This window comes from Polypterus senegalus, chromosome 3 (assembly GCF_016835505.1).
Source record: "Polypterus senegalus isolate Bchr_013 chromosome 3, ASM1683550v1, whole genome shotgun sequence".
Classification (NCBI taxonomy): domain Eukaryota; kingdom Metazoa; phylum Chordata; class Cladistia; order Polypteriformes; family Polypteridae; genus Polypterus; species Polypterus senegalus.
Window position 1 is genome coordinate 276128409 of NC_053156.1, and position 136616 is coordinate 276265024.

The 136616-nt window shown below is 39.3% G+C and overlaps 2 protein-coding genes across 2 annotated transcripts in view; both read right to left on the reverse strand.

The window, feature by feature from the left end:
• The window catches only part of LOC120526692 (sushi, von Willebrand factor type A, EGF and pentraxin domain-containing protein 1-like), a gene marked incomplete at its 3' end in the record, with an annotated part of 85122 nt that extends 74316 nt beyond the window's left edge, over positions 1-10806 (reverse strand). The window contains exon 1 of the mRNA XM_039749850.1: positions 10591-10806. Within this exon, the coding sequence (XP_039605784.1) occupies positions 10591-10654 (64 nt within the window). The remainder of the gene's footprint in view (positions 1-10590) is intronic.
• A 49049-nt stretch (positions 10807-59855) lies between these two features.
• Positions 59856-121248, reverse strand: LOC120526693 (membrane cofactor protein-like). The gene is made up of 12 exons (XM_039749851.1): positions 121053-121248; positions 115480-115665; positions 114601-114700; positions 105652-105731; positions 88150-88206; positions 74144-74197; positions 73089-73148; positions 70618-70671; positions 66723-66783; positions 65640-65706; positions 65439-65552; positions 59856-62261 (listed from the first exon to the last, which is right to left on the reverse strand). The coding sequence occupies exons 1-11, from the start codon at positions 121246-121248 to the stop codon at positions 65508-65510; spliced, it is 960 nt and encodes a 319-aa protein (XP_039605785.1). The 3' UTR covers positions 59856-62261; positions 65439-65507.
• Between the last annotated feature and the right edge of the window lie 15368 nt (positions 121249-136616).

Genomic DNA, 136616 nt, shown 5'->3' on the forward strand with positions numbered 1-136616 from the left:
ATGGTATTGTACCATGTGAATTGAAGCAAAATGACACCTTTTATTGGCTAACTGCACAGATTATAATATGAAAGTTTTCAAGGCAGCTCTGGACACTTCTTAAGGCAAGTTGTAGTACTTCAACTGAATTGGTGAATAAGAGAGAAGTGAATTGGCATTACTGGCCAAAACCCCTCTGAAATGGGAGCAAGAATGACATTTGAATTTGTTAAAAAACAGAGATGGTGTTATAAAGCGAGGTCTGTGGCAATTGTGTTGTTAAAAATATATATGCGCTCAGGCATTTGTGGGGTGTATAGCTGTGGCAAAAAGTTTTGAGAATGACACAAATATTACATTTTCACAAAGTCTGCTGCTTCTATGTTTTTAGATCTTTTTGTTAAAGGTTTCTGTGGTATACTGGAGTATAAATTACAGGCATTATATAAGTTTCAAAGGCTTTTATTGACAATTACATTATGTTTATGCAAAGAGTCAATATTTGGAGTGTTTGCCCTTCTTTTTCAAGACATCTGCAATTTGCCCTGGCATGCTGTTAGTCAACTTCTGGGCCAAACCCTGACTGATGGCAACCCATTATTGCATAATCAATGCTTGGAGTTTGTCAGAATTTGTGGGTTGTTTGTTTGTCCACCTGCCTCTAGAGGATTGACCAATGAGATAAATGTCTGGGGTGTTTCCTGGCCATGGATCCAAAATGTTCGACGGCTCGGGTTCGGGACAACAACAGTGCAGAGCTTGCTGAGAAATGTCAGTTGCTCAGAAATGGAAGCAGGCAGGTGTGAGTGCATCTGCATGCACAGTGAGGCAAAGACTTTTGAACAATGACCTAGTGTCAAAAGGGGCAGCAAACAAGCCACTTCTCTCCAAGAAATACATCTGGGGCACACCAATATTCTGCAAAAACTACAGGGATTGGACTGCTGAGGACTGGGGTAAAGGAATTTTCTCTGATGAATCAACTTTTCTGATTGCTTGGGGCATCTGAAATGAAGATTGTCCGGAGAAGGAAAGGTGAGCATTATCATTAGTCCTGTGTCAAGCCAACATGTGTGGGGTATGCTTCTCAACCAAGGGAGTGGGCTCACTCACAATTTTGCCTAAGGACATAGCCATGAATAAAAATGGCACTAACACATCCTCTGAGAGCAACTTCTCCCAACAATCCAAGAACAGTTTGCTGACAAACAATGCCTTTTCCAGGATGATGGAGCACTGTGAAAAAAGGCAAAAGTGATAACTAAGTGACTGGGGGAACAAAACATCGAAATTTTGGGGCCATGGCCAGGAAACTCTCATCTCCTCATTCTCATTGAGAATTTGTGGTCAATCCTCAAGACGTGGGTGGAAAAACAAAAACCCATAAATTCTGTCAAATTCCAAGCATTGATTATGCAATAATGTGCTGACATCAGTCAGGATTTGGCACTGAAGTTGACTGACAGAAGACCAGGGCGAATTGCAGAGGTCTTGAAAAAGAAGGGTCAACACTGAAAATATTGACTCTTTGCATAAACGCGATGCAATTGTCAGTAAAAGCCTTTGAAACTTATGAAATGCTTGGAATTATACTTCAGTATATCACAGAAACATCTGACAAAAAGATCTAAAAACACTGAAGCAGCAAATTTTGTGAAAACGAGTATTTGTGTCATCCTCAAAACTTTTGGCAACAGCTGTAGGTATGTGTGGTAGCATGGCGAACAGGTTCCGGTCAATTCAAGTATGCATTATACCAAAATAATTCCCTTAGTTCAGAGGATTTTGCTTTATAGATTTATGCCTGGGTGGCACGGTGGCGCAGTGGTAGCGCTGCTGCCTCGCAATTAGGAGACCCGGGTTTGCTTCTCGGGTCCTCCCTGCGTGGAGTTTGCACGTTCTCCTCATGTCTGTGTGGGTTTCCTCTGGGTATGCCAGTTTCCTCCCACAGTCCAAAGACATGCAGGTTAGGTGCATTGGCAATCCTAAATTGTCCCTAGTGTGTGCGTGTGCGCCCTGCGGTGAGCTGGCGCCCTGTTCGGGGTTTGGTTATTGCCTTGCGCCCTGTGTTGGCTGGGATTGGCTCCAGTAGACCCCCCGTGACCCTGTAGTTAGGACATAGCGGGTTGGATAATGGATGGATTTATACCTTATGTGAAATTGATACTTGCATGTGCCAATAAACATACACTACATTGCCATTCTTCATCATCGTTATCAGGGAGTGTAATAGCCTTACTTCAAAACTTCTGTCTTCTTAACTACAAAATCTCAGAATATATTTATTAATGTGTAGCACCTGCAACATATCCTTTAGTGTCCTCGGTAAAATGTGTCCCTGCTAAGCAGATTTCCATAAAATGTTCACTCTTCTATTGTATAATGTATGAACAGACAAGCAGCAGGTGAAAGGACACTACAGATGTAGTGACTTACTATATTGTAAAACACACTATTGCCTGCTTAGTCAGGGGTCAGATAACTACACGAACCACAAATTCACACCAAAAGTGACATTTCTGCACAACTTAAGCCTTCTGAAAAAAGAAAAAGAAAAAAAAAAGTATTATTCACAGTTTTCTTTTGTGTGAATTATTCTGTGCTTGGGTCAGTTACGAGGCAAACTGCATTAATGGCCATTAACCCCATTATTTTGTTAAATAAAAATCTTACATAGGTTGGCATGGTGCCTCATAGATCCAGTTCTTGCTTTATATTCTTTGGACTTTATGTTCTATGTTATTATTTATCTATACTCACCTTGTGATCCAATACTGCGTTTAACTATGAATCATGCAAATCAAAGTATGGGGTTATCTCAAACATTTTTGAATTTTACCAAGATGCAGTTTACATTACCATTTGAGATAAAACACCTAAATAAAGAAAGGCTATTTTGCTAAAATGTAGCATTTTATTTTTATGTTTAATTTTTCCTTGGTTTTCCACCACCCTTAAAGTCTAACGTTTTCAAAATGGGTAAACCTTTAGCCTTTAAACTTGGTTTCCTCCATGAGAAGATTTAAAAAAAAAAAAAATCAGTCAGTTTTAATGATTTTTGTAGCCTTGATTTGTCTCTTTATGCTCCATATAATAAGACTATTAGCAGTACTCTGCGCCATGGTATATAAGATGTTGCTGTATAGACTTGTCTGCACTGAAATGAGTCAGTCAGTCATTCTCCTATTTCATTAAGGGGTATGTATTTTTGTTATGGAATTTTGCCTTAATATAGCTGTTTTATAGCGCCCCACGTGTACAGTCTTATCTGCATGAAGATAGCTACTTTAAGCAGAGACTTACTAGCTCAGCATAAGCAGACCAACCCCTGTGTGAATATGGCAATCACCCACGCCAGGTGCTCGTCACTATATCTTGAATATACAGTATTATCATGGAGATTACTATTTTTATTAGTTTGGTTCACCTACACTATAGTTACCATTAACTATATTGTTTAAATCAATGTTAGGTATCTGCTTTATAGCATCCCACATGTATAGCCTTACCTGCAAGTGGACAGCTGTCTTAAGCAAAGACGCTTACTTGCTATGCACAGGCAAACCAAACGATTGTCTTCTGACCTGAACTACACTTGTGCCAATCACCAAAGTAGGGCCCAATCACTGCACTTCGTTCTATTGAAGACGTCTTTTCTCAGCTGCTAGCCCCTGTGGGAATATGGCAATCATGCACACGAAGTGCTCTTAGCGATAAACCTTGATTCGATCAAACAGCTTTAAAATCAATATTAATATGAAGCAAAAGGAAGCAAAACACATTAAAACCGATTGTAGTAAAAGAAGGAAAACTATTTCAGAAGAGCATTAAAAGTTTGGGAAGTGAATCTGAAAGAGAGTCTTATTAAAAATACTTATACTCTTTAATAAAAGCCCTATGTGCGTCCAGGTGTCCGTGTGTGTGTCTTCTGGTGAAGTGCGCATGCGTGGGGTCACACGGCACGTGTTCAGTCTCTTCCTGTGCATTCCCTGTGCAGACACACACATAGGCGCATGAGAGACAGACGCACAAGCACAGGCGCCCACGCGACAGACACACGCACGGGACACACACACAGGCGCGCGCGTGCATTGTTGCAGTGTTACTTTTCTTGGTTGTTTATTAATTTTTCAACTGTTCATTTTTTTCCCTGTGCTTAAAACTCATTAAAAAAGGTGTTTTTAGCGAGCGAGTTGTAAGGCTATAGCGCAAACTCTTCCAGTCTTAGTTTTCTCAGTTGTTCCAAGGTTTTCTTAGTGTTATTCAATGTTTTTACATTTAGTTTACTATTACGCTGTGCATTCAGTGGTATAATTAACTATATTTGTGCTTAAAAACGTAAAAAAATATATATTTACATACAGTTCATACGGTCTGGAATGGATTAATTGTATTTACATACAATCCTATGGGGGGAAATTACTTCGGTTCACGACCAAATCGGGTTACAACCAGAGTTTTGGAACAAATTATGGTTGTGAGCCGAGGTTCCACTGTATTACTGTCATTCAAAATTACAGGCATTTTACGGAAATACAAACCAGTATTACTGAGAGAGAAAATTAAAGGCACACAATACAGTGACGTATATTACGTATATTGTAACGGGCTTAATGTCTAGTGCAGAAAATAAAGATGGAAGGAAGATCAGTCTTTTCTACCAGTCTTTTCTTCTGCTTTAGGTGCAGAGCAGTTTCAGATTGTTGTTCAGTCTACAGAGCTCTTGCCAATTTCTTTTGTTTCTTTTTTTCATGTGTTGTTCCCTTCTCAGCTCTCCTTGCTCTTCTCTCTCCTGCTGTGCTCTGCTTTTTTCTGTGCATCACACATCTCAAATTTAAAGGCCTCGCTTCATGTTGAATTGACAAGGATTACAAAAATAATCAATAAGTGTTCGCCTTTCTCAGGGTGTTTGTAAACTCACACCGTATTTACTCCAAGTCTAATAAATTACAAAAAAAGTATTTGTAACAATCTGTTAGAGATTCTAAAAGAATTATCTAAAAGAAACAAAGTTCACGTCCAGTAAACATACTGAATTTAAAATCAATCTATAGCAGTCTTTTAAAAATATACACAAGAGTGTGTTTAAAATGGGATTTAGAGTTTAAAAGTTTTAGAAGATTCTGTTTAAATAAAGCCAAAGGGTCCAGGTTTTCCAATTGCTTGCTGTTTACTCAGGGGTCCTTATTGCTGTCAGGTTAATCAATGTTAGCCTCATGATATTTCATTTAAACTACAGATTCAGTTTTGAATTGTAAACTGTCTAGTTCGTTCTTCTCAGTTTGAACATAACAGAATTTTTATGCCATATACAAGGTTCTTCGGGAGGATGCTTGCAACTACAAAATAGCCCGAGTCTACATCTACACCATGTGCAAAGGATTGTTATGGTGAATTTGGGAAGGCTGTCTTATGCACATTGTTTTAAGTTACTTATTACTAGAATGGAAGCAGATCATAAAGGCGCTACCTTTAACAATGCTAAATTACAAACACACAGTGATGCTTGACCCCAATCCCACTCCCATTACCTGTTTGTTAAGGAAACACCCTGCAGAAGACAGGTTTATCACATGAAAAGTAGTGGAGATATTAAGGGCAGACTGAAGAAGATTACCAATTTTCTGCATGACTGCTAGAAGTAAGTAAATAAACTCTTTGTTAACAGATGGTAATATTTTGAAAGGGACTCTGATTAATAAGTGAAATCAACTCATTTATGGAATGGAAGCAACTGAAACAATTTAGACTTTGAGATTACATGAATGATTGATTGGCTCACAACTCCAGGAAACCAGATCTGAATTTTAGCTCAGGCATCATTTGATTTGTTTACGCATGTAATATCTATTCTGTGCAGGTAACCTGATTTTTCTTACATATTTCTGAGATGTACATGCTAATGACAACTGATGACTTCAATTTAACCTTATACAAATAAGTGTTGGTGTGTCTGTGCACTTCAATATGCTGTGATGAACTGGCATCCTATCTATGGTTAGTTACCAGCTTGGTTTTTGGGATATGATCTGTCACCTGAAACTGCACTACGGTCCAGGGATGGAATGCTAAACTTTTATACTTAGCATACACGATAAGGTTTACAAGAGTGCAAGACAAGAAACCAATACTACACAGGACATCAGACTAACATTGGGTATCTTTATATACACTTCCATCCACTGTTCTTTCCAGGCCAATTTACGGTCTCTCAATAATGTAAAATGAATATGAAAAAAAAAGGGAGAAAACAAAAGTGAACACAGGAACAACTTTTAGATTTTATAGACATTGTAACTATTCATGACTCTAAAACCAAATTTAAAGAGCTCTTCCTGGCTCTGGTGAGGTAAGCAGTTCCACTCCAGAACAAGAGGAGGGTGCCAACCCATCCTCTTTTGAACTTCAACTTTTTTACATATGGGGTGATGTTGGCTCCCAGAATTTTCTCGTATTTATTTGGATCCATTCTTCCCTCTACCAATGACATGTTCCCTGTGCCACTGGCTGTAACACGAGCCCAAAGCCTGATCGATCCACCCCATGCTTAATAGTTGGATAAGTGTCCTTTCTCTTGAATTCAACACCCTTTTTTTCTCCAAACTCACCTTTGCATATTGTGGCCAAAAAGTTCTATTTAGTCCTCATCAGTCCACAGGTCTTGCTTCCAAAATGTACTTAGGCATGTTTTGATGTTCATTTGCCAACTTCAGGCACTGAATTTTTTTCTTCCGCTGACTCTACCATAAGGGTCATATTTGTTCAAATGTTGGTGCACAGTAGAACAGTGCCTGCTGAATCTTCCTGAAGGCCTTTGCAGTCAAACTGTAGGGGCTGTGGGGTTTATTTGCTTTTCTAGCAATCCAACGAGCAGTTCTTTCAGCAAGTTTGCTGGGTCTTCTAGACCTCAACTTAACCTCCACCATTCCTGTTAACCACCATTTATTAATAACATTATGAACAGGGGAAACAGCAACCTGAAAACCATTTGCAATCTTCTTGTAGCTTTCTCCAGCTTTGTAAGCATTATTTTATTTATCAAAGTGCTACGCAGCTGCTTTGAGGAATCCATGTCAGCTGATTGTTGGAACAAGGTTTGAGGAGTCAGAGAATTTAAACAGTTTTGCCATTTGTATCACCTGGGGTTTCCCAACAATGACTGTGAACAAGCCATAGCCCTAAAGAGTTAATTAAGGTCCAAGACTTTGCAAAAAGTTATCTGAGACCTCAGATATCTTGGGATGGCCAAACCTTTGCATGGTGTTCCTTTCCCTTTTTCACTGTACAATTGTACAAAACAAAAACAATTATCTTGTATAAAATACTGAAAAGAAATTTAACTTTATGCCCTCTGGTGATCAGTTCATCTTTTTCTCACTTACCTATTCACAGTAACAGACATTTTGCATGCCACTGTATTTAACTCACTTCCTTTTAACATCTGCAGGGCTACATGATTCACCATTACAACCTTCTATTCCACCTCTGTATGATGACACCCTGCTCGATACAAAAGTCCTAGATGCAATTCCAACAATTGTACATCCATAGACTATAATACTTATCTAAACTCTGTTTCCTGTTATGTCAAATAGTGATGCAATAACTAAAATGACAGAAAGGTATTGTAGCAGAGGCACTTCGCAAACACATTGAGCTCATTAGCTGCAGTGCTCTACGTGCGTGCCTGTCTCGCGTCTGTGTGTCTCTCGCGTTTGTGTGTCTCTCTCTCTCTCTCTCTCTCGCGTTTGTGTGTGTGTATGTGTCTCTCTCTCGTGTGTGTGTGTGTCGCGCTTGCTCTCTGGCTCGCTCGCTGAACAGGGAGAGACTGAACACGAGCAGAAATCATCGGGGCGCAGAAACCAAAAGGGAAACTGGCTTGTTCGTATACCAAATGTGTGGTCGTGAACAGAGGCAAAAGTTTGGCTAACATTTTGGTCGTAATCCGATTTGTATGTGCTCCAAGACGTTCGTGAACCGAGGTTTCACTGTATCAGCAAATTTAGCTTTTTATTTACTCTCCATGTCAAGCTATTTGTTCAGTATATTTTGCTCTTTCCTTGAAGCCCCAGCAGCTGTTTAAAGTGCATGGACTGGAGAAACAGGTGATATGTGTTTTAGGAAGAAGCCTTGCAGGTGAAATCGTTGCAGTGCACAATTTAAGCACTATTCACTATACACCTTTTAATGGATTATCACAAGACTCATTGTTATCGTGAACCACGTCTGCCACTGCAAGACTATTGGAGGAGTCAGCAGAAAAACAGTACCAGGGTCAGACAAGGAACTGCTAACTCCCACAGAAAACCTACAAAAAAGAAAAATGTAGCAGAAGTCCTAAGTATATGAGTTTGTGGAAGCCTTTGGGTTGCAAGTTACTGCATTCTTGCTGCATGTCAGCTGCAACATCCAGAAGAGCATTAGGCAGGAAATCATTAAAAGGAATCATTTAATTCTCTGGCAAGAACCTGCAAGTCAGACAATCAACAGGTAGGAGAGATGCTTAGCCTTATGTCTAGAAATAGACTAAAACTTGGGAAGGAGTGAAAACACTACGTGGGCTGCTAGAAGGTCCATGGTCCAAGAAGGAAACCTATGCGATTGTGATATACCTCAAAAAAAGGTAGCCGGGAAGCTGCATTTGACACCAGGGGCTGTATGTTTAAATGGTGCATATGCACAAAAATGTTGTGTACACCTGTTTCCACACTCACATCGCAGCACACATTTTTTATGGCAGCTTCAGACCATGTGTATGCACGTTTCTGCTGGGTAGCACCCAGAGTCAAAACAGTGCAACGGTTCCTGTATGGTTGCCCTTTTTTAAATTAGCATTCATGACGCAGGCTTTATTTAATACACCAAAACTAACTGCATATTATTTACAAATTTAAGGGACTTGATTGTAATTAATCTGTATCGATATAATGGTGTACAGAATCTACCATACCTGCTGTAGCATTGTTAGAAGACATCACAAACAGAAGAATTAGAAGATAGCACATATTTTGAGATAATACTGATTTATTGTCCCATGATGATGACTGGCTTCTAAGTCAATTTAGATTTCCAAGAGCGATCCTCTTGGAGCTGTGTGCAGAACTGGGGCCGGCTTTACAAAGGCAGACTTTAAGGAACTGTGCTTTACCTGTTCTTTTGCAAGCTCTGTCCACACTCGGGATTTTAGCCACAGGAGCTTTTTAAAGTGACCTGGCTGACCAATCGGTTATTTCTCAGTCATCACGGAGTTGAGCCATGCCAGCTGTATGAGATGGTATTATCCACTTGTCACCCAGATATACAAGATATCCTTAGACTGTGGTTAAACAGGCAAACATCATACACAATTTGCATCAATGTCTGGTTTTTCAAATGTAATCTGAGTGGTTGACAGCACGCATATTGCTATAAAGGTGCCTTCAGAGAATAATTTATGTAAATATAAAGCATTTCTACTGTATTAATGCACAAATTATCTGTGATGTAAAAATGCATCTCTTTATTTTTTGGCGAGATAGCCTGGCTCAACTCATGATTCATTCATTCTGAGAAATAGTAGTGTTGGGAACAAACTTGAAAATGGTGTTGTGTATGATGGCTGTCTTCTCAATAAGATAAGACATTTAATATTAACCCTTTGGTCAAAATTGTAAGTTATCTGTATGATGTAACCATATAACACTATTACTTAGGTGACAGTGGGTATCCGCTGAAGACGTGGCTTTTCACCCTGCTCGCAAACCCACTGACTGAACAAAAGCGACGTTATAATTACCTCCATTCTCAGGCTTGGGCCAGTTACCCCGGAATTCCACTATCTCCTCCAGTGGTGTTCACACACAGATGGTGGGCTGTGACTTGCTTTTTCACGTCGACTTTGATATCTGACCGCTTCTTTTTTTTTTTCAGGATCAGTGGCTGAGAAGGGTAGCCTTCAAAAAGAACCAGTGTGGTGAATGGACACCTGCATTGGCACAGATGTTGAGTCTGAAGACAAACTTTTTGGCCTGCTTATGCCAAACTAGTAAGTCTTATTTTGCTTGATGGAGCTATCCACATGTGCCTAAAGCTATGCAATTGGGGCACTACAAAGCAAATATATGTAGCATTCATACACATGCAGCAGTTAATTGTAACTATGTAGGGCTGGTGAACCAAAATAATGAACTGATGAATTTCATGGTAATACAAGAATTTAAGGTACGGAGCAATTAAAAAGCACATCAATGCACTACTGAATGAGACGAGGCTCTCACGAAAAAGCAGGCAATTAAAAAAAAACAACATTGCAAATTGATCGTTCACAGGAATGACAAATGTACTAACCAGATGACAAGTTGTAATAAAATATTCTAACCGCCGCAGCACTAAACAGCAAAACGTGTTTATACCGACAGAAGTGGTGATTTAAAAGAAGGCGGTGTGTTCCATTAATCTCCCAGGAAAGTACAAAAGACCCAAGCAATGGTTATTCACAAATTGTTGATAAATAACACGACCGGAAGCAAATTGCCTACGCCTACGCTTGCGCCTCGTCTGTTTAACGGATTGTCGGTTTTCTTAACGCTCTTTATCGTCTCTTACTTGTTGTCCTCAGCATCACATACTCACCATTCGCATATGCAGTGTGCAGTAAAGTCGCCAAACACAGCGCCACTATTTGACCACTCCTCATCGCAATATTTGTCACTGGTAAACTCCAAATTACTAGTACGCTATGGTAGCTTTTACTTTAACTGATTAACCTAAGCGTATTTATTGAACATGCAGAAGGAGGGAATTGGAGGAGCTGCGGAAGATCAGAGCAGAGTTCCGATTGGTGCAGAACCTAAAGACGAACCTGATTGGCTTGACGTAAGCGCTAAACGTAACGTGCACGAGTCAGACAGCTGTTTTCTATGGCGACCAGTAATGAGTTATGTTTACTTCCGTTACTGTACTTGAATAGATATTGTAGGGAATTGTATTTTTAAAGTATTTTTTAAATGCAAATACTTCTATTCTTTAAAAAGTATATTAATTTAGTAACGATGCTACCCCGAGTAGGTACTGTAGGGAATTGTATTTTTAAATGCAAATACTACTACTCTTTAAAAAGAATATTTAGTAACCATGCTACCCCTTTACATTTCAAAGTGGGTCGGTACAAAGTATAATTGCTTACATTTAAAATGTAAATTTGCGAAGTACAACTAACGTTAAGTTGTAGGTCATGATAACAGCGTGTTTTGTTAGTAAATGACGCAATGGCAGTGCAATTTTTTCAGGCTGCCTGTGGGTGCGTCTCAATATATCGCAATATAATAGCCCAATGTAAAGTATTGGACAAATGGCCTACAACTGAATGCACATTGTTAAACACTCCGCCATAAATAAGACCCCTGCCGCGACTTTATGTTTTCTGCACGTGAAGAAACGTGATCGATGGAGGACGCGTCTAAAACTAAAAATAGCGACAGGACTCTTTATGAATAGTGACTGGACATACCAGGCCAAACCTAGCACAGCCTTTATAGTCTCCGGGACATAAATCAAAGCAGCTTATCATGCCTGAGAACTGCTCTCCAAAAACCTTTACATTTCATCTAACGTATGAAAAAATATCAAATAAGTTGATTTTTTAAATATTGGGCTTAAAATTCTGATAGCCAAACAGAGGGAGATTTATAGGTTCAGAAGCAGAGTATATCTGTTAGTTGTAATGGAGATAAGGACATTAAAAAGACGAGACAGCTCACTACCTTTATTAAAAAGGAAGATGGTTCAATACAAAAGGGTCAAACACTATTTGGGCTCCTCTGTAACTCACCAACATTTATCAAGTTTAGGGATTCTATCTATCAAGTGTTGTGCACTGCAATGAAATAACTTAACAAAGCAGTCAACAGTTTAAATACAAGTATAGTAGTACAGCGGGATGCAAAAGTTTGGGCAACCTTGTTAATAGTCATTATTTTCCTGTATAAATCGGTTGTTTGTTATGATAAAAAATGTCAGTTAAATATATCATATAGGAGACACACACAGTGATATTTGAGAAGTGAAATGAAGTTTATTGGATTTACAGAAAGTGTGCAATAATTGTTCAAACAAAATCAGGCAGGTGCATAAATTTGGGCACCACAAAAAAGAAATGAAATCAATATTTAGTAGATCCGCCTTTTGCAGAAATTACAGCCTCTAAACGCTTCCTGTAGGTTCCAATGAGAGTCTGGATTGTGGTTGAAGGTATTTTGGACCATTCCTCTTTACAAAACATCTCTAGTTCATTCAGGTTTGATGGCTTCCGAGCATGGACAGCTCTCTTTAACTCACACCACAGATTTTCAATTATATTCAGGTCTGGGGACTGAGATGGCCATTCCAGAACGTTGTACTTGTTCCTCTGCATGAATGCCTTAGTGGATTTTGAGCAGTGTTTCAGGTCGTTGTCTTGTTGAAAGATCCAGCCCTGGCACAGCTTCAGCTTTGTCACTGATTCCTGGACATTGGTCTCCAGAATCTGGTGATACAGAGTGGAATCCATGCGTCCCTCAACTTTGACAAGATTCCCAGTCCCTGCACTGGCCACACTGCCCCACAGCATGATGGAACCACCACCATATTTTACTGTAGGTAGCAGGTGTTTTTCTTGGAATGCTTTGTTCTTTTTCCTCCATGCATAACGCCCCTTGTTATGCCCAAATAACTCAATTTTAGTTTCATCAGTCCACAGCACCTTATTCCAAAATGAAGCTGGCTTGTCCAAATGTGCTTGAGCATACCTGAAGTGGCTCTGTTTGTGCTGGTGGAGAAAAGGCTTCCTCTGCATCACTCTCGCATACAGCATCTCCCTGTGTAAAGTGCACCGAATGGTTGAACGATGCACAGTGACTCCATCAGCTGCAAGATGATGTTGTAGGTCTTTGGTGCTGGTCTGTGGGTTGACTCTGACTGTTCTCACCATTCGTCGCTTCTGTCTATCCAAAATCTTTCTTGGTCTGCCACTTCGAGCCTTAACTTGAACTGAGCCTGTGGTCTTCCATTTCCTCAATATGCAGCTTAAATCTCTGGGACAGCTTTCTGTATACTTCCCCTAAACCATGATGGTGAACAGTCTTTGTCTTCAGGTCATTTGAGAGTTGTTTTGTGACCCCCATGTTGCTACTCTTCAGAGAAAATTAAAGGAGGAGGGAAACTTACAATTGACCCCCTTAAATACTCTTTCTCATTATAGGATTCACCTGTTTATGTAGGTCGGGGTCACTGAGCTTACCAAGCCAATTTGAGTTCCAATAATTAGTTCAAAAAGTTTTGGAATCAATAAAATGACAACGGTGTCCAAATTTATGCACCTGCCTGATTTTGTTTGAACAATTATTGCACACTTTCTGTAAATCCAATAAACTTCATTTCACTTCTCAAATATCACTGTGCGTGTCTCCTATATGATACATTTAACTGACATTTAACCAACGATTTATACAGAATAATAATGACTATTAACAAGGTTGCCCAAACTTTTGCATCCCACTGTATATGCCGTGTTTAGGTCATGTTGTTTTCTAACCTGCTTGATCCAGGCTATGGTTGTGGGGGTGTTGGAGCCTGTTTCAGCCATCATAGGGAACAAGGCAGGAACAAACCCTGAAAGGTGCGCCAGACCATTATAGGGTGAACACACACTCACAACCCAAACACACACTAGGCCCAATTTAGCGTCGTCAACGGATGTCTTAAGACAGTGGGAGGAAATTGGTGTGCCCGGACATGGGGAGAACATCCAGACATTGCACAGGGAGGATCCAGGATGTGAACCCTGATCTCCTTAGTGTAAGGCTAAAGCAGTGCCACCAAGCCCTTCTTCTACTGTATATAAGATAGAGTTTAAAACTGGTGAGAAACAGGCAATGTTGATACGTTAGTTAATTTTTATTATTACTTCTTAGTTAGTAGGAATGACAAGTCAGTACACTGAAAAAAAACCTTCCTTAAAATACATAAAAATAATTAATTATATTTGAACACTAAAACAGTTGCACAATTAAAGATGCAAATGTTTTTTAAAAAGATAAAATCATATATATATATATTTTTAAGCAGTGTTTTAGCTGCTAGTACTGGTTAAATTTTTCAAAGTGCAAAATATTTTACAAATAATTTTTGTATTGCCCTACACTCACAATGATTCACTACTGAAACACCGAATGTTATTAGAAATACTATATGTAATATGAAAATACCGCAGTAGCCATCGCTTTGTATAATTTCTGATCCACATCATCTAGTTTTTCTCATATACTAAAAAATACACTCTACCAGAAAAACACCTTTCTATATTTTAATGAACGGGTCTTTAAATAAAAGAAAATGTTATAAATTGTTTATTAAAGTTAAATTTAATGGCTACTAAGCCAATATACCAGTCTGATTGAAATAGTTTATTCTAGTGATAATGATGATAGAATTTAAATTTAAACTGCATTAGTTTTACTGATTTAAATCATATAATCATCATTGATTCTGAGCCTTTTTTAATGTGTAATAGTGGCAGCTCAGCTACCAGTAACTTAACTGTTAAATTATTTGTTTTTTTGGTAAAAGAGGGCCAACAAGATCTGCACATATGACCCCATGATCTGTAAATCCAGCGCTATAGCCAGGTTTTGTTGCGATTGAATTAGTTTCAAATTGTCCGAAAGGATAAACTATGAAAAGAAGCAGTGTCATTTTCAAAAGAGAAAAAAGTTCAGAACAAAACAGCCTAAGGCTCTTCCCTGTGCAAAATTTGGCAGATACAAGATAAACCTTACAGATTTGCAAACCAGAAAAAGACAAACGCACATTCAGCTTTATTTATTAGATGGAAAAAAAATGTGAAATTGGAGTGGCGAGAGCTGGGCTGTCATTTCTTTATCACTCTGTTGTGGTGAATGTAGAGCTGAGTCTAAAGACGAAACTCTTGGTTTAATGCTCGCTCTACATCCCTCTCCTCACATATGATCATGAACTGTGCACAGCGACTGAAACAATGAGATCACATGCACAAGGAGAAATTAGTTTTATTTTAAAGGGAGGCAGGGCTGACACTCCGTAAAAGGGTGAGAAACTCTGATTTGGGAGTGCCTCAAAGTGGAATTGCTGTTCCTTTGTATTGAGAGGGTCCAGTTGAGGAAGTTTGGTCATGTCATAAAGATGCCCCCCAGGCAGCTTCCCCCTAGAGTTGCCCTTGGCACATCCCACTGAATGGAGACCCTGCGGCAGACCCAGGACAAGATGGAGGGATTTTGTCTCTTGGCTGGCAAGGGAGCACCTGGGAATTCACCTGCTAGAGCTGAAATCTGTAGCTGGCCTGACCTGTTAGGCCTGCTGTCGCCTTGACCCTCACCAGGAAAAGCAACTGAGTTGAGATATTAGATAAATGGCCACAGAGGGAGTGTTTGAATTGTTAGTGACTTCCTCCACTACTAGTAGTTCCCTTTGTGTAACACAACAGTAGCACTCTGATGTATGTAATTAAATGCTGTAATAGGTCACCACCACTCACTTTGAGGATGTCACTGAGATAGCATCGCTCTAATTACGACCCCACTGGTGTCAGTGCTCAGTGTAACAGGTAAGCTTGTATTGAATACTATAGTCTGGCACAAGGCATTCTTCAAGTGTTGCAATAATTCCAACTCTACAGTGCCCCACTTAAAGGATTCACCTTTCCACAGTAGTTGCCATAGAGAATCTGCCACGCTTGCAAAGCCCTGTACAAATCTCCGATAGTATAAGATTAGGCCTAGAAATTTCCAGGCTTACTTCTGAGATGTCAGGAGCAGCCAGTTCCCGACTGTAACAGCCTTCCTCTCTTCTGTGTGAATTCTAGCTTCTCTAGTGATGTAGGAATATTGGATTTGGTTCAGTTTATTTTTATATAGCGCTCTTCACTAAGTGCTGTAATAAGATCACAGGCAAAATACAATTATACAAATTACCAATTGGAAGCAAAGGTCTGTGATAAGTTTTGCATATTTATAGCTAAAAATCCACACAGGAAGACGAGTCACATATCTTAAAATAGTTTTTTATTCCTGTGCTTTCAACTCCTTCCAGGAGCCATCATCAGAGGAAAATAATTAGACATACAGGAATCAAAGGCGATATGTAGAAAATGAAAGGAGGTTGGGGTTTGTTAGGTGTTGGTCATAAAGTCTTATTTATTATGTGGGTATTCATCTTTTTAAGCCTACATATGCTGGGTTCAAGTCCAAGTGTCTGTTAATGACATTTTCATTTGATAGCCACGATTCAGCAAGCGCTCTGGCACTTTTAATATCAGCCCTGAATTTTACTTGCATACGTATTAAACCCAAATAAAGATACAGAATACTTAAAAACACACAGCAAAAAAAGTATCTCTGATATTTTTACATTTTAGTGCTCGTTCTAGTGAATATTCTGTGATTTTCTCCTTATTTTTTGACTCTGTATTTTGATTGTATTTTTGGCTGTTTCAAAAGGTTTTTTTTCTGATTCTCAGTTTTGTCCTTGTTCCATATTTTTTTTGCATCTTGTAGTCATTGTTATTTTCCTGAAGCTGTTACCCATAATCCCTGTTGTGGGGCATCCAGTAAATTTAGTCTTGATACAAACCATAAATTAATTAATAACCAAAAAATAAGGTGTATAATTAGACCAAGGGATAAAACCAGACACTCCACCAGGGGCATCTGTAATAGAAATTTAATTCAAATTAAAACAAAAAATATATCAGTAGTTCAGAAAGAACCATGCAGTTTTAAATGCTGTTTATTGAACATTCGCTCTCTTGGCACTAAAGCTGTTTTGGTAAATGATATAATATTAAGTACAAAATCTGATCTGTGTCTTCTTACTGAAACCTGGCTTAGTAAATATGACACTGTTCCCCTAGCTGAGGCGTCACCAGATGGATACTCGTTCCTTCATAAGTCTAGAGATTCTGGTCGAGGAGGAGGCCTTGGAATAATTCATTGTAACAAATTGCAAATCACTCCTAAGAATTTAGGCAACTTTACATCCTTTGAGGCATTCATTTTAAATATTAAAACAGATTCCAACACAATTATAGTGCTAGTCTACAGACCTCCAGGGCCATATTCATTGTTCATGACTGAATTTAGCAACCTTCTGTCTGATTTGGCTATAAATTATGATCACGTAGTTCTGATGGGGGATTTTAATGTACACATTGATGTGGAAACTGACACTTTTAGCAAATGTTTTACTTATTTGTTAAATTCAGTAGGATTTTGTCAGATTGTCAAAGGTCCAACTCATAATCATAACCATACATTAGATTTAATTATAACTTACAAAGTTGAAATTCAAAATTTAAATATTACTCCATTAAATGTAGTTATTTCCGATCACTTCTTAATTCCGTTTGATTTAGTTCTGCCCATGCCAGCACTCGCAGATTAAAACAAAGACAGTGCGACATCTAGATTGTAATTCTGCTTCAAAATTTATAGATACCTTGAGTAAGTCGAGTGTAATTGTGGAAAACCATTTAGATCAGTTAACATCAAATGTAAACGTGGAAAACAATTTAGATCAGCTAATCACATTATAATGTGACCTTGAGAGATGCTCTGGACACAGTGGCTCCCCTAAAACAAAAGTGATCAAAGCACATAGAAACTCTCCCTGGTTTAATGAAAATACTGAGCTCTTAAATTAGAGTGTCGAAAACTGGAGCAGATGGAGAACAACAAAGCTACATGTCTTTCAAATTGCATGGACAGAGAGTGTAAATAAATATAAAAAAGCCCTCTTTAAAGCTCGCTCAGAATACTATTCTACATTAATAGATAGCAATAATAAAAATCCTAGGGTACTTTTTAGAGCAGTGGCTAAATTAACAAATGGGAATTCAGATCAACAGTGCAAAATACCAACAGATATTAGCAGTACAGACTTTATGAACTTCTTCAATGAGAAAATTAAAAATATAAGATCCCAGATCTCAGCATCACAGTACAAACCAAATACTAGCTTAGCAGACCCTGTCACATTGCATTCAGCACTTTAATAATTTTAATCCTGTAACTCACCAGGAAGTCTTAACTTTAATTACTAAAATGAAGCCCACTACTTGTTCCCTAGATCCAGTGCCAACAAAACTAGTAAAAGTGCAATGGATGTTCTTGCAGCCTATTCTAACCATTATCAATAGTTCATTACTGCATGGCACCGTACCTGATGCACTAAAAGTGTCAGTCATTAAACCTTTACTTAAAAAGTCAGACCTAGACCCACACATACTAAATAACTATAGGCCTATTTCAAATTTACCATTTCTCTCTAAAATACTAGAGAAAGTAGTCGCCAGTCAGCTTCAGTCACACCTTACGCATTACAATTTATTTGAGAAATTCCAGTCTGGCTTTCGCACTGGTCATAGTACAGAAACGGCACTAACACGGGTTGTAAATGACATTCTGATATCCTCTGATGAAGGAAATTCCACTGTAATTATGTTGTTGGACTTAAGTGCAGCATTTGACACCATTGACCATTCTATTTTACTGCACAGGCTAGAAAACGATGTTGGGCTTACAGGCCCCGTGCTCGCTTGGTTCAGTTCTTATTTATCAAATCGATTCCAGTATGTACAGAAATGTGCAGACAGTACTCCATCATTATACACAGAAGTTCAATATGGTGTCCGCAGGGCTCAGTACTGGGACCTTTACTGTTTTCACTTTACATGCTTCCACTGGGATCTCTCATTAGGAAACATAATGTTAATTTTCACTCGTATGCAGATGACACCCAGTTATACCTTTCATTTAAATCAAATGAAGTTTCTCCGATGTTGTCTTTAATTAGTTGTGTTAGTGAATTAAAGGAATCTTCTTAAATCTTTACACTGGCTCCCAGTTAAGTTCAGGGCAGATTTCAAAATCCTCCTTTTAACATATAAAGCATTAAATGGCCAAGGTCCGGCTTACTTGTCTGAGCTTATCATGACTTACAAACCTGAGCACATTAAGATCTCAAGATGCGGTCTGCTTAGGATTCCAAGGATTAATAAAATAACAGTGGGAGGTCGAGCTTTTAGTTACAGGGCCCCTAAACTGTGGAATGGTCTTCCTGCTTCCATAAGAGATGCCCCCTCGGTCTCAGCCTTTAAATCCCGGCTGAAGACTCACTACTTCAGTTTAGCATATCCTGACTAGAGCTGCTGATTAACTGTACATACTGCATCTCTGTTGTTAGTCATTAGCACTATAACATAAGTAACATGATAATTATATTTGAATACTAACCCTCACCTATTCTGTTTCTTTTCTCGGTACCCAAATGTGGCCATTGGTGCCACGGCCCACCTGCCAAGTTGTTTGCCTGCCTATGGTAAAGTCATCCCTGATGGAGGATCACAGGAATCATGGGAAAGAGGGGTCCTTTCATCGGAGCAACGTTTCAGCCGTGGCATGGCCAAATGGGGAGGCAGCTAGATGGATGAGGTCTCCAGGACTCTAAAAATATCAAGATCCTAATTATGTCATATCATCTACTGTTAAACCGTAATTCTAAAATTTTTATTATTATGCTGTCTTAAGGAATTGTTCTGTTCTGTATATTGTATTGTATTGACCCCCTACTTTTGACACCCACTGCACGCCCAACCTACCTGGAAAGGGGTCTCTCTTTGAACTGCCTTTACCGAGGTTTCTTCCATTTTTCCCTACAAGGTTTTATTGGGAGTTTTTCCTTGTCTTCTCAGAGAGTCAAGGCTGGGGGGCTGTCAAAAGGCAGGGCCTGTTAAAGCCCATTGCGGCACTTCCTGTGTGATTTTGGGCTATACAAAAATAAACTGTATTGTATTGTATTGTATTTTCATTTTGTGATCTCTGTCTCTTGTGCTGGAACAATATGTACGCGTGGGCATCCTGACCAGGATGATGCAAGGTTTCTTACCTGGATGAGAGGCCAGCCCATCGGAGACAGAAGAAGAAAGGCAAGGACTGTCGATGTCCTTGGGGAAGTTGGTCTGCTGGCTTCCTGGCTGGGATGGACTATAGATCCTTAGTATAATGAAAAGACAGAGGGAGGCAATCAGCCCAGACTATCTGTTCCCACAAAACATTAAATGGTAGGATCTCTGGGCTTCACCACCCATACAAACACCCACATGGCATACTTGAAACTGTAGTGGTGTGGAGCAGCCCTGTTGGATTCCGTGGGTGCCCCTTTCTTGCAGACTTGTGCTTGAGCCAGAAGTGTTTCCAATGGGCTATGCCCTGGCACTGGAAGTACTCTAGGGTCCATTTTAAAAAGAACTGCTCAGTCTTACCTGGGGAGTCAGTGTTAGGATGAAGAGGACAAAACTCTTTGGAGGAGTAGAGTGTGTCTGTGGTACTTTGATTTTGCTTACCTGTTTGTTAAGGTACCATGATTAACAAAAAGGACAATATCTGAACCTGTGACTGTGTTGGGCGTGATTGTGTCTGGCATTTGGGGCTCATTAGTGCCCCTAACTGGTTATACATTTCTTTAGGCAAAACGCAAAGCAATTTCAAACTGAATGATATAAAAGTATCCTAACAATTTATGTCCTGTAACAGAAGACCACAAAACAAATTAAAGATTTGGGGTATGTTACAGCAAACCCTGTTCAATTGTGTGTCCCAAAATATGTCAAAACAAATGAAAGAAACAAAGGTTAACTTCTGCAGTTAGTGCTTCTCTGCACAATCGACTCAGGTCCAAAACTGAATACTGACCTCTGGCTTTGTGGGATCTTACATATGAAACATGGTGGAAGGGGTGGAGCGTCAGGAAGGGAGGAATAGGTGACGTCATTCCTCAGGTCAGATGCCCTCATGTCTATGAGCAAAACTGTAGAAGATACCACCAGTGCCACATCACGTATCAGAGTAGTATTACATTCTGATTTATTTCCCTGAAGACACTACCTATGCACGGATGTCTAACAGTCCTTTAATATTATTGATGAGTGTGAGACTTGCCCGGACACCACCAGTCGGAAACCACATCTTTATAAAAGTCACATGTTTATTCATCCACAAATAAACACAGGTTTTAGTCCCCAACACGACACAAAGCACACAGCAATAATCTCGCACAGTGAACTCTTCTATAATTCAGTCCTTAGCCGCCAATCTCCTCCTGGGAGCTTTGTCCTGCTCCCACTCCCAACTCTAGCTCCTCGAGTATAAGGAGGCGGCGCCTTTTATTCCCGCCCAGATGTGCTCCAGGTGGCTGGTGACGATCTTCCGGCAACATTTCCTGGTGTGGTGGAAGTGTTGCCCTTTGCCCCGGAAGCACTCCGGGCATCCCTGGCAGGTTCCTCCGCCATCTTGCCAAGTGTGGCGGAAGTAAAGTTCTCCCAGGTTCTAGCAGGCTTAAGGCGCCCCCTGGCGGTGGCCACGGGTCCCAACAAGTTGGAATGTCTCTCCGCCTCTCCCGTGATCCTCTCCTGCTCCAGGGCGGTTGTGTCCTCCTGATCCGGAAGCTTTTAATGTCTCTATCCGGTCCCTCCAGGCATCTGTGACATGAGATATGGATAATTTACAACAGAGGAGAAAAAAACAAGAACTCCAGTCAGCAGCACCCCTTTAGAAAATAAACCTCTGAGGGATCAGTTATAACACAAAGGCAAAAGACAAAATCAGACATAGTCACAGTTTTGGAGACCTTGTTTTACTGACCGCTGTGGATGGAAAAGATCATTTTTCTATAACGCAAGATTTGTAGGCCTGATTGCCTTTTGTTAGAAGTTGAATAAAGTCATGTCAAGAAAATGAAACATTAAGGGCTCAATGATTTATGGGAGTGCAACTGATGGTAAAGCTTAAAAAGATGTCTGCTGCAAGTAAAAAGAAAAAGAAGAAAAAGTACATTAGGTCAGAGTTGGGTTAAGCTGTGAATCCTCATTCACTGGAACGTTATCAAGCAGTGTATCTGCTCCAGAGATTTAGAAAGTTAATTATTTTTATTCTGCTTACTATTGCAACATGTACTGCATAAAAGAAAGTGATCTGAGTAATTCATCAACAATGTAAGCTAACCTGCTATGGCTCCTTGGTGCTTTCTTCCAAAAAGCAGCTAAACTGATTAACATCATACTGGGTCCTGTTCCTTAAGAAAAGTGAATCACCTCTACACCGCGCACCCTCTCCTGGGCATTCTACAGAATATGTTTGTCCTGGGCAGTCAACTATGAAGACAGAATTGTTTTGTCCTTGGATTTTATGGCTCCCAGTATCTTGTGTCTTTCCCATGGAATACAAAAAAGCGTGGAGTAGAGCAGTGGCACCGAGTCCTGCAGCAGCGTAGAACAGAGGATGGTGTGGAAGAAAATATATTTTTTTCTGTTATTGGAAGGCTTAAACTAAAGAAGTGAGATAGAGTAGGATGATTGTGTGTTGAAGAAAAACTCTTATGTGCCTGATCAGCAATAAAGTTATTTTTTCCTGGAAGCCTGATCTCATCTTCCTGTCCCTTGCGCAACTCTGCCACCCAAACGTGACAAGATATATATATACAGTATATATAAATATGTGACCTTTTGCAAGCTTGAAGACTTAAGCTTGGACTTTTCACATTTTAAATATCAAAGCTTTTTCTGCATATGTGCCCTTAACATCAGCTTTTCCTGCCTGTCCAAAGTGTCAGATAGTTTAACACAGTGTTTCCATTGGCTGATGTTTTCCACCATCTTAAAGCCAATCCTGTGCTTGAGCAGAGGAGTATTGATGGTATGTGTTACTCTTGAAAATGCCAGCTGTAGGTGTAAGCAATTTATCTTACTCAGTGACTTAACCACACCACACACAACAGACGTTAGTGGAAGTAATATTCATTTGTTCCTGGCATAGTGGAGTTGGCACAAGTCACAATTATCAGACTTTGAAAATCCTCATGACACACTAATTCACTGTGAATTGTGAAATAGCTGTGTTGGCTGGGATTGGCTCCAGCAGACCCCCGTGACCCTGTATGTTTACTGGCACACTGCACAGGAACTGCTGCTGACCTGTGACTTGAATTAATTCCCAAAACCCAAATCTGTTGTAACAGAGCTAAAAATGGAGCTCATTCCCATCAGTCAGTGATATCCTGTGTTGTGTTTTATCTTGAATGTTGAACTGTGTTAGTGTGTGTTTTTTATGGATGAGTAAATGAACAAATATAGGAAAGCACAGTGATCAGACGCTAATAGAAACAAGTAATATGTTAAGGCACAACATTTTAATCTCACTACCTGTAGATGCCAAGGTGAATGGACCAGCATTCCCAACTGGGACCTTGTGGAAAACATTACCCAACCAGAAGGCCATAATGGAAGGACAGCACTGAAGAAGCTGCAACCCAGCCGGGATGGTTGGCGATCCTTACCTCACTCGGGGTAAAATACTAATGGATGAACTGGGCAAATATGGATGCCAGAGGCACTTCATTCCCCAACACAATAGGTGGCAATGCCCCTCCAGGTTGGTTCCAGTTAGGAGTCTTGCAGGGTTGCATGGGAATTGGATTTTAGAAGAGCAGCCATGTTGGGGTCTTTGTTTGCTGCAAGAGGGCACTGCAGGAGGAAAACGGACCTGGTTTCCATATGACCCAGAAGTACTCAGGATGACTACTGTTGCGACACGAGAAGCATTCTCAGGTCAGCTTTTCAAAGGAGCCTCCTCAGTGAGTCAGAGTTGGGAGGCAGCGGGCGACACTCACTTGGAGGAAGGAAGGGAGGTCAGAAAAGAGAATCTTTTATTTTGTACTTGTGTATTTGGGCAGTGTTCATTAGAAAACATGTTAGTGACAAATAAAATAGTACTGTGTTGTGTGGTTTGGGGCTCAGTGGTGCCCCCTTGTGGTTACACATTAAACTGTCGTATTTAGTAAGGCAATTTTTTTTAAATATTAATAAAAATGATGTGTGAGTTGCTGGGCAGCATGTTGGTGTAATGTTTAGTGCTGCTGCCTCACTGATTCACCATCCTGGGTTTTAATATCATGCTTGTTTGCCAGAATGGAATTTGCACATTCTCTATGTGTCTGTCTGGGTTTTCTTTCAGGTACTCTGAATTTCCTTCCCCATCCCCAAAGAAGTGCAGGTTATATGATCTAGTGACTAGAAATTGGCTCCTTGGGAATGTAGATGTGTGCAGGAGGACACCCTGCAGTGAGCTGACACCTTGTCCATGGCCTGGCCTACTGTGACCCTGAATTGTATTAATCAGGTTGAAAAATGCTATGTATCAGCAGTAAGAACAGCATTATTTACCTTTAAAGAATCATCCATCCGGCAATTTTCTAAATTGTTAATTAAAGCAGGAACATGGGAAGCTGGAGCCCATTATATAAGTACTGAGCACATTTAGGTACAAAATCTGTATGGGGCGCCACTCACATGTATTCACACGTATGCACACTGGACAAACTGATAACAACAACAACAACATTTATTTATATAGCACATTTTCATACAAACAGTAGCTCAAAGTGCTTTACATAATAAAGAATAGAAAAATGAAAGACATAATTATAAAAAATAAATCAACATTAACATCGAATAAGAGTAAGGTTCAATGGCCAGGGGGGACAGAAAAAACAAAAAAACTCCAGACGGCTGGAGAAAAAATAAAATCTGTAGGGATTCCAGACCATGAGACCGCCCAGTCCCCTCTGGGCATTCTACCTAATATAAATGAAACAGTCCTCTTTGGATTTAGGGTTCTCACGGAAGGGCTTGATGATGATGATGGTCACGTAGACTTCTTCCTTTTAATCCGTCCATCATTGTTGGAGCATAATGAAGCTTTGAGTAGGTCGAGGTGGCGCAGCCACCACCACAAAGAAACGGAAAAAGAAACAGAAAAGAGAGTAGGGGTCAGTACCGAAAATAGTACTGAAAAAGTACTGAAAAAGTAGAAAAGTACTGATAACTGCCAGTTAATCTAACACTCAGTTAGTGTCAGGGAGAATGGGAAGAACACGCATGCCAGGCATGGATTTGAACCCAGGACTGTTGAGCTGTGTACTGATCAGCACAACTTTTTGCACTTTCTAAACACTGAATCATTGCATTATAAAAGCAGTTAAACCAGATGGCATTCAGAGCCCTTCACTTTTTTGCACATTTTTATTTTGTGTTGAAGATTTACAGTAAGTTTAAATAAGTAAATGATATATTTGTCCATCAGTCTAAATTCAATAACCCATAATGACAAAGTGAAAATGTGTTCTCAGGAAAGTCTGTAAATTTATTAAAAATTAAAAACTAATTTCTCCTTTTTTATAGAAGTATTTAGACCTTTTGGTAGCAATCACTGCCTTGAGTCTTCGTGGGTAAGTTTCTACAAACTTTGCACAGCTGGAGATCGGCACTTGATCCCATTCTTCTTGGATGGGTCACTCCACAGATGATCTCTGAAGTGTAAGTTTGGGGTTTGCCTGGACCACTAAAGGACAATAAGAGATTTGTCCCAAATCTACTTCAGTGTTATCTTGGCCGTATGCTTCAGGTTATTGTCATGCTGAAAAGAGAAACATTTCTCCAGTCTGAGCTGGTGTACATTTTGGAGCAGGTTTTTTTTTAAAGGACCTCTCTGTATTCATACTTCTTTAAAATTCTGACCAGTCTCCCTGTCCCTGCTGCTGAGAAGTACCACCATAACATGATGCTGCCATCACCATGCTTCACAGCAGGGATGGTATTAGTTAGGTGATGAGCAGTACCTGGGGCCTCATGTATAAACGGTGCGTACGCACAGAAATGTTGCGTAAGAACTTTTCCACGTTCAAATCGCGATGTATAAAACCTACACTTGGCGTAAAGCCACGCACTTTTCCACGGTACCTCATGCCTTGTCGTATGCAAGTTGTCCGCTTGGTTTTGCAAACTGGCGGCACCCAGCGTCAAAGCAATGGTACTGTTCTTGTGTGATTACTCATTATTTTCATGACGCGGCTTTATAAATACACAGAAACTAACCGCATATTGTTTATTAGTGTAACGCATCTGATTGTAATTAACTCGTAACAATATAATGGTCCAGGGAACAGCCATAGTATTCCAAATACCATAACTGCTTTAGCGTTGTTACTCTCACTTCTTCTTCTTCTTCTTCTTCTTCTTCTTCTTCTTCTTCTTCAGCTCCTCCCGTTAGGAGTTGCCACAGCGGATCATCTTTTTCCATATTTCTCTCACTGCACCACTCGGAGTATTTATATCACTGTATCTGAGTGTGAATCACAGCAGCAGCTGATCGGAAAGAGAATTATCGGTATACGGCATTAAGCACACGCTGTCTCAGCCACTGCAAAACGTTTCAAAGCCTTTCCTGTACGGACCTCGCGGTTCAAAACAGTTTAATCCCAAGAACTTTAAATGCAGCCAATCAAGTGCTCCTTGTAGAACTGTTTGTACTTATAAGTACAATCACCCCACTGTAAACTTGCACTATAGTTATAATATCGCACAACCTGAGCCACTTTATAAAGCGCGTATTTACATATGATGACGATATCATTTTTAAGGTGAAATGCAGCAAAATATGTTTGTTAAATTATACAGATAAAACTTTAACTTCATTTAAATAATCTATATTCTTCACTGGGAGTGTCTTTAAGGATAGAATAATTAAACATGTACTACGAAGATATTTCAATGTTCTTTAAGCGTTTTGAAGAATCGGCTAAGCTTACAGATGGCTTAACGTCTATTACAGAGCTGATTGTATGGCGATCGGTTACTTGGGGAAAGAAAAGCACTGACTGCAGTGACGGCTACGCCAATATATATTGAATATAAAACAGAAAGATAAAATAACAACACAGCTAAAAACGCAGCGACAAATTTCGGCAAAAGTTAAATGCTTGTGTCATGAGCACAAGGCGGCTAGTGTCTGCAACGGACGTGGCCATCCACCGTGCATGACATTGGCGGGCGAAGGAGCCACCGATTCTTCCTCTGCCCAGTGCCACCACAAGCCTAGAGCCGCCCCTGAGTACTGCTGCAATAAATTATTTCATCGAAGTGAAACACATGTTTAATAACGTGCTTTAACTCCTATCATCATGAAAATGACATCACGTATACATCTCAGTATTTTAGTTATTCAGAGAGCTGTAATATCACAAATGTAATGGATTCTGTGTCCAGTTGGAGGAAGAGAGCCGGTTTAAGAAGCAAGTAGTGATTCACACACACAGAGCACATAGAAGATCAAATACAAAACAAAGCATTTAACGTGCTATTTTAATTACGATGTGATTTGAGAAACTGGTTAATTAAACAATTTTAAGATGAATTTTATGATGTTCTACTTTAATGACAAAATAAACTACGTGATTAAAGTGGAAATGTCGAGATTGAAGTGGACATTTCGTGCTTTTTCCCCACCGTGTGGCTTTTTCTCTGTACCCTAATAAACTTTCATATGACACTCAGACAGTGGGCTTACAACTCGGCTTTCCACGGCGACTTTGATATGTGACTTCTTTTTTATTTCCGGCACTGTGCGATTTTGTGGATGTGAGCTTTCATGTTTCTCCAACACGCTATGCCACTCGATCAACTTCCTTTTGTTGATTATACCACGGCTTATTTGAACAAATAGTATGTTTTTCCTTTGCCTCCACTTGGTATTCGCTGAAATTCTTATGTTTCCCCCCGTGCTTTTCCCATTGTCTTTTCACAGAAGGCTGCGCTTAAGGGCCATTTGCCTCATGTATAACGCCGTGCGTAGAACTCGCACTATAACATGGCGTAAGCACAAAAGCCGAAATGTGCTTACGCACAGAAAACTCCAGATGCAGGAATCTGTGCGTACTCCAACTTCCACGTTCTTCTGCTACATAAATCCCGATCAGCGTCAAAACTAACGCTCGTGCACGCGCATTTTGTAACGCCCCAAATCCTCCCAGAATTACGCCTATTTGAATATGCAAATCAATATAAATCGCCCTTAAGCGCAGCCTTCTGTGAAAAGACAATGGGAAAAGCACGGGGAAAATATAAGAATTTCAGCGAATACCAAGTGGAGGCAAAGGAAAAACATACTATTTGTTCAAATAAACCGTGGTATAATCAACAAAATGAAGTTGATCGAGTGACATAGCGTGTTGGAGAAACTTGAAAGCTCACATTCACAAAATTGCACAGTGCCGGAAATAAAAAGAAGTCACTTATCAAAGTTGCCGTGAAAAGAAGAGTTGTAAGCCCACTGTCTGAGTGTCATATGAAAGTTTATTAGGGTACAGAGAAAAAGGCACAGTGGGGAAAAAGCACGAAATGTCAACTTTAATCTCGAATTTTCCACTTTAATCACGTAGTTTATTTTGTCATTTAGTAGAACATTATAAACTTCATCTTAAAATCGTTTAATTAACCAGTTTCTCAAAATTACATCGTAATTAAAGTAGCACGTTAAATGCTTTGTTTTGTATTTGATCTTCTACTCGTATGTGATCTATGTGTGTGAATCACTACTTGCTTCTTAAACTGGCTCTCTTCTCCAACTGGACACAGAGTCCATTACATTTGTGATATTACAGCTCTCTGAATAACTAAAATACTGAGATGTATACGTGATGTCATTTTCATGATGATAGGAGCTAAAGCACATTATTAAACATGTGTTTCATGAGCCTCGTGCTCATGACAAGCATTTATCTTTGGTCGAAATTTGTCGCTGCGTTTTTAGCTGTGTTGTTATTTTCTCTTTCTGTTTTATATTCAATATATATTGCGTAGCCGTCCTGCAGTCAGTGCTTTTCTTTCCCCAAGTAACCGATCGCCATACAATCAGCTCTGTAATAGACATTAAGCCATCTGTAAGCTTAGCGCCGATTCTTCAAAACGTTTAAAGAACATTGAAATATCTTCGTAGTACATGTTTAATTATTCTATCCTTCACGACACTCCCAGTGAAGAATATAGATTATTTAAATGAAGTTAAAGTTTTATGTGTATAATTTAACAAACATATTTTGCTGCATTTCACCTTAAAAATGATATCGTCATCATATGTAAATACGCGCTTTATAAAGTGGCTCAGGTTGTGAGATATTATAACTGTAGTGCAAGTTTACAGTGGGGTGATTGTACTTATAAGTACAAACCGTTCTACAAGGAGCAATTGATTGAGTGCATTTAAAGTTCTTGGGATTAAACTGTTTCTGAACCGCGAGGTCCGTACAGGAAAGGCTTTAAAACGTTTTGCAGTGGCTGAGACAGCGTCTCCATGAAACTGTATACCGATAATTCTCTTTCCGATTCCGTGATTCACAGCTGCTGTGCAGTGAGAGTAATATGGATTCCGCTGTGGCAACACTGAAAGAAGAAGAAGAAGAAGAAGAAGAAGAAGTGAGAGTAACAGATACATGGCTGATATAAATTACAATCAGAGTTACACTAATAAACAATATGCGGTTAGTTTCAGCCGCGTGAAAATAATGAGTAATATACCATTGGAAGTTTGCAAAGATGATCCGCTGTGCCAAGCAACTCCTAACGGGAGGAGCTGAAGACAAAGAAGAAGCAGTGTTTGTCACATCCGACCAATTAATCTTTCTCCTGAAGAAGAAGAAAATGACACCTTTTATTGGCTAACTAAAAAGATTACAATATGCAAGCTTTCAAGGCAACTCAGGCCCCTTCTTCAGGCAAGATGTGTCCTTGTAATCTTTTTAGTTAGCCAATAAAAGGTGTCATTTTGCCTCGCTTTTCTCTACATTCATAATGGCTAACATGGTACAACACCCTAGTACTACTGATGCTCTCAGAGTCCTTTACATTTTCATATACCTTTTACTCAAGACTGGCTTTTGTGAAAGAAAATTTAACTGCTTGCAAGCTACTAAGGGTTAAAAGCTGTTTTGTTATCACGGCAGGTCATTCATACAGGCGTCTGTCATAAGACATGATGCAGTACGCTGACCTAGGACAACTTCTTTATTTAGCATGCACTCGTTAGATGCAGGAAAGATGACTTTTCCTTCTTTGGGGCCCTTCTTGATAGTACACAAAAAAGAAATGGTTGGCCGATTTGCATAATATAAGATGAATAAGTAAGGGGGAGAGAGGAAAATGAATATTAAAAGCCGATTGAAACAGGGGAACTTTGCTCTTCTGCCTTGCAACATGGAATCCATGTACTCATCTGTGACTGAATAAAGACTGTTTGATTGACCTATTCCCGTCTTCCTCTGGGGTCACTTCCATAGTTTTATCAGCCACTCTACCATAAATGCCTGATAAATAGACTGTCATTCTGACATCTCAGCAGGAGGACTTCTGAAGTACTGTTAGAGTGACCATTTAGTTCTTGGTCACCTCCCTGACTAAGGTACTGCTAGTCTGGTTACTCAGTTTGCTCAGATGGTAAACTCTAGAAAAAGTCCTGGTGGTTCCAAACTTGTTCCATTTCACAATTATTGAGGCCATCTTCCTCCTGGAAACACTCAAAGTTTTACAAATAGGTTTTATTCCCTTGCCCAGATCTATACCTCACCACAATTTGATCACAGAGGTTTGAATTCCGTTTTTTGAACTTCATGGCTTGTTTTTTTCTTCTGACATGCAGTTGTAGAATTGTGGACTGGAGTGGTGGCTGTGAGGCTAGGGATCTGTGCCAGCAATTGGAAGGTTGCCGGTTTGAAACCCCTAAAGGCCAGAAGTGACTTTACTCCAGTGGGCCTCTGAGCAAGTCTCTTAACCTGCAATTGCTTCGTCCTGGGTATGATGTTAATCTGCATCCAGCCCTGCAAGCAGGTCCTCCAACTTGCAGGGAAAACCTGGGGGTTGCTGGCAGGATTGGCAATCCAGCTACTGTAAAAAACCTCACATTGCTCAGTGTGGTGCTGAGGTGTCACCCGTTGCATGGCTGCACTTGGATTTCAAAGTGTGGTGGGTGCGTCAACGCTCTGTAATCAGCGCACATGCTGCCAACATCCCCTCTATGCACAGGTGTGGGCCTTTCTGAAGGATGTCCAATCAATTCAGATTGACACAAGTGGATTCCAATCACGTTCAAGAAACGTCTCAAGGAGAATTAAAGCAAACAGGATGCACCTGACAACAATCTGAGAGCCACAGTGAAGGCTTTGAATACTTATTTAAGTAAAGATTTCAGTTCTTAAGTTTTAATAAATTCTGCAGCCCCTCCTGAAAACACGTTTTCACTTTGTAATTTTAAGTTATTGAGTGTAGATTCAGAAGCAAAAATGGCAAATGTTTGTGTTTAAAATTAAATCTACAACAGAATAAATTCATTGTACATTAATGTGGCACAAGAATGAATTACACATGCAAGAAAAAGATGAGCATTCTTACTTTAGTTAAATTTCTGTGTTTTTGTTTCAGGCTGCAAAGCAACAAAATGTGTGTTTTTTGAAGGGGGTGATTATTTTCTATACACACTGTATGTAAGTAGTAGAAGAGTGGCATCCTTATACACAATATCATATTGTAAGTCTCAACAGAGGAGTATAATGATAAGGTCAGATGGCTGGGAGAACAGAAAAAACAAAAGAACTCCAGTTAAGCTGGAGGACAAAAAAAAATCTATAGGAGCTCCAGGGCCAAAAGGCCACCCAACCCGCTCTGGGCATTCTGAAAAATCTAAATATACTTAAGTTGCTCTTAATTGTTTCCAGGCTTCATGCCAGTGGATTTGATGCAGTGGGCCTTGTGACAGCTGGTGCACCTGCCTTCATTCCAGCGCCACAGGTGACTGCACAAGATCTTGGTCAGCTGGAGGTGGTGGTACAGAACGCCACCGCAAAGGACCTGGAAAAAAATAAGAAGAGAAAAGTAGCTGTAGGTTCCACATACAATTGCAGTAACAACTCTGCATTCTAATAAGGTATTGTATTCAGAGGTAAGGCGGACAGTTTATTTTATTGAGATAACAGTCTCTTTGAAATATGTGATAAAGGAAATAGAAGAGAACAGGAAGCTGAAGGACACAGATGTGGCTGCTGAGGCACTGGAATGCAGGTGGCAGGCTCATCTGGACCCATTGAAATAGGGGCAGAGGGTTTGGAGCCGAGGTGACATCTGTGCAAGTCAGTGGTTATAGATGTGGAGAGGGTGGGTTATTTGGGGTGTACGCCTTAAGTATGTGACATTCTCCTATACTATTTTATGTTTGTGGCTGGTATATGTAAAGAAACCCATACAGAACTGGTGGCATTGAGTGTGCATTGATGGTGCAGGTAGAGTTTTTATAGTTGCTTGTACACACCTTATCTGTGTGTGGAGACTTACTAGCTCAGCATAAGAAAACCAAATGATTAAGAAACTCCTGTGCCAATCACCAGAGCAGCTCACTGCACTGCTTTTATTGTTGGAGGCGTCGCTCCTCAGCCGCTAACCCCTGTGGGACTGTGGCAGTCACCCATACCAGGTGTTCTTCTCACTATGTCTTGAATACATTATCATGAGGATTCATATGTTTGTTATTTTGGTTCACCTACACTATAATGATTGTTAACTAGGTTGTTTTTTCTGTGCATCATGCGTAGCTTAAAGGTCTCACTTCATATCAATTTAACAATTACAAGAATAATCAATAAGTGTTTGCCTTTCTCAGGCTGTTTATTCAATCTGATCCTATTTAATTCAGGTCTAATAAATTACAAGTATTTGTAACAGTCTGTTTAAGATTCTAAAAGGATAATCTAAAAGATACAAGGTTCAAGATAGTAAAAATACAGGATTTAAAATCAATTTTAAAAATATCCACATAAGTGTGTTTAAAATGGGATTTTAGTTCCAGAATTGAAAAGTTTTTGGTGGATCTTTTAACGTAAAGAGAAAGCTCCATGTTTTCTCAATGTTGGCTATTTACGTAGGGGTCCGAATTGCTGGCAGGTTAATCAGCTCACATGGTTCACATTTTGACTTGCTTTCAGTCCAAGTTCCTGTTTTAATTATTGTTTAATTCATTGTTCAGTATTGTGACTTTTAAACATTTATTTTCATTATGGTATAGGTACCAGAGTTAAAGATGTTAAGATTTGCATTGGGTGTGATGAGGATGGACAGGATTAGAAATGAGGACATTAGAGGGTCAGCTCAAGTTAGAGAGGCGAGATTGCATTGGTTTGGACATGCGCAGAGGAGAGATGCTGGGTATATTGGGAGAAGGATGTTAAGGGCAGAGCTGCCAGGGAAGAGGAAAAGAGGTTTAAAGGGTTCCATAGCCTCTGCAAGTAAACTCCAGCATGGTTCTTCAGAGTGATAAGACCCATTCACATGAAGGTTCCAGAAAGAACCTTTATTTATTTAGATTTTCAACAGGATCCATACAGTAAATAACCATGAATAGATGGTAATAGATTTGTGAAGTCCACATGGGTCTCAATGCATATATTCAATTAAACAGTCTAGGTTTTCTTAATCTGTTAGTGATCTGCAGCCCACCATACATTAAAGATTGTGGGCTTTTATTTACATATTAGGACGTTTTTCAAAGCAGAACCAAAGAACCAACTTCATATGCAGAAAACCCATCCCAGAAAAAATGATGCTTTCTTAAGCAATGTTTCTATGAAGAACCACACAACCCAGTAAAGAACCATTAAAGTGCCATTAAAGAATCAGCATTTTTAAGTGTGTGGCATCAGGCCCAAGGTGGGAAAGCACTTCAGATGGAGAGGACAGAAAAAATAAAAAAACAGGGTGAACATGTGTTTTATCTTGGTAGAGTAATATAAATTGCTCTACTTTCCTCTATTGTATTATTAATATGTTGCCTTAGAATGCCTAATCTCACAGACCTATCACTGTTTATAAGGTATTATTGTATATAACTTATCCCCACCTTCCCTTCTATATCTATAACCTCAGGCAAATGGATGTAGTAAAAAGACAAGCAGGAGTTAAGTTACACATAAAATAATGTATTATTGATAATATTCATAAATAAAAACAAAATGCAAAGTATTAGAATATTGGCAACCATACAACCTGATAAAATGGTGATGTGTAACTCAGGTGGCACACAGACTTGTAGTTACTTAAAATGTCTCTAGTTAAGGCATCACTGGTGCTCAGCTTTCAGCCACATGTCTGGTTAAGACACATCCCCAAATCCTGTCATAAAAGTACAAAGAGACAGTCGCAAAAATGGGGGCAAGCATGAATTCCTCTCACCAAAGTAACACTAAATTACATTGGTTCTCCTAAATTACAAATAAAGGCATACAAAACATGTATCAAGTTATATGCAAAATCTTACATCACAACAACATGCACACTTGGATTAGTGGCATTTAGAAGAAGAGGGAAATCTTTTTCAGATGAAGTCTTTTTGATCATGGTAGTAGTACTTAGTAGTTTCTTTAAAGAGAGCATCCGCATACAGCCAGTATTCTTTTCCTCTATACAGTTCAAGGTCATACAGAGAATCGGCAGAGGTGGCTGAATCAACAACCTGTCTGTTTATAGTCCATCATCTTAACCACTAAGCCACACTCTCTGCCCATCTGAAAGTTTCCCCATGTTTTCAGTTTTTCTAAACTTCAGTCTTTATGAGAAGATGCCCTCCTGATTTCCTTTTAGACATTTTCGCCTGGGAGTTAAAAAGTTCTGAGAAAACTAATAATAAAACTGTAAAACAGGATAAAATGAAGTCAAAAAGGCCAAGTGTGAGGCACATAGCTGGAGCTTTTAAAACACTCATCCTCCGACACAGAAAGCAGGCGCACCCATGCCAACGGGCAGAAGGGCAAGCAAAGTAAAACATCAATTGAAAGGAATGCTAATGCTCTTTTAGGAATTCCATGTCAAAAGTAATGAGGCACGAGAAGCCATTTGTACCCCTCCGTAATTCTAAATGCTAAATTTGTTTATTTTGTGCCTAAATAATAACTGACCGGAAAAGTGAAGGTGAGATCATTCACTTTAGTAGGCTGTACATGGATCTGAATATTTAAACAGCTTTACATTTTAAGTAAGTCACTATTTAGTTGGTTTAACTATGGGGTGACATGATGTGGCACAGCTGTTAATTTTGATGCCTCATGGAGGCTTTTAACTATATTCTGGGTCATTGTCTATGTAGGAGTCTGCATGCCCTCCTCATTTCTTGTTGGTTTATAAATGTAATTTACATGCTGTCACACACGTGCGCATGGGAGGCAGCTAAAGGGCTTGAGTGAAGGCAGTTCGGAGGCATGCCGGGGTGTGGCAGAGTGCACTGACTCTTTTTCTCCTTTGCCTGTAGACCATCCCCGGGGGATTTCACCTGGATCTCCTGACATCACTTCCGGGACTGAGCCAATGGAACTCGGCCACACCAGCTCCAGTCCCTCTGATGTCACCTCCGGCTACGAGCCAATGGTGGAAGACCACGTGCCAGATCCATACGACCTCACTTCCTGTCTCCCCCTTTAAAACCTGCCCCCTTTCCTTTGTTTCCTCAGTCTTGTTTTGGACTCGGTTGTATGCACTTCAGTGCTCTGTATTTTTACAAGAAAAACGACTTTGCAGCCAGGATACCACAATATACGGGTGGCTGCCCCAACTCTTTATCTGTCCATGTCTCGTTCTTGTGACAATGCGTACAGTGTATGGGTCTGCAAAGTTAAAAATAAATAAATAACTACCCAAACTGTTTTTGTTTGTATTCCTATATCAGTATGCTGTAATATGTTTTTACTTGTGACAAAAAGAAAACCGTTTCTACGTACTTCACGCAATGTCACATCTCAAAAGTCTAATATTTTGAGTGACACATTTGGCAGTGACAATTCCATTGAAAGCATCCATTGTGTACTGACCAGTTTGTAGACACCCTGGTCTAGAAGGAATTTAGAGCCAATATACAGCTGCTATTCATGTTTATAAGGTTGCATCTGTTTGATGAATGATTTTTTAAAATTAATTTTGCAGATTCAGGACAGCTATCAGGAAAATGATGGCCAATACCACGGACTGACATGTGGAATTGAAACGCGCATGCGCCGTTTAAATTCTGACACTCAGTGTGCCGGCGTGCTGCGAATTACATTAGGCCAAATTTGAACATTTTTGAAATTAAAATGATCCCTTTTTTTAAAAGTGAGTGTATAAATAAGGCACTGAATTTGTGTGTTATTATTTAGGGATGTTAAAAAGGTTAAGTGGAAATGCCACCCTGACTAAAGAGTCACCTGAGACGATCGTCAAGTCGCCTCACCGCACTCTTCGGGACTGGTGACGTCCAGTTGGGAAAGCTCTGATGTAGTAGCGCTCACCCCAGGAGCACCTACCTATGGAACATCCCACACTGAATGTCAGTGTACTTGTCCTCTGTCAATGCTTAGCCTGCAGGTTTAAATAATTTAAACTCATTTAAGATTTGTGCCATTTATAGCGTCTTAGAGTTGACACTAAAACAATGGTAAAGGATGTGCCTTTGCGTATTAGGACATGCTCCCACTATTTACTGTACTCACGTCTGAGACCAATTCAGAGGCACAGGCAGGTGACGCACAGTACCACTTGGGCAATATACCAGTTCATTAGATATAATAAAATGAAGCTCTTTTTTGATTAGGTGTTTGTTAATCTCGAATAGCGAAAGCCACAATAGCAAAGTAAAAAATTAAATAAAGCGGTCTCCTGGCAGACGAGTGTGCGCACAGAGTCGGAGGAAGAAAACACCGTCTGGGGAAAAAAGAAGAATCCAAGTGCTCCCTCTACTGGCCAGCTGAAGTAACTTGCAACTGAAAGAAAGCCGTCTTTAACAAACTTAACGGAAATGGGTCTTTCTTTCAAACAGAGAAAAGAATAACTGGTTTACACTGCAAATTCAGTTAAAATACTGACATAATATTTAGTTATCTTACAGTTTAAGTCGCGGCTGCTTTATGTAATAAGTTGCTAACTATTACAGTGAAATGCACGAGAAATGTAGATTCCATTATCCAAAAAGGCTTAGAAATGAATTGTGCTAAGTATGATCGCTCCCATCCATCAGTTATTTAATCCATCCACATGTGTATTTCATTACAAGGCCACAGGGTGTCAAAGTTCATTAGAGTAGAATTTGGGCTCAGATTGGCTTTCAACAATATGCACTTTGTCATGTGAAGTGGCAACAAGTCAGTGACAGGACTTGAACATGTGACCATATGAATTTATAAAGTGCCTTCTGTAGTGAACACATTGCTTAATGTACACATTTTGTTTTCCATATTTATGGGGTTGGAGTGTTGTCAGGTGGATGACTTTTCTCTGCATCAGATGACAAGTTAATAATAGAAGTGTATCTGTGATGTTATAAATTTACAATATATAGCACCTTTCATAATTAATGCTATCTCAAAAAGTTTAACAGGTGCAACATAACTGATTCCAAATGTGTACAACTGGAGGATTTTTGGTAAAAAAATTGCTTCGGTTCATACAGTAACTCAGTGATATGAGCTTAATCAGTAACTTTATGAATTACATACGTAATCATCGCTCACACTCAACACATGGGTTTCACAGGGCTGCGTTCTGAGTCCTCTGCTGTTCTCCCTCCACACGTAGGACTGCATGGCTGCACGTGACTCTAACATCATTGTCGGGTTTACTGACACAGCTGTGGTAGGTCTGTTCTCAAAGAACAATGAGCAGGCTTACCTGGATGAATTGATGAATCTGTCACAGTCATGTAAGACAAAAGAGCTGATTATGGAATTTGGGAGGAAACAGCAGACACACTACTATCCCCTGAAAAATGTGGGGTACTGCTCTGGTAACGCTATTTACTTTTTTAATTCAAAAGAGAAAATGTTAACAGAAACAGAACCTGACAAAAATGAACACAGGCTTCAAAAGAAATGAAAAATTCATAAGTAAGTGGCTTATATAAAGCAGGTAAAGAGGGAGGACAGTTTCAGATACCCCAGCGTCCACATCATAGAGAGCCTCACCTGGTCCAAGCACTTTTATGAAAAAGGCAAGGCAATGTCTTGAAGCTGAACACAAATATAATTTCAGATTGACTTTATCAAGTGGGAATCTGGAAATGTGAAATGAACTTTTATTGAATTTAGTGTGTTTAATCACTTAATGATACTGACACACTGCATTTGCTCATTTGAGCTAGAAATGTTTTGCTGCTGATTGTTGATTGTACAGAGCATCTAATATTTCTTGTTTCAGTGTCCAATAATAGTTGTCCACCATTAATGATTTCCACTTGCCCTGACATTGCATTTCCATCACTACAACGTCCTGGTGAAACTTATTACCATGGTCCTCACTGACTATAAGGAAGAAGTCCTTGTGTGAATTCAGGCAATGAATCATTGAAGACATGATGCACTTTATGGTTTTGTATGCTTGAAGTGCGTTGCCAACCAACTGGATGTATTTGATGCTCTGTTGTTCCCAAGAAAATTCTCAACCACATCTTTGAAAGCCTTCAAAGACTTGCAATATCAGAGCTGCATTCATAACAGACATGCCATTACTTTTAGATCTCCTCAGATATTCCAGTTATTATTGTTGCACTGCATATGTCTACTTGTGATAAGAGAGGAAATCACCAAAATATGTTAACAGTTGACTTCTGTGATCAGCAGTCCAAAGTCCATAAGATACACACAAAAGTGTTCAGGTAGTAAAATATTTATTGCCCAGTGTATTTATATGTAACAAATAAAATATGACTTGATTGGATTTTGATTGATTGGGGGCGGCATGGTGGCGCAGTGGTAGTGCTGCTTCCTCGCTGTTAGGAGACCCGGGTTCACTTCCCGGGTCCTCCCTGCGTGGAGTTTGCATGTTCTCCCCGTGTCTGCATGGGTTTCCTCCCACAGTCCAAAGACATGCAGGTTAGGTGCATTGGCGATTCTAAATTTTCCCTAGTGTGTGCTTGGTGTGTACTGGGTGGGTTGGCGCCCTGCCCAGGGTTTGTTTCCTGCCTTGTGCCCTGTGTTGGCTGGGATTGACTCCAGCAGACCCCCTTGACCCTGTAGTTAGGATATAGCAGGTTGGGTAATGGATGGATGGGTGGATTTTGATTGAAGTAATGCAGTGTTTTTCCATAGTGATAACCATCCAAGTAAAGCAGTTTTTTTCTGTACTTCTACAGCTACACCACTGACATAAGAGGATAGGGCCATGGGATATTTTTTTTGGTGACGTGTGCTGCTATATGGTATACATACATGGCCTACATACAGTACATGCCTGAGAAGTTAATTTTTGTGTCTTGCCATTTTGCAGACTCTTTTGTCAAACCTCCAATAAACTTTACTTGTTGTTCAGAAGAGTGGAGATTGTGCTAATTCAGTAATTACACAATGTATTTATTGCTTCATTACCAAATGGCCTTTATAAACCATAAATGATTTGTTAACATTCAGGAACTGTATGTACACTTTACCTGGGCAGGCGGGCTCATCAACCTTGGCTAGGTGAAATAAAACATTGATTTAAAACCTCCGCTGCCTCACGGTGATACCCATCCTTAGGAATGGTTTTGGGAGTAAATCCTGAGGAAATATCTGGAGCTGGAGTCCCTAAGGCAGTTTGAGGCTGTATACAGCTGCATTCTGGCAAATTCTACAAAGGTTTTGAAACCATGTGTATCAGCACCTGACTTTCCATTGGATCATTCAGCCATGTGGAGAGGGGCAACATACTGCATGGGTTACAGTCTGTTCTCCATGTCTATCTACCCAGGCTTTGTGCACTGGAGAGAACACTCCAGCTTCTCTATGTAGCGTACACACAATACGGGAAGAAGCAGTTACCAGTTATAAGTCTGATGCTTGATTGGCATATAGCAGGACGCCATTGGCTTCGTCTGGCGGTGGGAGAGATCATCTCATCTCATCTCATCAGGCAGCTACTGGCTGCTACGGGCTGGGCAAACTCCAGCCAGTAAGATGCTGCCTCGCCTTAGTCCGTTAACCTCATTGGGTGTGTGGGGTGTACGGTAAATACTGATAAGAGGATTGACAACTGAGCACCATGCAATAAAAGTTGGGCATGTGGAATGTCAGGAATATGACACTTGTCTTCACTAACAATTTAGAAAAAGTGTGTGATGCTCGCAAGACTGCAGTCATTCACAAGGAACTAGCCAGACTTCAGATGGACATCATTGCCGTCCAGGAGACCAGATGTCCAGGTTCAATATCTGTGAGGGAGAGAAGCTTTTCCTTTTTTCTAGTAGGAGAGAGCACTAGAGGAGACCAGAGAACACAGTGTAGAATTTGCTGTTAGAAACATTGTGATGGGCTCTATTATTCCACCTATTGAGGGAAGCGAGCACATCCTATCTTTCCAATTCCATTCCTCAGTGGGATTAGCCAGCCTAACCAGTGCTTATGCACCAGATTTTGTTTGACCTCATTTGCAGAGGCCAGGTATAAGTTCTATGATGACTGTTCATAGAAGTTCTATGAGTACTGCAAATAGAAAAAATCCCAAGAATGAGGCGCTGTTCATCCTTGGTCACTTTAATGCCATAGGCAAGTTTGGCACTGGAAAAATTAATGAGAACGGGCAATGCCTGTTGGAGTTCTGCTGCCATCACAGCCTTTGTGTCTGCATCACATTATTCAACACTAAGACCTTAACACAAACTCTCCTGGAGACACCTACGATCCCAGCATTGGCACCAGCTTGACCTGATGCTACCTAGGCACTTGAAATTATCTAGTGTCAAGATCACACGCAGCTTTCAGAGCGCTAATTGTGACTCTGAGCACTCCTTGAGCTGCTGTAAGATCAAAATGTGAGGAAAGAGGTGACACTGTTTGGAAAGGGAGGGTAGACCTCGTATTGACATCAGCAAGACATACAATCAAGAAAAAGTGGAAGAATTTGGGCACATTATAGAAAAAGTTCTCTCAGGCCCACCCAATGTGCACACACAAAAAAGACGGGAACACTTCAGTGATACTGTCTATAATGCTGTGATGTCCTGTTTTGGCAAGAAAACCAGCAGATCAGCAGATTGGTTTGAAGCATACTCTTCAAAAATGACACCTATGAAGAGAACACATTCACTCTAAAGCAAACTATATAAAGCTATCCCCAGTAAAAAAAAAATGTCCTTTGGATTACCCGCAGTAAGGTTCAACATTACACCAGGATATATGCCAATGACTTCTGGCTCTAGCAGTGCTCCCAGATCCAGACTACAGCTGACATGGGCAACGATAAGGGGATGAATGATGGAATTAAGCGAGCGCTGGGTCCCATGCAGAAGAAAACTGCTCCTCTGAAGTCTACCAGAAGAGAGTTTATTCAGGATAGGATGCAACAGTTGGAGTGTTGGGTGGAGCACTACCCTGAGCTTTATGCCTGGGAAAATGTGGCTGCTGAAGACACCCTGAACCCCACTGAGTGCCTACCTGTGTTGGAACCTGCCCTTGAAGATCTCAGCAAAGATTTCCTTGCTTCTGGAAAAGCACTGGACATAGATGAAATCCCAGGGGAACTCTTGAAATGGTGCAAGGGTACTGTCATCACTGAATCACATGAAATTCTGTGCCTCTGCTGGAGGGAAGGTGCAGTTCCACAAAACATGAGCGACATCAACATTGTCACCATTTACAAAAACAAAGGCAACATAAGCGATTGCAATAACTGTCAGGGTATTTCACTCCTCAGCACTGCTGGGAAGCTCTTTTCTTTGAGTTGCTCAGAGAAGGTTACAAGTCCTCACAGAGCAAGTCTACCCAGAATTACAATGCAGATTCCATGCCAATGGGTCATTAATCGACACGGTTTTCTACCTCAGACAGCTTCAAGAGAAATGCAGGGAACAAACAGCCACTCTTCAATATCGTCATAGATCTTACAAAGGCCTTTGTTCTTGTCAACAGAGATGGTCTTATCAGAATACTCCCTAAGACTGGATGCTCATCTACTGTAGGCTCCTTGGTATCATCAGATCATTCCACAAAGATATAAAGGTTACAGTGGCCTTTCATGGCTCAACATCTGGCACCTTCAACATGGATCATCCCATGTCAAATCAACCAATGGTCCACGCACTTTGGACTCAAACAATTTAGAAAACACCCTGTAAAATGTTTTTGATGTAAGATCACTGCTTTCCAAGATACAGCCAGTTTACTGAGGGGAGGAGGGTTTTGATTTCAAATGGCCTAATTTTCTTCATCAAATCTCACAAGTCCATAGCTCAAGAACTAAACAACCGAGCAGGCTCACACTTTGCATGCTGGTACATTAATTGTTATAGTAAATGACAAAAACATTTGGTCCAGATGACCCTGCATTATCGAAGCAGCTGCTTGAAATTGACCAAAATTTTATTTGAGTTTTTGACTTAGCTATGTTTAGGCCTCAGAAACAGATATCTGCAATCAACACAGACTTGATTTTTTTTTACCTTATTCAGAAAACTATGTAGGACTTCGGTAATAAACAGAAGAGGAACCTAATCAGGTTTTGAACAGCAGACCTCTCAAATCCAAAAAATCTTTTTGTATTTCATTTTCAGAGCACTTTAACAGCATGTGGGAATGTGCACATAATTTTTAAAACATTTTTCATTTATTCTACATTGTCCCTTCTTTCTCAAAACACAAACCTTACTTTTCTTATGCAAATCTTTCATGCTTCATTTTCCATCTTAAACATAGGTTGAATGTGCCATGTTTCAATAATGGTAATCATTGAGTTTTCAATCAGAAAGTTATCAAAAATGTCAAAAGTTTTTTTCAAATCAAATGATGATGTACTGTTTAATGCTGATGAACAGAGAATGCATTTCTCCATGGCCAAAAGAGTATCTAGTACTCGAGAAAACCACTGTTACATCCCTACAGAAGATGGCAAACTCATAGTCAGCTGGGTGTCTGGAGAAGACTGTCAAATTACTATTCAAAAATTTACGCAGCAATTACCGCTTACTCTGCCAATGACCCCTGGACTGCTTCAGTGGGGCTTCCCGTGACTAAGGTTTCACCAGTATATTTACAAAAACACAGGTCATGGGGCAGGATCTGAACCATTCACCCAACATCAAAATGTCCAACCATGAACTGGAAGCTGTTCATGACTTTGTGTTCCTGGACACCACCATCACAGACTCCCTCTCACTCAAAGCAGAGTTAAATAAACATATTGGTAAGGCTGCTACTACCATGTCCAGACTAAACTAAAGAGTGTGGAGTAACAGCAGGCTGACAGAACACACTAAGGTCCAAGTTGACAAAGCCTGTGTTATGAAGACCCTCCTTTATGGCAGTGAAATTTGGACACTGCATGCCAGGCATAATTGAAAGTTCAACGCCTTCCACATGCGCTGACTCAAGTGAATCTTCAACATCTCTTGGCTGGGCAAATCCTGCAACAATGCTGTCCTTGAGAGGCCATGGATCAGTAGCACATACAGTACATGCTCCTGAACTGTAGGCCGAATACCCAGGGACCTATTGTACAGAGAACTGGGATATGAGAAAAAGCCTTCACGCAGACCACAGCTGCGATTCAAAGATGTCTGCAAGAGAGACATGAAGGCCTTAGACATAGACACATGGGAAATGATGGCCTCTGAATTGCAATCCTGGAGGGATGGTTGTGCAAAAAAGGTCCCTACTGTCTCGAAGAATAATTTGCCCAACAGACAAGAGGTGAAATGTCTAAGAAGAAAGGCTAAACTCCTCAAAGAAAAACTGGCAACAGACTTTAAATGCCCCAAGTGCAGTGGAGACTGCCATTTACACTGTCACACATGTGCGCTTAGGAGGCAGCCAACAAGCCCTGAGGTGAGTGAACGCGAGACAAAGGGGTCATATCGGGTATTAATGATTCTCTCCTTTTTCCAGCAGAAATACCAAAGAAAAACAATAAATTAATTCACTCACTGACAGTCCTGGATTCCCAAAATGGCTCCTCTTCTGTTCCATCACTTCCGCCTCTGACTCCCAAAGACAACTTCACTTCCGGACGCTCTCTGATGACATCACTTCCAACTCTACTTGATGACATCACTTCCGCCAACATCATTTCTGTTGACAGTGCTTCCGATCACACATTCATGATGTCATTTCCATCATTACTTCCTTCTGGTCACCATTTTCTATATATACTCACCTTCAACCACTCTGTACTATCAACTGTTATGTTTTTGATCACTTTTTGCAATCTAATTTTCTCCAGGATCGCCGGACATTATAAGGGGACAATTCCCCAACTTTTTCTTTGTGTCTGTTGTGAGATTGATTTCCTACAGTGCATAGGCCTGCTAAGTCATAACACATGCTGAATTAGAAGCTGAACACAGCAGCATCAACTCCATAGTCTCCCAAGACTGAAGGAAGCCTACTATATGTAGACTTTAATGAATCTCTTTATCAATGAGTCAAACAAAGGGGAATGACTTTCAAAACTTTGTGTGGATTTGAGCATGAAATATGTGCACACCAAAAAAAAAATATATAGCACGCAAACATTTCTCCACAATTTACCACCAATTTACAATCACCTTGTAAATATGCATACGAGGATGGCACCTCAAACATCTCTATATGGAGCATGCTAGTCACGTTCATACATATGCTATCACAATGCTGCAGAAGTTCATTGGCGGGTAGACCAGCTGCCCCTAATGCAGAGAGACCCTGCCACCTTTATTCAATAGTATCTGGCTGTGCTCCTCAACTAAGAGTGAAAGCTCAAGTGTGGTATTATAGTGCCTCTCCTCTGTTATCAGTGGGTCCAGGAACGGCATAAGGTACCATCATCTGAACAGGTAGCCATTATCACCTGACACATTTAATGACGTGATTGATGTTAAAGTGAATAGTACAGGCCATATGAAACATTGAGGATTCAGCCAGTCACCTCACCAACCAAAACATGAAGCACCATCACATCTGTCAAAATTAATTTGCCTCAAAATAATCCATACATCCATCCATTATCCAACCCACTATATCCTAACTACAGGGTCACGGGGGTCTGCTGGAGCCGATCCCAGAAAGCACAGGGCGCAAGGCAGGAAACAAACTCCAGGCAGGGAGCCAGCCACCGCAGCCTCAAAATAATATGAATCACAATTTGACACAGGCAACTGAGAGACAATGTTTGCTAGCCAAATCCTGGATGATGTTAGCATTAATAGAATGTAACTGCTTACAACAACAACAACATGTATTCATATAGCACATTTTCATACAAAAAATGTAGCTTAAAGTGCTTTACAAAATGAAGAATAGAAAAATAGAAGACACAATAAAAAATAAAAATAAGTCAACATTAATTAACATAGAATAAGTAAGGTCCGATGGCCAGGGTGGACAGAAAAAACAAAAAAAAAACTCCAGGCGGCTGGAGAAGAAAAAATAAAATCTGTAGGGATTCCAGACCACGAGACCACCCAGTCCCCTCTGGGCAATTTACCTAATATAAATGAAACAGTCCTCTTTGTATTTAGAGTTCTCATGGAAGGACTTGATGATGATGGTCACGTAGACTTATGGCTTTCAGTCCATCAATGTTGGAGCATCATGATGCTTTGAGTAGGTGGTGGCGCAGGCCGCCACCACAAAGAAACCGGAACAAGAAACAAAGGAGAGAGTAGGGGTCAGTGCGGATTTTAGAGCCACTATGAATAGTTATTGTGATGAATTGAACATACAGAGTATCAGTATTAAGTTAAAGTGAAGTTAGGAGAAGGCAATGTTAAAGTAATGTGTTTTCAGCAGTGTTTTAAAGAGCTCCACTGTATTTGCCTGGTGAATTCCTATTGGCAGGCTATTCCAGATTTTAGGTGCATAACAGCAGAAGGCCGCCTCACCACTTCTTTAAGTTTAGCTTTTGGAATTCTAAGGAGACACTCATTTGAGGATCTAAGGTTACGATTTGGAATATAAGGTGTCAGACATTCCGATATATAAGATGGAGCGAGATTATTTAAGGCTTACAGTTAACAAAAGCAGCTTCGTTCTCACTAGGTGCCCTTATTACAATATGAGTGCATTGAATTGCTCCAATTACGTTATTTAAACTGGACAGTTTCAAATTGCTTTATATTTTGGCAAAAACATATTTTGTTTTATGCACATGTACCCACACCATACAAAACGGGATGCAGTACCTTGCTGGTCGGCTAATGGCTTTCAGAACAGCGGGCATGATGGAGTGAAGCTTGGCTGAGATATTCCTGACCTGTCATACAGTTCCACGAGAAGTGACAACAGGTAGCCGATATAAACTGACGAAAATCTATAAAAGATCCTCTTTAAAGGGAACTAAAATACAGTATGTGCATCACATTCATTGTTTTAGAGTTGTAATTTAATTGTCACATCAACACACATTATATTAACAGCTCAGTGCTATGATTTTTTATAAACATGAGTCGTGATTTAGCTCATTTGCCTGTATGTCCCTGCTTGATCATGTCACAGTTTTTGGCACACACGGTGACTTGGGTTTTGTTCTTCATGCAGTGAAGTCATAAGGTGTGAATGCAGTGCAGGTTTGTAACTGGTGGAGACCTCACAGAAAAAAATGGAACAGAAATGTGAAAATGTGTGCTACCATAAATTGGGGTTATTGTGTACCGATGTGTGTGTACTAGACACTGCCAAGAAGTGGGCTGTGAAAAACAACCAGTGATACATAAGTGAAACGGAGCACTCAGACATTGAGTAAGCCTTTAAATTAAACTACAGTACTCCATTTGTGTAATTGGTAAAATACTTGGTTTGCATTTTCTTTGCATTATGAGCAAATGGGACACTGCTCGTCGGTTTCCCAGCAGATGGTGCTGCTGTGCAAAATTGTAAAAAAGACAATTTAAAAATGAAAATAAAAAATAAAACCTTGTCAGTAGGCTTAGTTGTTTATTAGTTTGTAGATTATATGCAATTTTGTCAATAGGCTTTACCTACTGTATATGTCATTAGAGACACTGATAACTCAGTGATTATGTGAGGTTTGCATTTGTTCATTGACAAACAATTGCAATAGTGGTGGCTCTGAGGCTAAGGATCTGTGCTGGTATCCAGAAGGTGGCCAGTTCGAATCCCTGTCACTGCCAAAAAGAGATCCTACTCTGCTGGGCCCTTGAGCAAGACCCTTAACTTCGAATTGCTCCAGGGGCTCTGACCCGCTCTGACCCCAAGGGGTATGCGAAAACTAACAAATTCCTGATACAAGAAATTGTATGATGCGAAATAAATAACAAAAAAAAAAAAACAATTGGGTGGCTCCTCTTCAGCACTACACCCATGAACCAGAAGATGGTGCTGTTTTTGCAAAAATTAAATAATTTTTTTCCTCAATAATTTACTGTATTATTAAATTTTTATAGTGAATTCACTTTAATCATCATAATATTTTTTTTTTCTAATTTGATGACACATTGAATGTAATTTCTTATCTATAAAAAATATTTTTTGGAGCTTGTGAAATTTCCTTTGTGTCCAGTGCAGCTAGCCTGTTTCTGGGTTGCATGGGCAGGCCCTTGGACTGTGTTGTGTTCTCCTCATACTTCTGCTTAGGTGTGCGCCTCTGCAGCCAGAAAGTTTTATTTCTACTGTGGGCTTGAAGAATAGACACTCTTAGGTGACTCACGGTTTGACTTTTTTTATGACACAGTTAAAAGGGTGCATAAACTTGTACATCTCTCTATTTTACAATAGTCATAATCATTATCTGGAATCACATTGACTACTTATGTATGATATGATTTACCACTTTGCCCAAATTGTAAAAATATGAGCATTAATTTGTATTTTTCCTTCCCTTATTGAGTATTTGATTTGAAGTTTCATAAGAACATTTCCAAAGTGATGGGTCTTCTCTAACTATAATTCTAACTGTGAAATAAAGTAGTTATTTTAGATAAGAAAGACAGCAGTGCTGATTAGCACATGCAAGAAAGAATTTCACTGTACACGTGACAATAAGGACCCTGTAAACCTAAGAGGCACACCATGGGTAGCCGGAATTAAGTCAAAGTGAACTTTATTGTCATCTCAACCATATACAAGTATACAGATAGACGAAATTGCGAAGCTCAGGGTCCACAGTGTAGCAACATGACGTGCAAATAATAAATTAAAAATAGAATTAAAATTTAAAAACACAAACAAGACAAGATATTGTGCAAAGATAGGACAAAGAAGTAGCAGCAATATTGATGTGTAAGATATGTAATATAATAAATAAATAATAAACAATAGATATAGATAATACAGAAATTATCAGTGCATGATAATAGTTGTTTAAGACATGTGTAAACAATGACAGGTCAGAATGTTTCACAGCAGAAGGACAAAGAGTGACAAAATCCTTAAAGGTCAGTATGAGATTTTCAGTTTTTTTCTGCACACTCATCTTTGCAGGACAGTGGTTTTCATGTTTAAAAGTTCTGTTTTTTTAGAGGTGGTTGAGGCTGTGTGGAAGGTCCCGGGGGCAGCCTCGTGTTAAGGAGTCTAACAGCTTGTGGGGTAAAAACTATCCTGCAGTCTGGCAGATCTGACTTTGATGCTGCAGTATCTTCTCTTGGATGGCAGAAGTATGAAAAGTCCATGTGAGGGGTGTAAGGGGTCCGGCACAATGCTGCAGGCCTTGCGGACACTGTGTTTGTAAAATATGTCCTGTAGTGAAGGGAGAGGCACCCCAATAATATTCTCTGCTGTCTTCACTATCCTTTACAGGCGCTTGCAGTTGCCATACCAGACAGTGATGCAGCTGGTCAGAACACTCTCAATGGTGCCTCTGTAGAACATGGCGAGGATGGAAGGGGGAAGACGTGCTCGCTTCAGCCGCCTCAGGAAGTGTAGTCTCTGCTGGGTTTTCTTGATTAGTAATGAGGTGTTATGTGTCCACGTAAGTTCCTCAGTTATGTGCACACCAATGAACTTGGTACTCCTAACAATCTCCACATCTAAACCGTTGATGCTGACTGGGATTTGGACAGGACGTGATTTTCTGAAGTCCACGATTATATCTTTTGTCTTGTCAACATTGAGAGATAGATTGTTGTCTTCACACCATGCAGGCCAGCCATTCCACCTCATCTCTGTATGCTCTTTCATCATCCCTGTTTATCAGTTCCAGCACCGTTGTATCATCCGCAAACTTGTGTTGTGTGTGACGGTGCAGTCGTGAGTCAGCAGGGTGAAGAGCAGTGGACTAAGCACACAGCCCTGTGGTGCTCCAGTGCTCAGTGTGATGTTGCTGGAAGTGTTGTAGCCTGTCCAAACTGACTGGGGCCTCTCTGTCAAGAAGTCCAGGATCCAATTGCAGAGGGTGGTGTTCAGGCCCAACCTGCTCAGTTTTACAACCAGCTTTTGAGGGATGATTGTGTTGAAGGCAGAGCTAAAGTCTATGAATAGCATCCTGACATATGTGTCTTTTTTATCCAGATGTGTCAGGGAGAGGTGAAGGGCAGAGCATATGGCATCCTCAGTTGACCTGTTTGAGCAGTATGCAAACTGAAGAGGGTCAAGGGAGGCAGGGAGATTAGTCTTTATGTGTGACATGACTAACCTTTCTAAGCACTTCATTATGATTGGCGTGAGTGCAAATGGTCGGTAGTCATTCAGGCATGTCACTGATGACTTCTTCGGCACTGGTATGATGGTGGTCGACTTGAAGCATGCTGGGACTGACGACTGGCTCAGAGATATGTTGAAGATGTCTGTGAGGACACCAGCCAGTTGACTGGCACATTCTTTGAGTACACGACCAGGTATGTTGTGAGGTCCTGCAGCCTTGCGTGGATTGACTCTGGATAGAGTCCTCCTCACATCTGTTATGGAGAGACAGAGTGCTTGGTCAGTGGAAGGAGGTGTTGCTTTTCTCGCAGGTTCTTTGTTCTGCGCCTCAAACCGTGCAAAGAAGTTGTTCAGCTCATCCGGAAGGGAGGCATCACCATCGCTGCTGTGTGAGTTGGGCTTGTAGTTTGTAATTGTCTGAATGCCCTGCCACATATGATGTGTGTCTCTGGTGCTGCTGAATTGTTTGTTGATCTTCTGCGCGTATGCCCACTTAGCTCTTAGCATTTCCAGCTAACAAATTTTATAACAACATTTGAATAATACAAGTAACATTAACTTTGCTGATGATACCGCAGTCATTGGACCGATTACTAGGGGAAATGGGGCAGCCTACATGAAAGAGGTGGAAAATCTGATAACATGGTACCAAGACAACAATCTCCAATTAAATACTAGTGAAACAAAGAAGATGACTGTGCACTCATGGAAAAAGAGGGTGCAGCATACACACCTTTTAGTGAGGCAGAGGTGGAGAGAGTCAAAAACCTTTAAACTTCTAGGTGTTTATATTGCTGAGGATTTGACCTGGTCCCACAACACTAGATGGTAAAGAATTCCCAAACCATTCCAGGAACAGCTCTTCCATCTCTGATGGACATTTAGTATGACAGAGTCATCAGTAGGGCCCACAGCATTATAAAGGACAGTAATCACCCCCAACACCGTCCATTCAGACTCAAATTATCAGGCAGAGTGTGACTATAGAACAGGTTCTGTCCTCAGACAATTAGTCACAAGGTCTATCCAGAAAGGTACCTACTTAATTCACATTTTGAATTATGATATCTGTATTACATGTTGGTTTTTGGATTATAAGTTTCAATCTCCCTATCTCTCAAGTTCATTGTTTGGTAATACTTACTGTATTAGAAATACATATGCTTGCATTTCAGTGCTCTATTTACTGTGAACATTTTTTTCTTATCTATTTACTATTTGCATGTTAATTGTATTGTCGTGTGTTTAATATGTGTATATTAGTGGTCAGAAGAATATGCACATTTTTAATTGCACACTGTGACTGACCGTTTACTGTGTACGGTATATGACAATAAATTCTTAACTCAAGTCAATCACAACGTTTTCTGAATTATAAACTATTCTATGAAAAAGAATGGACACTTAAGAAACTAATCAAAACAGATCACACATGACTGTCCTCCACTTCAGAATTTATCCTAAAGCGTGGCATTCTTCAAGGGAAATTTGTCAAGACAATACCATTTCGATTTAGATATCTTGAACAGATCGCGCTGTAAACTGTTTTAAAATTTGAAAATCTCCCATTGAAATTCATTAGCGAATTTGCGAGCTCGTCTATCTTAAAACAGAGAAACGGTCTATGCGACTGTGTCACGAATCAGTTCACTGTTTCAGTTTACCTTAAGAGCGGTTACACCAGACCTCCAATAGACACAAACGGGTCCTCAACACAAGTTAACGACAAAACGGTAGATTGCGCGCGCAGTGCAGGAAGTAACTGCTGGCTGCGTACGCGCGCGCGCGGGCTGCATTGCATTCCTCTTACCAGCAACTCCTGTGAGGCACACGCATGACCGCTACGTGCGTCTTTTTCTCCCGATGCGTTCATTAGTAACAACAGGTAAGTTAAATGATCGTACTAACCTTAAAAGTCTAAACTGCCAGCAAGGAAAACAACGGGTTATCAAAAGATGAATGAAGTACCCTGTGGCGTGTGTGAGCTGTTGTGCTCAGAGCAAATAAACATTTAGTCAGTACTGTTTACCAACGCTAAACCAAGCTCACAACTCAATTACCTGCACATTATAATGATTCAGTATTTCACCGTCACTATAAATTACTAGGGTGGCCAGACGTCCAGGTGACAGGGACAGTCAGGATTTTTAGGCAATGCGTTGCTATACTGTAACTAACTGAATATTATCGAAGTATTAACCGGCTGCCCATCTAATAAATTAAAACGCTGAAGCCAACATCCTCAAAATGTATTTAGAATAGCAAAAGAGGACCCCTCATACCGCAAATCCCAGTTCGATATACTCTACGTGTCAACGGGGAAAGCATAATTAAGAACTTTTATAACATTTGACAATCATTGTCAGAGCGACCAAGAAGCAGACAGAAACAGTCAGTACTGTCATTTATTTGTTTCCACTAGAAGCACTGTGTTCATTAGTTAGTGTTTTTTTTTTGTCTGTGCCCTCACCCCTCTGTGTTGATGATGAGGTAAAGCAGCCATTAAAACAAATGAGGATGGACATTATGTGTGGGCATACATGCTACAAATGTTCTGGCTTTGGATTTTGAAAATCTAGTAACCCCATAACTTACCATCAGAGTTCCACATTCAGCTGATTTCCATAATGATCTGTCACTGTAATAAAGTTTGCCTTTCACTTTTGTTTTTCCCTAATATTTGTCATAACTAAATAGCTTTGCACATGCCATTTAGAGAAAAATAAGCCAGCCATGCTCAGGCAAATAAGGAATTAATTACAAGGGTTTTGTATATGTTTAGTTATTTATTTAGGGTTATGTTATTTGCCAAAAGCAAATTGTCACTGTGTGTAAATATGGTTTGTGTTTATGGGTGTGAGAGTGGTCCTTATAATGGACTAGAGTCCTGTCCAGGTCTGTTATCACCTTTTTCCCCAATCCTAGTGAGATTACCTTTGGCCCCAGAAATGGAGAACCTACCTACTGAACTCAGTCTTTTGAAGGCTATGTTGTGTGCACAGCCTTCAAACACATCTAGATGTTATTCCATCTGTACATTATCTAACCGCCAAAATAATGAGTCGAAGGTGTTTGAAAGTCTTATGTCATATGCTTTACATTTGTCAACTATTGCATTTGTCCGCTCAAAAAAATCAAAAATATTTGGCAGAGTGTTCCTCTTATAAACCCATACTGGCCTTTGTCTAGTTTATATATTTAAATTGGAACTTCATTGGTGCTGCTGCGATAAACTCATTCAATGGACTAATCAGATCAGGAAACAGATGGATGATGTACTTTGAACTTGATATGCACCACAGGGGAGAAGATTCTCCATAACATATGGTAGCACATGGTGTGAGCACAAAATCCAACAGCTCCAGCGCAAGTCAATTGTTTCAGGAAATGAGAGCACTGGAGAAAGCTGAGTGACACCATATGAATGACATTAGGGAGACAGCCAGGACTGCCCTAGACTGATTATGCTTCACGGAATAATTTCATATGAATGTTCTGTAATAAAACTGAAGCTTTATGAACACCTCACAAGCTCTCCATCATCTATGGTGTTATTGTATGTGTTGAAATAATAATCAACATGGCTGCCACATGTCTATTATATAGTGCCTTTCATTTCTAACTATCTGTTATATACAGACTTTCATTGCTGTCTATCAACCTGTAATTCTATTAGATAATGAAATTATCTATCTATTATGTAGTGCCTTTCTCATATCTACAGTATCTATCTGTCTGTCAGATTAGATAGATAGACAGATTTTTCCTTTATAACTGCTGTTAGTTATAAGCTGCTGAGCCTAGGAGTTGCTGTATCAAAGTTCTCAAATCTTGGCTTCATCTTCTGAGAAAAAGTGCAAAATATTATCGGCAGTACAGGAGAGAGGGACCAATAAAAATACTCAGGATTGGTTCCTGAAAGCAGTAAGTGAAAGTCTTGAGCAGGGCTGCTCAGTGCCTCTCTTATCTTCTCTTGCCAGCTGCTGCAGTGGGAGTCAAGTCACTGCCATCCCCCCTCCATACCACTCTAGCAAACCGTGTGGAAAGTGTTTTGACCTGTATTGGCTGGAGAATTCTGTGCACTAAAAGTAAAATGTGACTTTACCCCTTGCTTGTTATTACTAAACATACTGGGAATATGTAAGTGTGAAGGGGTTGTGGAATGTGCGAGTCAGTGTGTACAAATTCAAAACAGATGAGCGAACAAACGTGGCTCTCCACCACCCTGTATTGTGGATTTGAGAAAAATAACACAATAAATACCATGTCTTGGAAACAAGCACAACCAGGCTCAGCTGTGCAAAGCGAGCACCCTGCCTGGGAAATCAAACCTGTCTGGGGGCACATGACTGATCCTTTCATCACCAACCTCCTCATTAGGCTCTTTTCTGCACTGACTGGTTTTCATTGCTAAGCCTCTGGCGATCTGTTAACATCCTGACTGGTTTGTAGTGCTGAATTCACTGTAATGTCACCCTCAAGCCTCACCTACTGTCAGGAGTTTGACTTTCTGTAGACAGGTGTGTGCCTTTCCTAATAATATTCAGTCAAGTGAATTGACCACAGGTGGACTGCAAAGGTGTAGAAACATTTCAACGATGATCAATAGAACGGGATGCACATAAACCAGAATTCAAGTGTTATAACAAAGGGTCTGGGTACTTGCGTGATATTTCAGTCTCTTATTTTTAATAAATTTGCAAAAATGTCTAAAATCCTGTTTTCTCTTTGTCATTCTGGGGTATTTAGTGTTGGTTAATGAGGGAGAAAAAAAGAATTTGTACTACTTAACATAAGGCTACAACATAGCAAGAAGTGGAAAAAAAAGTGAAGGAATCTGAATACTTTTTGAATCCACTGTATATATTGTGAAAGAATAAACAGATCATCAAAGTGATCCCCGTATATTTTGTTGGAAAATAAATTGAAACAAAAACAAATCAAGTCTTCTTCAGACAATTCTCTCCATACTCAACCAAGAAGGGTTTATTTAGGACACTCCTAGGAAGGGGTGTTTTCTGTAGACTGGACACCGGAAGTAACATCACCAGAGGCCAGTCTGTCATTCATTGTTTCTGCAGGGGGAGGTAGAAGAGAAGCATTAGATGACTGTGCCAACCCCTGGTTGGTAATTAATATCAAATGAGCCCTGAGGTTGTCTCCCAAACACATTTGTGTGACATTATGCATGTTTGCAAAAGTATAGCATATATCCACAATATGTGTGCATGAATACAAAGTCATCTAATTAGGCTCACAAGCCACAATGATGTACTACTGATGGCTAATTACTACTGACTGACCACATCCAGCCTACTGACCCTGAGTCTGCTCTTTTACATCATCTTCCAAACACAGCACACCACTTTGAAACTGCTTAAACATTCTAAACCTCAATAGTGTCTTTCAATTCAAACCCCATGGTCTCCACCAGGACAAACTCCACTATGACAGTCAACCTCAGCAGCCATGTCATGATGTTTCACAGTTCCAACTTTCCCCTGTAAACATTTCCTCTTTTAAATGGTTTTAATTTTACAGCTTTGCCCATCTGCGCAAGTGATTACTTGCATCTGCAACCTATGAAAATTCCATGGGCTAAATCTTGCTGAATGGCATAGTCTGGGTGAGTCGATCAAAATTATGAGATGGACATTCTTATTTTAATGATTGTCATTAAATTGCCTCACATGGTTTTAAAATAAACATCAAGGTAACTCAAAAGGCTCTTCACTTGTTGCAAAAAGTAGTCCTGTATCAACATATAGATTATTGCAGCAGCCCTCAGGTGGTGTGCAAGGCAACAAAAGAAGTGGGCCTTAAAAGACCTGGGGCCTCATGTATAAACGGTGTGTACGCACAAAAATGTTGCGTACTCCCGTTTCCACGCTGAAATCGCGATGTATAAAACCTAAACTTGGCGTTAAGCCATGCACATTTTCATGCTAGCTAAATGCTTGGCATACGTAAATTCCCCAATCCAGTTTTGCAAACTGGTGGCACCCAGCGTCAAAACAGTGCTACTATTCCAGTGTGGTTTCCCTTTCTTTTTTAGATCCACATCCCTGACGAGGCTTTATAAATACACTGAAATTAACCGCATACTGTTTATTAGTTTAATGCATCTGATTGTAATTAACCTGAAACAATTTAAGGGTCCACAGAATGGCCAAACTATTCCAAATACCATAGCTACTTTAGCGTTGTTACTTTCACTGCACCTTCTTCTTCTTTTTTCAGCTGCTGCCATTAGGGGTTGCCACAGCGGATCATCTTTTTCCATATTACTCTCACTGCACCACTCAGAGTATTTATATCACTGTATCCGAGTGTGAATCACAGCTCTACAGCAGCTGATCGGAAAGAGAATTACCGGTATACAGCATCAAGCACACGCTGCCTCAGCCATGCTGTCTATTGAACTGCTCTCACACGGCAAACGCTTCAGAGCCTTTCCTGTACGGACCACGCAGTTCAGAAAGAGTTTCACGCCAAGAACTTTAAATGCACTCAATCAGTCCATCAAGTGCTCCTTGCAGAACTGTTTGTACTTATAAGTTGTCACGCACAACTTGGGGAGCAGCTTAAGGACCCGACGTGCAACGCAACAAGTCATGCCAGGGGACAATTGCGGGGTACTAACCTCTCTCTTTCTATTTCCTCAGAAAAGATGAAACAATGCCGCCATAATCTCACCCAGACAACTCAAAGAACCGCAACACTTCCGGGTCCCTTTCTACCCTCTGGTCTCCATTTGATGACGTAATTTACCCATCCATTACCACACTTTCCCAGCATCCCACTGTTTAATTTCCGGTCTGCCTCCATAAATTGTCCGTCTACCCATCCTTGTCTGTCTGATGATTTTGTTTAAAACTTCTGTCCTTTGTTTACAGTATATGGGGCTAAAAAAACCTGAGCCACTTTATAAAGCGCATATTTACATAGGATGACAATATCATTTTTAAAATGAAATGTAGCAAAATATGTTTATTACATTATAGAGATAAAATTAACTTCATTTAAATAATCTATTTTGTTAATAATTAAACACGTGAGGACACTGCGTCGCAGCGCCATCTAGTTCAGGGATTGTTCCTGCCTCGCGCTGTATTCTTGCTGGTGCTGACGCGACACTAGAAAGACAGATGGATAGAATAATTAAACATGTACTATGAAGATATTACAAAGATCCTTAAAAGTTTTGAAGAATCGGCATTCTGAGCTTACAGATGGCTTAACGTCTATTACAGAGCTGATTGTGTGGTGATTGGGTACTTGGAGAAAGAAAAGGAAGGACAGGAATTGGGGGTTAATATGTTTGAAAGAGACAGTACTGTTGTGATAAATTATTTCTTCAAAGGTCACGCAGCAATCCTTGCGTGAGGCGGGAACAATGACTGCGCCACGTGTTCCCATGTTTAATACATGCTTTAATTCCTGTCATCATGAAAATGATATCACGTATACATCTCAGTATTTAAATTATTCAGAGAGCTGTAATATCACGAATGTAATGGATTCTGTGTCCAGTTGGAGGAAGAGAGCCGGTTTAAGAAGCAAGTAGTGATTCACACACATAGGCACATAGAAGATCAAATACATGTGTATGAACATTTCCGCTTTTGTCCTTACACCATGTTATAGTGTGAATTCTACGCACAGCGTTGTGCATAAGGCCCCTGGTAGTTGCACAGCAGCCAAACCTATGTCTCCTTGTTAGGTTGTGTGTCAATTCCACCATTCCATCTCAATGCACCTGTTGTGAGACTCTACTCTTGTTTTACCTAACTGGCCTTGTTTGTGTCTATCCACCACCCCCACAGTGTGAGTAATCTCCCACTACTTGCAGTACAGGATGGAGACTGCCTGACAACTACCCATCCAGGGAACAAAGTATCTGTGTGAAATGGAATTTTAGTAAGGGTGTGCTCTGTTTTTGGACCTGAAGTTCTATATAACTTAATATTTAAAAAATAGAACTTTACTGTATCTGTCCCCAGGGGAAAATTTGGCTTTTTACACAAGGTTGATAGCTAGATCTGCGTGGACTTTGCATGTTCTCTCCATGTCTGCGTGGGTTTCCTCCCACAGTCCAAAGACATGCAGGTTAGGTGCATTGGCGATCCTAAATTGTCCCTAGTGTGTGCGTGTGTTTGTGTGCCCTGTGTGCTTGCTGTGTGGGTGTGTTTGTGTGCCCTGCCCAGGGGTTGTTTTCTGCCTTGCACCCTGTGTTGGCTGGGATTGGCTCCAGCAGACCCCCCGTGACCATGTAATTAGGATATAGCGGGATGGATGGATGATAGATAGAAATTATATATTCACATACACACACTATGGTCTCAACACACATGAGAATGACTAAAAAGGAAGAAAACTTCCAACTTGGCAGTCAAAATGAGATGTTATACAGGCGTACTGCTGTTGGTATGAAGTTTCCTAACACACTTCTGCTGAATGATTCATTACTTCATTACTTGTAGTAATGCAGCAGTTTTACATTCACTCCCTAAATCAGCATTTCTCAACCTTTACGTATTTGTGACCCGAGTTTTCATAACAGTTTTAATCGCACCCCTAACGTTTTTTGAAAGGCGCCCACTAATACCAATTTGTTCTTTTTTAATTAATGATATATCATAGATGCATATTTTATTATACCTACTTAACTTTTATCGACATTTAACTGTATTTATTTTTCTATTATCAGAATATAGTTTAAGTTAATTTGTTTTGGTTTCAATAGATGTATTTTTCATATTTTCGATTCTTGTTTTCTTTTTTTCTCATCTACGCACCCCGCCCCACAGTTTGAGAACCACTGCCCTAAATAGTGACCGGGCGTAGAGGCTTTTTGGTGTGCCGAAAAATCAATAACCAAGTCCTTGGTCTTGTTGATGTTAAGTTGAAGACAATTCTCAAAGTTCTCCATCTGTCTCATCCTCCTCATCTATACACCCCATGAGCATAGAATCATTGGAGAATTTCAGTAAGTGACATGACCTGGTGTTATAGACTGAGGTGTACAGAGTGAAGACAAAAGGAGACGGGACTGTTCTTTGTGGTGCTCCAGGTGTTGCTTCCTTTTGTATCAGAAACAAAATTTAATTTCCTTCATTAAACAGGATTTGGAGTATGTGGGGAAAAAAAAAACAAAAAAAAACGACTTTAGTATACATGACAATACTACTAGTACCAGTGCACATGCACACAGCCACAGTAGGGCCAGTTCTGAGTCACCAGTTCAGCTGACCTGCATCCCTTTTGAAATGTGGGTATAAAAATGGAGTGCACTGAAGAAAATCCATGCAAGATGGGATTAGCAAGCAAGTATGGGGATAACAAACAAACTTCTCACATTTAAAAACAGACAAGATTCAAATGCAGGACTCCACACCTATAAAACAGCCGTGTTATCCTCCTTACGTAACAAACTGCCTTCTGTTTCATTTGTAATTTTACTTTCTTGCAGACCATAAGTGGTGGCAAATTTGGTCTCACGCCCTGGGGCACATTAATCTCAATTCCATGTTCCAGGTTCAATATTCCAGGTCACATTTCTGGTCTGTGGCATTTACCTTTTCTTACTGTGTACATGTTTTTTTTTTTCTGGGCCTGTAGCAGGTTAGAGAGGTTGCACCTCCACATCTCCCCTGTGTATGAGTGTGTACCCTGTAATACTGTTGACATCCCATTTAGGGTGGGTTTGTGCCTAATGCCCAGTGCTGCTAGGATTGGTGCTGGCCTACTGAAACATCATGGACTTGGCAGCTTCAGAAATTAATCTAATGTGCTTGTTTTTTCCCCCATATGAAAATCCATCACTGTTGTGGTTGTTCTATCTAAAGAAACATGCAGGATGCAGAAACAAACTGATTAGAGAATTTCATTCTGGTGTCTGTCTTGACAAGGAGCTTAAACAGAAAATAAAGTTTCTTAGCACCCAAACCTGCTTCTCACTAGAAGGCTCTTAAGGTCACTACTGTGGACAATTGGCAGTCCTCCTTAATCCATCTGAATCGTCAGTGTCACAGATTAGTGGTGAATTCAGCAAATCAACCTGAATTTGTACTGTGCCGGTTTAGTAGCTTTTCTGTTTCCTCGATGTTGCTTTCTTTTCACTTTGCCATGTGCTCTGACTGTATGCCCCTTCCTAGGTGTTTAACCAAACCTATCCTTTGGATCAGACTGAAACAGAGTGGCTTCAGTTAGGTTGTTTTAATTTTTAGGGTTGTTTCTTCTTACATTTCCTGATGTTCTGTTTATGATATAATTAAAAAAAAAAAAAATCACAAGGATTCCGAAAGATGTTAACTACTAGGAATAGGTGAGGCAACTTCAAATTAATACATTGGTAACAAAAACAGAAAACTTGTGATGTGATAATTACAAACTTGACAGAGCAGGTGTTTAATAAATTAAGATTTAATTATTAGTGCAGACAAAGAATGTATAAAATTCAAGGATATGAACATTAAAGTGCAGAAAAATACAAATTGTTTAAATAGAAAAGAAAAAAAAGTGCTTCACCCAATAAATCCTCGTACATTTAAATTACAAAGCAACTAATTAAAAAACACCTTATGTTAACATTACTGCAGTAGAAAAATACATGTTTTCCAGTTTTGACACTAGAGCACCCACAACAAGACACATTACCTCTTCATGCACACGACTACACAACTTTACAAATATACCGGAATTTTTGTCACAATACTGATACGTAAGCATCAACTTCATTTACCAAATTAGCGGAGCTCATTCCAATGGCAGTGGTCTTAGGAATGCATAGGTTTCCTTCTATAAAGAAGACCACCCAAAAGTTTGAAAGTTTCAGAAATGAAAGGAAAGGAAGCACCAGAAAAATGCAAATACAAAAAGCAAAAAGGAAGAAAAGTTTGATAAAGTCATGAATTATGTTTTGAAAAATGGAACTGGCCAAATAAGAAGCTTCAGAAAGATGCAAAGTGTTTTGTGGTATGAATGTTAACAAGAACAGAGGAAAGGGGGATGACAGACACGTTGACAAGCAGCGTAACAATATAGTGGCAAGTCAAGAAATGCAAATGTTCATTTCCTGAATGGTAATAAAAAGAAAAACTGGACAAGTGTCCATAAATATTTCACCTGTTTTCCTAGATTTACATATTCATTCTTCTCAGTAAAAAAAGAGTTTTTTTCATTAGTGTCAGACACATTTTCCCACAAGCACTTCCTTCATGACTAAACTGCCATCAAATTCAGTTCCCTTACCAATATGATACACTTTTTGGGTATCTATTAACATGACTTGTTTAGGATGTAATCATAAGTCATGCCGTTTTGTCTTGAACCACTGTTAACCCTTCTTTAGATTTTTGTTTTTATAGAACTGTTACATCTGTCTTCTAATACAGTGAACAAAGCTAATACATAATACTAGTAGTTTCTCAAGTATGCTGCACAGCTTAATCAGGCCTTCTCCTGTCTCGCACTCCACAAGCTAAGACGTGCAGTCTGCCAGCTCATCTGCATTACTTCTGCAAATTTCCTTATTATGAATCACGTTTAGTTCATTATAACCACCTCTTTTTCACAAATGTTAATTTCTATCTCAGTGCATTTTAAGAAATCTTTTTAAGGAAATTTGTATCACCTTGAGGTGTTTATTATCAGAAGGACTGATAAAGGGGATTCAAATTTTAGTTTAAATTACATACTGAAGATCATCCATGAAGATAAAGGGAAAGTGTATTTGAGATAGAATCCAGGAAAGAGTTTTCTTACAAAGGATTATGGAACTCTTCAATGAGTCATGAAGATGAAAACCAAGATAACTACATAAAAACATAAAAAAACTACATAAAAAGACATTAGACAATTTAGCTATTACGCTAAATGTAACTTTCAACATATCAACTGTATCCTTCAGATCATCTGTATTGATATATAATTTAGAAAACTTTTCAAATTTTATATTTTTGCTAAAATTGTGAGTAGCATGTATGAAGCCACTTCTAACACTGTAGGTCATAAAATAATTCTCACACCATAAGATGCATCTGTATTTAAGTCGGCTTGATACTCATCTGTACAACACCTAATTTGTGAGGTATAATATATCAAAAGCTACACTGTACTGCAGTCAAATTAATGACTTAAAATCAACTTATTTATCACCTCAATCAACTCACTGTATTTTCTAGGTAAGAAATTATGAGTATAAAATACAAGAAATTCTGCATCCTGTGGTGACCTCTGAAAAACTGAGGTTTTTAAATATAATCACCAAATGTCCGTGAAGAATTTATTAGGTATTTGATATGAAGTAATGCCCAATGAAGGCAACAGAACGTTGGTTTTATTCTTTTGGATTATTATGACTTGAAGGCTAGAATAAGTCATGTGTCAGCAAGTAGGCTGAATGAAGCTAAATGGAAATTTATAGAAGTGTAATTTTTTTTATTGCATTGTTAGCACTTAATGTGAACAAAACTGTGTTTGAGGTGGGCACCCATGTTATAGCAGAATACAGTAAATACAAAAATACACATATATTATGCTTTTATGAAAATAAATACTTGAGAATTTTTACTATGGACCTGGTGACAGTTTGGTGCTTTTTATAGCTGGTAAAGTAAGAAAAATACATCATGATATTACTTTTAAAGATGTATTTTCAGGAACTGGATGTGTATGTACATTCCCCCATTTGTCATTCAGTAAGTACAAATAAACCCAAAAGACTTTATGTATACATTTTATACAAAAACTGAAGAGTCTGATCCAGAAACATTGTTAAAGAATCACATTCCAATGAAGAAGCTTCTTTATCTATACTAATAAAAGGCAAAGCCCTCACTCACTCACTCACTGACTCACTCACTCATCACTAATTCTCCAACTTCCCGTGTGGGTGGAAGGCTGAAATTTGGCAGGTTCATTCCTTACAGCTTCCTTACAAAAGTTGGGCAGGTTTTATATCGAAATTCTACGCGTAATGGTCATAACTGGAAGCAGTTTTTCTCCATTTACTGTAATGGAGATGAGCTTCAACGCCGTGGGGCGGAGTTTCGTGACATCATCACGCCTCCCACGTAATCATGCAGTACATAGAAAACCAGGAAGACCTCAAAAAATGGCTAAAGAAAACATGCATTATATAATTGAGAAGGCAGCGAAACAATAAGAAGCGAGCGAGTGACATATACAACCATATTCATGAGTTCTGCTACTTCGGAAACAAAGCACGATGTAAACCTACACTTTAAATTAAGTTCATAGACAGGCTGCCGCTGGCGTTTGTAATTTAGTGCCTGCCCATATAAGGCCGTCCGTCAGCGGCAATCCAATAGCAAACTCCCACTAAATATTCACGGGTTAAGGACTGTGCTTATGCAGAGGAAGATGAGATGGTCAGGGTGGTGTTTGGTACAAACTCAGCGAAACTGCGAGAGAAAGTTTTAAGTGCCAGGACTAAGGTAACATTAAATACAGCCATGGACATAGCACGTGATGGCACCATGTACACCGCGGCTCACGTGAACTGACGCAGTGCACAGATAAAAGCAACAGTTCCAAAGAGCTGAACAAAACCAATTACACAATTGAAAAGGCAGAAAAAATATGAAGCGTTTGATACATACAAGCATATTCATAAATCCAAAACAAAGCACACGTTGGAAAAAGTCAATGTCCCGCTAAAGGAAGACAGTGTAAAAAACCCGTGCATGCAGTGTGTCAGGTCTCAGATAAAGAAGAAGACGAGCTGTTTATTGATGCAGTAAGAAACGAATCGATGAATGAAACCTGTCATCTTTACAACGATTGACAAACACGGAATGTAACTTGAACACAACACATCCTACAAATACGAACCTGATTGAAAGAAATAATGATAATCAAATCCTTGATGACAGCAACACTCAGTAACACTCACAAAACAAATACTGTATATTGACAGTCATGTTACGTTATTTTTAAAATGTTCCCTTTTCTTTTCTAGCTTTTTAACACACTACTTCTCCGCTGCGATACGCGGGTATATATATATGTATATATATATAACCCGATCTACATACTCGAATAATGGATACTTTATTCGCCATCAATGATTGTTTTGGTAAAGCCATACTCAGTGTATTCATTAGATGAACGGTAAAAAAGTAAGAGCGAGGGAGGATGACTTATTGAGGCATGCAGGCTGTAGTGCGCCAACTCTATCTGAATTAGCGATCACATTTGAAAAATATATCTTTTCAAGTTCTATTTAGTCCATATGTGTCAAACTCAAGGGCCGGGCCACATCCGCCCGTGTAATTATATCCGCCCGCGAGATCATTTTATATACTGTATTATTGTTATTAAAGCCCGGTATATGAAGCGCTGGTAACACAATAAACTACATATCCCATAATGCAGCGCTTCAGCTGCCTTGCCAACACTTACCGCGTTAATCAAGTCTACCTTATGATGCTGCAAGTTATTGTGAAGCTAGCTCACACGATGCTGAAGAGAAAAGTTGATTCTGAAAATAGAGCCTTTAAAACCGATGGGAGGCTGAGTATATGTTTACTGAACCCGTGTGTCTCATTTGTGGAGCTAATGTGGCTGTAATTACAGAATTTAATCTAAGACGGCACTATGAGACAAAACATCAGGTTAACCTGAATGCAATGCAGAAGATACAGAAAGCAGCATAATTAAATAAGAATCTGACACTTCAGCGGACGTTTTACCCGTGCACAATCACAAAGTGATTTCAAGTGAAGCTGCTTTTATGGGAGACACAAATGCACCAGTGCAATTTGCCCCACTTTCCCTGTTGCCAAGTAATGTTAAACCAAGTCGTCACTACGGTGTTCCCAAATCGCACTTTGCTGATAAACTGAGCGCACTGAGTTTGCACGGCGGTTTGGTGACTTTGAAGAACAAAAAAAGTCCGCCTACATGCGGCTCGAACCTTGTGCATGTTTGGTAGCACATATCTGTGTGAGAAGCTCTTCTCAGTGATAAAGACTAACAAAACAGCACACAGGAGTCGCCTCACTGATGAGCACCTGCAATCCATCCTGAGAATCTCCACAACACAGAACCTCACACCAAACAGAAACGAACCTGTGGCCAAAAAAAGATGCCAGGCGTCCAGCTCTAAAATGACATATGAGCAAAGACAACTGAATGATTTGATTTGTTATTGCTGAAAGGAACACATTTTATTTATATTTCTAGGTTTTGTTATGCAGCATGTTCATATTTGAATTTGTATAATTTTGACAGGATATATTTTTATGGAGAGCAAAATCTTTTGGGATATTTAAAATCTAAGTTTATTTTTATATAAAATTACATAAGAGTAAAGAAATGTGAATGTTTGTTCTTTTAACGTTTACTTTATTTCTAACTTGTATAATTTAGACAGGATATATTTTTATGGAGAGCAAAATATTATAAGTTGTTTAAGGTTTGAGTTGATTTATTCACGAATAATATTCCTGTCTGTTTTTACCATTCCTACCAAAGATATTTCTGTCGACTAAATAAAAATTCCTTCTATTTAAAATTTAAATAGAACTTGAACAAATACGATAGTTCATAATATCCATGCAGACTTGCACGTAAGAGCGGGAGTTATCCGTTTTAACAAGCAGCGTATTGCACTGATACGAAATAGCTGTGTGTGTATATATGTAGATATGTATGTATATGTATATATATGTTTATATATGTGTGTGTGTATGTATGTATGTATTTGTGTGTGTGTGTATATGTATGTGTATATATGTAGATATGTGTATATGTATAGATATGTATATATATATATGTTTATGTGTGTGTGTAAATATATATAAATATATATATATGTATATATATATATGACAACAACACTCATCACTCACAACAGTGACAAAACAATTACATTGACAATCATGTTACGTTATTTTCAAAATGTTTTTCATTGCTTCTTTAACACACTACTTCTCCGCTGCGAAGCGCGGGTATTTTGCTAGTCTTGGATATACCTGTGGCACACCTGAGACATACTGTATTCCAGTGAACAAACAGTAGGAGACCCTGAAATCTTAACCTACATAGATCCAAGTCTGTTTTTCCTGAGGCGTTAACACCTGCAAAAACAAAAAAAAAAATCAAATGTAACCCTTTAGATTTCAGATTTGTATGGTCAATACTTTTCATACATACAGAAAAAATACCTTCTCATCAGGGTTTCCATTGCTTCCATTGACAAAGTTTTGTTCTTCTGAAGGCAAATAGTAGGATCTAAAGTCAAGTCAAATTCAAGTAAATTGTCATGTGTACATCGTACTTGCATGTCTTCTCAGAAGAGATGACAATAATACAAAATGAGCAGACACACAAAAAGGTGAACCAAAAAGTGATGAAGCATTCAAGTAAATAATTAAAAATAAACAGAATAAGATAAAAGCACTGCATGTCTTAATAATTTGTAATGTCGGTATTGAAATGAAACTTTGAAGACAATGAAAAAAGAAATGTCACTGTAAGAATCAATAGTATTATAAAGAGTTAAGGAGTAAAGAATCAGAGCACCAACAGACGCAAGGGCCATTAGAGTTAGTTAGTTAAATGTTACTTGTCCATAATGAACACTACCAGTAAAGTAACATGGTGTGAGTGCTCTTCACCAATATAGAATAAAGAAGCACGTGACAGGTCAGAATACTAAAATGAAAGCCTGATCATTGTGACATTATAATTTCCATCCTGTTAAGTTATTCTCCCAAGGTTGCATGCCCCAAGTACCTGAATCACCAGTTTCTGTAAAAGAGTCTAGCTGCAGACCTCCAGAGCTCCACTCCATTGAGGAGCTTGTCGCTTTGTGTTATACATCAATGATGTTATGCAATACGCCCAGTTACTAAGTGGTAAAGATTAGGGATATGCGATGGTCACCTGACTCAAGTAATGATGACTTTCAAGTAAACCAACTGACATAAAGTGCAATTTCAATTGGCTGTTCAGCACAGCTCCTGAATCACTGAGATGTGGGGGTCTGCAGCTAGACACTTCTCAGTTTCTGAGGTTCAAGAGGATTGAGAAGTTAGTTATTTAATAAAACACTTTACAGTGTAACAGAAAGGCACTGTGAAATTTAGTAGAAGCACAAATAGCAATGCAGAACTTTATTTGTAATAAGCCTTCAATCAAAGCATTACACTTAAGACATGGGTTTGGGAGGAGCAGAGCTTGTCAGAGTCTTCTGTCAGATTATGGCCAAAACTAACAAAAAATTCAAAATTTGAGAAATTACTCACCCTTTTTTGTTTTTCTTACGGATGTAGAGTACGCAAATGAATATGGTGACCAAAACTAAAACTAAAAATAAACATGAATTTTGGTCAGATGTCAGTATTTCTCACTTATTTATACCTACTAATCTTAAAGCCAAATTTTATATATATATATAGAAAAATGCCCAGAAAGAGGAGAATACCTCTAATGAACTTACTGGACCCCATTAACAGGGTTTTAGACTCCACAGAGCCAACATTACTTACATTATTTTATACCCAGAGTTAAAAATGAAAGAATCAGCCTAAATGGTCTAAGCTGCTTCATAAAATACAGGAGTGACTATAGTGTGTAAACCTTGAGCCACTGAATCCAGCCAGAAAAGGTCTTAGATTTACCTGTGGTGTTTGATTTGTCACATCACTTGAAATGTAAAACAAACTGAAAGTTTCTCCTCACAAAAAAGTACTCAGATATTTTAAAATTTGCATGAATTGCTCAATTAGATTCAAAGTGACCTAACATAATCATATCAACCTGTTAAGAGGGACAAGTTGCCAAAGCCTATGCCGGCAGCATCAGGCACAAAGCATAAGGTAACCGCACATGAAACACCGGTCCATTATTGAGCAAACTCACAGCCACTCCATATTAACTACAGAACCAACTGAAAATTGCCAGCTAACCAAACAGGCAGTTCCTTTTGCATTTGGGAAGAAAGCTGGAGTATTCAAAGTGACTTTCAAAAGTATATTTAAATTTATTTGTTTAGACAAAATGAGAAACACAAACACCTGAAACTATTTATATAAGAGGTGATTAAAAAGTTTTGATTATGAAAGGGCTATTCTGTTTTGTAAGTGGCCCAAGACCACCTCCATTACAATAAAATATGTGCCATAATATAAGGTTTGGGCATGACTAGATTTATTTTTTGAATTACTCATATTTTTAATCCTTTTTTAATCGATTGTGTGTATTACGTGACTTGACATTTCAATGATGTCATTTTGCCATTCTTGGCGATTTTGTATGGTGTATCCATCCATCCATCCTCTTCCGCTTATCCGGGGTCAGGTCGCGGGGGCAGCAGCTTAAGCAGAGCAGCCCAGACTTCCCTCTCCCATGCCACTTTTTCAGGCTGTTCTGGGAGAATCCCAAGGCGTTCCCAGGCCAATCGGGAGACATAGTCCCTCCAGCGTGTCCTGGGTCTTCCCCGGGGCCTCCTCCTGGTTGGATGTGCCCGGAGCACCTCACCAGGGAGGTGTCCAGGAGGCATAATGATCAGATGCCCGAGCCACCTCATCTGACTCCTCTCGATGCGGAGGAGTAGCGGCTGTACTCTGAACCCCTCCCGGATGACTGAGCTTCTCACCCTATCTTTAAGGGAAAGCCCACACACCCTGCAGAGGAAACCCATTTCAGCCGCTTGTATTCGTGATCTCGTTCTTTCGGTCACTACCCATAGCTCATGACCATAGGTGAGGGTAGGAACGTAGATTGACTGGTAAATTGAGAGCTTTGCCTTACGGCTCAGCTCTTTTTTCACCATGACAGACCGATGCAGAGCCCGCATCACTGCGGATGTCGCAGCGATCCGCCTGTCAAACCCACGGTCCATTCTTCCCTCACTCGTGAACAAGACCCCGAGATGCTTGAACTCCTCCACTTGGGGCAGGATCTCTCCGCCAACCCTGTCCCCTCCTTGAACCGTCACCTTATCGTGGTGGAGGGGTTTGCATGTGCCAATGATCCTAGGAGCTATGTTGTCCGGAGCTTTATGCCCCTGGTAGGGCCACCCAAGGCAAACTGGTCCTAGGTGAGGGATGAGACAAAGAGCGGTTCAACAAACCTCCAATGATGAGCAAAAACTCTGGACAACGTTTTCCCTTGCCCGGACGCGGGTCACCGTTGCCCCATCTGGAGCCAGGCCAGAGGTGGGGCTCGATGGCGAGCGCCTGGTGGCCGGGCCTGCACCCATGGGGCTCGGCCGGGCACAGCCCAAAGAGTTAACGTGGGTCCTGCTTCACTTAGGCTCACCAACTATGGGAGGGGCCAAGGAGGTCAAGTGCAGTGTGAGTTGGGTGGTGGCTGAAGGCGAGGACCTTGGCGGTCTGATCCTCGGCTACAGAAACTGGCTCTTGGGACGTGTGTGGTGCAAGTTACACTTTTTGCTAAAGTGAAATTTGCTTCAAATTTGATTTCCCTTCATGCAAAAAAATGTTAGTAGCTGTTTTTGACAATACAATATTAAATTTAGACCTTTAGCAATGTTTCTTAGACTTAAATTTTCTTATCATTTTGTATTTAGATGCCATTCCTTGTAATGACCCTGCATGGATAAAAAACATTCTAAACTGCCCCTTTTCTAAAATCCTGTCATTTTTCTGTCATTCTCCCACTTGCAAAAAAAATATTCAAATTACAACTTTCTAGCATTTGTGGTTTATAAGTAAGTTTCTAACACAAGGAAATAACACACCACAACCTGTCCCATTCATATGCCATAATAAGCAAGTGGTCTACAGAATGACTCAATGTCTTGATGGATTTGGACATCAGTGACAGAAGAAAATGATGCCATCATGGAGCAAACAAACAGAAGAGTCAAGGAATGAGGGTACCTAAGAAAGCAGACACTATACAGAAATTAGTTATATATCAGCTGAATGCAATCTAATTGAAAAACTAAATGTGAGCCATATTTGTGCAAGTCTAGAAGGCTGAATCTTGAGATGAGCCATCATCACATTCAGTGTTTTAAGGAGAATCTTGAGCTAATAAATTCAGACAGGAGAAATGTCATGAATTGGGATAAAACGTACATACCTCACTATGGCCTAAACAGTTCAAGTCCAAACAATAATTAAAACAATGAAAGCAATGAGATTTCCAGCACCAAAGAACTACAAGTTCCAAGCAAATGTCGTAAAGATCATGTACACAAATTTTTTTTTAGATGTTAAGGGTGTAATTCATATTAAGTACCTCAAATGGCCTGCATAACTAATCAAAATTATACTGATTGACTTTTGCAGAAGTCACCACAGAAAAGAGTTTAAAGGACGCTCTTATTCATCTCCCTTCTGGCTTACATCAATTGCCCAGCTATATAGGCTGCTCTATGAAACTATGGATTTGAGAAGATGCCACACCCACCCTATTCTCCAGACCTGGACCCATCTGATTATCACCTTTTCCCCAACCTGAAGGATTTCTTCTGTGGAAATGCAGTATGTCAATGTTGCAAATGTCAAGTCAGCTACAGAAGAGTGGCTGAACAAGCAAGATAAAAAATTGATTTGTGCGGAACAGAAAAGTGCTCTGAACATTATAACAAATGTATATATTTTGGGGGGGTTATGTTGGCTTTAGTAAAGCTTCTCTTAACCACTCAGAATGTTTACTCCTGAAATGACGCATCACCCTCATATATGGGTTTTTTCCTTAAGTCCTACTTGCCAGAGTTAACCTTTCTGTTTTGTACGTCTAACATTGTACAGCTGTTTGCAAGTCAATCTCATTACAAACTGGTAATATTCTCCAAAAGATGTCCAGCAAAAAGGCATAAGGCGTAAAACATGCATCTTAATCAAAATGGCATTGCATGGTCCAGTAGACCTGATGGAAACATTGTGCCATGTGAGTAATGTGGCAGCTAGTATGCCTCATTTTTTGCTGCAGGACCTAGAGAGCGTAGTCCAAATCTCATAAATTCAACTCGAGATGGAAAATCCTTTATAAAAGTCTTATATATGTAAAAAGATACCATAAAATATGGTGTCAAAGACACATATATTATGCACATAAAGGACCAAAAGTTATCAGAAAAAGAATAGCCCGGCTTTCACCAAAACTAAAACCTTTTATATATCGAGAGTACCTGCATTCTGCTGAAGATGGCCTCTTAAAACTTACCTGCTACTACCCCGACAATAAATACTGAATCAAAACCAGGTGAATAAACTTGCTCTAAAACAAAACAAAGATATAAAAAGCATTAATTCTTCCATGCCTGGGCCTTCATGCTCCTCCTCACTTTTTTTTTAGCTTGTGTTATATCTCATTTTGATTTCCACTTTTTAGAATTGCTCTCCTTTTGTCAGTCAGTCATTCTTTCATTGTCCAACCCGCTATATCCTAACACACAGGGTCACGGGCATCTGCTGGAGCCAATCCTAGCCAGCACAGGGTGCAGGGTGCAAGGCAGGAATAAATCCTAGGCAGGGCGCCAGCCCACCACAGGGCACACACACACACATCCACACACCAAGCACACACTAGGGACAATTTAGGACTGCCAATGCACCTAACCTGCATGTCTTTGGAATGTGGGAGGAAACTGGAGTACACAGAGGAAACCCAAACAGAAACGGGGAGAACAAGCAAACTCCACGGAGGACCCAGGAAGGGGTCCCAGGAAGTGAACTCAGGTCTCCTTTTGTTATTTTCTGCCTATTTGGAAAAAGCAGCTACCACTGCACCACTTAAATGTAGTCTGCCTCAACTCCTTTTGTTATTTTCATTTTCCTATTTGGAAAAAGCAGTTGGGGAGTTGTATTTTTCTGGCAGAGTCACTTAAATGTAGTATTGAATTTTTGAATTGTACTGGGCTGGCTTGTTTCACCATATAATGACAATTTATATGGCTCCCATTACTAGGTTGTCAAAAATATTTTAATCTACATAAAAAAAAACCTTGTAATAACTTTTGATTGTCTTTTGAATTTTTTAGCTTCACTTTTTTACATAAAATTTTTGCATGCAAGTTGCCATTGGTCAATATAAAATATAGGGTTATATGCTTCAAAAATGTAATCAGGGATGGGGGTTGTAATGAGGGGGTATTCCAAAAACTGCTCATTGCTCCAAAATGAGCTGATCTAAATTAAATTTTTCACGTATAGTAAAGCTGAAGCAAATTAAAATCCAGGCAACGTGGCGTTTCAAAAACTTCCTAGGGAAGGGTGATTGTAACGGTGAGAACTGTGGGTGCATTACTTCAAAATGGCGGAGTTGAACTTCACGAAATTTTGCATGCATATTACTGTACATATCATTTATAATTTAGACTTGAAGGCCTTTCAGAAGTTTCATTGAGAAAAGGGACTGCAATGGGGAGGAGTAAAGCCAAAAACAGTTCAGCTGACGGAAATGTATCTCACGTGGCTTTTCATATTTCACCTTATTTACAGTGAAAGCTTCATTCCATCTCAGTGATTAAATGGAAACAAATGCTTGCAGGATGGGGTGGATATGGTGTGGTGGAGAACCAACACGATTTTTTAACAATGGCTATGCCTAATTTCACAAAATTATTGTATTTACAATATTTGTGCAATTTAAAATATAGGAGTCATAATGGGAGGGCCAACACCACAAAAACCATGCAATACTCCGAAACAGCTGAGTAGATTTTCATGCCATTTTGCATATAAGTTACAATCACCCCAACTTAACATACACTGTCTATGGAGTTTAAAGGTTTCATAATGAATAGGGGTTCAATAAATGAAACAGCACAAAAATCGGTAGTTTAATCCAGTTTATGTGCTGCATCAATGATTCAAATATTGAACAAACCATCAAGATTATAAATTACATATCTATTCATGAAACAACACTAAACCAAGAAATACAGAAAAACAGCATTCAGGGTTCCAACACAGCACGAAGGTATCGCAACTATGGAATCCAACCATAAAAAAGAACAAACTCTCAAATCATGAGAGCAGAGAAATTGATAGTTATCAGAGAGATAGTGTAGAAGATGGATTGAACTCTAGCATTTCTGCCAACACTGCTGAAAAGGTCAACATTAAAGAAAAGTAAATACAACACATATTTGCTTTCTTACCTTAACTCATTATACAAATATACCAGGGCAATGCCAATTACTTCAGCATTAAAATATAAAGCTGAATGTGTGCTTATTTGCCTGGCATACAAATCCACATTATTGAAGTTGACCTCTGCTAAATATTTTGCACAGATTCTTCATTTGTATTGGGGAAGACCTTAAGTCATGCTTTGTTCTGAAATTGTCTAATTTGGGAAACTTTATTTAGCGACTACACTTGTGCTTTATCAGGAAAGTGCCCCAAAATGTAATTTTTGAGACTTGGCATAGTATCCAAACTTGCTCCTCATGGTGTGTTTAGTTAGTGAATTTTGGTTTGGGGTCAAAACCTTTCTGCCTAAATAACCCCCACCCCCAGGGAAAATGTGTTTTTTTGCTGCTATAGTCTTATTTTTCCAAATGTATAATAAAATAATATAAAGACAGCAAAAAATAAATTACCTTCCACATATGCCTCTTCATTTGGAATATTATTGTTATTTTCCAAATGTATAATAAAATAATATAAAGACAGCAAAAAATAAATTACCTTCCTCATCTGCCACTTCATTTGGAATAAAATTGTTATTTTCCATTGTGGTTGAATCGTCTGAAAAATCAAGTAAAACACAGTGAGACTAATGTGCATTTCCATAACTAGTCAACGTGAAAAGGCATGGAGTTCTATAGATGGTATGAAACAGAAGTGGAGTGTAGCTAAAAGAGAATTTTAAACTTTCTTGTTTTACATAATTTATATTTTATTATTTACTCCCTAGCAAAAAGCACTTCAGTATGAGTCATTACTTCATAACTAAAGAAACATAAAATTATTGACTTTAAAAATACATCTGCAGTCATCCATATACAAGAACATCATTTACAAAAATTGGACAGTGGACAAGATTACTAGGCCTTGGAAAAGACAAAAGTCGGCTTTATTTTCCTAACAACTATTTATACCACTAAATTGAGAGTTGCCTAAAAGTACCTTAACCTTTACTTTTGGACAAAGAAAGAAACCACCCCACAATTCAATGACCAAAATAATGAAAACACAATATAAATAAAGATAACCTTTACTCCAAATTCAACAGCATCAGCCATAACACAAACCATGCATGTGCAACCAACATTCAACTTAAGCATTATAAGAAATATAGCAATCACATTATATAGTTAATAAGTTAGATGTAGAAATCACACAAAAGCATACAACACATTTCACTACCTAGTTAACAATATTCCACTGCAACACGTGTTTCAAAAATATTAAAATATCGTCAAAGACGATTTATTAATTAAACCTAGGGTTTGTAAATAAATGTAGCTGCTCTGTAGGTAACTCGCCAATCTTCAAAAACTGTAACTGTGTATGGACAATAAACAAGTTCTATGCCTTTCAAAAATGTCTCTAATAATAGTGCAAGTTGCACTTTAATTCATGCACATATTTCACAAAAATCTTTAATTGGAATGATTTATATTTTTTGTTTTTCACCAAAAATAAACATTTCTATCAGTTGTAGAACTGTACAAAATAAATATAATGTAAAAAAGTAAAAGCTGGCAAATAAAAATATTTAAGAACTCTGAACCTTTTACCTGAAATGCTACTATCATCTGTGGAAGATGGATACTTCGGTAGAGCCAAAACCTCTAAAAATAAATACAAAGATGGATGGCTGGATGTGAGTATATTTTTTAATGTTACTTTAGAGAAGATGTACTAAGATGTTATGCAGGGACTTCATGTATACACTTGAAACAAATCAGAATATAAGGCAGCTAGTAAATATCGCCTTAACACTACATAGATTTCTGCTGCAGTAAAAACATTGATTTTACAAATCTTGAAACATTACCATAATTCAAAGCTATCTTACTAACTGTGGTTAAGTACTTGTCACACTTTACTATCATTCAATAGGATAATTTAGTTCTTATTTTAATGGTTCTCTTCTGCTGGTTTATCTTCACTGGCCACCAGTGCAATATTAAGTCAATTTCAAATCTCTGCTAATTTCTTTATAAAGTTAATTGCTTCAACACACACATTTATGTACACACTACTCAACACGTGGCCTATTACTCACATGCGGCAACAACACATTTTTTATGGGTCCACCAAAGAACGGGTGGTAAAAACTGCACTAAAGGGTATGTATGAATCATCAAAGCTCAAATCCATCCCAAAACCAAGTAGATCCAATTGTCTTTTCAGTTTCTGCATTAATATTTTTTTCTTGATAGAGTTAAAAACCTAAAGTATGCAAAAGGTTTACACAGCTACAGGGGAATAAGGCAAGAAAATTGTGAAATGCATAATATCAGATGAACAGAGGATTTTTAACAAAGTATGGGGAGAAGAATTAACATTTGCTGCAATGCATAACAAACCTCTGCATCTGGTTTGGCAGAGTACAGTGAAAATGTGCAAATATTACACAACACCATAAAGACAATATCATTCATCAGATATCAAAACTGTAAGTTACATTTTATTGAAGAGTAGAAACAATTTAGGTTAATATTTTAGAGAAACTTATCAAAGATCTAAGCATTTCACCTGGCCAGTGATAAGTTAATGGATGAATCAGACATGGCCGAGGTCATCGTGTAGGTGCAATTTTTTTTTTTAAAATTCAATGAAATTAGTTTAGTAAATGCCAATCAAAAAGATGTTTGTTCAGCAATCTTGGACTTGTTAAGGAATTGGGCATTAAAATTAATTTTAGAAAACTGGTGTTGGTTACTACCAGCAGTGCTCCTTTCATGGTTGGTTGGTAAAAAGGGTAATCTTATAGTGTTGTTTAAAAAAAATGTAGGCATAACCCACGTTTTGCATGTCATTGCATTATCCATCAAAAACAGTTGTGTTGTAAACTAAAAATGGGAGATCTGAAGGCAACAATAGAACACACACTTAGGATTGTAAATTATACAGGACGGCAATCACTAAAGTAGCAACAGTTTAGGTCTTTATTCAAAGAATGTGAAATGCACCATCACAATCTGACACTACACACTGAAGTGTGATTGTTAAACTAAAGGTAGCATTTTACTAGGGTCTGACGTTTTGCTCCCTGAAATATGAAAGTTTCTCCAACCGAGGGTGCACATGGATACCAAGTATACCAATGGTAACATATGCAAACAGATGTTGCTTATCTTACCAACAAAAAAAAAAAACAGAGCATTTAAAACACACATAAATTTGCCATTTCATTAATCTTCCATCCTTGTGTGTCTCAGCAGGTTAGCTGCATAGCACTTTTTTCCAACATAGCTTAGTACACCAGAATATGTTACTAAAATTCCAAGTGAATTTATTGGCTGTTTCAAAGATCTAAATCCAATGATTCGATTGAGTCGTGCAGAGGAAAATCTTATCAGTACTGCAATAAAACAGGCTTTGCAGCTCACAGGGTTGAGGGTTTGGTGCTGTTAATGGCATACTTGAAGATGAGCTGATTGATTTGCAGATAACTACATTTTAAGATTAAAATGTACAGAAGAATAAATCCTTATATTTAGTGATAGGCAGAGCACATTCTGCTGTTCTATTATGCACAAAAAATATTTTGACCAGTTTTGGGTCAAGTTACTAATGTGAAAGTACATTTTTAGCAGTGGACAGCATCAAGTGGCAGCAGTGCATTGATAAGCACGTCATCGACTATCTGTGTGCTACAGCGTGTATACCAACCGGAAAAAAGGATTCAGATTCACTATTCAGATTATGCAAGTTTACCCATATTTGTTGTCTTTTGCATTGTTTTAAATTTTTTTTATTATTACTATTAAAATTATTTGTTTAGTATTTTCAGTTGTTTATGTTGCTTGCTCAAGAATTACTTTTTGCATTTTTCAATTTTTTTTTTTTTTTTGCCATAGCCATAGCCAGACAATAAGGTTGTAATGTTGAATCATGTTGTGCTTTAACTTAGAAATGTTGTTTATGGGCTGCACATTTAGGCGGTGAAATGAATTAACATTTTAATTTTGGGATTGTTTCCTGTAGTGGTTGAAATCAAACAAAACAACAGTTGGTACTATGGTTTGGAGGCCTCTTAAATGATTGCTGGTGGGGGTGCATACCAAAACGATTTCCTTTCCTGTAAATCTAGTGTACTGTGTGATATATGGCGGGCAGTTTATCCTGGCCAATACCCCCAAGCCGCCAGATGGAGCATTCCCTGCAACATGCAAAACTCTGGACAACGTTTTCCCTTGCCCGGACGCGGGTCACCGTTGCCCCCCTCTGGAGCCAGGTCTGGAGGTGGGGCTCGATGGTGAGCGCCTGGTAGCCGGGCCTGCACCCATGGGGCTCGGCTGGGCACAGCCCAAAGAGTTAACGTGGGTCCTGCTTCTCTTAGGCTCACCAACTATGGGAGGGGCCAAGGAGGTCAGGTGCAGTGTGAGTTGGGTTGTGGCCGAAGGCGAGGACCTTGGCGGTCTGATCCTCGGCTACAGAAACTGGCTCTTGGGACGTGTGTGGTGCAAGGTACACTTTTTGCTAAAGTGAAATTTGCTTTAAATTTGATTTCCCTTCATGCAAAAAAATGTTAGTAGCTGTTTTTGACAATACAATATTAGATTTAGACCTTTAGCAATGTTTCTTAGACTTAAATTTTCTTATCATTTTGTATTTAGATGCCATTCCTTGTAAAGACCCTGCATGGATAAAAAACATTCTAAACTGCCCCTTTTCTAAAATCCTGTCATTTTTCTGGTTACACATTCTCCCACTTGCAAAAAAAATATTCAAATCACAACTTTCTAGCATTTGTGGTTTATAAGTAAGTTTCTAACACAAGGAAATAACACACCATAACCTGTCCCATTCATATGCCATAATAAGCAAGTGGTCTACAGAATGACTCAATGTCTTGATGAATTTGGACATCAGTGACAGAAGAAAATGTTGCCATCATGGAGAAAACAAACAGAAGAGTCAAGGAATGAGGGTGCCTAAGAAAGCAGACACTATACAGAAATTAGTTATATATCAGTTGAATGCAATCTAATTGAAAAACTAAATGTGAGCCATATTTGTGCCAGTCTAGAAGGCTGAATCTTGAGATGAGCCATCATCACATTCAGTGTTTTAAGGAGAATCTTGAGCTAATAAATTCAGACAGGAGAAACTTTAAGAAATGTCATGAATTAGGATAAAACGTACATACCTCACTATGGCCTAAACAGTACAAGTCCAAACAACAATTAAAACAATGGAAGCAACGAGGATTTCCAACACCAAAGAACTACAAGGTCCAAGCAAATGTCGTAAAGATCATGTACACAAATTTTTTTTTAGATGTTAAGGGTGTAATTCATATTAAGTACCTCAAATGGCCTGCATAACTAATCAAAATTATACTGATTGACTTTTGCAGAAGTCACCACAGAAAAGAGTTTAAAGGACGCTCTTATTCATCTCCCTTCTGGCTTACATCAATTGCCCAGCTATATAGGCTGCTCTATGAAACTATGGATTTGAGAAGATGCCACACCCGCCCTATTCTCCAGACCTGGACCCATCTGATTATCACCTTTTCCCCAACCTGAAGGATTTCCTCTGTGGAAATGCAGTATGTCAATGTTGCAAATGTCAAGTCAGCCTCAGAAAAGTAGCTGAACAAGCAAGATAAAAAATTGATTTGTGAGGAACAGAAAAGTGCGGTGAACATTATAACAAACTAGCCAACCCGCGGCGTAGCATACGCAGCATAATCAGGCCGCTTTTTAAATGATTTTTAAGCACAGAGGAAAAAATAAATGTTTTAAAAATCCGTAATTTAATAAACCACCAAGAAAAGTAACATTGCAACAATGCACGCTACGAACCAACATACAATTGTCCGTGACTGAAAACCGGAGGAGCGCCGTCGCGCTTTCTCCTTCCAAAGCGAAGGATGGGGTTGAACGGCGCTCGTTCAGTACGCACTGCCTGCTTATGTGCCCGCCCCCAACTCCCTACCTGAGTCGCTTTCGTCTGTGTACAGTCCACACGCACCTGTGAGTCACGTTGACTGTTAATTTTCCAAACACCGCCTCAGTCGGTTTCCACGTTCAAGTGCATCACAGACCTGTTAATGCTCAATTTAACGTGGCTGAAAGCCACTTGTCCCTCTAAGAATTTGGACGCCGACCGCTGTTGGGTCGTGTAACTATTTAGCAGGCGGGAGTCTCGTTTGTTTTCGAAAATAACCAGCCAAATTGCTCCACCAACTAAGAACTGCCATGCACCACCACCCACAGAATTGAGAAAGAGCTATCAATCTGTCAATCCTCTCCGTGTCCGGGCCGGGTGAGGTTTCCTGTGTTGAGTCAAATGAAGCGTAAGGCTCCACACCTGGTGGTGCCCTTCCGTCAATTCCTTTAAGTTTCAGCTTTGTAACCACACTCCCCCCTGAACCCAAAGACTTTGGTTACCCGGTTGGCTGCCCCACGGGTCATGGGAATGACGCCGCCGGATCGCCTGTTGCGGGGCCTGCATTGGTGAAGCAGGTGAGACGGTAATGAAACAGAGGCACAGGGCTTATTGGTTTTTAAAGACTGCTTCCTTCATTGGGTTTTAACCAATGCACAGAACGAACCAACACACAATCGTCCGTGCGGCGCTCAGGGTGGAACGGGAGGAGAGGAGAAGGACATCCACTCCGCTCCCTCCGTCATGCTAGTCTGCTAACTTCTCATTCAGTATACACTGCCTGCTCACGTGTCGTCTTTGTACAGTCCAGATGCACCTGTAACTCGTGTAGACTTTTCATTGCTCTGTGCGGTTTTGGCTGCCTTTCTATATATAATCCACCAAGACACCCAACCACGGTGGGAGGGGGGTGTGTACAAAGTGCAGGAGTATCTAAGAAGACGTATGTTTGTCGCGGATGCGAATTGCTGTATGTAGCATGTAAAACAGTTTGCTATGGTGCACGCGGTCATGCGTCGTAACCGAAAACTCGTTTTTTAAAGACTGCTCACTTCATTGTGTTTTAACCTCAGTTGTAAAGGAATGTTTTAAGGATCCCATGGGATACCCCTCGCAAACGGTTTTACACGCCGCATATGGCGATTCACCTCCGCGAGAAACATGCCTCTATTAACAGTCAACGTGGGGCAGAGCTGCATGTGACCTCTACGACAGACGAATATAAATGACGCTGGTTTTTCTGTGTCGTCGCGTCCGAGTTGGTGGCCGTGGCTCTGTGAGTTGTCATTGTATCCAATGGTCTTGGAGTTGGTGGGCGTGGCTCCTTCCTGCGTGCGCCATAGGTGTCTCACTTGTCGCCGGCTTAGTGAATCCACGCCCCTTCTGACTTTACTAAAGCTTCTCTTAACAAGTCAGAATGTTTACTCCTGAAATGACGCATCACCGTCATATATGGGTTTTTTCCTTAAGTCCTACTTGCCAGAGTTACCCTTTCTGTTTTGTGCCTCTAACATTGTACAGCTGGTTGCAAGTCAATCTCATTACAAACTGGTAATATTCTCCAAAAGATGTCCAGCAAAAAGGCATAAGGCGTAAAACATGCATCTTAATCAAAATGGCATTACATGGTCCAGTAGACCTGATGGAAACATTGTGCCATGTAAGTAATGTGGCAGCTAGTATGCCTCATTTTTTGCTGCAGGACCTAAAGAGCGTAGTCCAAATCTCATAAATTCAACTCGAGATGGAAAATCCTTTACAAAAGTCTTATATATGTAAAAAGATACCATAAAATATGGTATCAAAGACACATATGTTATGCACATAAAGGACCAAAAGTTATCAGAAAAAGAATAGCCTGGCTTTCACCAAAACTAAAACCTTTTCTATAGCGAGAGTACCTGCATTCTGCTGAAGATGGCCTCTTAAAACTTACCTGTTACCCCCCCGCCAAGTACTAAATAAAAACCAGGTGAATAAACTTGCTCTAAAACAAAACAAAGATATAAAAAGCAATAATACTTCCCTGCCTGGGCCTTCATGCTCCTCCTCACTTTTTTTAGCTTATGTGTTATATCTCATTTTGATTTCCACTTTTTAGAATTGCTCTCCTTTTGTCAGTCAGTCATTCTTTCATTGTCCAACCTGCTATATCCTAACACACAGGGTCGCGGGCGTCTGCTGGAGCCAATCCTAGCCAGCACAGGGTGCAGGGTGCAAGGCAGGAATAAATCCCGGGCAGGGCACACACACACACATCCACACACACACTAGGGACAATTTAGGACTGCCAATGCACCTAACCTGCATGTCTTTGGAATGTGGGAGGAAACTGGAGTACACAGAGGAAACCCAAACAGACACGGGGAGAACAAGCAAACTCCACACAGGGAGGACCCAGGAAGTGAACTCAGGTCTCCTTACTGCGAGGCAGCAGCGCTACCACTGCACCACCGTGCTGCCTCAACTCCTTTTGTTATTTTCATTTTCCTATTTGGAAAAAGCAGTTGGGGAGTTGTATTTTTCTGGCAGAGTCACTTAAATGTAGTATTGAATTTTTGAATTGTACTGGGCTGGCTTGTTTCACCATATAATGACAATTTATATGGCTCCCATTACTAGGTTGTCAAAAATATTTTAATCTACATAAAAAAACCTTGTAATACCTTTTGACTATCTTTTGAATTTTTTAGCTTCACCTTTTTACATAAAAATTTTGCCTGCAAGTTGCCATTGGTCAATATAAAATATAGGATTATATGATGCTTCAAAAATGTAATCAGGGATGGGGGTTGTAATGAGGGGGTATTCCCAAAACTGCTCATTGCTCCAAAATGAGCTGATCTAAATTAAATTTTTCATGTATAGTAAAGCTGAAGCAAATTAAAATCCAGGCAACGTGGCGTTTCAAAAACTTCCTAGGGAAGGGTGATTGTAACGGTGAGAACTGTGGGTGCATTACTTCAAAATGGCGGAGTTGAACTTCACGAAATTTTGCATGCATATTACTGTACATATCATTTATAATTTAGACTTGAAGGCCTTTCAGAAGTTTCATTGAGAAAAGGGACTGCAATGGGGAGGAGTAAAGCCAAAAACAGTTCAGCTGACGGAAATGTATCTCACATGGCTTTTCATATTTCACCTTATTTACAGTGAAAGCTTCATTCCATCTCAGTGATTAAATGGAAACAAATGCTTACAGGATGGGGTGGATATGGTGTGGTGGAGAACCAACACGATTGTTTAACAATGGCTATGCCTAATTTCACAAAATTTTGTATTTACAATATTTGTGCAATTTAAAATATAGGAGTCATAATGGGAGGGCCAACACCACAAAAACCATGCAATACTCCGAAACAGCTGAGTAGATTTTCATGCCATTTTGCATATAAGTTACAATCACCCCAACTTAACATACACTGTCTATGGAGTTTAAAGGTTTCATAATGAATAGGGGTTCAATAAATGGAACAGCACAAAAATCGGTAGTTTAATCCAGTTTATGTGCTGCATCAATGATTCAAATATTGAACAAACCATCAAGATTATAAATTACATATCTATTCATGAAACAACACTAAACCAAGAAATACAGAAAAACAGCATTCAGGGTTCCAACACAGCACGAAGGTATCGCAACTATGGAATCCAACCATAAAAAAGAACAAACTCTCAAATCATGAGAGCAGAGAAATTGATAGTTATCAGAGAGGTAGTGTAGAAGATGGATTGAACTCTAGCATTTCTGCCAACAATGGTGAAAAGGTCAACATTAAAGAAAAGTAAACACAACACATATTTGCTTTCTTACCTTAACTCATTATACAAATATACCAGGGCAATGCCAATTACTTCAGCATTAAAATATAAAGCTGAATGTGTGCCTATTTGCCTGGCATACAAATCCACATTATTGAATTTGACCTCTGCTAAATATTTTGCACAGATTCTTCATTTGTATTGGGGAAGACCTTAAGTCGTGCTTTGTTCTGAAATTGTCTAATTTGGGAAACTTTATTTAGCGACTACACTTGTGCTTTATCAGGAAAGTGCCCCAAAATGTAATTTTTGAGACTTGGCATAGTATCCAAACTTGCTCCTCATGGTGTGTTTAGTTAGTGAATTTTGGTTTGGGGTCAAAACCTTTCTGCCTAAATAACCCCCACCCCCAGGGAAAATGTGTTTTTTTGCTGCTATAGTCTTATTTTTCCAAATGTATAATAAAATAATATAAAGACAGCAAAAAATAAATTACCTTCCTCATCTGCCTCTTCATTTTGGAATATTATTGTTATTTTCCATTGTGGTTGAATCTACCTTGGAGTCTGAAAAATCAAGTAAAACACAGTGAGACTAATGTGCATTTCCATAACTAGTCAACGTGAAAAGGCATGGAGTGCTATAGATGGTATGAAACAGAAGTGGAGTGTAGCTAAAAGAGAATTTTAAACTTTCTTGTTTTACATAATTTATATTTTATTATTTACTCCCTAGCAAAAAGCACTTCAGTATGAGTCATTACTTCATAACTAAAGAAACATAAAATTATTGACTTTAAAAATACATCTACAGTCATCCATATACAAGAACATCATTTACAAAAATTGGACAGTGGACAAGATTACTAGGCCTTGGAAAAGACAAAATTCGGCTTTATTTTCCTAACAACTATTTATACCACTAAATTGAGAGTTGCCTAAAAGTACCTTAACCTTTACTTTTGGACAAAGAAAGAAACCACCCCACAATTCAATGACCAAAATAATGAAAACACAATATAAATAAAGATAACCTTTACTCCAAATTCAACAGCATCAGCCATAACACAAACCACGCATGTGCAACCAACATTCAACTTAAGCATTATAAGAAATATAGCAATCACATTATATAGTTAATAAGTTAGATGTAGAAATCACACAAAAGCATACAACACATTTCACTACCTAGTTAACAATATTCCACTGCAACACGTGTTTCAAAAATATTAAAATATCGTCAAAGACGATTTATTAATGAAAGCTAGGGTTTGTAAATAAATGTAGCTGCTCTGTAGGTAACTCGCCAATCTTCAAAAACTGTAACTGTGTATGGACAATAAACAAGTTCTATGCCTTTCAAAAATGTCTCTAATAATAGTGCAAGTTGCACTTTAATTCATGCACATATTTCACAAAAATCTTTAATTGGAATGATTTATATTTTTTGTTTTTCACCAAAAATAAACATTTCTATCAGTTGTAGAACTGTACAAAATAAATATAATGTAAAAAAGTAAAAGCTGGCAAATAAAAATATTTAAGAACTCTGAACCTTTTACCTGGAAGGATACAATTATTTGTGGAAGATGGATCCTCCAGTGGAGACAAAACCTCTAAAAATAAATACAAAGATGGATAGCTGGATGTGAGTATATTTTTTAATGTTACTTTAGAGAAGATGTACTAAAATGTTATGCAGGGACTTCATGTATACACTTGAAACAAATCAGAATATAAGGCAGCTAGTAAATATCGCCTTAACACTACATAGATTTCTGCTGCAGTAAAAACATTGATTTTACAAATCTTGAAACATTACCATAATTCAAAGCTATCTTACTAACTGTGGTTAAGTACTTGTCACACTTTACTATCATTCAATAGGATAATTTAGTTCTTATTTTAATGGTTCTCTTCTGCTGGTTTATCTTCACTGGCCACCAGTGCAATATTAAGTCAATTTCAAATCTCTGCTAATTTCTTTATAAAGTTAATTGCTTCAACACACACATTTATGTACACACTACTCAACACGTGGCCTATTACTCACATGCGGCAACAACACATTTTTTATGGGTCCACCAAAGAACGGGTGGTAAAAACTGCACTAAAGGGTATGTATGAATCATCAAAGCTCAAATCCATCCCAAAACCAAGTAGATCCAATTGTCTTTTCAGTTTCTGCATTGATATTTTTTTCTTGATAGAGTTAAAAACCTAAAGTATGCAAAAGGTTTACACAGCTACTGGGGAAGAAGGCAAGAAAATTGTGACATGCAAAATATCAGATGAACAGAGGATTTTTAACAAAGTATGGGGAGAAGAATTAACATTTGCTGCAATGCATAACAAACCTCTGCATCTGGTTTGGCAGAGTACAGTGAAAATGTGCAAATATTACACAACACCATAAAGACAATATCATTCATCAGATATTAAAACTGTAAGTTACATTTTATTGAAGAGTAGAAACAATTTAGGTTAATATTTTAGAGAAACTTATCAAAGATCTAAGCATTTCACCTGGCCAGTGATAAGTTAATGGATGAATCAGACATGGCCGAGGTCATCGTGTAGGTGCAATTTTTTTTTTTAAATTCAGTGAAATTAGTTTAGTAAATGCCAATCAAAAAGATGTTTGTTCAGCAATCTTGGACTTTTTAAGGAATTGGGCATTAAAATTAATTTTAGAAAACTGGTGTTGGTTACTACCAGCAGTGCTCCTTTCATGGTTGGTTGGTAAAAAGGGTAATCTTATAGTGTTGTTAAAAAAAAAAGTAGGCATAACCAACTTTTTGCATGTCATTGCATTATCCATCAAAAACAGTTGTGTTGTAAACTAAAAATGGGAGATCTGAAGGCAACAATAGAACACACACTTAGGATTGTAAATTATATAGGACGGCAATCACTAAAGTAACAACAGTTTAGGTCTTTATTCAAAGAATGTGAAATGCACCATCACAATCTGACACTACACACTGAAGTGTGATTGTTAAACTAAAGGTAGCATTTTACTAGGGTCTGACGTTTTGCTCCCTGAAATATGAAAGTTTCTCCAACCGAGGGTGCATATGGATACCAAGTATACCAATGGTAACACATGCAAACAGATGTTGCTTATCTTACCAACAAAAAAAAAAAACAGAGCATTTAAAACACACATAAATTTGCCATTTCATTAATCTTCCATCCTTGTGTGTCTCAGCAGGTTAGCTGCATAGCACTTTTTTCCAACATAGCTTAGTACACCAGAATATGTTACTAAAATTCCAAGTGAATTTATTGGCTGTTTCAAAGATCTAAATCCAATGATTCGATTGAGTCGTGCAAGATGAGCTGATTGATTTGCAGATAACTACATTTTAAGATTAAAATGTACAGAAGAATAAATCCTTATATTTAGTGATAGGCAGAGCACATTCTGCTGTTCTATTATGGACAAAAAATATTTTGACCAGTTTTGGATCAAGTTACTAATGTGAAAGTACATTTTTAGCAGTGGACAGCATCAAGTGGCAGCAGCGCATTGATAAGCACGTCATCGATTGTCTGTGTGCTACAGCGTGTATACCAACCGGAAAAAAGGATTCAGATTCACTATTCAGATTATGCAAGTTTACCCATATTTGTTGTCTTTTTTATTATTACTACTAAAATTATTTGTTTAGTATTTTCAGTTGTTTATGTTGCTTGCTCAAGAATTACTTTTTGCACTTTTCAATTTTTTTTTTTTTTTTGCCTTAGCCATAGCCAGACAATAAGGTTGTAATGTTGAATCATGTTGTGCTTTAACTTAGAAATGTTGTTTATGGGCTGCACATTTAGGCGGTGAAATGAATTAACATTTTAATTTTGGGATTGTTTCCTGTAGTGGTTGAAATTAAACAAAACATCAGTTGGTACTATGGTTTGGAGGCCTCTTAAATGATTGCTGGTGGGGGTGCATACCAAAACGATTTCCTTTCCTCTAAATCTAGTGTACTGTGTGATATATGGCCGGCAGTTTATCCTGATCAATACCCCCAAGCCGCCAGATGGAGCCTTCCCTGCAACATGGAGGTGCCCCAAATTCCAGCAGGGCATCTTGGACCTTGGAGTTTTACTTCACAGCCCTGCTGGATACCGTGGGGGCTGCCAGGGGTCGCTGCAGGGAGGAACAGGGAATCGTATTTTCCAGATAGCCCGGAAGTACTCCCTAGTCACGGAAACGGAAGACACGAAGTACCTCTGGGCTGAAGAAAAGAAGGAGTTTTCATCTGACCCGGAAGTGCAGGGAAATCACATGGACTGAGGGATAGAAGCACTTCCGGGTCAAGAGATATAAAAGGACTGTGGGAAACCCCAGCAAGTTGAGCTGAGTTGGAAGGAAGGGTGACGAAGCGTGACAAAGCGTCTGGGAGTGGAGAATTGTGTTTGATTATTGTATTGATCGTTTATTGTGCATAATGGAGGTGCTTTGTGCACATTATTATAATAAAAAAGTCATCATTGGGACTTTTACCTGGTGTCTGACGTGTGGTTTGCGGGTTGAAGGGGACAATAGCGCCCCCTATCTGTCACAACTGACATCTTTTTTGGTACAGAAGACACGAGAGTCTGAAATTTAAACAATGAAGGAAAGAACATTTTATAAAGGAGTGAGGTTCAAACAAGAGAGAAGTAAGGATTGTACAGAAGACAACAGGTAAAAAGAAATAGAGTATATGTACAGTTGTACACCCCTCTCCCTTTTAGTTTTGAGGGATGTATTAACTGAGCTGTGTCAGCGTTTAAAATGACACAGTCATTACCTGCTTGTGTTGAATGATAGATAACCACTCATCCTGTATTTGTCTCACCTTCCCTGGCAGCCCAACTCGAGCTTTACTACTAAAAAAATCTTATTGAGTCTAGTCAAACCTTCCTCCTTCCACTTAACAATTCAGCCTCTTTATCATCCCCACTAGACGCTGAATTGAAACCATACAGGAGGCACTGTGTGCTATCAACAACTTCCTCCTTGCGATGTCCTCCTTGCGATGTGTTATAAATTTTATATGATATTTTAGTCAAACAGTCCACTTTGTAGATTGGAGCACGTTTAATTTAGCTTATGATACTGAGACTGTGTAGGGGGTGCTATCACCCTTGGAGATCAAAGCATGTTTATTTTAATATATGACATTATGGGGGGGACGGGACTTGAGGTCAGATCATGTTGATGTTAGCTTGCTTGTACAGAACACTTTGCTTTTCCCACTCTGTTCCACCCTATTGCTAGTGCCACCGCTGTCAGCCAAAGCAAGAGTCATAACTCTGTGTGATCACATTTCAGCACTGTGCTGGGAAAAGGACCCAATGTGTTAGAATAGCCCCCTTGCTACAACATTATTATTGACAAATATCAAAACTAAAAAAATCACCTGTCGATTAATTTTATTTTTCTATAATATCATCAAATTTCAATCAAATCCATCAAGGCCTTTTTGAGATTCTGGGGTATTTACTGTAGCTGTTAACCCCTAAACATTGATATATCGAAATATTCTCTCTTAGTGTACAATCCTACCAAATTTCAGCTTTTTAAGTAAATGGGAAGTAGTGTTTTTGTTAATGAATGAGTGAGATTAGATATGTGATGAAAGCAGACCACTGCTGGCTCAATTCAATGACATGCGCATATGAAAATGCAGGAAGATTTTCCAGTTTCATAAAAACTTTTATATGTTGATCAGATTGACAAAGCTGACTTTTGCCATCTGAATCATCTTTGAAAAGTCAGTAACAATATGCCCCCAAATGGATACAGGTTTAATCCTGGCAACGTGTTTGCTGGACATGCTGGTTAAAAATTTCACTGTACTCTGTATATGGGATAATAAATTATCTTGAACTTCAGAAACAACAGACAAACAAAAAAAAATTACCTGCTGTGGGTTTTGCTTCTCGTGTAGTAGACTGGGAAGTAGTTGCTGTTTGTGGAACTGCCAGAAAGAAATCAGAAGCAGTAGTAAGTGTTATGCCAAGACAGGATAATGACACTTTATGATTAAACACATGCCCTTTTTCTTAAGAAAACTGGTAGTTGTTCAGCAGTTTAAGATGTTAACATTTGTCCTCATACTCTCAAAGTCTAGTCCACTATACAATAGCGGTTCTATTATTACCATACGATAACAATATCAAACCTAGTTTACTGAATTTAGGGTATAGGGACATCGGAGCACAATATATCAGCAAAGGTTGTAATGCAGAAGCCAAGCCTAACCAGAAAACCATTTCATTATATGGCTCTCTTCCTCCCCCATACCCAATTTAAAATTCCAACTAATCTAAAAATGTGTTTGCAAAGTGACAGACAAACCAGAGCACTTTTAAAAAGGCCTCATAAACACATGTAGAACATGCAAACTCCACACAAGCAACAATCAGAGCACCAGAGCTATGAGGCACCTTAAGGATACTGGCTTTGGTGGTGATTAAAAACTGGGTAAGTTTCTTTGTCAACATGAAATATTTCTTGATCTTCTTGTCTTATTCTTTGTACGTTTCTTTCTTTTCACTGGCAAAGAAATTAAAAATGACAGCAATATTGGTAACACTTCAATTTCTGCACATTCTAATAGACCGTTAAAAAAAAAAAAAACAAATTCCTGCATTCTTCCCAAGATTTCCATTAGTTCTAATTCCAAACCAACCAAACTCAACATACAATAAAATGTAATTCAACAACAGAACTCAACTCCAGTGAGCATGGCCACAGTACAATTGCTGAAATAATTATGAGCACAGAAAAAAATAAGAATACTTAGTCTAGAGCTTTGATTCTGTCACATCTATGCAAGTGATGTTTTTCAGAGGTTTACTTACAATATATTACTTTGTTTCAGTTGAAATAACTTTGTAGAAGGCACCAAAGCAGAAGTTTGCTTGCACATTCCTTTTCTAGTATTCATATCAAAATATATGTCCATTTACACACAAACATTATCTAGTAAAGTAGCAACAGTACCTGTCAAAGGCAGATAATAGAATAAATCCAAAATATTTGCTATCTCTTGTCCTACACAATCCTTCAGCACCTTTCCTCTGTATTTGTGAGTGTGAACGTCCCTTAACCAGTGCTTCCTCTGTCAGGCGCATTCCTGTGAAACCTGCTTATATGACTCTGTCATTATTTTCGATGTACCTTTCTCACCTCCTGTCTGGTTTTATACTGGCAGTCTTTGAAGGCAACTCTCTCAACATGTCTCATACGCCTTTTCTCTTCCTCATGCATCTCACACTTGCACTTCCTTCCTCTTTAATCGCTTCTTCAAAGCCAAACTGACCAATCAGACTGCTCTGGATGACTGGACACACTATTGTATAATAGAAATGGTATTTGCTTATCCTTCCTAACATACATATGAAACTAATGAATCTACAAATGAGACTACCGCATCTCCTTTACATGTGATGTACAATATTGTAGGAGCACCAGGTTGCAGGATTGTTTTTACTATTTGTTGTGGATGCTGAAATTGGCAGTGCATAGTGGTAACCACCCCCAAAGCTTCTCACTGACTGAGCAAAGTTAAAGGTAAGACAGTAACCAAATATAACTGAGATAATAATCAATGAACCAATACTCATTAGATCAGGAGTTTGAAAATTCACATAGAAATAAGGAAGGGAAACAGGAGAGTGAAGACACTTTCACCCAGAAAAGATGTCTGAATTGCCAAAGAAATTGTCAAGACACGACACATCAAGACACGACACACCACTAAAGCAGATACACACTCAGGCTTAAAAAGACTCACTTTTACCACCCTCTGTATCCTTGCATAAGTACCTTTCAATAAGACTCTTTTTAAATTTGTTTCCTGCTGTATTTTATTCATTTTTCTTTATAATAATATTGATACAGTATATTTTTTGATTGGGTAAGGTATTATGCTTAAAGTGCACCTATTGTGGGGACTGCAATATTCCTGTAGGGTTTAGCAGATGATCATTTGCTTTGGTGATTGGCAAAGGTGTAGCTTAGGTCTGAAAACAACTATTTGGTCTACTTATGGCAAGTTAGTAAGTGTTTTTACTTAAAGCAACTATCCATGTGCAGATAAAGGTAGGGTGCTATAAAGCAGCAATATTAAAGTACAGATACATTTCCATGATAAATTCCACACAGATGTCTGTTGCTGCTACCCATTATGCTACTCTGTTTTTATCTACCAACCATTTTTTTTTATATCTATTTAATGCAATTACAACTATGTAAGAATAAACTGAATTGTACTTATTTAACATAATAAATGTTTCTTTGATCCTGGCCTGAAGTCAGATTTTCTTAAAATTATGTACAGTCGGGAAAATAAGTATTTGATCGCCTGCAGAATTTGTATGTTTGCTCACTTACAAAGAAATGAACAGTCTCTAATTTTTATGGTAGTTTCATTTTAATGGAGTGAGACATAATATCAACCAAAAATCCAGAAAAAACATATTACATAAAAATTTAATTATTCTACATTGACAAATTGATTTGCATGTCATTGGCAGAAATAAGTATTTGATCCCCTACAACCCAGCCAGAATTGTGTGTGCCACAATCAATCAATTACAGATACTCCTGACCTTAACTCATTAGGTGTATAAAGCACACCTGTCCACAGAATCAATTTCTTCCATTCCAACCTCTCCACAACCATGGGCAAGACCAAAGAACTGTCAAAGGAAATCAGGGACAAGACTGTAGACCTGCAGAAGGCTGGAATAGGCTACAAGACCACCGGCCAGAAGCTTGGTGAGAAGGTGACAAATGTTGCTACAATGGAGATGGAAGAAATATAAAATAACATCAATCACCCTTGGTCTAGAGCTCTTTGAAAGATTTGTCTCATGGGGTGAGGATGAACATGAGAAAGGTGAGGGATCAGCCCAAAGCTACATGGAAGGAGCTTGTTAATGATTTGAAGGCAGTTGGGACCACCATAGTCACCAAGGACACCACTGGTAACACACTATGCCGTAATGGATTGAAATCTTGCAGCGTCCGCAAGGTCCCTCTGCTCAAGAAGGTAATAGTGGCTAAACCAGTCAGACGCTGGTGGCTTATGCCTTTCCGTGACCCCCAGAACGCAGAGTAGAGCCCTATAATGCTGCACAAAATCTTGTGCACTTGTTTTCAGTGCATAGCCAGATACTCTTGAATGAAGGTGGTGAAGCTTCAGTGTGTCAGGAGGAAGGCTGTTCTACCAGCCAATGAAGTTCTGCACCATTGTAATTGCATATGTATTAGGTAAATTAATATGCTCCCTATATGGCTGGTTTAGGATGGCAACCAGGCGGGGTTCAAAGTGCATTCTCGTACATACATTTAAAAGATGATTGTGATTTATAACGCTAAACTATGTAGAAATGTGCGTATGACAGGTTTTATAAATCAGATTTTTTTTTGCCATACAGATTTGTTTTTTTACTGTTCGCATATTTTCATGCTTAAAACCAAACAAAGTTTTATTAGCAAGACCCCTTTGTCACTGTCACTTTTATGAGAGAGTGATCGGAAGAACAAAGCTGAACTGACTAAAAATAACTTGCAACCAAAAATATATATTCCATATTCAAATTTTTGCTAACCAAAACATTTCCAATATAGACCTGTTTGCCATAAAAAGATAAAAAATTGAAAATGTGTTCATTTCCAGATTGCTTTTTAGTAAGAATTTCACTTTCAGACCAAGTACTTCAAACAGAAATTTTTAACCTTGATGATGTGACTAGGAAAGCACATAAGAATTATACTGTAATCTTTTATGAGGGTTAATAAATGATCTTAAATATGAAGAACAGCCAATAAAAAATAAATAGAAATTACCCGCTGTGGTTTTAGGTACTTTTTCAGATGTGGTAGACTTGGGAGTAGTGTTTGCTCTTGGATCAGTGCAGTGCTAAGGCAGGAAAATCAACCTTTATGATTAACATATATTATTTTATATTTTGTTTAATTGAATTAAATACATTTTTTTACATGCACTCCACAATTTTACTATTATTCACATATGACCAACAAATTCTTAGTAACATACTTTTTTTAAGTGTATTTTTGAATAAAATTGTGTCACTTAAAAAATCTTTTTTTTTTTTTAGTCACTGTAATGCTACAAAGTAATCGGCACGTTACAAAAACCTTTACTTGGGTGGGAAGGTGATTTGACAGAAATGACATTAGCGACAGAATGGAATCAAACCTACAATCTTAAAGTGAAATGTAACATTCATTTGTGTTTATTTTTCATTTCAGAAAATCCTAACCACAATGAAACCTTACACGTGTGAAGTACTGGAAATATGCATGTCTTTTGGAGAATCGAACCTTCAATCTTTCTTAGAAAAGACCAACACTTTATCCACCGAGCCAATATTGCCAAATCACTGAAAAGAGTGTTTCACTAAACTTCTATATAAATGATGAAAAACTGGTCAAATAAAAAATATATATATGGTACCTCGGTATACATCCGCTTTGGAATAGGTCCAACTTAGTATACGCCCTGTTTGGACACGAAAAATGTTGCTTGGTATACGACCTTTGTTTGGAATATGACTCGCGTGCTAGAACACAGCGTACTACCCTTGTTTACCTCTCTCGTGACAAAGCCACGACTGCCCACAAGCGTCAAATACGGCAGTTGCTAGCATTCAGTGAACAACCCGCACTAAAACTTTATGTGGATTTTCACATGATTTTGTGTTTTTTTGCATAAATTTGAATTGATTGTTGAAAAGTATGAAGGTGGCTTGCATATCCGGGACATAGCTGCTGCATACCGTATGCTGAGAGCGACGGTATCCACGATTGTGAAAAACAAAGACGTTATTAAAAAGTGAGGTTAAATTTTCATTTATTTCATCTAATTGCTTTTGTATTTATGTATTTTAGTATTAAGCAGTGTTTAAATTAATTTTATACAACCCCATCAATGTATAATATGCCAATAACAATAGAATTTTTTTTCATGGGAACAAATTAATCATTTTCCCTTTATTGCTTATGGGAAAAATTTGTTTGGTATACGTCCTGTTTGGTATAAGTCAAAGGATCTGGAACGGATTAAGGATGTATACTGAGGTACCACTGTAATTTGTCTACATTGGTCTTGAACCTTCAACCATTTGATCAAAAGTGCAACATGCTAACCAGTTGACCAACACTAATAATTTTTCATATACATGTGTGTTGGCTAAAAGTAGGAAAGGAAATGAGAAAATTTACTTAGACATAATTAATGTATAGATACCAGGTCAAAACTGATGAAATATTGCATTGTCACCAGAGATAAACATGCATGCAAAGTTTGATGAAAATTAGTTTGGTAAAATTGGGTAAAAAAATTGATTGCAAAATTTGACCCATGCAAACAGAGAGGAAAAATTGAATAAAATTGTGTAAAAAAAAAACATTTTATTTTGGAAAAACTGCTGGTTGTTCAGTATCCTTGGAGATACAGCATTAACTTTTAGAATTTATTGCTAGGATATGTGATGTGGACGATATCCTGGGCAATTTAGAAGAACTTTTAGACTTTCAGTCTGAGGGAAGACTAAACTAATATTAATAATTTTTTTCATCCAGCTAGTCAAACTAAACAGCAAGTAGGATATTAAGATCAACTGCACCATAGGTTTGGTAAATTGCATGTTCTGAGTGTTTCATAGTAACACGTTTCTTATGTAAACCGGTGCTGATGCGGTTTTCAAGAAAAAGCACTTTCTTTTACGTAACTAGTTCAACTATGATGTGCTCTTTGCACAGCAAGCAAAAACTCAGATCTTAACTGGTTTAAAACTAACTGAGCTAAAGTGACAATTATAAGGGCTAATCAGGGTTAGACAATCTAAGATTGAAGTTATGAGTCAACAGGCAAAGCCATTTTGATTCTTTTGTTGATAATTTGCATATTCTGTGGCAACTATTGCTTTTTCAAATGTGTGATTACTTTATCATGCAACCATAAGGCTTATCTATGCTACCAGGTGTTTTTCATTTGGGCTAGCTTTTTGAAATGCACCAAAGTAGAGGAATGCTTTCATACACTTTCCCTACTTACTGTACATATTTATAAATGAGTTACCATTGCTGAGCCATAAATATTAGATGTGTGTAAATTAACAATTTTTTTCATATCAGCTGTAGAAAAAGAACACATACTGTACCCTCTGATGCAAATATGGAATAAATCGAAGGACCTTTCACACTTGAGTGTTGTAAATTTCTTTACAGTGCCGGTTTACAAGTGTTTTTATGGGGTTTTCAAGCATTTTAAAAGAAGCATTTAGCAGGGAAAATATAATTGGCATCATTTCTTTTTTTTCTTTTTTGGGTTGTGTGGTGTTCAAGTGTTGTGAGGTGACTTATTATCAAGAGATTTATAGGACTTGCCAAGCCCATTACTAGGTTGGATTTAAGATTATCACACATATGGATACACATAGGAATCCTGTAGATAAAGTCTCAGACAAAAGCCTAATTGTCTGGCACCCCACGATATTCTACTTACAATCCCATCATATTCACACATAGATATCCTTAAATAGACAATGGAGAGTATGTCTCACAATATTCTATAGGAGTCTCTACTTAAGAATTCATCACCATCACTAACAAAAATACGGGTGCCATCAAGACACAATTAAAAGCGCATCTCTTTTAGTTATGCCACTTACCAACTAAACAATATGCCTTGCTTTAACTACAGTTGTCTTTTCTTTCAAGGAGCGACCTCTTAACCTCGATAAACTCTATGGGCAGGTAATGTAGCTGCCCTCATACAGGTGCCTTAATGTTTTATTTATTATTTCAATCACTGTAGATATAAAGACAATATACGGAAATTTAAAAGAAACTTGGTATTTATTAAAGAACAATAATACCAGTGGAGGAAACTATAAAACAGAATATAGATAGCATAGTCTGGTTTTCCTAAGCCTAAAAGTGCAACGATTTTATGTCATGTTTTATGTTAAGCTTTAAATCTGTTTTTTTTTTTCTTTTTAAACACACATATATATGTTTGGTATCATTCTTTTCAGAGTTCATTGAACGTTAATGTGATGTTGTTAGATTTTCAGATTCTTATTCCATTTTTAAATTATAAACTAAAAAATATCAAGAACTCACATCCCGCAAGACGAAACTTAACCAAGAGTGCCAAGAGATTTAACCAAGCCTGGGGCCGGAAATAAAAGTCAAAGAGTAGGACAGGCTTTTAAATGTTCAAAGCGCAGCAAGAGATGCAGATCACACGGCACGGCAGCAAGCAGCAAGCAAGCAAGTAGCTGATTGAGCAAAGAGGAGGTAAAAATAAAATAAAAATATTTGTTTCCCATTGTATCACCGTTTAAGAGGGAGTTTCAGAGAAGCAAATTAGATGAATTACAAGTCTCCAACTAAGTTTAAATCTGAACAACATATTTGATCTCTTTTCTCTGTTCCGTTATTTCACAGAATAATAATTTCCGTTTGTTTACACCAATGCGATCTTTACTTTCATTTTTTTGAGACTTTCGAATTTTAGTACTTTCATTATCTCTAACCTGCTCTGCATGTGTATCGCGCCAATGTTTTGGAAAATCTTTACGATGTTCTACTTTGTCGTCTACTCTGTCTTTTATTTCCGGCCCTAGATGTGGTTAATTCTCTTGGCACAAAGTCTCGTCTTGCGGGACTTGAAAGTATCTCTCTGAAAAAGTCACATCTCATCCCAGGCTAAAAAGTCTCTTCTCTTTCCAGAATTTTTTTATATAATAGATATACACATACACACACACAGTATATATACACACAGTGTTTAGAAAAAGCTTAATGAATGTCCTTGGTTGGCTTTTAACTTAGCTGATGATGAGCTGAAAACTGTCACATGTCTCTCACCCTCTCCTGACATCACTATTTGTTCATCACTTGGACAAGCCATATTTATTTTAAAATTCCATGTAGGATTCCGGACCATGTGATGTTACACACATTTGACTGGCTGTCTATCAATAGGATGGATATCCTCGCTCCAACTCTTTTTGATCTGCTTACTACCTTCTGGTATTTCTTCCTTTCCCAAGCTGTACACCAATTTGGCAATTTCTAATCACGGGGGTATCATCTGTTTGCAGGTTATAAAGTGATCAATACAGCTGAGGCATCCTAGCCATTACCTGGCTTCTGTTTTGTTTAAGCAGATGTTTAAAAAGTGAGATATAATTCAGGAAGAAGAGATAATTTGATGGTAATTACTTCTTTGTAAAATTAACCCCTTTAATGGGGGCCCTTTTTTACCTATCGATAGAAATGGTTGAATTTTTTTAGAATATTATCTAATTGACATGCAAGTTAAATTTTTGAAAGAAAACAATTTTAAAATTTCAAATGAATTTATTTAAACTATTGTTTGTTACCAGAAATTATTTAAACAATTTTTGTTAGCAACAATAAGCTAATTTCATGCCTCTTTTTCAAGCTATTTAATTTAGGAAAAAAATTACTTACCAATCAGGCTATTTCTTTATTGTAGATTTATTTATGCTATGTACAAATTTTCCATTTTTCACTTAGTACTCCAGTTGCATGTGGTACGCGCGGAAGCACGAAGCAGCAAAGACTGTAACATTCCAGTCTCTGCAGCAGTATATTGTTTCCCTTCTCTGCTTGTGTGACAAACACATTACACATCTCTTATGAGCATGCTTTTCAGTGGCAGTTGGTGATTTTAGTTCCAAGAAATGCCTCCCTGATAACTATGGGGGGTATCAAGTTTTGAGTGGCTTCCAGATGCCTTGGAAGTTGTTCCTCCGTATTTATTGAAGAATCGGTAAACTAGATGTAAACGGAACATTAGATGACCATCTTTTTCTCAATGCTTCCTATAGATTACATAAGAGTTGAAAACACACAAGTCAAGAAGGTGTTGGAAAATCTTTTGATAGTATTTTTTCATTCTCTTCCTCGCCGTACTGTAAGTCACCATGTATTGAAAGATCAGCTCCTTTCATGGAGTCATTGTACTTGACAATGGCGAGAGGTTTCTTCTTTGCGTTCCCTTTCCTGTCCTGCGCTATCTTCATGCTAGCATCATGGATGCTACACAGCATGGAAACATCTCTGTTATCCTTCCACTTCAAAGCCATCAACTTATTTCTGAATGCAGCGGCAACTTCTCCCAATTTAATTTTTTTTGTCATTACAGATTTTTGCAGGTCCTTTCAGTAGGTTCTCCGTAAGTGTAAGCACAATCTGAGATGGTTTTGTAAAATTATGCACATCAACCCCTCCTACATCGTTTATAAGTTTGGTATCTTTTTCCCCGTGTACAACATCATATTCCACACATCAACTCTTTGCCTCACAAAGCTTATAGGATTCCATCCCAAAACATTTTTTCAGAATGTATACCTTCCACCCTAGATGCCCTTTCTATAGCAGTACACTTTCATCGATCGAAAGATCTTCCTCTGGAATGTAACTTCCAGAAAGTTTTCAAATGCAGTGGTCAAAGAAAGGCCTGATTTTATATATCTTTGGAGAAACTGGTCATCAAACACATTTAACCATTAGTCAAATATAACACAAGTAAACACTATATGCTTCATTATCTACAAAATGCAGAAATCTCAAGAGGAGAAAAAACCTCTTCTCACGCATTATTTCAAAACAATGGGGGTCACCAAGAGCCGATTACAAGAAAAATGACTAGTTAGAGTCGGCTTATGTATAATGCCCTGCAAAAGCATCACTCAAAAAAACAACTTAATTCCTTCCGTGTCGGTATCAGCCCAGTCTTTATCACGGCTTCTACTTTTTATTTTCTTTTGCAATGTTTTTTCATTTATTTCTTGCTGCACATACAAATTTGTTTGCTGTGCTATGTGGTCATAAATCTCATCATTAATTAAATGCTAAAAAATTTCATCAGACTGATCTTTGTCAATCAGATCTCCTTTTGCACCAGCCTCAAATCTAGCTGGGAATCTAGGACTACGAGTTCCTCTTTCAACCCACATGCTGTGACTGTGCAATATTGTCTTCAAATCTAGCTTCTAGGACCACGAGTTCCTCTTTCAACCCACATGCTGTGACTGTGCAATATTGTCTTCTTCATCGTCATTCCTCCACTTCACTTTCTGTTTCGCTCTTTTGGAAATCTCCTGAAGTTTTTGTATTCTGCAAGGAAACCCTGCAGCTGACCCACTAGTGCCAGCAGTCATTCTCACCAACACATTTGAATGTTCCTCCACTGAACTGCTTTCACTCATGCTTTCGTCTTCTTCACTAAGCTCCAATGTTTTATTTAGGACATCTTCAGGCAGAGTAGGCAGTCTCTTAGCCAATTTAGGGATATCTTAGGCAAAGTACTAAAAAATTATAAACTATACATGGACGGAAAAGTTCTATGAAAGTGGCAAAAAACATACACCGAGAGTGACAGCACATGCAAGCTGAGAAATTTCAAGAGGAGGAAACTATGCAGAAGGAATACCAAATAATGGGTAACACATGTCTAATTCCTACACAGAAGAAACAAATCTCAAAAAAGAAATGTAAAGCACCAAAACATGGGCAAAACTACTACTTGAATTACCACTCTCATAATAAGAGCAGTAATCCAAGAAATTCCAAATGTTCAAAACATGCTTGTAATATTGTGCACGACAAAAACTGCGAAGGAACACTGCTGAAAGAAAGACGTTGGTCAAGTAAAAAATAAATGCCAAATATAAATCCTTTTCCCTTAGAAATGTGACCAACGGTAAGTGAAAGAAAAATAACCGTTAGGGGTTCTTTTGTCTCAAAACTACCATAAAACTTTCACCCAAGTAAAGGATGTCTGTACCTCTGCCTCTATGACCACCGATTTAATAAAATAAAATAAAAAAAAAATAAAAATAAAAAAATCACACTAGATGACAGATCCATTCAAACCACATATACGAAGGAATTGCCTCCATAGGTTCATTCCCCAAGGAGGGAAAAATCTTTTTATCTTTACCCAATTCAGCATCATCTTTGGATCACATCTAAAGTCGTTCTTTCCATTAATGGGGTTAAGTTCATCTTTGTTAGTGTAGGCAAAAAAATAAAATCAAAAATTTAAAATCCACGACACTACACTGTTGCATCTTCAGAATTTCTTCAATGACTGCCTTTAATCCCGGAAATAAGAGTACTGAAGAGGATGTGTCGTTTGTCATCACTGTCAAGAGTTCAGTTATCAGGTTCACCATGTTCTGCAGCAAAGGGAGACTAGAAGACAATTCTGGATTCTCTAAAATGAACTTGGACAGCATCCGGAAACATTCAAGATTACACAGGATGTGCAAAGTACAGTGATATGTGATAGTGTCTTTATGATAAGTATTGAAGCATATTTTTTTATTTTATTAAAATCAAATAACATTTCAATACAAATAAATATGTTTTACAAAAATAGGTTCAAAACAACCCATAGCATATTTCCATTACTCAAAAAAAAAATAAAAAAAATTATATATATATATCTCACACATATACATATATATACACACACACACACACACACATATCATTGTGCAAAGATATTTCCTGCTGCTGTCACTGCAACAACATGCACATACATGAGGGGTAAATAAAATCCCCCCAGTTTAGGGACACGGGGAGCCAGTGAATATTGCAACACCAGTGGGTTTGAGGCAAGAAGCAAACATGGTAAACATTATGCCAGTCCTTTGCAGGACACAAATTGCACAGCCAATCAGAACAGAGTTTGCTGTGTGCTATCCAGTAACAGAAACCCATTTATCAAGTGTCAGTTTAGTTTTAATTCAGTTATTTAATACAGATATTCTGAAGCAGTATGGTCTGGTGGCACAGTGGCCAATGTTCATACCCAGGGGTCTTAGGTTGAAAATGGGAATAGGGGTTTAATGTTATTTACTTCACAGCACATGAATGACTAAATGTATTTTCTTAATTGAGAAGTATTACTGACATTTATAGCATTCAGTGTTAAAATAGGTACACACTAATATCTAGAACTGCACACGATGAACACGCAAAAACCCATACAGTTGATACTTTGAGGGAGGAATAAAATATATTATTATCGTTATCTATATATCACAGCTTTACACTACCACTCTGCCTACATGTTAAAAAATCGTACTATATTGCAACTTGATTAAAACTATATGTATGCTTATATCTTTTGCTCAGTTCTTGTCACTTGATTGCAAGCTACATGTGTATTTACTCTCTCTGCCAATTGCTGACACTAGACAACCGAAGTGTGCCCATGAATGACAACACTGGCTTTTTTTTTTCTTTTTTCTAGTTTCAAGAAACACTTCACAAGAGGCAGCAACTTCTTGTAAAAGAAAAGTGTTTTTTTAATCTGTGTTTTATGAGCATCATCATTTAATTCACTGGAACAAGTGTTTGGCTGAAAATGCTTGAAAACTGCTCCATGCAGGAGTTTAAATAATTTACTCCTTGCTAAAATGCTTAGATGTGAAAGGAGTCGTTAAAAATAATGGCATACAACTTTACATATAGTTTAGGATGGTTCTGGTCTAGTGCTAAAAAACTAGAAAAAGACTAAGATGTGAATGGGCCCAAAGATAAAGCAGTACCAGTTTAAGCTTGTAACATTTGTCCTTGAACTCTCAAGTCTAGTCCAAAACACAGTAATGGTTCTAGTATTACCATAATAGAACATTCTCACATCTAGCTTACTGAATTCAGGATAGAGAGACATCAGAGTGTATCCTGGCAGCAAAGGCTATAATGTGGAAGTCGGCCTTAACCAGGAAACCATTCCATCATATGGATCCTTTTTAAAATTAACAACTAATCTAAATACAGTACGTCTTTGGATAATAAGAGAAAAACCTTATCACTTTAAAAAGGCAACACAAACTGGTGGAGAATATGCAGACTTCACACAAACAATATCTAATTTTGGATATTAGTTTTGGTGATGATTAAAGACTACTTATGTTTTTTTGTCAGCATTGGCTATTGAGTGAATAAATTAAGACATATTTCCCTATCTGTCTTATTCTTCATGTGTGGATGATTGTACTTGACAGAGCAATTCACTCATATACAGCAATGAATTCTAGAATAGCCACAGAGAGAAGAAATTATTTTTATGCAACAAGCAGAGGTAGAAAAAAATTAATTATATTTTATTGTTTACTAGTACTCCTCCTTGAACCGTCACCTTATCGTGGTGGAGGGGTTTGCGTGTCCCAATGATCCTAGGAGCTATGTTGTCCAGGGCTTTATGCCCCTGGTAGCCAAGGCAAACTGGTCCTAGGTGAGGGATGAGACAAAGAGCGGTTCAACAAACCTCCAATGAAGAAAAAAACTTTGGACGACGCTTTCCCTTGCCCGACGCTGGTCACCGGGCCCCTCTGGAGCCAGGCCTGGAGGTGGGGCTCGATGGCGAGCGCCTGGTGGCCGGGCCTGCACCCATGGGGCTCGGCGGGCACAGCCCAAGAGGTAACGTGGGTCCTCCTCCCCATGGGCTCACCACCTATGGGAGGGGCCAAGGAGGTTGGGTGCAGTGTGAGTTGGGTGGTGGCCGAAGGCGGGGACCTTGGCGGTCTGATCCTCGGCTACAGAAACTGGCTCTTGGGACGTGGAATGTCACCTCTCTGAAGGGGAAGGAGCCTGAGCTAGTGCGCGAGGTGAGAGGTTCCGCTAGATATAGTCGGACTCACCTCGACGCACAGCTTGGACTCTGGAACCAATCTCCTTGAGAGGGGCTGGACTCTCTACCACTCTGGAGTTGCCCCGTGAGGGCGCCGAGCAGGTGTGGGCATACTTATTGCCCCCCGACATGGAGCCTGTGCATTGGGGTTTACCCCGGTGGACGAGAGGGTGGCCTCCCTCTGGCTTGAGGTGGGGGGAAGGGTCCTGACTGTTGTTTGTGCATATGCGCCCGAACAGCAGTTTGGAGTATCCACCCTTTTGGAGTCTCTGGAGGGTTGCTAGAGGGCATACCTTCTGGGGATTCCCTCGTTTTGCTGGGAGACTTCAATGCTCACGTGGGCAATGACAGTGAGACCTGGCAGGGCGTGATTGGGAGGAATGGCCCCGATCTGAACCCGGCGGTGTTTTGTTATTGGACTTCTGTGCTCGTCATGGATTGTCCATAACGAACACCATGTTCAAGCATAAGGGTGTTCATATGTGCACTTGGCACCAGGACACCCTAGGCCTCAGGTCGATGATCGACTTTGTGGTCGTGTCGCCGGACTTGCGCCATATGTCTTGGACACTCGGGTGAAGAGAGGGGCGAGCTGTCAACTGATCACCACCTGGTGGTGAGTTGGCTTCGATGGTGGGGAAGATGCGGTCAGACCTGGTAGGCCCAAACGTGTTGTGAGGGTCTGCTGGGAACGGCTGGCAGAGTCCCCTGTCAGAAGTAGCTTCAACTCCCACCTCCGGCAGAACTTCAACCACGCCCCGAGGGAGGTGGGGACATTGAGTCGAATGGGCCATGTTCCGTGCCTCTATTGTTGAGGCGGCTGACGGAGCTGTGGCCGCAAGGTGGTCGGTGCCTGTCGTGGCGGCAATCCCGAACCCGTTGGTGGACACCGCGTGAGGGATGCCGTCAAGCTGAAGAAGGAGTCCTATAGGACTTTTTGTCCTGTGGGTCTCTGGAGGCAGCTGATAGGTACCGCAGGCCAAGCGGAACGGCTTCGTTGTTGCTGAGGCAAAACTTCGGGCATGGGAGGAGTTTGGAGGCCATGGAGAGCGACTTTGGACGGCTTCGAGGAGATTCTGGTCCACCGTCCGGCGTCTCAGGAGGGAAGCAGTGCAGTGTCAACACCGTATATGGTGGGGATGGTGCGCTGCTGACCTCACTTCGGGGCGTTGTGGGTCGGTGGGAGGAGTACTTCAAGACCTCCTCAATCCCACTAACATGCCTTCCAATGAGGAAGCAGAGCCTGGGGACTCTGAGGTGGGCTCTCCCATCTCTGGGACTGAAGTCACCGAGGTGGTCAAAAACTCCTTGGTGGCAGGGCCCGGGGTGGATGAGATCGCCCGAGTTCCTTAAGGCTCTGGATGTTGTAGGACTGTCTTGGTTGACACGCCTCTGCAACATCGCATGGACATCGGGACAGTGCCTCTGGATTGGCAGACCGGGGTGGTGGTCCCCTCTTTAAAAGGGGACCGGAGGGTGTGTTCCAACTATAGAGGGATCACACTCCTCAGCCTCCCTGGAAAAGTCTATTCGGGGTTCTGGAGAGGAGGGTCCGTCCGGATAGTCGAACCTCGGATTCAGGAGGAACAGTGTGGTTTCGTCCTGGTCGCGGAACAGTGGACCAGCTCTTCACCCTTAGCAGAGTCCTGTAGGGTGCATGGGAGTTTGCCCGACCGGTCTACATGTGTTTTGTGGACTTGGAAAAGGCATTCGACCGTGTCCCTCGGGAATCCTGTGGGGGTGCTCGGGAGTATGGGGTACCGACCCCCTGATAAGAGCTGTTCGGTCTCTGTACAACCGGTGTCAGAGCTTGGTCCGCATTGCGGCAGTAAGTCGAGCCCGTTTCCAGTGAGAGTTGGACTCCGCCAGGGCTGCCCTTTGTCACCGATTCTGTTCATAACTTTTATGGACAGAATTTCTAGGCGCAACCAGGGTGTTGAAGGGGTCGGTTTGGTGGACTCAGGATTGGGTCACTGCTTTTGCAGATGATGTTGTCCTGTTTGCTTCATCAGGCCGTGATCTTCAGCTCTCTCTGGATCGGTTGCAGCTGAGTGTGAAGCGGCTGGGATGAGAATCAGCACCTCCAAATCCGAGAGCATGGTCCTCAGCCGGAAAAGAGTGGAGTGCCCTCTCAGGGTTGGGGGAGAGATCCTGCCCCAAGTGGAGGAGTTCAAGTATCTCGGGGTCTTGTTCACGAGTGAGGGAAGAATGGAGCGTGAGATCGACAGGCGGATCGGTGCGGCATCCGCAGTGATGCGGGCTCTGCATCGGTCTGTCGTGGTGAAAAAGGAGCTGAGCCGTAAGGCAAAGCTCTCAATTTACCAGTCGATCTACGCTCCTACCCTCACCTATGGTCATGAGCTATGGGTAGTGACCGAAAGAACGAGATCGCGAAAACAAGCGGCTGAAATGAGTTTCCTCCGCAGGGTGTCTGGGCTTTCCCTTAAAGATAGGGTGAGAAGCTCAGTCATCCGGGAGGGGCTCAGAGTAGAGCCGCTGCTCCTCCGCATCGAGATGAGTCAGATGAGGTGGCTCGGGCATCTGATCAGGATGCCTCCTGGACGCCTCCCTGGTGAGGTGTTCCGGGCACGTCCAACCGGGAGGAGGCCCCGGGGAAGACCCAGGACACGCTGGAGGGACTATGTCTCCCGGCTGGCCTGGGAACGCCTTGGGATTCTCCCGGAAGAGCTGGAAGAAGTGGCCGGGGAGAGGGAAGTCTGGGCCTCTCTGCTTAAGCTGCTGCCCCCGCGACCCGACCTCGGATAAGCGGAAGAGGATGGATGGATGGATGTTTACTAGTATAATACAAAAAAAGTAGCCTATCTTGTGATTCCTTATCAATCAACTTTGAATTAAATGTGTGATGAACAATAAGTTTTTGTATCTACTAAGGCTACACCACAGCAACAGTTGTATCACACGAGTGTGACCTTTAGTAAGTACTGCTGCCTCTAACTTAATCTGATGTGCCTAAAATTAATAAACATAATACCTGTTATTTTTACATACAGTAAGTACAAATGGCTCTGTGAATTAGGAGTTACTATTCTAATAAAATTCTAGTTTTTCTAAATACACTTGTATCCTAAAGGCATTCCTGGATTCTATGATACCTCATCATATACCCCCAGGGCATGTTGGGCACTGTGGTCCCACAGATTGCCCTGTTGGGCTCTCGGAGTGCCACCAAGGACTTGTGCTCCCTATTTTTGTGACACCTTCGACCTGACCTGGAAGCAATTCCTATGGACAATGCCCTGGTACAGGAAATACTTCTGATTTTTTATTAGAGGAACATCTCTGCCTCACTCAGAAGGAGTAGGAGTCAGGAGAGGAATTAAACAACACTCTCTTGGGTGAAGTGTAGGAGAGAAAGAATTACACTACTGTGCTGTGCCATGTTAAACGGAGAGAAACCAGTAGTCTATGTTTTGTCGTGAGGTTGGGTTTGAAATGCTGTGATACCCTCTAGGGGTCACAGGGTGTAAAAAGTGAAAAAAGACAGATCACTTATATTGACTTCAGCAAGGAATAAGGATTTCCTGACTTCTATGTCATTTAACTCTGAGACACATAAACAACTAATCCCACATCTTAGTTGAAACAATCAATGTTGAATCAGTGTGTAGTTTTAACATATGATCTTTCAGACACTATACTACCTTAACTCCCTGTACAAGAAAGATGTTTAAGCAGTCTTACCTGGCTCACATGTCGGATTAAATCCATCCCATTTGCCATTTGCAAGGCACAGTCTATAATTTCTACCCACCATTACATATCTGAAACAGTGACAAAGAAACACTACTGTTACAAGCATACAGCATGTGTTACATAGCTTCTATAGTCTCCTGTTTAATACACCTACACATTAGATAGGCTTCTTCACCCATTCAGCACTTCTAGTGGACGTATCCCAAGTATGAAAACTCTAAGTGTTCAATTTAAATTGCAATAAAACTGTGAAGCACAACCAACTGTCATTAAAACTAAAACATATTTAGTAACATTTATATATTCATTTCCTAACTTGCTTTTGCTAGTTTTAGGGTGAAGTAGAGCCACAGCCCACCTTGACCATACTAGAGAGAAGGCTGAAAATAATAATCTAAAAGAATGCAATAAATCTATCCTGCCTTTTTTTAGGATTGGAAAAGAAACTAAAGCACAACAGAGTGTGCATGGGGAGAATAAGCAAATTCCACTCATACAAGTAATGGTTTGGGAGTCAAATCTGGTACCATGGAACTGTAAATTATTACCACCAGCCACTAAATCATCTTTCTGCCCTAGTAGCATTAAACTTAATTTGAACATACTAAATTTTGTATGACTATTGCTGCTCATGACAAATCTTATAAATAAGAGTGTGGCATTAAAACAGAGCAGTGAACTTGTGGCTTTTGTTGCAATGGCCCCTTATTGTCTTTTGAAAGCTTGGTGGTAGGAGTTAACAAAAAAAAAGAGAGACAAATCTTCATGATAATTGCAGCATGAGATGAAATGCAGTCTCCCTCAACAGAATAGTGTGGGCTGACAGGCTGTTGAAACAGTACAGTGTTATTCTGTAAGAATATTTGTTAGTCATTTTAACTATCTGGTGCCATTTCTCAGAGGATTTTATATTTTAAAAATGAATAAGTAGGCCAGAAAACACAAGGGGGATAATTATGTAATTATTAACAGTGAGAAATGCAGCTATGAATTACAATGCTTAACAGGGTTTTCAGGTAATTAATGCAGTCTATATTTCTTAGCTGCCATTTCTGTCATTCACTGAATTTTATTGTAGCATGTGGTTTTAGATCAGCAATGCTGGCATCCACAGCAAAAAAAAAAAAAATAAAATAAAAAAAGAGAGCTCCATTTTACATATTTTACTGTTGCTTCTGGAATATGCGATGAAAGATTATAGGTAATGTCTGCTTAAAAAGTAGTTGTCTTTTCAAATGCATTTACATTTCACACGTGTAAATGGCATTGAATTTTTTTCCTTTATGGCTGACCCAAATAGATATTGATCAGAACAGGTTCTCCAAGCCACGTAGATGAAATAGACACATAAATAATCTTTTTTTCTCCTTTTTACTAGGTTTCCAATACTCATTGCCTCCAATATTACTTGTTTTAGCACAAAATTAAATATATAAATACAATAAATAAAAATACAATGACAAGCATTAATAATAACAGTAAGTACGTTATGAAATGTTCTGTTGCTTCTTTCTTTATGTTATTTAATTATTTCTTTATTTGTTTAATTAAGGGACACTGCACGGAACATAAAATACGCTCTGAAATGTAAACTGTCATTGTCACCTGTTACAATTGAGAGGCCCTAGTGAGTACTGTGTTTTTAATGGTGAATTGTTGTTAGGATGCTCATAAACCTTTGACCGTAAAGTTCTGCATTTATAGGCAGGAACCACACGTCAGATGCAAGACTTGTGACAGGATGATGAATTCAAGGTAATTATGGCTGACTTGTCTGCCATGGACACAAACAGTCACAACTCTGAGCATGCGCTTTGCTTGCCTTGGGAATCCTGTGGGTCACAGGCATGTGCAAAATTACAACTGTGAGTGTCCCCTCTACCAACAATCTCTCAATCAAGACAAGTACTCACTAGAACCCACCTTCTCTGGGTTTAGTAAGGAAAATGGCAGTTTATATTTTAAGCCATATTTCATAGGGTGTGCAGTGTTACTGAAATAAATAAAAAAAAGAAAGAAAGAAGCAACCAAAATACTTTTCATGACATTTAATTATTTACTATCAGATATCATTGTGTTTTGATTTTTTTATTATCACATTTCACAATATATTTACTCATTTGTATATTTTGTCCAAACCATTATTCCATAGTACTGTAGCTCTCCTTTAAAATAAAATGGTCAAGAATTTTAAGTGCTTTTTTTCATAAATATTGTGTTATTATTCTGCTTGTAATGACAAAAATCCAAACAGTGTTTCAAAATCACTAGTTTTTTTTTTTTAAATCTGTCATTACAGTGTCTTGAGCAACCTAAAACAACATCATATGTATATCCAAATATTGAACTATGCGTGTATGGTATCAAGACTTATGTAGAGAAGATGCTTTCATGACACTCTATAACTTAACATAAAATGCTTTTTTTATGAATTACAAATAAGAGATTCTAGAACATGCTCCAGTATCCACTGTAAAGATGCTACTATTTTATGAACCTTGCAGGTAAAAAAGTCATTTTAAATTCATAAATATGGCATTAAAGGTAATTCTTTGAAACCTTGAAAGGAAGATTTTATACTAAGTGGTAAGTTACTTTCCAAGGTTTGCATTCCTTTTATAACTTGTGCTATGAAATTTATTAATGAACGTTAAAATTATATAACCTGTACACATTTTCAAACCTAAAGCTACCTAAAATAGAGACAGAATTAAATAAACTTGAACTTTACTCTTGATTCATTATCTGCTAGACATCTACTAAACAACTGTTTAATTGGGGCCTTTGTACTATAAAAAATAAATAAAATTCTGCCTTAATGACTGTTCTAATATAGTTACAGTTATATTGTTACTTGAGATCAATTTTCAGAATTCCGTGTCTGAAAATGAGAAAAATAGAGTTTACTAATCACATCAACCAAGTTGTTCTACACAGTACAACATGTTTCTTGGAGAAGATCAATCTTTCAACTTGCTGGGCAATTTTAGATCATTCCTTTGTGCTCTTTAGGAAAAAATGGGGAACATATAACAAGTGATATTTACAAAGTGCCACTGCATTTCTCTACTTTTCAAAAATAAAAATCTGAAAAGAACAAAGCTCAAATGTCTCACCAACTTCAACAGCTAAACAGCAAAGGAGTCCATTGTCATAAGCCATGTAACATCAAGCTCAGGTCAACACATCACTACAGAATTATACAGGCACACAGAATGTTATTGGTATCTTTACCCCCTCTCCTCAATTCTGGACTATTACCACTTGCATTACAAAATTCAAGGGCAGTTTTTATTTTTAGGTCATGAAGCAAGTCAACAGTCACACATACTGACAGCTAAATGAATGTTAATTATATTTATCACTTCACTTGATATTCAAGTAAGAATTTTAATGTACGTTTACACTAGATAGTAAATTTGAACTTAAAACTATACATCAAACAGTCCACAACAACAGCATGTGAAAATTGTATGCCTTCTTCAGGCTATATCACTGCACTCTAGGGATGTCGCAAAATGCTGAAACAGAACAGTTCTAGCTTTTTTATAATACACCGGTATGTACACTGGTGACAAAATAAACAACTCAATTTGCTAATGCCAAAACAAAACTGATTTAACGTTTTGATCCATTGAAACAACACGTCTCTAGTAATTTGACATATACTGCGTTATCTGAAACATAGTTATAGCAATATGGAAAAAATGCCATACTAAATACAAATGTGTCAGTCATTTTGGTTGTTAATAAATAATGAATTAATGTAAAGTTAACAAGTTTGATTTTATATAGGAACTTTTCAAGTTGTGATAAATGGGGGGAGAAGGGGGGCAGATTTGGACAATTAAAGCACCAGGAGTTTGTGACTTTGAAATCTGAATTAATTTGACTCATTCATTAAGGATTATTCTTTAGTAACTTTTTACCAGCTGAGGCGGCAAATATAAATCCGTAAACAGCTAACAGAGGAATTCTCCGACAAACTGGATTTGCAAAGCATGTTGTTTCAAAAACAGATTTAAATAGTTGGTTTAAATTAAAAATCTTAAATTAATCTTGGAATTAACTAATTCAACAGTACAGATATAATATTCTTTGAATTTGTATTTTTACTAATAATTTTATACATTTTTCAGTTTGAGAAGAGAATATTCCAGAGAATGGACCCTTTATAAACCCTGTGTTGAAATCCCTCAAAGATTATATCCCCCAATTTGTTGTTACATTGGAGGAATCTCCAACTCTATCACAAAAATTAAAGTCTTTCATTGTGATTTGACATTTATGAATACCAATACTAATTTACTTAAATGACAACTACTTGTTTGAAATATCACTATTTTATCTGCCGCCCACGTTGTGAAGGTGGGGCAGTTGAAAGCATGCTAAGGAGATGTGGACGGATCAGCTGCTGCTACTGAGCTGTGTGTTGTGCATGTCACGCTGTGCGTCGATCATTTAAAAGCATGTACAATAGCTGTTCTTTTGTCCCACTTCCTTGTCTGGTGGGACGTTAAAGTGTCTCCAAAAAAATTTTAAGTAGGGCGTGACGTGCAAGTAGTCTCGAGGGACTTCAAAGTGTCTCTCCGAGATGATCACGTCTCAACCCAAGATTTTTTTATATAATATATATATATATATATTTATTGCGGGTGACTGGGGGCTGTGCCCAGCCGGGACGCTTAGAAGGATCGGGAGAGGGACTATACCTCCCCCGGACCACAAGAGTGCAACTGCCCTGGTTGGTATGGGGGCCACAGGAGTGGAGCACGGAAGCTCAACCCAACAGGGGCCGTGGCCACCGCCGGGGGTGCCCAGACGATTGAGGAGCCCTGGAAGTCAACACTTCTGCCACACCTGGAAGTGCTGGCGGAAGTATCACTAGGGACGCCCAGAGTGCTTCTGGGTGCTCATGCGATACTTCCACCACAGCAGGAAGTGCCGCTGGAAGCTCATCTGGGGACACCTGAAGCACTTCCGGTTGGACATAAAAGAGGCCGCCTCCCTCCAATCATCAGCTGGAGTTGGGTGGAAATGGACGAAGCTCGGAGGAGAGGAGTGGAGGCGGTGAAGGAAGGCTCGATACTGGAGAGGCCTGGACTGAGGGTGATTGGTGAAAGGACACAGGGTTGTGTATGGGACATTACTCACTTGTAAATATTGTAAATAAACATGTGTGTGCTTGAAGCATCTGTGTCTGCCTGTCTGTACCAGGGCTGGTTTTCCATCCATTCATCCATCCATTATCCAACCCGCTACATCCTAACTACAGGGTCACAGGGGCTGGTTTTCCACTATATATACAGTTAGTTCCATAAATATTTGGACAGAGACAACTTTTTTCTAATTTCTGTTCTGTACATTACCACAATGAATTTTAAATGAAACAACTCAGATGCAGTTGAAGTGCAGACTTTCAGCTTTAATTCAGTGGGGTAAACAAAACGATTGCATAAAAATGTGAGGCAACTAAAGCATTTATTTAACACAATCCCTTCATTTCAGGGGCTCAAAAGTAATTGGACAAATTAAATAACTGGAAATAAAATGTTCATTTCTAATACTTGGTTGAAAACCCTTTGCTGGCAATGACAGCCTGAAGTCTTGAACTCATGGACATCACCAGATGCTGGGTTTCCTCCTTTTTAATGCTCTGCCAGGCCTTTACTGCAGCATCTTTCAGTTGCTGTTTGTTTGTGGGCCTTTCTGTCCGAAGTTTAGTCTTCAACAAGTGAAATGCATGTTCAATTGGGTTAAGATCAGCTGACTAACTTGGCCATTCAAGAATTTTCCACTTCTTTTTGCTTAATTGATAATGACATAATGACGGACTTGCCCACACCTGCCCATGAAATAGCTTTTGAGTCAATTGTCCAATTACTTTTGAGACCCTGAAATAAAGGGATTGTGTTAAAAAATGCTTTAGTTGCCTCACATTTTTATGAAATTGTTTTGTTCACCCCACTGAATTAAAGCTGAAAGTCTGCACTTCAACTGCATCTGAGTGGTTTCATTTAAAATTCATTGTGGTAATGTACAGAACCAAATTAGAAAAAAAAGTTGTCTCTGTCCAAATATTCTTGGACCTAACTGTATGTATATTATATATATAAAAAATATATATACAGGCATGTACTTTGTATATATATAACTTTTCTGACTGTTTCTTCATTCGTTTTGCATTTGGCTACGGTCAGTGTCACTACTGGTAGCATGAGGCGATGCCTGGACCTTACAGAGGTTGCACAGGTAGTCCACCTTCTCCAGAATGGCACATCAATATGTGCCATTGCCAGAAGGGTTGCTGTGTCTCTCAGCACAGTCTCAAGGGCATGGAGGAGATTCCAGGAGACAGACAGTTATTTACTCTAGGAGAGCTGGACAGGGCCGAAGAAAGTCCTTAACCCATCAGCGGGACAGGTATCTGCTCCTTTGGGCAAAGACGAACAGGATGAGCACAGCCAGAGCCCTACAAAATGACCTCCAGCAGGCCACTGGTGTGAATGTCTCTGATCAAACAATCAGAAACAGACTTCAGGAGGGTGGCCTGAGGGTCCGGCGTCCTCTAGTGGGCCCTGTACTCAGTGACCAGCATCGTGGAACTTGATTGGTATTTGCCACAGACTATCAGAACTGGCTGGTCCACCACTGGCACCCTGCACTTTTCAGAGAGTAGGTTCACCATTAGCACATGTCACAGACGTGCTAGTGTCTGGAGAAGCTGTGGAGAATGTTATACTGCCTCTAACATCATTCAACATGACTGGTTTGGTGGTGGGTCAGTGATGGTGTGGGGAGGCATATCCATGGAGGAGATGCACAGACCTCTACAGACTAGACAACGGCACTTTGACTGCCGTTAGGTATTGGGATGAAATCCCTGGACCCACTGTCAGATCCATTGACGGTGTAGTGGGTCCTGGGCTCCTACTTTCCCAGAGGGGACTGGGCGGTCTCATGGTCTGGAATCCCTGCAGATTTTATTTTTTTCTTCAGCCGTCTGGAGTTTTTTTTTGTTTTTTCTGTCCACCCTGGCCATCGGACCTTACTCTTATTCTATGTTAATTAATGTTGACTTATTTTATTTTCTTACTGTCTCTTTTATTTTTCTATTCTTCATTATGTAAAGCACTTTGAGCTACATTTTTTTGTATGAAAATGTGCTATATAAATAAATGTTGTTGTTGTTGTTACTGGTGCAAGACAATGCCCGGCTTCCTGTGGCGAGAGTATGCAGGCAGTTCCAGGAGGATGAAAGAATTGATACCATTACCTGGCCCCCACGCTCGCCTGACCTAAATCCAATAGAACACCTCTGGGACATTATGTGTCAGTGCATCCGAAGCCACCAGGTTGCACCTCAGACTGTCCAGGAGCTCAGTGATGCACTGGTCCAGATCTGGGAGGAGATCCCCCAGGACGCCATCCGTCATATCATTAGGAGCATGCCCCCCCAACGTTGTCATGCATGCATACAAGCACGTGGGGACCATACAAACTACTGAGTACGATTTTGAGTTGCTGCAATGAAATTTCTGCAAAATGGACTAGCCTGCTGCATCATTTTTTCAAAAAAAAAAAAAAAAATGCTTTGCAAAGGTATTGAGGATTGTCAATTTTCACTAGTATTGGCACTGAATAGAAAAATTCTGGTATTGTGATATCCCTACTATACTCACTAGCATATTGTATTATGTCAGCTCCCAATGACTCTGTAATGGAAGAAGAGAAATTATTTGATTTTTCCCATTTGAACGATGGCTGTGAATTTTTAGGAGCCCTCAGTTACTTAAAAATATATGCAAATTATTTTTTATAGACCTTGTTATTTGGCATTTGCTGTGCTGTAAGCTGAGAAAATGCTATCTAGCTATATTATTCGAATTTATGTAATTACTTTTAAAACAAACTAGGTTTTAATTGAAAACACCTTATTAGAGGTACCATCTGTGGTAATCAGAAAAAAAATGCATAGGGTTTCTGTGATTGATCACAGTACAACCTGCTCTAAAATACTTGATTTCTTAATTCTTGACAGTACTAGCAACTATATTCTCTTCTGAATGTTTTAACTATATGGAATTATATGGTATTTCTATCACAAATAGAGCTAAACTAAAAATGGTGCCTTGAAGCAGCAGGCAGAAAAAAAACAGAAGACATAAAACATGCAGCTGAGTCACCAAGGATTTTAGCAGTGACAGAGAGACTAAACAAAGAAAACTGTGCAGAGCAAATACCCCTAATACGTTACAAACACAAACCTGGGGAAGGAGCTAAAACAAAGTTCTTCCTTATGGTTGGGCTCAGAAAGGAACTGGTTATATACTTTTGCCACACCAAAGAGCTTCTATGCCCAGTCACTATTCAGGCTGTGGATGTGGAGTGATGAACTGTTACAAGTACTTTAGGGGTCCACATCAATGACAGACTGGACTCATCTTTCAACACAGAGGAACTGCTTAAGAGTAGACTCTTGATTTTCATTGTTCCCCTGTCTTCTTTTCAGTCTGATCCATTTTTTCTCTATATTGGTCGCGAGGTCTGCTTCTTGATTTTGTGGCCTGGCTAATTCCTATTTCTGTGCTTCATAGAATTCTGCCTTGAGACCTAAGGTTTTGCATTAAATCCTTCTTTGAGTTTTGTGGAGTCCTACAATTATAATAAGGTTCTTCTAGCCATATCTAGATCTCCTTTATACTTTATGAAACTATCCATATTTTTTTTAATTGGGATTCTTAAATATACAATTTACAGCATATTTTCCAGCTTCACTTTAGACTGACATCTTTGAACACAGTTGACCTGGATATTGGTCTAGAATATCATAAACCAGTGATTTCTCTAACTTTCCAAGGTGATTAACCTGCTCATGCCTTGGAGCACAATGCACAAAAAAAGGCTACTTGTAATCTGTCTTTTGTCTGTACTCACCCTTTATCACATTCAGCATAAATCTTCTGCCCAAAATAAAATTTTTTAGAATTATCAAATTTTCCATTCATCATATTCTCTGGGTGATCACAGGTGACACCTAAAATGCAAAGAATAATGCATGGAAGATACTTATATAAACAGCCTCAGTGCTCTTTTAAAGACCCTTTAAACTGAGTAATACAAACAGCAACAGAAACTGTAAAGCTCATTTAAATTGGAATAAATAATAGAAACATAGATACATAGCAGAAAGAATTGTCACATCATAGAACTTGGGCCCTTGTTCAATTCCTATGCTCACTGGTTTTAGAAAGAAATGTTCATGTTTAACAAGATAAATAATGAATGAAGCATTAATTGTGTGTGTGCTCTGTGCTGCCTGATTGAGAAGCCAAAATTAAGTTTAAGTATATAAAAAAAATCTTTTCTTATATATAAGAATTGTAAACATAATGGTAGACAGGTCTAGGAGACTTTACCATTAAAAGTGTACTTGAGCACACAGTGGGTTATGTAAAGGCATACCTCTTTAAAATGACTTTTTTTTTACTTTATCACCTTATATTTTTGTTCTTCTTTAATGTTAACTTTAAACAGCAGTGAAAGCTTTCATAGTACTCTATTAAATTAGAATCTAGGCAGGGTGAATGGCCTAGTGGCTAAGAATTTAAAACACAGTATTGGTTAATTGCATATTATAGGCTCACTGTGTGACCTTCAGCATTTCACTTACCCGATGTGTGCTTCAATTATGACAAAAATACAAATTAACAACTCCACCAATACCTCAGTACTTGTAAGTGCCTTGAGGTGGTGTTTGCCATAGAAGTGTGCTATATAAAATAAAGGATGATTGTTTACTTGTACAGTACTTACGCTCACAAATTAACTTCAGTTTAGTCCACTTGCTGTCAACACAGGTTACTGTCACTAGGTTATTAGTCGGTCTGTACCCAGAAATGCACTTAAAGGTAGCATTATATCCATCTGGGAATTCATATACTGATTGATGCTCCTCAGTGAGAAAGACAGTTGAATCTGTGTCAAAGCTTGTACATTTTCCTGTAAATACACAAAAAATATTTAAAAATCAAGCTTTCAAATATTTTCTTAAATCCTAAAAAAAAGATGGTAGGTTAGGGGAGTTTCATAAACTGAAACGATAACAGATCTTCTACTAAACATACAGGTAATAGGACTAGAAATGCACAGTAGGCGGTCAACCGACACTCTAAACCAGAAGTGTCAAACTCAAGGCCGGTGTTCTAAATCTGGCCCATGCACCATTTTAATGTGACTTGCATTATCCATATTCAAAACATGTTACATACGGCCCTTGATGATGGCTTGGTTCTGTCATGAGACCCTATTTAATATCCACTACTTATATTGATTGTATCCATATATAATTTGGCTGGATTACATTTACACCAGTTTCCCATCGCATTTATTTGAACAGCATTGCTACTAAACTCTGTGGAGGACTGCCGGCTTCCCATGGCTGTCCACACCCCCAGGCCGCCAGGAGGAGCTCTCCCGACAGCAGGATCGTGCCCCGAGGTCCAGCTGGGCCTTATGGACTCTGTAGTGTTTATACACAGCCCTGCTGGATACCTTGGGGACCACCAGGAGTCGCTGTGGGGGGACTTGTGGGCTCTGTTGTGCCTTATGACCCGGGAGTACGTCACAGTCACGTGATGGGAAGGAATGGCGTGCTCCCGGGGTGAAGTAAAAGACTGATTGCCCTGACCCGGAAGGAAAAAAGAACTGTGGACTGTTGGGACAGAAACACCTCCGGGTCAGGGGCTATAAAAGGGCGGTGCCTCGCTCCAGACAATGAGCTGTGCTGTGTGGGAGAGGAGCAAAGTGTCTGGGCGAGGAGGAGTGGTTTTTGTGAGAGTTTGTTAGTAGAAGAATTGGTTTATTATATGAGTAGTGTGGAGGGTGCTTGGTGCACTGGGGAAAACAATAAAGAGTCTTGGACTTTTACCTGGTGTCTGGAGTTGTACCTGAGGGTTCAAGGAAGCACTAGCGCCCGCTACTGCCACAACTGTTAGAAGAGAAACTATTAATGACCAAGCAGAACAGATATGAAAATAATGTGACACGCCACACTGCTATAAAGAACATCAGTGTTTTAACACGATGGCAAGAATGTCAGAGTCTCATGAAGAAGACAGATAGATAGTTGCCATACTGCTCACTTTTAAAAAGTTGCGTGTCAGAGCTGGCAACTCTTCTGTGGTACTGACAGGTCTGTACTGTCTGCGATTAAAAAAAAAAAGATTTGAGGCTTCAGACTCACATGTCCTTGTTTAGCTGTTGACATGTGTTCACAATCCTAAAATTATTTCTGTCTATGAAAATGTTGGTCAGCCTGGGGTGATTCAGGAATACAAAAGGTATTGTTCTGTCATACACTGTTGTTTAAAAATGTTTATAATTCATTTAATAAAAAGTATAACATGAATTGCCAATATACTTTGGAAATTAAAATCAAAAAAGAACAGAGAAAGACAAGAGCACATAGAGAAAACAGGTGTTTTTTCCCCATTTTTCAACTGCAAGCATCTATAAAGATGTCTCAAAAGCACATACAGGAACAAAAGCTGATCCTGCTACTTATGGCAGTTTTGACATGAAAACACAAGACAGACAGTTACTGTTCTCGAATACATTTTGTGAATGGTTGCGAAGTGCACCTATAGTAAAAGAGTCAAACAAAACACAACTTCCACTATAACTCTCCACCATTTATTAAGTTCAGCAATTACAAGTGATTGAATATTCTGCTCTGCAAATACTGTATATGTTTTGATACAGTAGTGGACAGTTACTTGCAAAAGAAATAAAAAGGGTTTGTACTGTGTTTATTATTTCTGTGTGCATTATACGGTATAGCCCTGTGTTGACTGGGTTTGGCTCCAGCCGTGACCCTGTGTTAGGATATAGCGGGTTTGATAATGGATGGATGGATGGATTGATTATACAGTATACATTAGTAAGAAACAAGTACTGCATAAGTAAAAATCAAAATTACATCTCAAGAATTAGAAATGACTAATTAGTACAACATAAAAACACCTGTAAAATACACTAAATCAAAACAGTAAAAACTGTAGTAAAATTAATGACTAAAAATAGTTTAAAGAAACACACAAATACATGTATATTTACGATTATGTAGTGTTTCAGGTGCCAATATCAATTGTTTCAATGTGCCATAATATTTTATGAATAACTGTCTTATTTCCATAGACTCACAATAATGCGGACTTAAAACACAGACTATCTGTAAAAATAATGTATATAATATCAAAAAATGTAGAATCCATTTATTATTTTAAATTTCTGAACAATCTCATCTGGTTATTTTCTTCTCAAACACTGTATTATATTTGAAGAATAAATAATTATAACACTAAGCAATTTGCAATATTTTAACAAACAGATCTCTAAATAGAAGACCACTTTTATAACCTTAACATGAATTTGCTCCATCTCCAGGAAGTGCTGCCGGAACAGAAACCAGATCCACCCAGAGTGCTTCCGGGTTCCCATGCAGGTCATCAGGGAGCACCTGGAGCAAATCCAGATGCATTATAAAAGGGGCCGCCTCATGCCACTCAGGGAGCCGGAGTCGGGTGGCAGAGGACAGAGCTTGCAGGAGAGGAGTGGAGGCATCAAAGGAAAAAGAAAATAAAGGTAAAGAAACAGACTGTGAGCTTGGGCTCTTTGGTACACTGTGCTGTGTGCAGGAAAAACTAAATAAAAACGTATGTGTTTTGGGACATTAGGAGTCTGTCTCTGTGTGTTCCGGTCATCTTTCACATGGCATCCCAGATAGGACACTTTGTCTGTTAAAAGGCAGGGACCCATCTTAAAAATAATTTGTGGGCTGCCCTGCACAGCAGAGCGTGACGCACATGTGCTACTACCACTGCATGCACACACATAGCAACAAATAGCTCACTCTTTTAACAAAAGAATTGCTGAAAAAACTTGTAGATCCGGCCCACCTTAAAACCGTTCTCACTTCTCCGCCAGCGTCCTTTGTCTTCTAAATGTGCCGATTAACAGGAGCAGCAAGCAGCCGGCTTTCCACCCCCCACCGTCGCAGAACGTTTTCCCAGTTTTCCCAGCTCATGCCTTGCTTGATTATCTGGGAGTGACTCAACTGCTGGAGTTTTAGAGTGGAAATAATAGATCATTATTTGGAACACATGCATTTCATGTGTGTTCCGTTTCTACAGTAATCTATGTAAACACATTGCTAAAACTGAAACTTTGTCATATTTTAGTAATAAATGTTATAAAATATAAGCATAAACTATAGAATGTGTGAAGCCTGATTTTCAAAGATCAAATAAACACCTTCACAAAAGGTTCAAAAACAACACAACAATTTCTGTGGTGTAGCACTAAGATTTGCCTTTCAAGTGCAGCATTGTTAGCATGTCCCAGAGACTTGAGTTCAATTCCTCGTAGGGAGGAAGTGTTACTTTTTTTTTTCTTTTTAACTGTGGCTGCGCTGCCTGCCTGCAAGTGTCTGCTTTCTGCGTGCTGGGGCATTTTTCTTTTTTTTCCTAAGTAAATTGTTAAGTTTAAAATGTCGATCGAGGTTATTTCTGTTGATTAATTCATGCTTTCATTCACTATAGCTAATACTGTTATCAAGTGGTCGCTATTTTTGCCTGTTGTATACTGTACAATATATCTAGCGTCTTTATCTCCACTCTCACTGCCCGCTTGCCCGCTTGCCCGCGTGCAGCGTGTTGATAAATGATTTAATGCATTTCCTTTTTAACCTCAAACAGATATAAAATTTATAAACTGGTATGTACTGTCAGTTAATGAGATTGTTATATTTTCATGTGGGATGCTCCTTTAAAAATATTTAACAACTGAGACCGCAATTAACATGAACAAGTGTCCTCACAACTGTTATTTTTAAGATCCATAACACACAGACAGACAGATAGACAGACAGAGCACTGCGTAATAGAGAGACAGACAGGCAGAGAAGTCACTAGATACTGTATATGAATAAACAGGGAAGGCACATGTACTGAAAGAAAAAAAGATCAACATGTCGGTTGTTCCAACTGCACTGAATAAGCTCACGCGCTCTAACCCCTCCTCTTCCCCGATCTGACTCTAAGTATCAGCGCAAGTACAGACGCAAACCAAGTGTATGTGTGTACTATATAATATTAACACAAAGAGCAGCTTACTACTGAAAATGGCAAATATAGGAGTGAGTGGTGATTGAACCGCCGACTCTTGATTACACTTGGTTTGCGTCTGTACTTGCGCTGTTACTTAAGACTCAGATTGGGGGGAGGGGAGGGGAGGGGTTAGAGCGCATGAGCTTATTCAGTGCAAGCAGGACCAAGGCACATGTTGATCTTTTTTCTTTCAGTACATGTGCCTTCCCTGTTTATTTATATACAGTATCTAGTGACTTCTCTGCCTGTCTGTCTCTCTATTACGCAGTGCTCTGTCTGTCTGTGTGTTATGGATCTTAAAAGTAACAGTTATAAGGACACTTGTTTATGTTAATTACAATCTCAATTGTTAAACAATATTTTTAAAGGAGCATCCCACATGAAAATATAACGATCTCATTAACTGACAGTGCATACCAGTTTATAAATTTTATGTCCGTTTTGATGTTAAAAAGAAAAGAAAAAAATAACAGTCTCCCCCCAGAAGAGGAATTGAACTCGGGAACAGCCAGCCAACTGTGCAGAGTCAGCGACTCTAACCACTGCGCTACAGAAGCTGTTTTAACATTCTTCAGCCTTTTGTGAAACTGCTTATTTGATGTTTGGACTTCATGCTTTTACACATTCTATAGTTTATGCCTATATTTTGTAACGTTTATTACTAAAATATGAAAAAGTTTCTGTTTTAACAATGTGTTTACACAGATTACTGTAGAAACGGAACCAACATGAAATGCTTGTGTTTCAAATAACGATCTATTATTTCCACTCTAAAACTCCACTTCACTCCCAGGTAATCAATCAAGGCATTAGCTGGGAGAACTTAGTGAACGTTCTGCAACGGTGGGGGATGGAACAGCCTGCTGCTTGCTGCTTGTCTTAATTGGCACATTTACAGGACAAAAGAAGCTGGCAGAGAAGTGTCAACGGTTTTAAGGTGGGCTGGATCTACGAGTTTTTTCGTAGACTCTGGTAATTCTAGTGTTAAGCTGCTGAAGGCTCACAGAGACACCACTTTTCTCCGATGGGAAAGAAGACGGCCAGGCGCAGCTTGAAGACAGCGGGTGGTCCAAAGGAGCCTGTGTCAATAACCGAATCAGCACACCAGAGACTGCAGCCAGGCAATGGAAGCTGCCTCTGGGAGACGGAACCCAGGAGGTAGGTAACGGACCCAGGGAGAGTTTGCCTTGGGAGTGGAGTCATGCTGTTCCGGGTGCCTACCTTGTAGGGGGAGACCATCTGAAGGCATTTTGCTGGCCAAAGAGTGCCGATGCCAGGGATGACCATGAGATGAAGTCTGAGGAGGATGAGGGGCCTCTGAACAGAGAGAAACCGCATCCAGCAGAGAAGCGCCAGGAGCCGTATTCCGTGGGTAGTGGTCCGATGGAACAGGGGGCGGTGGAGGGCCAGGAACCATTCCGTGAGGCAGGTAAGGGGGTGGAGGGTGTGTTCTGGAGCCCTGCAACTAAAGTAGGACGGGCAGGGATGGTGAATCTACAACCCACTCTAGAGAAACACCTGATGACGCATGCACAAGAGACGCGCATGCATGCGAAGTCCCGGCTGGAAGACAGTGCTCGCAGTAGCCTGTCACCATCGCTGGCCGAGATAAATAAATTTGTTTTTCAGGAGCTTGAGGGAGTTCTACAACCTGATGTATCTTGAGTGAAGATCGCTGAGAAAATCAAGACGGCGATCATTGAACTGGAAAAGACAGCCAGGGCGCTGCTGGAGAAGGTGGAACAGTATCTGCAGCAGCTTGGGGTCTGTCTTCTCAAAGCAGATGAGGAAGTACAGGTAAGTGATGCTGGTATCATAAATAACGGAAATCCTAGCGAAAGGAGCTGGGATGTATCTTAACGGACTCGAGTAGCAGGGTGTCCTACAGTAGACTGGGGAATGGGGACAGATCACACTGCAGCGGCAGAAACATCTGAGGTGTGGTGAGGGGGCCGGCTCATGTGCATTAGCACCCAAACCACCCCGCCCCTAAAAGCAGTGAGAGGAGTACAAGCAGCATGGGAGTGTCTCCCAACAGGAAGAAGTGTGCCATAAAGGGCTGCTCTCCACAGGGAGAAGCCCCAAATCTGGTTGGGGACGAGGCAGATTGGAGATATCCCACTTGCTTCCACGTCTCGAGGGCACAGACACAAAGAGGGCACTGGCGTTACGAGTCCACTTTTGTAGGAGGAGACCATGGCCTGCAGTATGCCGGCACCCTCTCACGGAGAAAACTACCCCTCGTGGGACGGGCTGCTTCGCCCTGTACGGGCTTCAGCTGGGGGAGGGATAGTGTAATAGATGGCCGGGGACCTTGCTCCACCAGGAGACCTGGAGAAGCAGGGGACCAAGATAAGGGGCAATTCCCACCCCGAGACGCAAGATGGCAGCCCTCTGGGATTGCATGGGTACCACGGAACTGGGCAGCTCAACCCTGTGGGGACCTGCGGCCACTGCAGGGGGCGCCACGATGGTTCCAGAGCTGTGGACTGCAGCACTTCCGCAACACCAGGAAGTGCTGCCTGAACAGAAACCAGGTACCCCCAGAATGCTTACGGGTGCCCATGCAGCACTATCGCCACACCAGGAGGTGCTACAGAAAGGTCATATGGAGCACCTGGAGCAAATCCAGGTGCATTATAAACTGGGCCGTCTCACTCCACTCAGGGAGCTGGAGTCTGGTGGCAGAGGACAGAGCTTACAGGAGAGAAGTGGCGGCAGCAAAAAAAAAAATAAAGAGAAAGAAAAGGAAGAAAAAGGACTGCGAGTTTGGGCAGTTTGGTGCACTGTTCTGTGTGCAGGAAAAATGGTAAATAAAAACGTGTGTTTTGGGGCATTCCAAGTCTGTTTCTGACTGTGTTTCAGGTGTCTTTCACTATACCTAACCTACATGTCTTTGGACTGTGGGAGGAAACCGGAGCGCCCGGAGGAAACCCACGCAGACATGGGGAGAACATGCAAACTCCACGCAGGGAGGACCCGGGAAGCGAACCCGGGTCTCCTAACTGCGAGGCAGCAGCGCTACCCACTGCGCCACCATGCCACCCTATATACATACATACACATATATATATATATATCCGGAAAGTATTCACAGCGCATCACTTTTTCCACATTTTGTTACGTTACAGCTTTATTCCAAAATGTATTAAATTCATTTTTTTTTCCCTCAGAATTCTACACACAACAAACACCCTATAATGACAACGTGAAAAAAGTTTACTTGAGGTTTTAGCAAATTTATTAAAAACAAAAAAAAAAACTGACAAATCACATGTACATAAGTATTCACAGCCTTTGCTCAATACTTTGTCGATGCACCTTTGGCAGCAATTACAGCCTCAAGTCTTTTTGAATATGATGCCACAAGCTTGGCATACCTATCCTTGGCCAGTTTCGCCCATTCCTCTTTGCAGCACCTCTCAAGCTCCATCAGGTTGGATGGGAAGCGTCGGTGCACAGCTATTTTAAGATCTCTCCAGAGATGTGCAATCAGATTCAAGTCTGGGCTCTGGCTGGGCCACTCAAGGACATTCACAGAGTTGTCCTGAAGCTACTCCTTTGATATCTTGGTTAGGGTCGTTGTCCTGTTGAAAGATGAGCCGTCGCCCCAGTCTGAGGCCAAGAGCGCTCTGGAGCAGGTTTTCATCCAGGATGTCTCTGTACATTGCTGCAGTCATCATTACCTTTATCCTGACTAGTCTCCCAGTTCCTGCCGCTGAAGAACATCCCCACAGCATGATGCTGCCACCACCATGCTTCACTGTAGGGATGGTATTGGCCTGGTGATGAGCGATGCCTGGTTTCCTCCAAACGTGATGCCTGGCATTCACACCAAAGAGTTCAATCTTTGTCTCATCAGACCAGAGAATTTTGTTTCTCATGGTCTGAGAGTCCTTCAGGTGCCTTTTGGCAAACTCCAGGAGGGCTGCCATGTGCATTTTACTAAGGAGTGGCTTCCGTCTGGCCTCTCTACCATACAGGCCTGATTGGTGGATTGCTGCAGAGATGATTGTCCTTCTGGAAGATTTTCCTCTCTCCACACAGGACCTCTGGGTTCTTGGTCACCTCTCTGACTAAGGCCCTTCTCCCCCGATCTCTCAGTTTAGATGGCCGACCAGCTCTAGGAAGAGTCCTGGTGGTTTCGAACTTCTTCCACTTACGGATGATGGAGGCCACTGTGCTCATTGGGACCTTCAAAGCAGCAGAAATTTTTCTGTAACCTTCAACAGACTTGTGCCTTGAGACAATCCTGTCTCGGAGGTCTACTGACAATTCCTTTGACTTCATGCTTGGTTTGTGCTCTGACATGAACTGTCAACTGTGGGACCTTCTATAGACAGGTGTGTGCCTTTCCAAATCACATCCAATCAACTGAATTTACCACAGGTGGAATCCAAATTAAGCTGCAGAAACATCTCAAGGATGATCAGGGGAAACAGGATACACCTGAGCTCAATTTGGAGCTTCATGGAAAAGGCTGTGAATACTTATGTACATGTGCTTTCTCAAGCACATGTTTTTAATTATTAATTTTTATTTTTAATAATTATTTTTAATAAATTTGCAAAAACCTCAAGTAAACTTTTTTCAAGTTGTCATTATGGGGTGTTGTGTGTAGAATTCTGAGGAAAAAACTAATTTAATCCATTCTACTGTAGAATAAGGCTGTAACATAACAAAATGTGGAAAAAGTGATGCGCTGTGAATACTTTCCGGATGCACTGTGTGTGTGTGTATATATATATATATATATATATATATATATATATATATATATATATATATATATATATATATATATATACACACAGTACAGGCCAAAAGTTTGTACACACCTCCTCATTCAATGTGTTTTCTTTATTTTCATGACCATTTACAGCACTCCATCACTCTCCTTCTTGGTCAAATAACCCTTACACAGCCTGGAGGTGTGTTTGGGGTCAAGAGTGTGCAAAGCAGTAATCAGAGCAAAGGGTGGCTATTTTGAAGAAACTAGAATATAAAACATGTTTTCAGTTATTTCACCTTTGTTTGTTAAGTACATAACTCCACGTGTTCATTCATAGTTTTGATGCCTTCAGTGAGAATCTACCAATGTAAATGGTCATGAAAATCAAGAAAACACATTGAATGAGGAGGTGTGTCCAAACTTTTGGCCTGTACTGTGTGTGTGTGTATATATATATATATATATATTATATATATGATGTAAAACAGTCTATCTATTGATGTTTTAAGAAGATAAAAAAAGCAAACCATTGCTGTGAGATTCAGCCATTTTAAGATGAGCTATGCATTTCATGTAGCCAACTACACGTTAGTCTTCCTCCACAGCACAGTTACAGTCCCAGGGAAACTGTTCTTGCTGCAGCCACTGGAACAGGGAAGAGGTACTTGGCCCGAGGGTTATGGATTTACCCTGTAAAGTCAACGTTAAGTACCATTATTGAATGCTGATGTGCAGGTGTGAATTATTGTCTCTGATCTTTACACAACTACACAATAATAACCGGAAATGTCACACGATTGTTTATATTCTTTCACCATATGGAACCTTATTTCTTTTGTTGCAAAAATTGTCTGCGGCCACTAGATGGATATGGACTGCGTGTTCCTCAATAGAAATGCACATAGCATGCAAATAAGTGACAAGAACTGAACAGGTGTTATAGGAATCCATTCATTCATCTCCGTAACTTACTTGTCCAGGGCAGGGTCAATGGGCAGCTAAAGCGGAGCCTATTCCAGTAAGCGCTGGACACAAGGAATGGAACAAACCCTGGACAGGGTGCCAGTCCATTGCAGTGTGAAGACACACACCCACATACAAAGGTCACTTTAGCAACATCAATCCACCTAACTTGCATGTGTTTTGGCTGTGGAAGGACATAAGAGCTTCTAGGAAGAACACGTAAACCCCAAGCAGACACAAACTCCAGTCCCCTTTACTGAAAGACAGCACTACTACTGCTGCACCAACTTGCTGCCCAATATTATTAATTGCTGTCCTCATTATCTTCCATCCATTAATTGATTCATATATTTTTTTCACCACTCTAAGCACAATTCAAAAAAATTAAAAGTAGTAATAATCCACATATTCATCTTCCTATGGGTAACTAGAGCCTATCCCAGCAATTATAAGAGTGCAACACAGGAACAACACTGGGGCAGGGTGCCAGTCAGTACAGGCCAACTAACAAAGCCAGTTTACCAAGTTTAATCAAGCTGAATTGTGTACAATAAGTACAAAAGCTTTTAAAGTGTGGCAGTGCACAAGTGTCATTCCTGCTTCACAGGATCAGGTTCTACATGTTCTCTCAACTTATTTACGGATTGATTGGTATTATTAAGTGACTGTGTATTTACTCATTTAAAAAAGTTGTCCTTAGTTCTTTTATCACCATATCCTCAACATGAGTGACTCATCTTTATTTCCACAGCTCCACTTCTTTACTCTACTTGGTTATCCCAAATTTTTCTTGTTAAAACACTACTTTAGTTCTCCAAGATGGGCTGGGGCTCTGCTTTGGGTTTGTTCGATGCCTGGCATCCTATGCTCACTGGGATAGGCTCCAGCAGAATCCTGTGACCCTGTTCAGGACTGAACAGGTTAAAATATGACTGAGTGACTACTTTTATGCTATGTGCTCAACAGTGTTGGGGAGTAACGAAATACATGTAACGGCGTTACGTAATTAAATTACAAAATAAATGTAACGGTAATACATTACAGTTACTGTATAAAAATGTGTAATTCAATTACAGTTACTTGTGTAATTTTTCAGAATTACAATTTAAGTTACATATTAAAAATGTCAGCAAAGCCTTTATGAAATATGAAATAATATTTTTTTGCCTGTTTCGCACGTTTTCATTAGGCCTATAAACATCGTCCTTTTCCATTCCCCCCCCTCCCACAGACAATAATTATTTCTGATAGGCTCTCCTATCACGTCTATAATTGCAGCGCCAGCGCCATCACCTCAGTCTGATAGCAGATGCCTGGGCATGTTGTGATCTGAGTTTCAAACTACTACTAGCAATGTCTAATAAAACTGCATTTCACAGCTGGAAATTTAGAAAACATTTCAGATATGTCGCGGAAAAGGGCATAAATCTAACTGTGCAATGTAATGCTTGTTTGCCGGCTATCAAGATGTTGTCCACATCGAAAACCTCAATGTCCAACCTCAGGAAACATCTAGAGGCAAGTGCTGCTTGTAAGAGCAAACAGAAAGTTTTTAGCAATGAAGCCTTCACATTGTCACACAGTCACAGATGCCACGCCACTTTTCACAGCCACACGCTTTTAATGTGCCCAAATGCAGATGTAGCCTATGGCTATTTTAGCTCCCTATTTCGGTTCACTTTAAGCTAGCTACTCTAGATAGCTAGCTAAGGAGGTTGTTGAGCCATATTACGCACTTTCCCTCCCATTTTGTCAGTTTTGATATTAGCGTGCCTGACTTGCTATATGTAATTTAAAATGTGCCTGGAATGGTAGATTTTAACAAAGACTACGCATTGTCCAAGTTTTACATGTATTGTCTTGAATGCAAGCGATCGGCTACTTCAGCATTTGTGATTGAAAAACAGACTATAAAATGTTTTGTCTAGTAAAAAGTCACATGTTTTTGTAAAGTGTAAACACAATAGTGGTGCACCATAGTCAATGTCTACCCCATAATTTAGTTTTAATTAATAACCACCATTTAATGCTACGATTTATTTTACAGTTTTTACACTTTTATTTAAGTTTTATTATAGACAAAAAGCTAACAAAGACACATTCCAAAAGAGTTAAGACCTGCTTATTAAAGTACTGCTTATTGTTTCTTATTTTAATTTTCATTGTAGACAAAAAGCTAACAGAGACACATTCCAAAAGAGCTGCTTATTAAAGTAGTTTCTGATACCTACAATGTTAAAGAGAAATCAAAATGTGTGATTTAAAAAAAATGTTTAACAGTAAAATGTATCTTGAAGTCTGACCTTGTGGTGGTTATTATAGTGTCTTTATGAAAGTTCTGATGTTACTTTGTGTATTAAAAGAGGATCAAAAGTGTTTAACTATTTTAAATAAGAAATTCGGTGTGAATTATCCCATAACTCTGTTGTTTGATGTCCCCCAAGTGCTGTCAGCTGGAAAAAGAATTTAAAAAATTGATACAACATACTGTACAACATAGACTGTAATAGTCTGGCAACTAACAATAAGTGGATGTGACACAATAATTAACTTTCAGATTATTTTTTCTCTGCTTCATTGATGTAAGAGATATTGGTCCATTATTCGGTCTATGCTGCATCAAAGATTTTTTTTCTTCCTATATACAGGCAGCATTCAGTCACCTTGAACAACAGGGCTATGGACTGATTCACACTTGATTTCACCATAAAGATTATTACTGTCAGGTTTGAAATTGAAAATGGATACATACAAGCAGGCTACGGGTACAGAATACCCATCCAAAAATTGGAAAAGTAATCAAAAAGTAATTAAAAAGTAATTAGTTACGTTACTCAGAACAAGTAATTAAAATAGTTACACTACTATTACATTTTGAACAGGGTAACTTGTAACTGTAACGAATTACATTTTTAAAGTAACCTTCCCAACACTGGTGCTCAACTCACTTTACATAAATAAATAAGTCAATAAGGTCACACTCACCAGAAGTCCGTTTCTATCCACTGTTTTCTTAATTTCTTTTAAAACCCTTAACATGCTCATGTTCCGTTTAATCCTGTGTATCCTGGCACTGCCACTTGTCTTTATTTATTTATTTTTTAAAAAACAACACACATCATTTCATTCTATCTCTGCGTGTATTTGTATCTACATGGGGATCCTTAGGGCTCCTCTGCCTCTCACTCTAAAACTTCCCTCAAGTGCAATCTCATGCAATGAAAGGAATGCTTGTTGCTTACCTATAAAGGCACATATACATACAGATTGCTATTTATTTATTTTACTTGAGTTCTAGCAGGTTACACAATGATTTCTGCTGTACTATATGTCATATACTGTCCAGTAAAGACATCTTTGACAGAAGGACAGCCAATTGGACAATGTGGAAATTTTCATATCTATTTATATTCAAATATAGGTAAACTGACCTCATGCTTGGTTCAGCAGCCTTATATTTTAGGTCCCGGGGAACCTTCTGAGAAGAATTCCAATGTATAAATCGGTATTCTGAATGTGAAAGGGCTACAGGCCAAATACACACTGATTAACTGGTGCTGCTAAACTGTAACAATTCACAAGTCTGTACATATCATTTATACTGTATTTGTATACATCTACGTTAAAGAGAGTATTTAATCAACTAACTTAATAGTAGGAAAACACTCAAAAAGTATCAGAGAGGTAAACATGCTGTAATAGATACACAAGTAATACAATAACAAACATTTCACTTGTTTTCAGTTCTTCCTCATTTCATGTTGTCTTTGCATCTGAACCTCTGAATTACACCTATATCACTTACACAACTAGGGCCAGAAGAGTCTGTTAAAATTGACAAATCTGCTGATATAAATGAGCTCAGCTCACAAGCAGGACTGTTTATCAGTCCACCGCTCTTATACATGGGTGACCATCTAGTGCTAGCTGTCTCTCTGGTTTCCTCATTCACCATTACATTAACAAATTGTTTTAGTTTGCCTAATTAAGCTTCCCCTTCTTAAATGATGCCCACTTTGTGTTGTTGATAGGTGGGGCCTTTTGAGCTAAACAGTTGAGAAATTATAGGATGTCATGTGCATACTCACTATTCATTTAGTTCTGTCAGCTATTTAAATAAATATCAAAAATGTTTCTTGCAAGAATAAAACTGAACAAAAAAATTACATGGGCAATCAAGAAAAAGCAAACTCTGAGAATTTTCAAAGCTTTATGATTAAATTATGAAACCTACTAAAGAATTGGTCGTTTATTAAGCAGCAAATAAAAAGTACCACTTCTGAAAATGCTCTACATTCCCTCTCTCAAAGAGTAACACACAGGGTTAGACATGGTAAAGTCATACAGTATAACCACAGAACATTTGCTACAAGTGACAGTAGTGTAGGCGTTTCCACTTATGCTTTTATATCAGCATTATCCATTATGGAGTCAGTTTTAATTTTTTTTCAAAAAGATTCCCAAAAGCCTGAAGGCTTTTTCAACAGCCTTAAGACCAAGGCAGAACCCCATCTTGAAGAGATTTTAATGGGACACCCAGATAAAAACCCACAGCTACACACACTGGAACACTTTTATAGTCACCACATGAGCATCTACATGATGTTTACAGAAATCAAAATGCCCAGAATATACCCACTAGAACAAACACATAATGTGGAAACTCTAAAGGGACAGAATAAGGATTTCAATCCAGATACCTGCTGCCATGATGTCTCATGATAAATAATCACACTTTTAGTACTTATTGATTTTTATAATAAAGTTGAAATCTTCAACACTACTTGATTTTAGTGTCGACAACAGTACTTTTAATTGGTTGCTGTAGCCAAAGCTGTCCAATGGCTCAGTTGTAATTCTTAATCCCATTTGTGTAGACTTGGTGTTCTGTTCAACAGTTAATGAAAATCATTCCAATTAATTGGTCATGATCCTTGCTATTCTATACTTTGTTTAAAGATAGGCACAGGTTGTTGAAAAATAGTACTGGGTGTGGAATGTATTGTGTAAACAAGGAGAGTAAAATCCAGGAAATTAATATGGTAAAGACTGATGTAATCGTTTACCTGCAAGGAAGAAACACATTATATACACACATACAAGTGCCTAGCAAAAGGATTCAGACTCGCTAACATTTTTCAAATGTTGCTAGATTACAAATTCTGCATACACATCTGGTTCCAACCTGTATTTTTATTGTGAACTCAGATGGTCAAAAAGAAAAGTTTTAAAGAATTAATTAATCATTTGTCTATGGAGGAATATTTTGGACAAAATTAAATAAATGCGTAAATAAATACAGTAAAAGTACTGTGTGAATTTCCCCTTGGGATTAATAAAGTATCTATCTATCTATCTACTGTGAAATGTGAGCATAAATAAATAAATAAATGTGTCATGAAATGAGAGCATAAATAAATAAATGTGTCACGAAATATGTTTTTCGTTGCTTATTTATTTCATTTTGTCCGTAACATTCCTGCAAACCGTCATGAAATACGGCTTGAAATAAAACTGTCACTTTCACTCGTCAAAGTTGAGAGGGTGGGCTCTAACACGCCCTCTAGTTACTGATTGGTGAATCGATAGCACAAGAATTAATTAGAAAAATGCTTACTACTGCCGATGAAATGGATTCTGCCGAAGATATTACGTATTTCAGAGAGAGAATTGAAGATTTATCGGAAGAAATTACAATGTTGGCGGCCCTTTTAGACTCCGATATAGATGAAACTATTTTTGAAATTATCGAAGAACAGGTGGAACGGACTCGACTACACTCCAGTTCAGGTGATGCAGTACCCTGCTCTGGACGTCCATCCTTTGACATTCCAGCTGAGTCAATAGAACACCTTCTGTTATGCGGTTTAAAAGTACAACAGATTGCAGATCTATATGGTGTATCGGAGAAGACGATCACAAGGCGAATGAGCCAGTTTGATATACAGTAAGCTGCAACGGATGTATTAGTTTAGGTATTTTGACATGGAATGTCCAAAGCAGCTCCAACTAATATTTTGAACTGAACAACTTTGCCACTGATCAAAGCTGTAGAGTTGTTTGAAAAAGTAGCTGCGGATATGCACCTGACTTTATACTCGTAAAACAAGGGTCAAATACTCAGTTCAAAATATTAGTTGGAGCTGCTTTGGGCATTCAAAGTACCTAAACTAATACAGCCGTTGCAGTTTACTATATATCAAAGGATGGTGTTCTATTGACTCAGCTGGAATGTCAAAGGATGGACGTCCAGAGCAGGGTACTGCATCACCTGAACTGGAGTGTAGTCGAGTCCGTTCCACCTGTTCTTCGATAATTTCAAAAATAGTTTCATCTATATCGGAGTCTAAAAGGGCCGCCAACATTGTAATTTCTTCCGATAAATCTTCAATTCTCTCTCTAATATCTTCGGCAGAATCCATTTCATCGGCAGTAGTAAGCATTTTTCTAATTAATTCTTGTGCTATCGATTCACCAATCAGTAACTAGAGGGCGTGTTAGAGCCCACCCTCTCAACTTTGACGAGTGAAAGTGACAGTTTTATTTCAAGTCGTATTTCATGACGGTTTGCAGGAATGTTACAGAGAAAATGAAATAAATAAGCAACAAAAAACATATTTCGTGACACATTTATTTATTTATGCTCTCATTTCATGATACATTTATTTATTTATTTATGCTCTCATTTCATGATACATTTATTTATTTATTAAGGCTTCATTTCATGATACATTTATTTATTTATGCTCACATTTCAAAGTACTTTTATTTATTTACACATTTATTTATTTTATTTTGTCCGAAATATTCCTCCATATTTGTCAGCATACAGTATATCTTAAAAAAATAAACTGAAAAATGCCAACTCTGTGCATCTTTAGATTCCACACATCCATTTAAGCCACGTTTTACCATGATGACACATTTAAGTCTTCTGCTAGTTAGTGTCTACAAGCTTCGGAGTTTTTCCAGATGTTTCAGGTTTTGTAGCAGGCACAATGCCATTTTTAAGGCCAAAAGTTCAACTGGGCTTCTTATGGAAATGTATCCTTTTACAGCTGAACTACTCAAATAATTTTTTGACTGGGATAACTGACCTTTGAAAAGGTGAATCCTCTCCCAAATTTAACATTTTTTAAGAAAGTAAAACAAATGCCAGTGTAATATTTCACTTGCACTGTGACATATCACCTTGTCTCTGCAGATGAGGTAAACCCAAACGGAGATAATGCTGCTGCAGATGGGAAAGTGGCTCATGGGATATGTGCAACGGTAGGTTTGACACACATTCATTTTGAATGTTAGCCAGAAATTTCAGTCTTGATTTCAACCAACTACAAGATCTTGCATTAAACTTAGTTGGTTTAATCCTGTGTTTTCTGCCAAATTGCAGATGGGCCTTAATGGAAATTTAGAGGATTATGATTTGGGTTTCTTTTTTGCTACCCTTCCCGACAGGCTAGTGTCAAAGTGAACTTGATCTAATTAAATGATGCACCTGTGCTCAACTTTCATCCACTGGCCTCTAGGTTTTCTAAGATGATCGATGGCCTCTCACAGTGTTTTCTCATTGAGTCTCCCTCTTGTTCGCATGCAGTTTTGACAGATGCTTTTTTCAAAGGAATGAAATCTGGCTTTAATTTCTGGAATATTGTGCCAACAATGAACAGAGAGAGAGATCGAAACACTATGATATTGTCTGAAACAAAATACGGACTGAAACAGGATGTGGATCATTTGAAACCCCTCAATATTATTTTTTAAATGGTCAAAATACTTAGTATGTACTATATGTACAGTATTTTGTTTGTTGTCTAAAGTAAGAACTAGTAAGGTCAAAAAACAACATTAAACTTTCCAGTCTTATAGTAAGTCTCCTTGCAAATTTCTAAGATTGAGTTCAAGACAGGAAATTTTTTTTTATCTCTGGCCAGTTTTAACATTAACCCATCGATCAATTATCTGATCTGGTTATAACCAATCAGGGTCACAGTGACTGGAAATTATTCCTACAAAATTGGACAAGGCCAGAAATCAACAGCAGCTAGGTCACCGGATATCACAGAACAATGTCTGGAGTCTATCCAGCCATATATCTTTTAAATTATTGCTTATTCTTATGCAGTGTTGCAAGGAGTTGAAATTTATTCCAACAACACTGCATGACAGACAGGTGCAAACATTAATCTGGGTACCAGTCTAATACAGAGCACATTAATAGGAAAATGTATCCATTCACTATATAATTTGTACCATGTTATTTCTGATTGGACTGATTCTTCATCTTTTATTTAAAACTTGTGTGCCTGACATTTGTATCATAACCCTCTTATGCAGTAGTAGTCAAACTGCTTTAGATGAAGGACCACAGCGGCTAAAGTCAAATCTAACAGGCATAATTATGTGTTACACTTTCCAAGTTTATTTACAAAAGGCATTTATACGTAACATACTTTTTTGTGCTACAAAGTCTCAGATTTTACTTTAGTCAGTAATCAGTAACAACCTATTTGCCATGAAAACCTATTAACAGCAGGCAGCACTGATGTATTCATAACTGGCAGCATGGAGTTAAAGGACCGCCTCTGCCAGACATGGGTTCTACAGGCTGGCATCAAAATGAGTTTAGAACAGAGACCAGTGCAGTGACTTACTGTGGATTGGCTGGACTGGAGAGGGACTGAGGCTGAATAAGTGGCACACTTAAGAGGCAGAAAGTGAGAGTGACAGACATTGAGAGGTAATGACAACAAGCAATCAGTAGCACAACAGGATGGTGTAGAATTGAAGCACAAGTTGTTACTGCCTGCATGAAACTTAGATGGTGTGCTCCAAAGCAGTAGTTTCAATTCAAACCCATTTCTCATGTACAGTATCTAAATATATTGATTTAATTGCGCTGATATTATTTGGCAGTCTTAATTGTTACAACTAAATGTAAATACATAACAAAAGTAGCATATCTGAGCAATTTAAAAGTCACTTCACCCTGATGGCTGTCAGGCTTAGACCACTTAAGTCACAATTGTAGACTACACTTTGAGAACCACAGTTCTAGTGTAATGCATTATTGTGGAATAAATAAAATTGAATTAAAAAAAGGCTTAATGCAGCTCAGGTCCATGGAGGCTTTATCAAGTGAAAACTGGGAGATAGGTTACCAGTACATTTCAGATGAAAAGAAAGCATACAATATACTGTATTTAACTGGCGAGATATCTACTTCTGCGTGAAGGAGTATCTAAGGGAATATCTAAGGGAAAAATGGGTACCAATTGGGGAAATGTATATTGCGACCCCACATAGAAGTGGAAAAAGCATTACAAAAAGATTACTTCTTTAGTCTGTGTAAAATCGGATATTACCAAAATAACAATTTGCCGCTACTCCGGTATTGAGTGTACCACTAAAAGGCAATCCAATAGAATTACAGCCTATTTGGCGAGAACAATGTTCTGATCAATTTTAAAACTCTCAGTAGAAGCCACCGGCCAGACCCCTATAGTTCGTAAAAGCGATGTTCACCTCAGAACACACCCTTAACTCCTCATGTCACTCGGGGGTACACGACAAGTCGCTGGAATCGCGACACGGTGATTTTCATTTAAACGAGGATTCCAGAATACACTCAATAGCCCCAATATTACCGGCAAAGTGAACTTCACTTCACTTCACATAAAAGAAGGTTACTACTGTATGTTCGAAAGAAAAAAAAGTATACAGTTATACACAAGCCAGGTCTGTACACTTCTACTGCCTTAAAATATCAAAGCTTACAGACCCAACGCCGGCGTGCGCAGATACCCTGTCTCCCCCTATCAACAGCAACCTGCTTAGCGGCTATTTACGTTGCTCATGCAACGTCTTCAACAATTCACTCGCACCCAGTCTGGCGAATCACCTCCGGCGTAACTTATTCGTCGTGTAAGTTCACTGACCTGTGACCTGGGCAGTCAGGCTGATCCCCAACAGCAATAACTCAATGATGGGGCCCCCGGCTGCTCGGCGTTTACTCTGTCTGTCCATGTTGCTCGCACGCAGATCGACTGTGCGCGCGCACCACCCTCTCAGCGCTTTAACATAAAATGCGCGATTCAGGCGAGAAAGAAGCGCGCCGCCTTTCTCACATCAAGAACCGCTGATGACGCTCCGGGCCTGCGGCTCGAAAGATAAGGCTGCATAATTAAAGCGAAACCGTGTTCCAAGAGTTAAGTGACGTCACTGACACCCCCCAAACCCCCAATCCGCCCAAGTGCCCATGCAAGCATTAGGAGCCGAAGGATGAAACAAAAGAGAACCAGGGGGCACGTCTATGATAAGAATCCACATAGTATGCCTCTTATTTCATTCCTTAAAAATTACCCTCATGTCGGACTCTTGTCAGTTCGCGTGTAACACCAGAGCTTTCAGTATTGGCGACAAGTCTAAATGCACGTGGAGATATCTCGTTTGTAGCGCAAGTGTATACATTTCGGAAATTTCAGACTGTCCCCCCTCCATTTAAAAAACAATGGAATTACCAAAATCTTCCAAATTAAAAGCAGAGAAAACATTACCTTTCCCAAATGTATTTAAAAATTAGTTATCTCATGATTTACATAGTGGATTAAGAACGTAATCAGACCCCATTCACTTTCAGCACTGTAATTTTAATATTTTAAATTGATAACTTTATCATTTTTTACCCATCAGTCTACCTTCAGTAATCCATAATGGCAAACTGAATACATGTTTCTAGAATGGTTTTCAAATTTATCAAAAACCAATAACTGAAATCTTTCATTAATACAAAAGTATTAAGACCCTTTCCTGTGGCATTCCATATTGTATTCAGGTGCATTCTGTTACCCTTTGAGATGTGTCCAGAACTTGATTTTAGTCCACCTGTTGCAAACCTAGTTGATTGGACATCATTTAGTAAGACAAACTCCTAATCCAGTGCTTTGTAGAAGCCCCTTTGGTAGCAGTTTTAGATTTTGTGCCATTTATTTCATTCTTCCTGCCAGATCCTGTCAGGTTCTGTTAGACTGGGTGGGAAGTGTCTGTAACCTACCATTTCCATGTCTCTCTACGGATGTTATCTGTGGGTT

Coding starts and splice junctions, on each gene's coding strand:
- LOC120526693 (XM_039749851.1), bottom strand. CDS start 121,248: ATGGTTCCTGGCCCTCCACCGCCCCCTGTTCCATCGGACCACTACCCA. Junction 73,149..74,143: donor AGATGATAGTAGCATTTCAG/GTAAAAGGTTCA, acceptor TTGATTTTTCAG/ACGATTCAACCACAATGGAA. Junction 70,672..73,088: donor TGAAGTGGCAGATGAGGAAG/GTAATTTATTTT, acceptor GTTTTGTTTTAG/AGCAAGTTTATTCACCTGGT.